Raw genomic sequence first — 144,179 nt, forward strand, 5'->3', positions numbered from 1 at the left:
ACATTTAAACCAACAGTGGCCGTTGACTTGTGATAGCTTTAGAAATCCACAAGCTAACTCTGGTTGGATATTTTTCCAAATTCTTTGCAAGAATTTGTAGAACTCATTTTGATTGTTTGGTATCCTGACACAAACATGCCTTTTCTACATAGTCTATTTATTTTCATCTGGGCCAGGGCTATTCCAGAAGCTTAAGTTTGACCTTTTTTTATATTCCAAAATCAGTTTGGATGTTCTTGGGTGTCTGTCTCCTATAGAAACACCCAGTTGTGTCCAAGTTTTAACAATCTTTCTGTTGACTTGAGGAAAAGTTGAACGTTGTGGTGGTAGTCCTACATTATTGAATTGCCTTTGCGTAATGTACCAGTACCACTGGCAGTAAAACTGACCCTAAGCATGATGCTACCACGGCTATGCTTGACAGTTTTGGATGTGTTCTTAGGTTTAATAATCCCCACCTTAGGAGTATCCAGCAGAGAACAATGAGACAAAGAGAACTTATACTGTATACAGAGGAAGGTGTGGAGAATAATATTGGATCACCGACATTAGAGGAACACAGACGAGCTCAATGCCGATACAAACAAACTCTAAATCAAGAGAAAAACACAAAAACTAATCTAAGGAAAGGAAACTAGAAAACAAATAACACAGGAATAAACTAAGAATATATAAATTTAAAGAACAACAGGGAATAGATTAATACAAAAACAAAGAAGAACCAAAACCTAATACCTAAGGATCTTAACAAGTGATGAGTGTGTTCAAACTCCTGAGTGCTGCTATATTCACTTGGCTTCTTTAATATAAATGACTCTTTTCTTTATCCCTCACTGGCTCTCTGCATTACAGAATGTTAAAAACAAGACCTTTGGGACAATATGTCACATTTTCATTCACATAAAGCATAATTTCTCACAAATAAATGTGATAAATCTGTAGTCTATAAGAATCTAACATGTTTAACTCTAAAATATAAGTGAAAGGACTGCCTTATGTACTGTACACTTTACAACTAGTTTTCCAGTATTGGTCCTAAATTCAAATTTGATGATAATATTATATGTAGAAAGTAGTGCATAAAAGGTAGTGTTCTCTAGAGTGTGGGGGAAATGAATGAAGGCATTTAATTTCCCTGTCGCCAGTAGTCATTTGCATAAGCCATCCAATCAAATAGGTGCCCACATGTTTCAGTCCTCTTTGGGATAAACTTATGTCATAATACGAGTTGTGGTAGGACCAAAATGCAGAGAAGTACTCCAGGAAACACGGAGAATGAAGGTAAGCGAGTTTTAATTCTTGCCCATACAGAGTCCAGACAGCAGGGTTACATGACCAGAACACCAGACCAGTCACGACAGCAAGACATGGAAGACACATCAATGAACCAGCGGGAACAAAGGCAACTAAGGAACTTATATACAGACAGAACGGCATGGGGAACCAATGAGCAATGAGACCAGGCAATCAGGGAGAACAAGGAACAAGTGTGACACAGACTGCAGGGAGACAGAGCAAAACACAAACACAGGCTCAGACACTGGTTGGGCATGAACATTTATCCAGGAACAGAATAGAAAATAAGCTGTGTTTTTTTTAAGGGATAATCTTAGGCTCTTTTCTATACATTAATACCATACACAGTGTCCAGCTAAAGGTTTCTTGTGACGTTGCAATTTCAAACATGGCTCTCCGTCAAAAATGAAGCTGGGTGGGGAGAGCACTCACTAGAGCACGGCAGTGTAGAAACCTGAATGAAAATGTCAAGAAAGCTCACAGAGTAAGCGGATCATGGTGAAGTTCTGTGGGTACTAGACTACAAATCTCACATCTCAGATTTACCAGAGTCGACTACAACAGAGCATGGGTGGCAAGTTTTAACACTTATACACGTGTCACTTTCTGCTCCTCTGTCCACTCCTATTTTCACGCCCTTGTCCCTCTAGCGCACATGTGTGCTTTCTGAAACATTTCATCATTACTGCATTCTTTTTACCCTTTGTGTTTCTACCTTCCATCCCATAAAATGAGATCACTGCACTGATTTCATTCCAGCTGTTGTAGTTCGAAGGCAACTGGGAGGCATTCCAGTGCACACACACATCTCACAAGCCTGTACAGAGCCTGTTATCCAGCTGTGTAATTCCTAACAGCTGCATAACACTGAGTTATGACACTTGGGAAAGAGCACCAGGCCCAGTCAATTAAATGTTAACTTATGTTGACAAGGAGAGCTCTTGTGCCGCAGCAAAAGTGATTTAATATCATTGTTTGAACTGTGCTGACTGCATAACTAGTCCAACTATAATCACTTAATCAGGAGCACTAATGAATGTAGCTTCATTTGTTGAGTGGCTTTACATTTCAAATGGAAGCCGTTTATCAGCTCGCATGCAGAAGATCTGTTGCCACCTGGGGCCATCTAGTGGTAAGACATGAACAGTACAGGGAGGGTTAAAAGTCATGGACCTCATTTTATTTTTATCTCTACCATATCTTGTTAATTATTGTCAGCCAGTAATTTATTGAGATTATCTATATAGATTCTGTGCTGATACAGTACTGGGAAGAGGGAAGAACGGCTGTCTGCTATGAAGCCGTCATCCAGAACCAGTTACGGCTGCAAAAATGCACGAGCACACAAAGAAGATCAGTACCAATAGACGGTCTAAAACACAACTTAATCTGTTTATAAATATAGCTCTTTTCCCCTCATTCCAAATAGTTTCTGAACTGTTCTGCTATGCTGGAGCCTCAAAGCTCTTGTTTTGCTTCTCTCCCCTCTGAGCTCGAGGCTTTTGAGAACGGCCAGCCTTTAAAACGAGCACCGCTACGTTTAATGTCTGTCTGCTCGCTGCTAAATACCCCAGTTAAAAGCAAAGGGAGATTAACTAGTTGTGTTTCATGTTATTTTGCTGAATTACAACAACACAGTACAGCTCGAAAACACCGTTACGACCAGAGATTTCACATACACTACACGAGAGCGCATGCGCGCTTACCTCCAACACAGAGCGGTTGCCAAGGAGATCGATGCGTTTGATTTAATGGACTGGGATATTTTACACAGATGGTGCACAGACATAAAAACTGCTGCTTGCATTAGGACAGGACGAACAATAAATCACTTACCATCTATAGACTTTTGAATAAAAACCGCAAAAACAACCGAACTGCCAAACTTTTAATTTAAATGAAATCAAAACTCGACCAAAATGCAGAGAACAACAACTTCTTTGTTCAAAAGAAAAGATGGAAACTGAAGATGAAATTTTATGCATCAGAAAATGGTTTATCATTGTTTCATACATGGCAGTGTACAGGCCGCACCGGATGCTAAGCCGTGGGTGTCCCACGTTGTTATACAATTTACACAGAAAGATATTACACGTGAGGAATTTTTAACTTTTAACTTAATCCGTATGGTAATATAAACAAATGCATATTACAAACGCTTTTTTTCAAACAGTGGCTAACACGGCTACCTTTATATATACGTACGTTATCAGTAACGCACAAATTTCGTTGCTAATGCTTTTTTACTGAACAGCACACGAACAACATTCCATTATCTCCTAACTGATGTACAGTGCCTTGCGAAAGTATTCGGACCCCTGGAACTTTTCAACCTTTTGCCACATTTCAGGCTTCAAACATAAAGATATAAAATTCAACAATTGGGACACAATCGTGAAGTGGAATGAAAGTTATTGGATGTGTCAAACTTTTTTAACAAATAAAACACTGAAAAGTGGGCGTGCAATATTATTCGGCCCCTTTATTTTCAGTCCAGCAAACTCACTCCAGAGGTTCAGTGAGGATCTCTGAATGATCCAATGTTGTCCCAAATGACTGATGATGATAAATAGAATCCACCTGTGTGTAATCAAGTCTCCGTATAAATGCACCTGCTCTGTGATAGTCTCAGGGTTCTGTTCAAAGCGCAGAGAGCATCATGAAGACCAAGGAACACACCAGGCAGGTCCGAGATACTGTTGTGGAGAAGTTTAAAGTTGGATTTGGATACAAAAAGATTTCCCAAGCTTTAAACATCACAAGGAGCACTGTGCAAGCAATCATATTGAAATGGAAGGAGGATCAGACCACTGCAAATCTACCAAGACCCGGACGTCCCCTAAACTTTCATCTCGAACAAGGAGAAGACTGATCAGAGATGCAGCCAAGAGCCTCATGATCACTCTGGATGAACTGCAGAGATCTACAGCTGAGGTGGGAGACTCTATCCATAGGACAACAATCAGTCGTACACTGCACAAATCTGGCCTTTATGGAAGAGTGGCAAGAAGAAAGCCATTTCTCAAAGATATCAATAAAAAGTCTTGTTTAAAGTTTGCCACAAGCCACCTGGGAGACACACCAAACATGTGGAAGAAGGTGCTCTGGTCAGATGAAACCAAAATCCAACTGTTTGGCCACAATGCAAAACGATATGTTTGGCGTAAAAGCAACACAGCTCATCACCCTGAACACACCATCCCCACTGTCAAACATGGTGATGGCAGCATCATGGTTTGGGCCTGCTTTTCATCAGGAGGGACAGGGAAGATGGTCAAAATTGATGGGAAGATGGATGGGGCCAAATACAGGACCATTCTGGAAGAAAACCTGTTGGAGTCTGCAAGAGACCTGAGACTGGGAAGGAGATTTTATCTTCCAACAAGACAATGATCCAAAACATGAAGCCAAATCTACAATGGAATGGTTCACAAATAAACGTATCCAAGATTTATACCAAGATCACTGGTGGACTCTACTAATATTGTGACTTCTGAAGACAGGTGGTTGCACTGGATTAGTTGGGGGGTTATTAGAGTAAAGGGGGCACACCAGACTTTCCAGAAATAATTGTGCAAAAAAAAAAAAAATAAATAAATGTATCATTTTCCTTCCCTGTTTCAATTATGTGCTACCTTGCGTTGGTCTGTCACATAAATTTCCATTAGGACACATAGATTTGTTATTGTAATGTGAAAAAATACGGAAAGGTTCGAGGACGGGTAAAACTGTATGACAGGCATTTTTTTTCTCAAACACTAGGGGAGAGTCAGGCATGACCATGGCAAAGGGTGGGTAGAATACAAAGTCCAGTCAACACCTAAGAAACAATGCAACCCGGGAAAACAAAACAAATGGTTTTGTTCCAAAAAGTCAAACTTACCACAAACATTACATATCATGAGACTGAGAGCAAATGTTTTTCCCCCTGGTCATCATCTGTCAATTCTTAATGATACCAAACACTGGGAATATTGAGATTATTTCATGGCAGGTTTATGGGGAAGAAGGGTGTTATGTTTGTAGTTCTGAATGTCTTGTTAATGATTTTTCTGCCCATTTATTTTCAGTATCATTTTGTTTTTTGTGTACTTGCCCTACTTTTGTTTTTATTACTTTTAATGAATTTTTCATCCTGCCTACCTGGCTGTCAAAATTTCACTCCTTTCTGCTTACTGAAAATCCAGCTATGACTGTTGTGGTGTCTTCAAAGGAAACTCCACCTCAACTAGAGTATCAGAAATGATCTATACAAGCCATTTACTTCAATTTTATTAATGAGTTATAGGAATTTCTAATGTGGGTTTTAGGCAGTGCTCTAAAAATATGTGTTTATCCATCCATCCATTGTCTATTCCAGCTTATCCTGGAATAGACAATTCCAGGATAAGCTAATTGAAATATTTCAGTTAGTGTGCAATGAATCTAAAATATATGAATGTTAAATTTTCATCATGACATTATGGAAAATAATTAACTTTATCACAATATGTGTTAGGTATTATTTAGTCAACTCAGAGGTAAGAACGATACAGTCAGAGTTACTTGTGACAAGGGTAGCCCACTTTGCAGTGAAACTACAAAGTTTTTGACACTCTATCTCTTTATTTATATGCACAGTTCAACAGACAGTTCAGACAGGGTGTGTGTGTGAGACGGAAAGGAGGCTGGTTCACACAGAGATAACAATGATCTCACACACACAGGGAGGAAGGCATAGTGCAGGTGCCTTGCAACCCAAGGTTTTTACATGAGTGATAACAAGTTTTTGCACCCATCCAACAGTCCCTCCTTTTATCACAAGTAAAAACATTTAAAATAAAAACGAGTAAGAAAAATACTTTGTATGAGCGAAAACCCACGGACGGTAAACAGATTATATTTTGTGGGAAATACTCATACGGCCCCGCCGCCCTCTGCGACCATTAAAAGTTAAATGTTGATTAATACTTGAAATCATAAAAATAAAAGAATGATACTTGAAATCATAAAAATAAAATAATAATACTTGAAATCATAAAAATAAAAGAATAATACTTGAAATCATAAAAATAAAAGAATGATACTTGAAATCATAAAAATAAAAGAATAATACTTGAAATCATAAAAATAAAAGAATAATACTTGAAATCATAAAAATAAAAGAATAATACTTGAAATCATAAAAATAAAAGAATAAAAAATAAAAGAATAATACTTGAAATCATAAAAATAAAAGAATTTAAAAATCTGCCCTGTTTATGTCATCATTGTACTTTTTCTCATTTCACTTAAGCAACAACTTCTTCCGATTTTCTGCTGTAAGGTTATTTTATGAAATACAATGTATGAGTACACTCAGGCTTTTGATGTGATTTATTTACAACATGTCATCATAATCGGCCCCTTCATTTTCGTGCATTTCTACCTGGTTCAGTGTTGCATATGCCACCATGAACAATACCAGAAATTCTGTAGGAATGGATGTGCGTCATGTTCTTCCGTCAGTGTTCTGAGATGGGTCCCGTCTGATGTCCATCTCTTCTGGTTCGGTATCACCTCCTGTGGATCCTGCTTTAGACAGAGAAAGAGTCCTGCTACCAGAATTAAGCTCAGGCTTATCAGTCCTGTCCACATGTTACAGAGAGCCATTTTATAATTGGGCGCAGATCAGCTGTTTTCTTCACCGGTTTGAGACGCTGGGCCATCTTTGAACCCGGACTTCCTCTGCTACCCCGTCGGTTGGTTTGGCTCCTGTAACGGCAAAACTGGCTTACAGTGGCTTTTATGGATCCAGGAAGGCCTCTCTGCTATTTTCAGAACTGTGGGCGTTGTCAGGAGTATTTGAAACGGCCCTTTCCACCAAGGAGTGCTCCAATCCTTCCGGTGGAGTGTCTTAATCAGGACCAGGTCTCCAGGCCTCATTCTGTGGGATAGGAGCAGAGATTATCGGCAGACCACTGGACATTTGTTCTTCTTTTGTCTGCAACATTTTATTCATCCACTCAGCTAATGAAGGTTCCTGTTGTGCTTTCTCTATTTCATTCATGTCAGAGGGCAGAGAAAACGGTCTGCCATGTACTATTTCTTTGAGAATACAAATTCACATCAGCAACTTGGTGCCACGTGATCTCAGACTCAGAACACAGTGGGTGGAGCCATACAATGATGTACAGTAGGTGGCAAATGGAGTAAGACCAGTTTGATTTGGAGTTATTCTCATCCATAATTTAACCAGGGATAGGCATTTGGGCCATGGCCTCCCTGTTTCTTCCATTGTTTTCCTTAATCTTTAACTGAAACCCTAATGCATTAGAACTTAGTTCTATTAATTTATTTACAAAATGAGTTCCGTTATCTGACCTTATAATCTGTGGGATACCATATGTGGGGAAGAAATGTGTCACTAGGTTCATCTATTACAACTAGGCAATATTTCTTCCCCCGTGTTTGCAACAACTTATGCATGATCTGCAAAAATGATTTGCATAGTCAGAAATATTTATAGTGTAGCATTAATGCTTTACCAGATGTGACATATTCCCCCCTTGACACGTGGGTCTTCCCAATGTGTCACTGTAGCCGCTGTGTTGTATAACTTTTTTGGGAGGATTGGTTTATCTTCTATCTGATAGATGTCATCTTTTTTCTGTGCTCCTCTCTTTAGCCAGGCCTTTATTTCTGTCTTGGTTGCTGACTGTTGGGCGTCTTTCAGCACGTCTGTGTCTATAAATAGCAGATCTGACATTTTCTCTTTAATAGGTTGAAATGAGTTAGTTCTGTCCCTGATGATGTTTTAAAACCTCTATTTTGCCAAATCTTAGCATGGTGATGTATTGATCCGAAAACGTATTGGCTGTCTGTGTATATAGTAAGTATTTGTCCCTCATGTAATTCACATGCTCTTACTACAGCATATAATTCTGTTTGTGCTGAGCATGTATTGGGTAGAGATTTAGCTTCTATTATCCTATCGATGGTTGTTATTGCATAACCAACTCTATTCTTTCCATATTCATCTTTAGATGCTGAGCCATCTACAAACACAACACATGAATCTGGTATAAGGGTTTGAGAAATGTCTTGTCTGGGTTTGGTGTCTTCTTCAACTTTTGCTTTATAAGAATGTGGTTTTCCATCTTCTGCAGTAGGTATTAGAGTACTTGGATTTAAAGGGCACATCTTTTTAGAGTTATGTTTGGCTGTGATAATAATAGCGATGTCAGTGTGATATGCCTTGCATGTAGCGTCAGGTGCTTCTCTTAATATTCCTGACTTCAACATATCTTGTATTACTGGCTTAGTATTTTCTCCAGCTTCTGGCTTTAAGGGGTATTGGCGGACTAATGGCCTTTTTTCAGATAATAGTTTAACCTTGTATGGTGGGAACCCCTTTATAAGCCCTACATCAGTTGATGATTGGGACCACAGTTCAGGTGGGACAGCAGATAGGGCAGGATGCATGTTGCTCTCTTTGCTCTCAGCTAAGCCCTGTATTTGTCCCTCTGCCTCATCTAAATGTATCCTTAGATGGACTTTGACTATCCACGCCAGAATGAGCTTCCAGATTCCTGTATTAGGATCTACCTTTGACAGTGTCAGTGCTGTTCCTGCAGAGGTTTAAAGCCTCTGTTTTTCCAAATTCTTATTATTCTTTTTTACCATATTTTATAAAGTAAGTCCTTATTACATTTAAAAATGAGATCAATATTTTTGGTAGTTGCTATTATTATAAATAATGGTTGGTTTAGTTCTTATTAAAAATAAAAAATAAAAACTCACTCACTGATGAACACAAAAAATGAAGGGCATATTATATCTTATAATCTTAGTTTATCTTACCCAGTTTTATAGGTACAACATACAGTTTCAGTCAGCTTTGTATTTAGTTCAAGTAACTAACGTTTGTTTCAATTAACTCAAGTTTTATCTATTTCAGTCCAGTCCAGTAATTCTGTTAAGGTTTATTTCATCTTATGTTAAGTTTGAGTCTAATTCAATCATTTTGAACCTGACTGGAAAAAGTCTAAACATCTGTTAAAATCTTTTTGTTTTACCATAGAGAACTGACCTAATATTATTATGGTAATGTTGAGGACTCTAATTTTTACATAACATGAAACAGACATTTATTTCACAAAAACAGAAAGTCAAATACAGACATTTGGCCACATGAAAGTTTAAATAACCTGTTTGTAAAAGAATTGTGAAAAATTGAAGACGGATCTATGAACTTTCTTATGGTTATCAGTATTTTCAATACAGGTAGAACCTTTGCCATCTTTATATGATTTTTCGAAAAAGATTCTGGAAACCTTATTAAGATATAAGTTTGGCAAAGATCATCAGAACATCAGACCTTTCTTAGCGCTTTTAAGGTCCCTCAAAGATGCATTACAATGAAATCAGTCATTCCCATTCACACACATTCACACACTACTTACTTATTTTTCTGTCAGAGTAATTTTTATTTGCAAAAATTTGAACATAATTTGACTTCTATTATTCTTAAAATGCACATTGTTTCCTCATAACCCCTTTTGTTTCCACTAGGTCTGTTTTGAACACTTCAATTCTTTTTTTTTTATTCACCAAGAATCAATAAGGTGGTCTTAGTGGGGTCCATCTTAAAGGTGTTATCTGTTGGGTGTCATGTTATCATTGTCAGGTCAGTGAGGTTCATAAGTCAGTCAGAACCTTGGTCATTTGTTCTGTGCACATAATGTTTCATAGATCCAGCCTATGATTAGTCAGCAAAACTTCCACCTATAGGAGAAAAATTGATTGTTAATGAATGAGCTGCATTTCCTAGGAACATTGTCTTCCTTCTGGATGAGCATCACCTGTTGAAAAACTTTCATCATTATTTGTTTCACATATTCAATCAGATCTTTATATTATACCAGTAGGTGAAGTTGTTAGTATCTCATGTAGACTGACATATACTGTTGCATTTGGAGAGGATCTCAGATTAAATAAACTTAGTTAGAGCTTCAATCCAGGTTCATTTTGTGTCTGCAGACTTTAGCCAATTTTTCTTTTCTTTCTTTTTTTTTTTATACATAAAGAGCAAGATTCAAAACATTTTCAAAAGGCAGATTGTGGCAGAATGTAGACAAAACTGCTTATTGATTGACAAAATAACATTCAAGCACACAATCACCATATTAAAAGGCTCTACTTCTAGAGAATCACTAAACTTCTGGGGTCCGGTTTTGGCCCGCGGACCTTGAGTTTGACACATGCAGGGTAGAGTTACAATTTTTTTTTCAGACCTTTCAGCAGAGACAGGCTTAGTTTTATCTTTGTTTTCAGGCAGCTGCATCTCTTTGTCAAGGTCGTTTCACAGAGCTGAAATTTAACTTCTCTCAAAGAGGAAAAATCAAGAATGCACACAATCTGAGCCAAATATGGAATTATTTCCCTGTAAAATGAATCTTTTGCATTTTATCATGATATTGTTAGTAGTATAACACCATAGAATGATTTTTAAAGCACCTGTTTCTCACTAATGCTTGCCTACAAAATCTTTTACTCTCAGATTACTTCTTTAACAACATTCTGTTCTCCCTTCTCTAGTCATTGTTCACTGGGTTGTCCAGTTGGACAGTTTCCATGTTGTCCACATTGTCACCTCCTCTTTTAACTTCTTTTACCACGTCCTCTAAAACCATCTCTTAGTCTTTATAATCTAACCTGGGATGGGTGGCGGTCCGCCCCCCCCCTTATTTGTTTTCAGTTAAGCTGAAAGTTTTTTCCTGTGCTTTTCTTAAGGCCTCAGTATTATGGCTATGTCAGTTAAAAGCTGCTCTTATTGTTGTTTTTTTAATTCATCTTTTTGTTTTAATCTGTTTATCAACTGTGAGCACTCAGGGACTGAAAAGTCCCCTTTGAAATTATAATCTGGCAAGGTTTTTTATTGTCTCTTGAATCTTTTGAATGCATAATCTCCAGTTTAAGATCCCCGTGTAGTTTTAGGATTTCAGTGATAATTAAGTTACCTGAAAATCCGTATTTTTATGCCATCGTGTACATATTTCTGTTAAATCAGAGCTTTTTCTCTGTTCTTTCCCCATTGTTCTTTGTTATTTTTCTCTTTTTAGTTTTCATTATTGCTAATTTTAGATCCCCTTGTAATTTTAAGACATCCTTTGTATCTAATTTGCCCAAAAACCCATGTTTTTTATTTTTTATTCCATCTATGACAGATCATACCTGCTCCTTTTACATAGTTCTCCATAAACTTTACCTCCCCTTCTAAGTCAATTAGTTTACTTTGTTTCTTCTCCATTATGTTTTATGTTAGTTTAATTATAGTATAAATGTCCCAGATAAAAGGTCACTGGCATGAGACTTAAGGAGAGGACAATAACACGCCCTTCTACTGCGACTAATTCGCAGCGGTGTTAATTTTCTGGAATGAAATCCGACCTGAATCTCCAAAGTCACCAGTACGTAGTTTTAATCTGGGCAAAAGAAAACACAGGACTAGCAGAATCCTGCTATGATTCTATTAAAATGCTTAGTCCTCCATACACACACAACACAGTCACACAGTTAGTTTCAGGTACCTTGTAATTTTTCTAAGTTAACTTGGTGTTATTTTATGAGCTCAGTTTACTCCGTTCTTTTTACTTTTATAGCGCTTATGCTATTCCCTCGCAGGGGAATAACCCTTAGTCGTTTTATTTGGCCCCCTTCTTGGCGGGGCCCTACCTTAATTTGTCACTATTCCTTTCACGGTGGAATAAAACCATCCCAATGCAGCGTCCTTACCGGCGACGCACTACCAACGACTTTTAAGTACTTTTCTTCTTTTATTTATATAGCGCTTACTCTATTCCCTCTCAGGAGAATAATCCTCAGTCGTTTTCTTTAATCCCCTTCACGGCGGGATTGTACCAAATTTGTCACTATTCCTTTCACGGTGGAATAAAACCATCCGAATGCAGCGTCCTTACCGGCGACGCACTACCAACGACTGTTAAGTACTTTTCCTATGAACTGTATTTTAAAACTGTCTCACCTCGGAGTTGACTTCTTGGTGACTCTTTGGACCCTGTGAGAGTCACCCCGCGCAGAGGAAGGCAATAACCCACTGGCCAGGTGTGAATTCACACACACCGGGACTTTCAGCCACTCCGGCTAAAGGAGGCTGTGCAGCGGTGCTTCGCTCGACGTCAGGCTTCCCCCACGGATCCCAGAGTCACTGTTAAAGCAAAGAGAAATAAGGTTATTGAATTAATCCGGCTTCGAAGGACCAATAAATGTTAGGTATTATTTAGTCAACTCAGAGGTAAGAACGATACAGTCAGAGTTACTTGTGACAAGGGTAGCCCACTTTGCAGTGAAACTACAAAGTTTTTGACACCCTATCTCTTTATTTATATGCACAGTTCAACAGACAGTTCAGACAGGGTGTGTGTGTGAGACGGAAAGGAGGCTGGTTCACACAGAGATAACAATGATCTCACACACACAGGGAGGAAGGCATAGTGCAGGTGCCTTGCAACCCAAGGTTTTTACATGAGTGATAACAAGTTTTTGCACCCATCCAACAATATGCTAATATTTTGAGAAGGACCTGTAGTAAATGTAGCTTTTGAAATTTAGATCAGTATTTTTACATCAAAATGTTGTGCTTTGTTTCTGCATTTGAAAAGCATTTAAAATTACATTCAGGGCCCATAGTAATAGCTTGCACGTATTTCACCAGATTAAGTCACAAAATTACAATTCAATGGTGCTTTGCAAGTCAGTGGTGTTTTGTGTAATTTCAATATTGTAAGATCTCTTGACACAAGATCTCATTTCACCCATACTAAAAAATGCAATCAGCATTTTTTTTCTTGTAACGTTTTAGCCCACCATTAGTGGATTCACTTAATGTGTCACTTTTCAGAAATTAATTATCTTATTCTTCTTTAAAAATATGTACAAAAACTACACCTGGTGACACCACACTTCAAAAAGTCCAACAAGAGGATGACCAAACTACTGCTTAGGACCAATTTTCAAAAGAAGATTTATTGTTTGATTCATTGTAAGAACTCGTGTCATATTGTATAACAAAAAATTACTACGCAAAAGATTTCCATTAGTATAACCTCACTATAAGAAGTTATCATTCTGCTCAAACATTTTGCTGGTTGGCCAGTGTGTTTGTCACATCCAGGAGCCCACATGTAATGGGTTTTTATAAATAGTTGGGGAGATAGTCAGTGGTAGTCTAGCCAGCAAGAAGTCCACTGAGAAAAAGGAGTTTAAAAATCATTAGATGGTTAAGGGATCACGCAGTAATTGAGTTATTTTTTAGGCATTAATGGAGACTTAATCGGGTTACAGACTATGAGAGCAACTGAAAATATTGATTTACTGTGCTTTGTATCAGATTTTTAACATTCCTTCCATCTTGCAGGTGCAAAATGTTTTCATTTGGGAAACAAGTCGGGTATAGTTGCATTCGTTCAGTTGAACACACTTGGATTTATGCCCATGGCTTAAGGCAGAATGATTGAAGCTTTTTCCAGCTGGGGAGGTTCTGCTGGTGTACAGCCAATCTTTATATTATGTGTAGGACTTCAGTGTTACTGCAGTTCAACATAAATATGTTTTTGCATAAGAAAATATGACAGTTCAGCATTATTCTTATTTCCCCCATTCCTGCCTAACTTCCCTCTCCTTTCTCGAAAAAAAAAAAAAATCCCTCAGCATGATGTTGCTTTTTCTTTGAGAAGTTGCTTTTTTCTGACCAAAGATTCATAAAGTCCAGCTTTGTTCAGGAGTACAGTTTTAGAATAAGCTATTAATTCTGTAACGTGGAACATTGCAGCTCCTTTAGCTTCCTAATTATCGTAGTTAATGATCAGCTTTATTGATGGTAAACTTACGGGACGAAGCAAAAAATAAAGAAAGTGTCAGGCAGTAATCATAAGTATTTATTTAATTGTGTGTCAGTAGGCTCCTGTTTGGCTTCTAGAGCGGGTACTAACAGGTTTTTGAATGCTTTCACCTTTGCTTCATAGACATTCAAAATCTGTTTCTCTTAATCTCTAACGGTATTTTTATTTGTCTTTTTTTTTTTATCTGGCAAACTGGTAAATACAATAGGAGATTAAATAGTTATTTTTTTGTGAATTGCTTGAATATGTGTCATGAAACAATGTTTAAGATCATTTTGACCAGAGAAAGTTTAAGCAATCCATTGTTTTTGTCTTGATAGCTGCACCGATGTAGTATGCCCTTCATACTTTTGCTGCACTACTTTGTGACATGGAGTTTCTGTTTTCCTGTGAGAGAAAAACCCAGGTCTATCTGGGACTATTTAAATAAGCTCAGAGAAATTTCAGAAGGCTTGTGGTAAAATGACTGAACTGACAGATATGTGACAAATGTTATTGATCAGCCTACTTGTACACTGTAGTGTTTGTAAACCAAACAAACAGCTCTTGAACAAAACCAAAATGAAAGGTGAATGACACATCCTTGTGTCCTGAACATAAACAAGAAAGGACAGCACCTGGGGTAGCTTCAGCGATCATCCATTGAGTCAGATGAAAACTGGACGGTGCAAAAACCAGAGAATACCACTATTCTTTTTTTATACACTCAAAAAAGAGAACGTATGGCTCAGGTAGAGAAACACATAAGTGGAAGTGAGTAATAAATAAATAAATTCTTATCCTCGTGGACAAGCATGGGAAGTAAAGTTCCTCTGTACTTTTCTATTCCTGGCAGTAAAGGAAACTGATAGAAGCCTATAAAACTGAGAGAAATATAGAAGAGCCATCAAACCTGGGGCTTGGTGGCAAGGTAAGAAGACTTCTGACTGACATGTTCAAGCACCTGTTAGGCTTGTAAGAATATACTAATATACTGTAGAACAATTAAATGCTAATGCTTATGTGTAATTAAGAAAAAAAAACACTCCTCCACTCAAGTATTATATTTGAAATGTTATTGTTCTAAATAAATGGATAAATTGAAATAAATGTATATTTATAGAAAATATAAAAAGTAATTAGAGCATAAATATTTGTCCTTCCTTTCTTTATTTTACTAGCAGTTTTTTGCTTTGCTCTTTTCTTAAGTTGCTAAATAACTTAATAAATAAATTAATTGCTTGTTTAATGAAGATTTATTTTTTTTCTGTCACTCATGTTGTCCTTACATACTTTTTCTTCTTTTTTCATTCAGATGAAGCTGTTTGTTTTCAGCATCATGTGTGCATTTCTACAAGTCAGTTGCCAAAATCCTCGGAGCCACTGGACTCTGCTGCCAAACGGTATGTTTGATATTGACAAAAATATTTTTATTTTTTATTTTCAACACAATTTAACAGAGACGCACTGACCATAATTTCGAGATTAATTTTTCCTTTCTGTTTTTTGTAAAACTTTAAAACACAATGATTTAGACTGATCCCTATGTCTCTTTAAAAACTATAAATACATACTGTAGATAAATATATAACTATAAATATATAATAATTATAAGAAAATATAATTATTTATACAATCACCAGAAAAGGCATCACACCACATGTGTGAAAGCAGTTTATAGTTTAAAACAGAGACAATGTTATTATAAAGTTGACCTTTTAAACTGTATTAGCATATTATATCTGTTAACAGTGAGGGTAGCCCCGCAGTATATAGATTCTTACCTTAACTTTGAGATTTCGAAAAAGCTGCCAACATTTCCAGCATGTTATATTATCAACAGGTTGAAAGCTCAGATTTAAAAGAGCAATTTTGCTGAACCTCATTCAGCTTTCCTGTTATCTACTTTAAGTGTCGCTCTCTCTCACCTTGGCTAAACCACAGCTATTTCAACAACATGCAGAAAATTCTATTTTCTTTTCATAGGCATTTTACATTTCTGCACTTTTTCTGATTTCATTTACAAACACGTTATTGAAAATAGCTACATTTGAGTCTTCCTAACTTAAGAACAGCTTTGACACTGAAGATCTCGCAGCACTTGTGTTGCAAACATTTACTGACTGGAAAAGGATCAGATTTTTTAGTTTCTGACAGTATGGTCATTGGTTTAGGCTAATCAAGCCACATAAAATTTTTCGGTTGCTCTCTAACATTGTCCAGTTTCATTGTGTGTTTGTGTGAATTTGTCTCCTTGTAGTTCTGGTCATGGAAGTGGATGGCACTCTGGGCCAACAGCCAATTAGCTGCCTGGAGATGCCAGAGGACATTGAGAGAAGAGGCTACCACAGCCAGGATATCATTTGGAAGAAGAACGGAATAAAGGACACGCAAAGGGGTAACTTGTACCTGGTGCGGTTACTGGAAAGCTTAGGAGGGGGCAACTACACCTGCCACAGCGGGGATGGATCCCTCCTAAATTACACCGAGGTCCTGATCCGGCAGGATGAAACCAAGAGAAGGAGGATTCTTGTTAAAAACAAGCAAGGTATGGTCTTGCTCAATGATACTAATGTGAAACCTTGTTCAACATTTAAACAGTTATGTGCATAAAATATCTCCTGTCTTCTCACGTTAGATGATTATTTGAAGTGTTCCACTCAGAACTACAATGGGGAGTTTCACTGTTCTTGGACATGGCACAGAAGTCGTGTTGGCAAAGCTGCATTTATCAAAGCTCGACGGTAAGCTCACAAACTGCAGGTACGGTTTGTCTTTGGCACAGTAATAATGACAGATTTGATGCTTTCTTACAATAGACTACTAGTCACCTTCATACAATACAGTTGCAAATGCTCTTAAATTATGTTTAGCTATTCTTGTGTTCCCTTCATCATCTGAACAAACTCACCTATTATTTCAGAGTTTTGGATGATCATAACAGCCACTGCTCTATGGACCCCAGTCGCCACCAGTGGATGTGCTCCTCAGCTCAGAGTAACTTCAGCTGCTCTGTGGATGACAGTGGGTCCGGGATTTCCTGCCTGGACCAGCAGCACTGCCCATATGCTGAGGAAAGACAACAGATCCACGTCACTGTCTTTGTGAGGACGGACGGGTTTTTGCTGGAGAGCTACTCTAAACGATTTTACTTGTCAGAAATAGGTGAGACATCTGTCCCGTTTTCCATGCACATTAATGTAATCTCTTCTCTCAGTACATTCAGTTATTTTTTCTGAATTTATATCATTTTTGTTTGTGCATCCACCTTGGTCAGTGAAACCAGACAAAGTACGGATTGGTAAGGTCAACAAAACGGTAGTAGAGTGGAGTTACCCAAGCTCCTGGAACAGGCCCTCCTCCTACTTTCCGCTCACCTTCCAGATTTCACAGCTCAGGGGTCGATGCAGAAAGTGTGAAAACCCATGCACACACTTAAAAGCTTCAAAAGTAAGAGGAATTCCTACATCGGACAATCTCAAGCAAAGTGAAAATGTCTAACGTTAACAATTTGGATCAAATGAGAAGCAAAGGACAAACACTGCCTAACCTCTGTTATTATGCATTCCGTTGCTAGACAGTGTGCTCCACCGACCTTTGCCAGTTTGAAGTGAAGCACAGAGTTAAGGCTGTGTGTGTCAGAGCTAAGGATGCTCTTTGTGACTCACAGTGGAGCGAATGGACGCAGGTCAGGTTAGTGCCTCTCAATGGTAAAAAATATGATTGTTATATTAATTCCCCACGTGCAATTGAGACACACTGATGCTACTGTTTCCCCAAATGCCACTGGTCACCCCATTCTTTTCCTACCAGTAAAACTACCATGCACACATCTTCATACTTGCTGTATTTCTTTGCAAGACTGTTGCAGATGTGTTACTTCTTCTTTCTGTACCTAGATGCCTGCTGACATAACCCCTTTGGGGTTTTCAAACTGTTGTTTTTAGTTTCCACAGAAACTTTGGTGTGTTGAAGTGAAAATTCCAAATAGGTGAATGTTTAATTATGTCTTTTTATTACAGAATGAAGAGAGGCAGGAAAAACAGAAAGAGGATGCATCATCAAAAATATATATAGGGAATGAGAAAGGAGGATTACAATGGACATCTCATACTGTTTATTCTGATTTTAACTTATTAAATAATGCAGCATTTGTAAGATATGTTATTATTATATAATTTAATAAAATAAGGTGGCACAATGGCTTTGTTTTCTGCCAAATGCATGACTTCACTGCTTTTTAATGTCTTGAATTTCTTTCAGTGTCACAGTTAACATCATCAGGCTTCCAGGCATAACTAACAGAGCTCATTTAAGAAAAATATTTTATGAATATTGCTGGATTCATTTCTTTGTGCAAAACCTTTGTTTTAGTATGTTTTATTTTACAGGTAGTTAGGCATTCTTCGTTTCAACAACTGAACAGACGCTGCCCGTGTTTGACCAATCAGTGATAAGTGTATATGACATAAGCTACTTTGGCTTTTCATTGAAACTCTCCTCCCTTCTATATGAAAAACTTCTGAACAAGCAGTGCACTTTGAACTATATTGTTTGAACATTTACTAGGATCGTCATATGCCTCAAAGTAGGTATTTCCAGCCTTGGTAAAGATTCGCAATATATAGCACCAAATCATATTTATAAGAAACACTATTAGTTCTGCTGGTTCCATTTTAAAAAGAGCTTTTAGGCAAAAGGAACATAGAGGGCAATAACATAATAGAGCATACGTCATACTGGCACTATCAAACGTAAAGTAATATGAAAACCGATCTTAGACAGAGTTCCTCAAATATCCCGTGATGGGAAGCTTACATACTACAACACAATAGCAGCTTTCATGATCTAACTGCAGGGCATTGACCTTTAAACAAATAAAAGCGGTCATACATTTAAATGTTACCTAACATGTCTCATTGCTGACATTTTCAGTAACACTCTTGTATGACTGCAAATCTGTGATTATCAGCCTTCCAAGAAGCCTAATTTTAAATGTTTGATCAAAGTTCACCAGGAACACGACTGCTTGGTGTTACGAGGCCAGAGTTTTTTCTATTATTTCAGCATTAAATAATAGACTGTGTGAACTGTGACTAAAATATTATAGGTATGAGAACTCTTCACCAGGTGTAGTGTAGATATGAAACATAAATCATTTTGCCATAGTAAAAACAGAGTTTCTTTTAAGGTATAGATGTCAAGTCAGTACAATAGTTCTAGAAATCTCTGAGCTTCTTTAACTCCTTTATATCACCTTGAGTTTTTTTCAGTCATAAGTGTGCACAGTGGTACATACATTTCCCACTCTTATTGGCACCCCTGGTAAAGATTTGTTAAAAGCTTTAAGAGAAATTAATCTTTCCTAGCAGCAGCATAATCTCATACTGAAAAATCTACTGCTATTCTCTTACATTTAGCTGCAAAGATTAATTTTTTATGCCCCTAACCATCCTCTTTATTGTAAATCATTTTAAACATTTAAATTATTGCTCTGGTTGCTGATATTGGTGTGTTTAGACATTTAAACAAGTAGCTATTCTCTTGTTGCAGACATCCACAGCTCAGGTAGCAGGATCTGTTAAAAGAACGAGCATTTGTCATGCACTCCACAAATCCAGCCTTCATGGTAAATAAGCAAGAAGCAAACCATTGTTGAAAAGAAAGCTTGAAGAAGATTAGTTTGACACCCTTAACACCACGTGATCACAGTGAGACACCGTTGTAGCAGCATTATGCTGTGGTGGGGATCGGTTTCTGTGCTAGGGCATGGTAACTGGTCAGAGTTGAGGGAAATGTAGATTGATCTAAATCCCAACAAAATACTTTGAAGTTTGTGGTCTTACTGTGAAAAAATGTGAACATGTTGAAAGGGTATAAATACTTTTACAAGGCACAGAAGGAACAACAAGCTGACAAAGAAATGCTTCAGAGTTACAGAAAGAGGTGGGAAGAGGAAGCACCAAGCAACCCCTACCATTGGTATATATATATATATATATATATATATATATATATATATATATATATATATATATATATATATATATAAACACTCACTGGCCACTTTATTAGGTACACCTGTCCAACTTCTCGTTAATGCTAATTTCTAATCAGCCAATCACATGGCAGCGACTCAATGCATTTAGACATGTAGACATGGTCAAGACGATCTGCTGCAGTTCAAACCAAGCATCAGAATGGGGAAGAAAGGTGATTTAAGTGACTTTGAACATGGCATGGTTGTTGGTGCCAGATGGGCTGGTCTGAGTATTTCAGAAACTGCTGATCTACTGGGATTTCCACACACTAGCATCTCTAGGGTATACAGAGAATGGTCAGAAAAAGAGAAAATATCCAGTGAGTGGCAGTTCTGTGGGCGAAAATGCCTTGTTGATGCCAGACGTCAAAGGAGAATTGCCAGACTGGTTCGAGCTGATAGAAAGGCAACAGTAACTCAAATAACCACTCATTACAACCAAGGCATGCAGAAGAGCATCTCTGACCAACACGTCAAATCTTGAGGCAGATGGGCTACAGCAGCAGAAGACCACACTCGGTGCCACTCCTGTCAGCTAAGAACAGGAAACTGAGGCTACAATTCGAACAGGCTCACCAAAATTGGACAATAGAAGATTGGAAAAACATTGCCTGATCTGAAGAGTCTCAATTTCTGCTGCGACATTCAGATGGTAGGGTCAGAATTTGGCATCAACAACATGAAAGCATGGATCCATCCTGCCTTGTATCAATGGTTCAGACTAGTGGTGGTGGTGTAATGGTGTGGGGGATATTTTCTTGGCACACTTTGGGCCCCTTAGTACCAATTGAGCATCGTGTCAACGCCACAGCCTACCTGAGTATTGTTGCTGACCATGTTCATTCCTTTACTTCCAGCAGGATATCACGCCATGTCATAAAGCACGAATCATCTCAGACTGGTTTCTTGAACATGACAATGAGTTCACTGTACTCTTTCTTTCTGCTCTTGGTGGAGGAGGACGCTTTTTCTCTGTCTCCCGCACCCCTCCCATATGTGCCCTGCTTCAGCTCTGTGTCTTGTCTTCTTTTTGGATCATCTTCTTGCATATCTTCCAAATTCTGAGTTATGGATTTGGTCATCTAGTCTCTCAATACAATTGATAAACTTTTCTCGACGAGAAGACAGGGTGAAGGAGAGCCCAACTTGTCCGGACGGGACATTTTTCTCTGGATACACAACGAACTCCTGGCAGAAGTGGAGGATTGTGTGTTTGTCGATAATGTCAGTCAAGGATGTGGAAGATATGTATATAATTGGATGTTTGATATCAGGATTTCTGCTTTTTGGAGTCAGCGGTTACCTGGTGTATCAAGAAATGCGGAGAATGTCAGCAGCTGTTCTGGCCATTGTAAGGCTGCCTGGCATGTGTGATGGGATCTTCGGGGCGATCAGCACTCAGACTGAGATGTTACGTGAGCTGAATCGCAGACTGGATGTGATCCTTAGGATCGCAGGCAGGTTGCGGTTCCTGGACTCAGGGGTGAAATGGGAGAAAGTTGTTCGCTCGGATCTGGCAGAAAGACCAGGAATTTGGCTGTTTGGATTCGCCATTGAGAAGCACCAGCGAGACTCTCAAGGCTGACGGAAAATTAAGAGTCAGCCCAACCCAAATAATTATTGTTTTTCTGAATCTGGCTCCCCTGCACGGCCTTGATGGATGGCTATCTTCAACTTCTCCTGGAAGTTATGTAAACATGACGCTCTGCTCCCTCTGTCCCCTCCCTTCCCTGAGGACACCAGTGGACCTGTTCAGAACTTTGTGGCCGGTTGATGAACATTCCAACGTACCATCAAGGACAATGACCTCTGTGACAGTGCTTCATGGACTTACTTGCACACATTCACTAGCACACACACACATGCTCAAGATAAACATATGCACCCCTTCACACCACCTTCACCGTTCCCGGCATGATGTTGTTTTGTCAACTTGTTGCTTCTTTGTGCTGAGGTTTTTTGCAATCTCAAACTGTATCCTGCTAAGGATAAAGTGTGAAATATGATTTTTCCCTCTACTTACCTAATGTGGCCTCTTTTCTCATCTAGCAAGGGCAGCGCCTGTGAGTGGGCAGCAAACCTCGGTGACCCGTCCCCCCCTTGTCTTGTATCATGATGTCTGTTTGGATGGGTTGTACTGGAATTCTAATTTCCCTTCGGGGATCAATAAAGTATCTTTGAATTGAATTTGAATTGAATTGTACTCCAATGGCCTCCACGGTCACCAGATCTCAATCCAATAGAGCACCTTTGGGATGTGGTGGAACGGGAGATTCGCATGATGGATGTGCAGCCGACAAATCTGCAGCATCTGTGTGATACTATCATGTCAATATGGACCAAACTCTCTGAGGAATGTTTCCAGTACTTTGTTGAATATATGCCATGAAGGATTAAGGCAATTCTGTAGGCAAAAGGGGGTCCAACCCAGTACTAGCAAGGTGTACCTAATAAAGCTGGTGAGTGTATAATGCAGTGTTAAGGGTTTAGTGTGACATGGGAGCACATCTGAGACTTCAGTGGCCTTCAAGCTGGAATTCAGAATTATTGTTGGTCCGAGACCTGCAGACAGAATGGCATAGTTAAAGAAGGAGTGATTTCACTGCTTGGTAAAAATAGTTGGTGTAATCCTGAAATTGTTATCCTAATGGAGCATCTTCACACACTTTAAGTGGCACTACTGGGCCTTCATCCATATTGTCTTTGAACTGAGTTTCCCACTCTGGCAGCATTTCACTCTTTCAAACACAAAAGAAAATCCAAATTTATTCATGACAGCCTTCAAAGATTGTAGCAATACAGATTATTTTCCACATTTTCAACTGTCTAACAGCTTATCTACACATTTTGTTATTTATTTGAAACAGTAGATATAAAAAAATCATCACAACATCTGTCTTCTTTTCTCTTACAAAATAGATAATTTCTTAAAAATAAATCTCTTATCTTACAAAGCTCATATATTTGGAGAAGTGGTGCTAAATTGTGCTTTTTCTGTCACCTTCTTTAGAACATGGGGACTTTTTGATATGGACAAAAAAAAGGACATTACATCAATATATGTAATTGTTGTTCTGAAATAAAGACAGATGCAAACAATGAGAAATTCCAATCTAACTCCTAATTAGGCTGATATGTCCCATACCAACTTTCCACCTCACATGGAAGGAAAGCCCAAACAAACATCCTCACACCTGTAGCTTTCATCTCTCTTCAATGACTCGGTGGATCAGGAGATTGTGGTGAACTCACTACTCACTTCCCTGTCGTGAAAAGCAGAAGGGCCTTCATGATTGAAGCACTTTCGAGGCCAGTGGACAAATACATGGGCTAATTCTGACTCCCCTGACCTTTTAATGCTTAATGGCTTACTCTTACGTTTTTTGGGAAATAGCTCTGCCTTTATTCTTCCAATATTTCTGTAACAGTCCAGTAAACTAGAAGAATAAAAATATAAAAATCTTATTAAAAACAGATTTCACATTTTTATTCCTGTTATTGTTCTAACTTTACAGTAAATATGATAATCTTAACATTAATAAGAAGATCTTTTTTTTATTCAGTCAAATTCAGCAGATATATACGTTTTTTTTCTTGAAAAAGTCATTGAATGAGGAGCCCGGTCTGCAGTGTTCAGACGGGGATGGTTAACCTGGGCAGTGTGCAGCAGCAATTGGGGTTGTTGCTTTGCTTTGGTGGAGGGGCTGGACAGCCAGCTCGGTGTGGCATTTACAGCGGAGGTGTGCTGTGCGGGAGGGTTATCCTGTCAACAGATTATCGCGTGCATATCTAATTAATGCTCTCCTTACTCATCCATTCAATCAAGATAGACTGTCACTTCTTGACAAGTTTTCAGTTGTGCCATACTCTTTCAGACGATGGATTGAATAGAGCTGCTTGAGATGTTCAGAGTTTGGGATATTGCTTTAAAACCTAACCCTATTTTAAACTTCCCTACATTATCCTTCCACTGCACACTGTGTTTCTTGGTCTACATGATTCTGTTGTATCTTAACAAGCAAACAAACAACAGATACAGATAAAATAAAAAAAATTTGGCTCAGCACTGTTTAATATGAGAACAATCTGGAAAGAAAAAGCTGCAAACCATTATCACCAATTTTCAGGTCGAAGAAAATAAACATTCCAAGCTCACTTAAATGTTTGAGATTTTTTAGGACATTTGAGATGAGTAGAAGAAAACTTTATGCAGTCTGCAGTTGCTGCTTTCAAAGGAAATATCTATAGCTTAAATGACACACAGATGTTTAAAAAGTCCTGACTTCACAGGCAATTGGTTGCAATGGATTGTATTTAGGGGTGGGAGATGCAAACCAACATTACAAAATCTGAAACACTTTTACAAAGCTTGAGACAAATTCACATTTCAGAAAACAATTTAACAAGATGTGAAACACTTTTACAAGTCTTGAAACAAATTTACATTTCCGAAAACAAATTAATATTTCAGGAAAAATATTTACATTTCAGAAAACAATTGAACATTTAATAAAACAAATTTACATTTCAGAAAACAAATTTACATTTAAGAAAACACTTCAACACCAAAACACTTACACATCCCGTAACACATTTACAAATGACAAAATCTAATGGAAAGGGAATGTGCCAAATCCGAGGCTGACCCGGAAGTGATAACGGGAGTGCTTGCGGTGATCTGAGATGGACATTAATCGAGTGGCATTTGCCCCATCTTCACAAATACCCCTTCAGTTGTTTAGATACTGGACTGCAATAGGTGTGGCAGATAATACTTGAAATATGTTTTAAAGATGACTAAGAGTTCCCAAATGATGGTACAATAAAACATGATATCATAAATATATTCGGCAACTTCGTAAAAGATAGATGGGAAATGACTAACATTCACGGGCTTTAATTTTGAAATTCCACGTCAGATCTTATTGAAATTTGATGAGTGGAATCTGGAAATGTTCTCTTGTCATCCTGGAGTGAGAGTAATCACTGGAAACAAACAGCTTTGTTGCTATAAACACAGAAACTTAAACATAACATTTCTTATTTTTAAGGCTTTTAATTTTGAAATTTCATATCAGAACTTGGTGAAATTTGATGAGTGACATCTAAAGGTGCACTTCTGTCAACCTGAAGGTACTAGAAATAATTTTATTTTAACAAGTGTTGAAGCTTAGGATATATAAATGGACACACAAATTACCACAGAAAACAGCAACAATAATTTAATTCAGTTCAGTTTTATTTATACAGCGCCAATTCACAACACATGTCTTCTCAAGACACTTTATAAAGTCAATTCACTCAAATCATACCGATTTCCGCAGTAAAACAGAAGCAGCCGCAGTGGCAGCATCTTATAGGCTTTTACAGCTGGTCTGACACCCTTTCGCACCCTCAGTGGCGGAAGTGCCAATTCTAGTAGCCATTGCCATAAATTGAGTTTGCTGACCGACCACACAAAAAAATAAAACCGCCTTAATCTACTCTCATATGTGTGCCACAAAATGAGCAAAACGCCACTCAATTGCTGTCCGTCTAGGGACGTCATGAGCGCTCCCGTTATTACTTCCTGGGTCAGCCTCGGAGTTGTTACATTCCCTTTCCATTTGATTTTGTCATTTGTGTTTCGAGTGATGGAGTTTTAACGAAAATTAAATCTGGAAGACTCACCACCTCCTCTGCTTCGTCCAATGACTCCACCATGCATCCCTGCTCCAGCCAATCAGCATCGAGTTCGCATTTCCTCTTCAGCCAATCACCGTCCAAGGCTCTGCTTTAAAGATCTTCACTCACGGACGTCCTCGCTCTTCAAGCTGAGCTGCGACCCTCCTCCTACCCATCTCCACCATCTGGCTTCCTCCTCCCAATTTCCCTACCTCCTCAGGCCTCCACTCCACCACCAGTCGGATCCCAGGGTGAAAACATCTATAATTCTATTCATAAGTTGTTCATTCAAGCTCACGTCATTCTCAGCATTCGTGTCTTCTTCCGGGGTCCGAGCGCCAAAGAACATTTGTAAATAAACTTCTCTAATCACCACCTATGTGTATTTTCATTGTGAGTCTTACAAGATTGAATTGCTAAAGTGTTTTCTAAAATGTATATTTGTTTTCTCAAATGTTAATTTGTTTCAGGACTTGTAAAAGGGTTTCACAATTTGTTAAATTGTTTTCTGAAATGTGAATTTGTCTCAAGCTTTGTAAAGGTGTTTCAGATTTTATAAAGTTGGCTTGCACCTCCTGGCCACCATAAAAAGCAGCTGAACTCAAATGCACGCCACACTTTACAGAATTTTTTTTTTTTTTTTTTTGTAAAATGTGTTTAAAACCATCCTTTTCCTTCCACCTTGCAGTTATGGACATTTTGTGTTCATCTACTATATAAAATCCTTATAACCTATATACAGACATAATATATAAATATATTTATATATTGTGTGCGTTGTTCTGTTTTACAAAATCATTGGTGGCAAAATTATTGTTTCCCCTAACAGCTGCTATGAAATACCCTCAAGCATTTTCAATGTATCCTATATTAAATAGATAAGAGTGTTTAGAAACTTTTTATCTAAATCCAAGACTTTCTGTTTCTCTGGGCTATAACGATAACAAAACAAAGTTAACTGTTAGAGAACCTACAGGGACATGAAGTTTCCATTATGACAATTTATTTTTAAGCTTTTTTCACATCTTTACCAGGAGTGATAATACGTGTCAGAGTTTGCAAAGGAAAGTCTTCAGGTCACATTGCCCTTGATCTTTTAGATGAGTTTCTACTCCAACTATAAAGTAGCTATGAAGTTCTTGTCATAAAATAACTTAAAACACCCTTGAGAATTAGTACCTAAAAATATTTGGCCTTGGTATGCACAAATATCTGTAGTGGAATAAGTTTTTCCAAAAAAAGTAATTTAATTTCCCTTTAGGATTGATCAATTATTTTTGATTTAAATTTGTTTTATATGAGCTCAACTGAATTGAATTGAATTACATTAAATTGAGTTGAGTTGAGTTGAGTTGAACTGAATTGAATTTAATTACTGGGATAGAGCCAAATTTTAGGAACACAAAAAGAAATTTAAGTAAGCTGATGAAATGTTATCAAAACTTTGCTTTACCAACATTTATACAAATCTCTCCAACTCTGCCAGGGCAACTCTCCACAGCTCCCAGGCAATTTAACATTATAGTTTTATGATAATGGTAGACGTGACATGAAAGGGCTTGCTTTTAAATCATTGTAAATTACATATAAATGAATCAAGAATTAAAATTTGTAGATTGATAAAGTTGATCAGATTGTCTCAGAACATTTGCATGATGTTCAGGTCAGGCTCAATACATCTTTCCTAACATAATGTGTTATTTACATGTCTCTGTGGAAAGGAATGCATCTTCATTTGAAATATCAACGAGGAGAAGAAGAGTTTAGGGTTAACGCTGAGTTTCACACATTGCTGGTGCGATCCCTTTGACAGAAACTTGTGTTTTAGTCATAGTGAATACTAACTCACCGAACTGTCCTTCCGTTCCTGTGATCAAGAGAAACTACAGGCATTTATATTGAAGTTTAGAAAGTCAATTCAAAATGAAGATGGGGATTCATCCACAACACAAATAACAAAATCAAGTCAGTTTGAAATTCTCTGGTAAATTCCTCTGACACACAAACACTTTCAGTGCTGACCTTAACCTGATAGCTGATCATTCCAGAATGTCTAAATCGATCCATATGGTCTGGTTTACGAACTTGACAAAAAGAACAACAAAAAAGCATAAAGACAAAAAAACTAATAGCTAGTCCTACTTGCTTTGTCTGAAATAACGTCAGGGACACGCTTCTTGCATCTATCTGCCAGCCTCTGACATCAGTGTTTAGATGTTCAAAAGGTTTCTTGCAGGTACAGCCCATTTAAAGACACCACACAGCATATCACACATCGAGATGAGGACTAGATTGATTTAATGTTATGTTTTGGGTCTTTTTCATGTTGTAGGGTCCAGTTCTGCTTTTTACAGATAGCCTTACATGTTCCTCAAGCACCCCCTGAAACACAAAGGAATTTTTGGTGGATTCTGGTGAGCTGACCAGATTCTGCTATAGTAAAGTATACCCAAACCATGACACTTCCAGCCTTAGGCTTCATAGTTGGTATGGGCTTATTTTCTTGGAATGCTGTATTGGGTTTACACCAAACAGGTCCTCTGTTCTGATGTCTAAAGAACATTATCCCAGAGGTCCATATCTCTGTCTACATCTCTGTGTAGACGTTAGTCTGCCCTATGTGTTTCTCTGAGAGGGCTAAGTTTTCCTTCTTGCACACCTACCATAAAACTAAACTTTTCCCGTCTCTTTCTGATTGTACAGGTATGAACTGTCACATCAGCAGTAGCAAGAGCCGAATGATGGTCTTGTGATGACATTTTAGAGTTTTTGGAGACTTTTTTGGTGTCTTTTGATCTGCTTTCAGTGTGCACTTGCTTGGACAGCCCGACGTGGGGAGCTCAACATCTGTTTCGAATGTCCTCCAGTTTTATAGGCTAATTTCCATACAGTGGAATGTCAGATTTTAAATTATGTTATTCCTTGCCAGACTCAAATGCTGATACAGTCATCTTTCTGAAGGCTTCAGACACCTATTTTAATCTTACCATGGTGTTCACCCTCACTTCAGTCAGACGTACACCAAACTAAATCTCTAATGTTTAAACAGGGCAAACCTAATTCAGAAGACTGTTCTCTTGCACCTGATGTCATATGTGTGGTTTTATCTGATTTAAACTGAAATATATGTGTAGATGTCCTAATTTATTCATCAATTTTTATAACTCTTTACAAAAAAAAAACTCAAAGACATTTTCCTCAGTTTTTGTTGTTTATTTATATTACTTGAATTTCTCTGTATTGTAACATGTACAGTATATTAAATAGCAATATCTCAGAATTTGTGAGAAAAAAGTTTTTGTCTTAGGGATGCCTTTTTTTACAAGATATATTATTCATTTTATTATTAGGAATTTTAAAGAACCACAGATATTTCCTTTTAGTCTCTTATTTCCTTAGATTAGGTTGATGTTGATTAATTGTTTTGTTTTGTCAGCCAGTTGGTTCTCATGTGTAAAGTTCTGTCTTTAGCTTTGTAGTGTTTTATTTTCTGGGTTATGCATTATGGAGCATAAACATTGAGACTTCGTTGTTTGTGAGCAAACAGCTGAGCTTGTTCCCATCAGGACCATCAATATTCTCATTTCGTTGTAAACTCAAATAAATCCACAGTTTCACTGACCTTGTTGGCCGTCCATTTTAACCTGGGCCAGAAGTCGCAATCTGTCGCAGATGGTAGCTGTCCATATGCCTAACCCGCCCGTGCTTTAATCGTTGATCCCTTTTAATGTTTATAAGGTGGGTTACTGTAATGGCTTTTAATTTCCACGTGGTGGCAACATTGCACCGGTTACGGGTGATTTATAGCGCTTGACCTGAAGATAAGGTTTCAGAATGAAACGAATACTTTGTCTCGGTGAGTTCAGTTGTTAAATCATCCGTCATTACTCGTGGTAATATTTCCTATATTTACCCTACAATTTGGGGTTTGGATCACTTTCATATGAGCACAGATTTCTCTCTGCAGTCCAGATGTATTTTTTTTCCAAACATAATTTGTGTTTGCCGTTGTCAAATTTAAATTTCAATTTTCCTAGTTTTTGTGCATACTAAGGAGACATATTGTTTGACATAAGGTCCGTTCTAATAGTGCGTAGGCTATTTTTCGTCGTCTAATTATTGTTTTAGAGGGAACTGATGGTTCAGTTTGGTCAGATCATAACATCAACCAGGCCTCTTGATTTACAGCGGTGTGGTAGTAAAGAAGGGGGACTTCAGCTTACAACCGTCTTCTCATGAGTTACTATAACATGTATTCAAGTTTTAACGTTTTTTAAAAGCCTTCAACATGCAAACACATGACCGTGTTCCCTTTACGCACAAGAGTATCAGCACATGGTTGAAATGGTGCGCAAATACCTGCGTGGGGCTAATGATCGGATCTATAATCTGCAAACCGCGTGTGTGGCCGCCCTGCAGTTAGTAAATTACTGCATTGACATGGCTGAAACAACGAGCTTCTGACATCTCCGCTTTTGCACACTGAAACGGTGATATTTGGACCAACGTTGTCAGTGTCTGTGCGTGTGTGTGTGTGTGTTGATGCTCGGGGATCTAAATATAAAGGCACCCCAGAGGCCTGCAGTGTTCATGTCGACCCAGGCGGACAGATCGTGGCGAAGGTCGGGTCCGCAATCAAACAAATATGCTGAAGGATGGCTCTGGACTTGTGTAGCTCGTGTGTGTGTGTGTGTGTGTGAGAGAGAGAGAGAGAGAGCGAGACATTTTATCCCCTGTTGCATTTATTTATCACTATTTATTGTATCGTGTAATGGTACGGAGCTCACATTTCTTCTTCCACAGCAGGAGACATAAATAAACAACTCCAGACCAGACAATGATGGGATGATTGCTGGGTTTTGGTGTCTAACCTTGACCGTTTATGGCATTTATTTGTCAGGTTCCGCAGAGGATAGCGGCGTAGTCTGGAGAAAGGGCCAATATCTCTGCACCATTTGAGTTGCAAAAACATTATTCTAAACAAGACAAAAAATATATTTGATTAGATATTAGGCTACCTTTATCTCAGTCTGTCATCCCAAAGCGTGAATATTGTCAGTGGCTTTTGTTATTAAGATTTTAATCTGAAATAATAGAAACTGTTGAAAACATCCACCTTATTTCCATCAAGGCATGACTTCCAAGAAAATGTATGTGATAATTAAGAAATGACTTCAAATGCACAAATAAAACAAACGTTTGAAATTTAACTAATAAATGTGGTTTTATTTTGGTAGATTTTAGTCTGTATTTTTGAGTAGGAAATATATCAGTTTAACGGCTGAAAGAAACTTGACCTCCAACCAATTTCTAAAATTATTCCTTAGCTAAATTAGTTTAAGTCAACTTATTAATGTCCTACTATGTTTAAAAGAAACAAAAAACATGAATTGGTTCGTGAAATCTGAAATACTTTAAGTTTATATTTGACAAGATGTGATGCGAATAGTTTCCTGATATTCACAGCTAAGTGGTGAAGTTCAATAGCAACAACTGCCTCAGAGCTAAGAAGCTCCGCTTGCTACCAAGTTTGACTTTAGTTTTAGTGGTGTCAATGAACTAATTAATTGTTAAAACTTTAAAGAAATAGTAAGAAACAAAAATCTATTCTAAGAAGTTAGCATAGCTTCCTTTTCTATCAACTACCTATAAAATGTTTTGTCTGTAAACAATCGCTTTCTCAGGGTTGAAACAATTCATCTTGCTAGCAAGTTTGACTTTAGCATTAGCATTTAGCTAAACTAGCTAAAACAGAAATGCTTTTTGTAGAGTATTGGACTTTTTAAATATAAAATGGCCTACATTTAGACCTTTTTTTCCTGACAACCACATTTTAGATATGCCATTCTTTAGCAATGACTGCCTTATGGTTAAGAAGTTCATCTTAACTTTAGCGCTGTTCCTAAACTAGCTTAAATCCTTGCTCCAACACAGACACTATATCAATTATATGTCCTATAGCAGTTCTTAATATTTACTATGTTGATATGCATTCATAATAAAACCAGTATGAATATATATTAGCCTTACTAGAGAGCGCATATGAATAAGAATAATGGTTGCCTTCATCTTTAGCTAAATTCTAATCAAAATGTTTAAATAAGATGTGCTACAAAAAAGGTAGCTAATGTTAGTTTTTAAGCAATATTGAAGATTACATTTACAAATAAAACGCTTGATTCAAATTTAAATAATTTTACTGGCTAATATTTAACATCCGTTAAAATTCCTTTTTACAGTGTAACATCGAGAACTGATGATAAAAAGAACATCCTGACCCTGCACTCTGCTTTCTGCTGTGCATGCTCTCATTCATGTGAACCACTGTGCAGTTTCACGCCTCTGTGAGCATGCAAATTTAGCTGCTTGTTTTTTAGCACTCATTTTTAATGCCTGCGTATTTGTTTTTCATCCTTGGACACGGCCTTGCACAGTTTAGCATGTAATCCTTATATTTATGCTGAATTGATCACATACACTCCCGCAAGATTTATATGCAATGCATCTAGTGAGAGCTAATTTCAAACCAACTGGCTGAAAAGCAGAGAAGAAACAGAAATGTGCGCAGTGGTTGGCAGGCTTCGAAACTTTCTTAAGCTTCTAATCTGCCAGAGTTGATACTCTCGCTGAGCACTTGGACTGCTCGACAAAGCTTATTGCAGCTCTTATGGGAAAATACAACACTCAATTTAAAATGTTTCTTGTTTTTCAAAGAACAGGCATGCATTATGTTAGTTGCTGATCCTGCATTGATCTGACACATATCTACAAACTTAAAGATCTTAAAATCTGGGCACACGTATCCAGTTAAGTCCTGCTCTTGCACGCTTTATAAAATGAGAAAAAAAAACAACGTTTATTTTTATCATGCACAGTTAAACATCTGATCATTTCTTTTTTTTAGGTCTTAGTATGCATGTAGATGTAAGATCAAGTGAGACCACGGTGGGGAAAAGATGCACCAGCAAGCTCCTCGGATATTCTCCTCGCTTCAGCCTCAGCGTGCAAACTGCAGGGATTAAACTGATGTTCTCCCCATGAGTTGGTGTTTGATTGTCGTGAATAGCATTAATTACAAAGTATACATGCACTCAAACAGTGCGCAGCCACAGAGATTCACGCACTCGCCAAGAGTGCACTGCTTCGAGCTTTAAGCGGCTGGGGCGGGACGGTGCGCGGAGCGAGGCGGGGACAGTGTGCGCTCTGGTCGGGTTGGTGGACAGCTGATTGTCCGTGTCATTAACTGAGTTCGGGAGGGGGGCGTTCCCAGAGACCCCGCCTCCTTCACCTACTATAGTTTCTTCTGTTTGGCATCCCAGAGATGGTCCGCAGAGATTCCTCAGGGGAAGGGAAAAGAGCGCAAATCACCCGAGCAGGAGCGGGATCAACCGAGGAGCGGATAACCAGAACTGCCTTCTTAATTGGGCGTAATCTTCCGTTTCATCCATCTGAGCAGGAAGGAGGACTTTTGCTTTTAAAGAAACGGAGCAAAGAGAAAAACCTGTTTCATCTTTCATCTGTGGCCTGTTTGTTGCAAAAACTGACATTTTTGCTTGTATTTTTATTTATTTATTTATTTTTTTTATCAGCTGTACCTTGATCCGAGGAAGGGGAGACTGTCACCGACTCGGCGCACATTCTCATCCTGCGCGCCCCCCTTTCATCGCTCTCACGTCGCTCCTTTTCGCAGCTGCTGCCTCCCATTCTTCCTCGACATGAAGAGCAGCTAACCCTGGATGCTGACAGCTCCCCCTTTTCTTCCCACATGTCGCATCTTTTGTTTACTTTGAGAGGAACGCGCGCGTCTAAACACCGAGTGGAATAGACCCACGCCACTTTGCTCCTGTGACAGCGCTATCAAAGAGAGACGCCGAGAGCAGAGAAGGGGAGGCAGAGAAGAGAGGAAAAAGGAGGATAGAGACAGAGGAGAGAGAGAGATAGAGAGAGAAAGAAAGAGAGAGAGAGACAGAGTGAAGGTGCGTTTTGATGTTTGGCATCCACGAGAGCATCCAGAGGAGTGGGAGTAGTATGAAAGAGGAGCCCATGGTGGCCGGAATGAACGCGGTTCGGACATGGATGCAGGGCGCCGGAGTATTGGACGCCAACACAGCCGCCCAGAGGTGAGCCCGAGGCGGATAGGCGCTACGGTGCGCTGGCAACGCGCGTTCTGATATGCGGCGTTTAAAGACGGAGCCGCGGATTCACTTGGGGGCAGAACGCGTCCCTAGAGGACGCAGTGGCGGGATAACCTCAGGTCCCACTGGCATCTGAAGTTTATTTTTATTTATTTATTGTTATCTCGAAGCCAACTTGTTTAAAAGTCTGACGCGGTTCAGAGCTGTTTGACAGATTTCCGACATGAGACGTTTAAATACGGCTTTGGCACCAAAGTTTTTAGTCAGTGAAAAGTCAGCTGTGAGTTTTGCGCCTGGACTTGTCAGTTCGCAGTGATTTTAGGACTGTGATAAAGTAATTTTCCCGCGGGTTTTCAAAGCTTGCGTGCAAAATTGATGATTTTAAATTATATTGTGAAATAAAATTATATTTTCTCTTAATCAAATTCCCGACGTTTCAGACGAAAATTTACAACAGGCCTATCATCATGTTGACTTGTCCAAATTATGATAATAATTGAAAACAGCGTATGTAACATTTATTGCTTGCAATAAAATCTCAACGTATTTGTTGAATTTTCATTAATTTAATCACACTGCGCACATGCACCCTATTCATTTGAGTTTGGATGCAGACTTTGGGTTAGACTAGTTAAATCAAGCACTGAGTCTGTTCATTTTTTTATACTTTTATTACTTGCACTTCTTTTCGCTTCCGTCTTTGTGGCTGGCTGCTGGTTTATTTTATTTTGTTTGTTCTGCTTGTGTCCGCAGCGGAGTGGGTCTCGCTCGGGCGCACTTCGAGAAGCAGCCGCCCTCCAACCTCCGCAAGTCCAACTTCTTCCACTTCGTCCTGGCTTTGTACGACAGACAGGGTCAGCCAGTGGAGATAGAGAGGACCACCTTTGTCGACTTTGTGGAGAAGGAAAAGGTGATACTTGGTTTAATTTTATTTTACAAAAATAATGGATAAATATAATTTAGAATGTTTCAAGCGCTAATATTTAATAATCCAAATAAGAAATCATGTGCGCCTCTGAGCGACTCGTTCCTGAGACGATATATGAAGCTGTTAAGTCAACGTGATAAATTGCCAGACGTGAGTTAACAAAGTAGACAGACGCACACAGCAGGGATCAATTCTTCCTGAAGGCTAGCCTGATGTGATTTTTAGTTGTGGCTTCCGAGAGCACCACATACCTCGTATTATTGTTGTTGATGTTTTGATAAGATTTCAAAAAAATTCTTATTCATTTTGGATTTTTTTCTGTCCACTGTGGGAACTTTGTTATCAGTTTCCGCTCCTGATGGATTTATTCTAACAGCTTGAAGGCTGCAGATATTACCAGTCTACGTCCTCCAAACTAAACGTCAGCATTAACCTTTAACTGGCAGGTCTGATGTATCCGATCGCAATAATTTGGCGATTGTCTTGTTAAAATGTGAATTATAAATTTACATGTATTATGATGTTATATGTTTTTTGTCGGGTCCAAATCTACTACTCATTTACATCGAGTTCACTGTTGCGCTGCGATTTATGGAAATTAAGAAATAATGGAAAATGAAAAAGGAAAAATGTAAGAACTTTTTTGAAAGTTGTATTTCTCTTTGTTCATTTTATTTTATTCAGAACACAAAGCAACGAAAAAATAACTTTTTTTTTGTTTTGTTTTAAATAATATAACAAAATAAAAATGTATGCATTAGCAACTTTAAGCAAAAAAACACAAAAAACAACAAACAAATCCTTTTTATTATTTTTTTAAATCTTGTCACTGTTTGCTCTTTGGAAACGAACGGATTTGAATTAGATCAGTTTGATCCTCGCCATATTTTTCTAAAAATACTGTCAGGCGGTGCTCCCGCTTTAAAGGGCCCCAGGAGGAGAAGGAGGACAGGGTTTGTTCGCTCTGACCACCTCTCTCTGTCTTCGCGTCTGTTTTTCTAGGAAACGACGGGGGAAAAGACCAACAATGGCATTCATTATAGGCTGCAGCTCCTCTACAGTAACGGTGAGTTTTTTTGTCTCTCCATATTTTTTTTCTGGGGCAGTCACAAAACTTAAAAGCAAAATTCAAAAACTTTGGGAATTGTTATTTATATTTATTTAGTTAGTTTAGTTTTTCAAGTCTTTAAGGTGTTATATATATATATATATATATATATATATATATATATATATATATATATATATATATATATATTTATATATAGATAGATAGATATATTTTTTATGAACTACTATATTGTCTTTTATTATTTATCTTTAAACATGAAAGTCAGATAAAAAACATGTGGTTGTGTTGCTGTAGTAAGAAGCAAGCAGAAAAAAAGTATTTTTTGAATAAAAGATTGAATAAAAGATTAAACTCAAATAATTCTGATTATGTCTTTCCTGCTGTGTTCATTTACTCCCCGTCTACTAAGAAAAGGAACTTTTTTTGGTTCAACCAAACTGTTTGCGACTCAAACTGAAAGTTATTAATGACAGTTTGGAGTCCTGGTTTTTGCAAACAGCCTAAGAGCAAAGGAAACAGAATGACTATGTCTTAATGGGTAAACTTTTCACCATTTAAATCTTTTTCTTCCTCTCTCTCTCCCTTTGCAGGAATCCGGACAGAGCAGGACTTGTATGTTCGGCTCATTGACTCCATGACTAAACAGGTAGGAAGGAAATCCTTCATCAAACTTTCAGAAAGACAAAAAAATATCAAGTTTGTTTGTCCTGCTGATCTGTTACCCTCCTCAGCCCCCCTACACACACATACACAGAAACTAATACAAACACACACACACTTGCCCTGCCTTGCTTGCAAGCCTGTGTCTGAGACCCTTAACTTCAGCACAGCCCAGCCAGCTTGATAAATGACCTGTCTTACCAGTGGAACACATTTACAGAGGCCCAGAAAAGTAGAGGACATGTGTCCTCATACACCTCCTCTCCACAGCAGCCTGCAGGCAAGGATGCTGTGGATGTGTGCATTTTTCAGGAGGTTGTTTTTGTATATAAATGTGTGTATGAATGAGAGAGAAACGTGTGTGCATGCTGTGTATGAATATCTGTGTGAGGCGCAGAAGTGGTTGTGTGTCAGTGTTGGAGAGAGACAGTGATGCATGCCAGCTCACTCTTTGAGGACCTTGACCCTCATTTCCTCAATGTGAAACAGAACAAACTATCCTGGAGTGTGTTATTGTGGCCAATGCAATCACACAAAAGAAATACAGAGTGGTGCACATGTTAGCTGGCGCACTCTGAGGGAATTCTTCATGGGGCTGAATTAGACGGTGAGGAGTAAAGTAAAGCCCCCTCAACACTGTTTTCATATCAGGTCTTTTGTTTTGCCAATTCCGCCTCTAGTGCCATTAGGCTCGAAGAGAGTTTGTCTTAAAATGAAGAGAGTAGGAGGAGATGATGTGTGTGCATGTTTATCAGCCCTTGATTGTGTGTGTGTGTGTGTGTGTGTGTGCGTGTGTGTGTGCGTGTGTGTGTGTGTGTGTGTGTGTGTGTGTGTGTGTGTGTGTGTGTGAGTGTGTGTGTGTGTGTGTGTGTGTGTTGGAAGGGGCGGGGGGTGCGCGCCGGGTGATCAAGCCCTAGAGAGCATGTTGAGTGGGGTTGGAGGGGTAACCAGACTAGATTTTTGGACGCTGTGCTGCATGGACCAGATGGTGCACTATACTCCAGTCTGGCAGTCCAACTGCTCACTGTACACTGTGCACAAACATACGTGCAAGCACTAACACATATGCAGCACATACACAAACACACACACAACACACATACAAACAATTTCCCCTCTTACCGTCTCTGTCGGAACACAGCGTTCCTGTTCGGAGGACTGGATTCCCACGATACATGCATTTGCCAGATAGACAAACATTTCTACCAAAAGGAAAGACACACACACCCTCTACTTTTTTATTTGGCTTGAAGAACTGGTTGACTTTCTATCAGCACAGCATGCAAAAAAAAAAAAAAAGAATTCATAATCATCTCTTTTTAAATCGCATCCTGTCCTTGCAGCTTAGGGAAAGAGTAGAGTGGGTCTGGTCTCCTTACAGTGTCAGGGGCACATTTACTCTACAAAAAGGAGGATAATGGATCATTCCCCCCCGTTGCATACGTGACTTTATTGAAATGATAGACTACATCTGGTTCAGGAAACAAAATGGATGGGTGTGAAACTTTCAAAGACACAAAGATGATAAGGAAACGATAGGATTGGAAAAAATGGTGAAGGGAAGCAGGGAAATGACATGGCAGTTGCAACAACAATAGTAAGTAAAAATGAAAGAAAAACTGTTTCAACACAGAATATAAATAAAGCCATAAATATAAATACACAGAGAGGGACAAGTATATTGGAAACCCTGGTAAAGACTTGACATATAATCATTTATATTATATTTATACATTCACTTTTGCTGCTGAAACATAATCTCATAGTGAAAAAAGGACAAAAATTCAATCTTTAATTGGTGTACATTTCCTCAGTGGTGAAGATAATCTTATGTTAAGAAATTCTTGTTTTAAACTAATCAGAATCAGAATCAGAAAAGCTTTATTGCCAAGTACGTTTTTGGACATACAAGGAATTTGTTTTGGCGTAGTCGGTGCAATACAGTACAAACACTGGTAGCACAATTACTGGTCCACCTTCAATTAAAACTTTGTTAAACACCCTTTTGCCAATAAGACCGTATCTAGTCTTCTCCTATCATATTTCACAAGGTTGGAACATACAGAGAGAAGGATATTTGACCTATTTTTCTCAAGCTTTCTAGATTGTCCAGACTCTGGGGTCCTTTCTTACTCTTGTCTTTAGCTCACTTCAAATGTTTTCTATAGGATTTAGGTCTGGTGCTGAGATAGCCACAAAAGAAGGTTGATTTTGTGTCTGGCAAGCCATTTCTATGTTAATTTGGCCAAATGTTTTGGATCTCTATCCTGCTGAAACAATCAATGATGACCCATTTTCATTTTCTTGGCAAATGCCAACAGATTTTTACTTAAAATGTGCTTGTATTTCAAAGATTTCATAATCCCATGCAAGACTTTGGAAGAGAAACAGGCATACAGCATCACAGCGCTGGTTGCTATTAAAACATCTTAGCCTCCTCTTACCAAAGCACACAGTTCCAGTTAAATTTCCAGTGTCGGTTAGCCATCTCTATGTGTTTACATTTGTGATGGTAGAACAGAAGAAGCTTTCTTTCATGCATCACTCAGCCAAAGCAACCAGTCGCATTGTAGACGTTGTTTCATCATTGGTATGGAGACTTGATGACCTCCAAGATGCCCCATTTTGTGCTCCAACAGTAAAGTTTTATTTATTTTTTTTACCTCCTATACCTTCCTTCATACTGTGTATGGTGGAAAAATAATTATGGGTCCTCGTCCAGCTTACAGCCTAGTTCCCAGTGGTTCTAAGAAATGTCAGGTCAGATGTGGCAAACTGAAAGTTATAGATTACTTATTAGACATTCCTACAACTAAAATTTATAAAAGTAGAACATAAATAATATCATAAAAATGTTTTCATTGATTGAAGGGATTGTCAATTATATCTTAGCATCTATTTTTTCCCACTGATTAAATGTTCTTAAATTAAATGTTTAATTTGTCGAATTTTTAAGTGTGGGATTATCGTACTGCAGTAAAAGATTACTTTATTTTAGGGCTTCTACATGTCCTAATAAAGACGTCATGCATATGCAAATAGACATACAAACAAAATAACCATACATGACACACTGCATGTCTCTCCTGCCCCCCACAGCCATAGAAATAGCAACTGTAATCATTTGAATGTATTTCTTTTTGTGACTGTCCCCCTTTTCTCTTTAAGGCAATTGTTTATGAAGGTCAGGATAAAAATCCAGAGATGTGTCGGGTCTTGTTGACCCACGAGATCATGTGCAGGTAAGCCGAACTTAAGCCCAGTTCTTTTTTTCAATGGCTTCACAGCTCGGAAAAAAAGATGACACAAAACTGCTAAAGTACGATAGAAATCTTATCATTTTCCTCAAAGTGGGTTGGAGAGATGGGCCCTGGCCTATTTCTGTTTTGCGCGTGCATGCATGTGTGCATCCCTCTCATGTTCAGCTAATTAGGACAAGGAAAAGCTCATTACTCAAACCCATCCTCCTCGGGCCCCCCTGTAATACGCCGCAGTTTGCCTTGTCCTGACACTGAGCTATGTGCAGACTCAGATTTCACGTGAAACACAGATATGCACTCATGCTCAAAAAGGAGTAAACGCCATCAATAAAAGCATCATGCAAGTCTGTGATGGAGTCCCACAAGAGTGGCCAGCCTGGAACAGGCTGCAAGGAGAGTTGTGTGTAGAAAGGATTGCTGGTGGCGAAGTGAGTAGCCGTTTCCTAGTTATCACATGAGGCAATTTGGACCACTTGTTTTCATATGCTGCAGGAAATGGTGGAGATCAGAAATCTGATCTGGCTCTCCAAGCCTGTGGTCCTGAGGGACTGGAGAAAGCAGGGAAGGGGGAGGGTCAGTCTCTCAGTTGTCTTCTTCCATCTCCTCCCACACACTCATACTGTGAAAGCACACATATAGTTAGATGCAGGTAGACACAGACTTGTAGACAGTCAGACACAGAGGAAAAAAGGTAGGCATGGTATTACTTTTTCTTTCAAGGAGGGGGGTGGGGGGTTTGCAGGTACAATGTTACACTGTGCTGCAGTCAAATGATTCTGAGAGGACTCGTCACATCAGTATGCAGCCCCCTTTTACCCATCATGCACCACTCCCCAGGTCCAGTGGGACCACTCTGTGACCCACTTCTGAGAGAGAGAGAAAGAGCGCAAAATGAGAGAGAGTGGGGTGGGATAGAGGGAGGGGGACGAGCGCCTAGGAAAAACACAGAACATAAGATGTCTGGTTGTGTGATGTCTGACAGAAATGGAGCTAACCTGGGCCACGGAGGCTTATTCAAGTTTTGTATCCAGCCCCATTCAAACTACCTTAAACTTCCCCCATAATCACTCTGCTGATCCACAGAACAAGCCCTGGTCTTACCATTAGACTCGGTTTTTGAACTCCCGAAAAAGTCTCACGCCCTTTTACTCCCCATTTTCTCTTTCCTGTATCCAGATCTGTCTTCCTCTCTCCTCTTTGAGTTGTGTCTTATCTTGCTCACTCTGTTGTTCACATCTCACTGACTGACCCCCAGTCTGCTCCTCTACTGTTCTGTCACCCTCCCCTACAGTCGGTGCTGTGATAAGAAGAGTTGCGGCAACAGGAACGAGACCCCATCAGACCCTGTCATCATCGACAGGTAAGCAAACTTCACCTTTTGACCCATGACACGATGCTGCGCCATCACTACAACACAAACATGGTACCTTGCAATGGTTTAAGAGCCGTGGGAAAAATCCACTGGCCACAACGTGCTGCAAAAAGCCACTAAAATCAGGGTTAAAGCAGATTTTGACGTATGCTTTTGGCTGAGAAAACGTAAACCTCGCATGCCTCGTAAAATGGAGGCCACAGGTTGTTGTTTTGTTTTCACTGACCATATAATGTTCTGTGTAAGCAAAAATGTGTGAAGCAGCAGTAAATTATATCCAAGGGCTGTGAGTGGATGAAGTGCAGGAGCAATCACACAGCAGTTGAGCTCTGCTTCAAGTGTGGTCAAACAGTGTTTGTGTGGTTGTGCTGATGACTTAACTGATGATCAGTTTGGGTTACAGCTCCAGTGCGAGGGTGAATGGGTGTGTGTATGTGTGTGTGTGTGTGTGTGTGTGTGTTTGTTGGCTGAAAACTGTTAGCTGCTTCTGACAAACACACAACGCGGGCTGAAGTGTGTGCCTTTCTCCTGTTGTCATAAACTAGCTCTGAGCGATGCTGCGGCTTGTGTGATTTAAAGCCAGTCAGGGAAAAGAAAAGCCCTGTAGATTTACTGTCCAGTCTGCTGTGTGTGTATGTGTATGTGTGTGTGTGTGTGTGTGTGTGTGCGTGCGTGCGTGTGTGTGTGTGTGCGTGTGTTCCTGTCTTGGCATCACAGTGAGAACCATTTTCCCAATTTCACCATCAAATTGAGGACCATTTGTACCAAAGTGAGGACATTTTGCTGGTCCTCACGACATATTTTGCTAACGGTTAGGTTTAGGACTAAGGTGTGAATTGACTTTAGGTTAAGGTTAGGGTTAGGCCTGCACTGATAATGGTTAGGTTTAGGGTTATTGTCAGGGTTAGGCCATAGAAAGGGTTGAAAATGACTGAAAATCAATGGAAGTCAATGGGAGTCAACACATGGTCCTCATTACATATAGTAAAACAAGAGTGTGTGTGTGTGTTGGCGCGCAAAGTGTACATGTAAGCTTTAGGTGTGAAGTATTTGTTCAGACTTATGCATGCAGATTTAAAGTGATAGTTTAGGCCTTTTGAAATTGGGTTCTGTGAGAAGGCTAGAAGCAGTCAATATGTTACCTGCAGTAAATAACCCTCTTGGCATCCACAGATTAGCTGGTCCTGGAGGCTAAAGCTAACAGCTTGTCAAAGAGAGGGACCAAACATAAGAACAAAACATGTAAAAGTTAGAGTTTCTGCCTGATATAAAAGTGAGGCAGTGTAAGAATCCATAAAACGTGTCCTCTGAAACTGTTGGAATAATTTTGCTTTTGCACCTTTAAATTTTATATCAAATAGTTAATGGACACACATCAGGAGCACTTCAGTTTTACAAATCAGTCATTAATGTGACTCATCATAGAGTCTCCTTTTTTGGGGAGCTTCTAATACGAGATTGAATTATTCGTAAAAACTCCAGCAGCAAATTTGTATTTGTTTCCAGCTGATCTGCTTTCAAACATTCCCAATTACTTGATTTGTCATGGCGTTCTTATTGTTTCACTGAGGCATATTTCCATTAGTTATGTGCTTTAATTTTAGTTGTTTAAATGTGTTTTATAAATGAAGCTGACCTTGACCTTAATGTATGTCAATTGGTGACTTTGACACACATTGGGCACAATATGTTGAAGTGGACCGAGACAGAACAGATAACTGGACTTCTACCACGGACAGTTTTATTAGAAGCATCGATGCTTCTGGGTGGAGCAGGTTTGCAAAAAGATTGCAGGGCACTGCACCTTGGAGCATCGGCCACAACCAGATGCCACAGGTGTTGGTTGTTGAATTAAAAATTATATGTGCTTTATTTATACTCTCGTCATCATTTTATAATGCCCTCTAACTGTATACATTTTAAAAGTTCAATTCTCAGAGGAAGAACAGCGCCTCCTACCTTCATTTCCTGGGCGGTTCTTTAAATAACCACTAATGCAAATAAAATGGCAGTTTATAGCTTCATATAATAGTGTTTGCATTAAATGTTGTGAAATTGTTGAAATTGGATTAGTTTTAAGAGGGTATAAAATCTTCCCTCAACCTGGATGTTATCTTCAGTTTCCAGGACCAAAAAAGCTGGATTAATACTATTTGAAAACCCAAAAAGAATTAACTACTGCAAAAGCTAAAGACAGTAGCTACCCTCTCTGTTGTATTTAAACATCAACCTTAAAAACATAACAGTGGTTTATCTGAACACTTATTAATGAACCTTTAAACCTTAAAATGTTTCTATTGGTTATTTTAGTGCCACTTTACTTTTATCAAATTTTTACTCTGACCAAAATTCCGATCCTGGTTCCATTCTCAGTGCTTGTTTCACCCAGGAAGATCATTTGGGGAGCACTGCCTCCACTTTCATTTCTCATATAAATAACCAACAGGATCTCTGTTAATAAGCATTCAATGCAAACTTGAGGAACATTTTAAGATTTATAAAATAGCATCCACATAAACTGCGACGACACTTTTGAAACTGGAGTTGTTTTTAAGACAAAAAAAATCCACTTTAGGCTAGCCATTAGCATCATACTAAATGACAATGCCAATAAAGTTATGCTGTGCAAATTGTTAATATCTTAGCTACAGGAGACAACTCTCCGGATCTTCATTTGTTGTAAATCCAGAATAGTTGATCCTAGTGGCTAGTGGCTCAGGGCGTGACCAAGACAAGGCCAGCCTTCTACTGTCTTAAAGCAAGTTCAAACTCTTATTTTTCATCAAACAGTAAAAGGGAATGCAAATCAAGAGCACCATAGAAAGTCTTGTTAATTAGCCTGTTGACGCTGCCGAAAACACTTTCTGTTCTGAGTGCATGTTTCACACGGAAGAATTTTTGGCCTCCTAACTCCATTTATAGTTCAAGTAATAATTGGCCGCTGTGTTAATAACTGTCCAATACAAATGTCACAACAGTTTTATAGTTCACAAAAAACATCCTTGTAAACTGCATTGATGTTCTGGAGCTTGGAGTAGTTTTAAGACAGTAAAAGTCTGTTTTGGTCTTGACCTCCCTCAGACTAGCCATTAGTTTTAGCCTCATGAACCAACTTATTTGGATATATATACGAAATGAAGATAGTAATATAATTATGTACTACGGGTCAGATATGACCTGCTTATAGCCTTTATTGGGACCTAACTTGAGAGACCCTGAAATATCCCTTCAGGAATGATCTGAACAAAACCAAAAGAGAGTTTATACATGGAATAATAAGAAACATTGCATTGTCCCTGTTTTGTGATCTGCAACAAGTCTACTTTCTATCTGATTTGAATTTGTCATATTTGAGTGTATTTTTGTGAGTGTTAATGAGGCAGTGACCTGTGCTATCTGATGAACGCAGCTGTCCTGTTCTCACTGCTGCTCCGTCAAAAGCTACTCTTTACCTGTGTATGCATGTGTGTTTGTGCACAAGTTTTGTGCGTTGTTTGTGTGCGCGCGCGTGTGTGTGTGTGAACGCCACCCTCGTTTCGCTCCGTTGAAGCGGAAGGCCTCACCTCAGCGCTCCCTGAGACAGCTGCACCCCACCACGTGGCCTCAGACACACACGCCTTGCCCATCACTCTCTGTCATATTTGTGATTTTTTCTTTTTTCATTTTTGTTTTTTTGCTTTTTCCTGTGTGTATACTTGTTGATTTTTCTTCACTCTCCGCACGTTGTCATTCTTCGGCTCGACCGAACTCAACTTTTCCTTTGCAAGTTGAGCGCCAAGTGAAGGAGCTGGCAAGCGGAGAACAGCTTACCCACACCGAGCATGTGTTGTGGCGGTATTCCCCTGATGCCCAATGGCTCAGGTGTTAGGGCAACGTTAACGAACAACAAATTAGAACAGGGGAGGCAGCCAAACAACAGCAGTATCTCAGTTTTCCTCTCCAGCGAGCACTCTTTCTGGACAGGAAAAATAGGTCAGGTGATTGTAGAGCTGTTGGGGAGGGTGCCAGCTTTTAAAGGAGGGACAGGAGAGGAATAAGGGGGAAGGAGAAGGAATTATACGTTTGCTCATTTAGCACCAAAATATTATTGGCAATTGTAATAATCAAGGATTCATAAACAAACAAACAACTGCGAGGCTGAAACTACTGACTCAATTACCATGAGCTCCCCTCCTTCAAATTCATAAAGAAATGCCATCAGCAGCCCTTCTCCACCCTTGAAGTTATTTAGTTCGTTAAACAAGGGCTCGTTAGCCCTCTGCTGTTTCGCAGAGATGATTAGATTTTACAGCCCTAATTAGCTGGGCTAGCTCTAACTCTTCTGGAAGAGTAATGGGTGTGATTGCCTAATTAGCTCCCTCTCGTTAAGTCAGGAGAAACAGGCCACTGCAGCAAAACCGCGGGAACGAGGAAAAATAAAGTCAGCTAATGAGAAACTTATTTGATTGTTAGGAGAACAAATGTGGTGCAGTGTGGAATCTACGTCGCTCTGGGTACTGTACATGCTCACCGGGAGAATCACTCCTCCTGATGAAAAGACAGTTTTGTTTTGGGCTTTAAGCTTTTATAGGAAAGTTTATCTGTTATTATGCACTTGCAAGAAGCATTTGTGCATTTGTAGTGTTTTACTGGAAAGATGAGGAACATATAAACTGCAGGCACAGACACATTTGTTGGAACCCCCAATAAAGATGTATAACATGCCTTAAAATAATCTTTTAATGCATCTTGCAATAAGATATTGTGAAAAATATAATCTTCAGTTTGAGTCTTCCAAGTGAGGAAATAAGAGTTTGAAAGAATAATCAGGGTTTTACATATATAGGAAACTCCAAAAAATCCCTTTAGAAAAATGTGATGGAAGCAAGCTTTCAGGAACTTCTAATCAGTAATCTGTTACCGTGGGGTATAAATATGATGTGACACAGTCCTGAACAAGGACCCATATATTTTTTTTATCACGCATAGTGAGGAGGATGTAGGAAAGGCTAAATAAAACCTTTCAGAGAACTGCAGCAAAGAGTGGCATCTTGGGGTCTCCATAACAACCATTAGACACCATTTACATGCCAACCAGTTGCTTTAGATGTTTGTCAGAAAAAAGGGCATTTATTTCATGCCATCAAAAATATCAACATGTGGAGTTTCCTAAATATCACTTGGACTTCAGTTAAATTTGCTTTTGTCATTTAAAACTAATATTAAGACTCCAGGTGGGTTTGGTGTAAAACGCAAGCATGGTGGAGGTGTGATTCTGCGGGCCTGTTTCTCCTCTAAAGGCACTGGCAGTGCATGGCATCATGAACTCTTTAAATTACCAGGATATATATATATATATATATATATAATAATTTAAAAAATAAAAACATGCCTCTGAAAACGAGTCATCATTCGGTGTTTCAGCAAAGTAATGGTCCAAAACACATGGGCAAATTAACACAGAAATGGTTCATCAGATACAATCAACCTTCTTTTGTGGCCATCTTAGCTTAGATCCAAATCCTATAGAAAGCATTTGTAGTGAGTTGAAGAGAGGAAAGCATGAGAGTTCCCAGGAATTTGGAAAATATAGAAAAAAATGCGAGATGCCTCTCTCTGTGTGCTCCAATATTGTGAAATCATACAGAATACTCGACATACTCGGCTATCACATTGGGAAGAGTTTTGTGCAGAACTATTAACAGCAGGGGTATCAGTAAGTACACCACTGGTGATTATATTAAAAACCAGTATTCTTTCCTCATGATGCAAATATCAAAGTAAAAGTTGGACTTTAATGCATTTTTCAGTGTATGATTTTGCTACTGCAATAAGTTATTTGAAGGCTTTATACAAATCTTTACCAGTGGTGCCAATACATTAGTCTGCCTCGCCAGAACCTAAAAGGCATTGGGTGTTGGTTGACCTTTCTGAAGTTTCCCCTAACCATTGCTCTACAGTCAGCAATGTACAAAAAGAGGACAACTCACGCCATGCCTTATAAATCCAACCACAGAGGTGGCGAGCTCTTGGAAATTCAGATAGACTCCCACGTGACATGCCGTGTGCGTTCTTGACACCGGTCAAGGGAAGTAGCTGAAAGGTGAGATGCTGCTCTGCGTCTCTTCCCCAGGGATGCATGTGTGGTCCACTGCAGCCTCTAACGGTGGCAGGATATTACAAGTCGAGTCCTTAACCCCTCAAACCTCCGTTTCCTCGTTTCCTCTTCTTTCCATCACCTGGTTAGCGTGGGGTTAATCATATGCAGGCACTGGCTATGATCAGTCCATCATGTGCCTGGATGAGCCTCAAATCACAAACACATTCCCCTCCGCCTCATGCATAACTATCCCGTCTCTCTGCGAAGCTTGCATGAAATGTGTGCTCCCATTTATTAATTCAGTTTATTTTACATCAACAAGTAGATGAGTTGCATTGATGTAAGTTTGTGGTGATCAATGCAAAATCATAAAGCATGATATTTTTGTCATCAAGAGTTTTAGTCATTCGCGATCATTACCATGACTCGTTTTAAACCAAGGAATTTTACATTGTGTTAAACGTATTTTAGAAGATTATTTTCATATAATCTAAAGAGTTTATTAACTGATTCCAAGTCAATGCAGCATCCATCCTGTGTGCAACATGACCCCCTTCTCTAGTAAGAACTGCTTAGTTTTCTGTGGAATAAAAAGCAAAATATATGTTGAAAGTGGACCAAAAAATCTTAATACTAGAAAATACCTGTCTGCCAAGCAGTATCCTTTTCAAGAATGGGAAACTAATAGTGAGTCAGAGATTTTTAATCCAAGGATAAATTGCACTGCTCTGTGCCCAGATTTGTGTAAATATTGAATACACACTGAAAGAAAATACTGCATAAACCTAATAGTGGGAGCGACATGCCTCCCTTTGTTGGCTAATAAAAAGCTTTTCGAATCTGTCAAACTTACTATCCCTCCACCACCATGTGTCCTCTCCTGGCTCTCATCACCTGTGTCCTGTGGCCCTTTGCTGCTCATCCTGCTCCCACTGGCCTGCTGCAGGGTGTCCCCCAGGTATAGAGAGCTTCTTTGCAGGGGGGTATGTGTATGGAAAGACTCTGCGACCAATGATAAGGCTACACTGATTAACCCAGCAAGGCCAACGGGCTGACCCTTTCCGGTGAAAAGGGGTCAAACCAGACAGTGCTCTGTCAAGTTTATTGCTGTTTTTGAGCTTGTATATGTTTAGGTTTGCTCACACTCCCCCAGCCCATCTGTTAATGTTGGCCATTTCCTCGCATGCGTGTCTGTGCTTGGATATCCGATGTGTGTGCTGACAGAGGCCATGTCCTGATGAGTGTGTGCGTGTGTGAGCTTCTTGAGTGAAGAATGTCGGGCAGGAAGTGCTACTCCCTGGGAGGATGATGTCATGGCCGACTGTTTCCTGTTCTCCGAGCCTGTGAAGCAGACTCGCTCTCAGCTTCACGGTGGGAAGTTCACACTTGCAGATCGGGTTTTGGTTCACTTTTCGGGCTACTTCAGATCAACACCTGATGTGTCTCAAAATTATGCAGAGTTTTGAACATTTTCCAGTACAGCATAGTCCCAATTTGTCCCAGAATCTCTCCTTTGGGAACCCCTTTTACTATTTTGGTTGTTATGTTTGGATGCACTTCCTGGGGTGAGAGGTCATATGTTGCCTTAGCTGGCTAAGGTGCAGTAGTGAATAATGTATGTCATTGACTTTATGTCAGCCTTTCCAGCCCCCCCAAGCAGAGCCCACCCATGTTTAATTCATCCATCTCGTCTGTGTGTGTATGTGTGCACACGCAGGAGTCTGTAAGCAAGTGTGTGTGCAAACGTCTGCAAACGTATGTGTGTGTGTGTGTGTGTGTGTGTTTGTGCGTGCGTCATTTAGTGGCTCAGTCTGCACCTGTCCAGCCATTAGCCCCCTTCTCATTTGCATTTGATGCTAATGCGGTTTACTGGCAGTGCCATCCGTCCCTTTAGTTTAGTTTCATTTTCAGGACTGTAATAGTGGGAAGGTGAGCACACACCGCGAGAGAAGCTGTCCCGCATTCTTCGAACAGCATCTGCCAACTTTTGAATATCAGGGTCTTCGTTATTTTCTTTTCTGTTCCTGTTTTGTTTCATGCTCTCCTCCACTTTTTTTGAAATGCTGTCTCTGACCACCTATCTGAATCTTGACATTTTCCACCAGGACAAAAGGACGCTTGAAACTGTGACATGACAAGCCAGGGGTGACACAACATTATGTGCATTTTTTTTTTTTTTTTTACTTGTTTGATTTCCTTTTATCTCTATTTCGTTGTGAAGCTACACAGACTTCTCTCTCCGAGGAAGATGTTTTGTGTTGCTGTTGATGTTCTGATTCTTTTTTGTGCAAGAGGGTGTGGGAAGTAGGGGGGCGCAGATGCATTAGATGATATGGGAGGCTTTGAAAAGGACTGGCCCTGAGCTGGTTGTGATGTTCTTGCAGGGCTCAGGGGCAAGGAGGCAGAGTTGCTGGCTCATCGATATGCAGGCAGAACTCCCCTCCCTCAGGTGCTAAAGTTGCCTCACAAATTTGCCTGACATACACACCCACACACACACCCAGGAGCAGGAAAAATTATTGCAAATGTCGTGCAAAAATATTGTCCATACACACACAAACACACACACATATGCACATTGACCCGCAGCATTCTGCATCTGTTTGGATATGTTCTTGTTTTTTCTTCCCCCTTGCGATGGTTTCCTTACCCGGCTGCCAGCCACCCACCCCCCCAACCAGTGCTGGAGGAAAGCGGTTTCCCCAGGGGATGGATGGCGGTGCTGATTGACAGCAGGGAGTTTGGAGGTCGAGAAGCCTAGAAAACAGCGCTGCCTCTTTTTCTCTCATCTGGGCCTTCAGCCTTCTCACCCCAAGCAACTGGTTCTGTTTCATTTGCAAAACACCCCACAAAAAATAACATATAATTTCCAGAGCATGTACCTAGGTTGTGTTTTATTGTTTGTCATTATGGTGCAGTAAAATAACAGAAACAATCCATGTTCTGTGGCAAGCAACACTCTGGAAATATTTTTCTTTTTTTATTAATGCTTAAATTCGTGTTTACCCAATAAAGTAAGCGGAGCTAGTTCACTCTTTATAGGTAGTTTAGTTAATGCTCTGCAGCTGAAAGCAAGTAACTGGCAGTTTATTAGGGTACATAAAACATAATTTACAAATGTAGCAAGTGAAAAGTTCTCAAGTGAACCTTTATCCATTTTAACTGTAAATCCCCTGTATTTTCTCCACAACGTATTACTTTGTCAAACGATGTCTAGCAAAGTAGCATGTAGTAGGATAATGAATTATTTTCCCATTCCTCTTTGAAACACAACTCAATTTGAGTCTGATTAGTTGGAGAGCATCTTCAAACATTTATTTTCATATCTTATCAAAGTTTTTTAATTAGAGAAATGTAATCTAATTGAGAAACCTCATCACTTGTAGCTTTTGCTGTATGTTATGGTGGTTGTTCTGCTGAAAGGCGAACCCTTAGGATTGCTCTTTATTCAGTTTTCCAATCTTCCCATTAACTCTGATCAGCATTCCTGCCCTGGCAGAAGGAAAGCATCCCCAGGACAGGGTGCAGCCACCGCTGTGTTTGTTTTACTATGGGGATGGTGTGTTCAGGATGATGTGCAGTAAAGATTTTCTGCCAAGCATAGCATTCCACATGTTACTGTGTCTCCTACATGACTTGTGGAACACTTTCAACAGGATGCTTCAGGCTTTTTCATCGCTCTTTTGCCACTCTTCCATAAAGACCAGATTTGTAGAATGCAAAACCAAAAGATCTGTCAAAAAATTCCCCCATCAGAGCTGTGACTTTCCACAACTCCACCAGTCATCATCGACCTCTTTGATTCTTTTCTAATTAATGCACTCCTTGCCATGCCTGTCAGTTTGGGTGGATGGTCATATCTCAGTAGGTTAGCGATAGTCCCTTTCTGTTATGGGATGATGGATTAAAGAGGGCTTTAAGTGGTTCAAAGTTTGGGATTTTGTGTGATAACCTAACACAAATTTAGCTCTTACCTGCCTTTTCATTCAACAGCTGTCTTTAGTTTTTGGTGAAATTACGTGGACTCTATTAACTAACTTACTGGTTTCTACAAACAATTGGTTGAACTGGATTTTATATAGCGATATCAGATCAAAGGGGTGAATACAAATGCAGACTGCACTTTTAAGATTTAGACTTGTGGGAAAGATGTTGATGAATTTTGGGATGACTATATGTGAATAACAAATACTTTATTGTCACAAAACATTGTCAATGTCTTGCTGCTTTGGGTCAATTGTAAATGTAGAACCCAGATAGTAAGTAGTCTATTCAACTACTGAACAAAACAATGGATTTTATTGTTTCCATCTCAACAACCTGGTTTTATTGAAATGTCCCATATGACTATAGCTGTTCTTTCTGCAATCAACCAACATAGTTGTAGTTTCTTCATGACGAACATCTGAGAACACTTAACACTTTTTCTGGCTGCATGAAACAACAAATATCTCCATATATTTGCCATAGAGTCTGAATGCATTGTACTATAAATACCAAACATTTATAGCAGTCCAAACTGTTCTTTGCTAAATTAATATTGTGTATATTGTGATAACAATACATTTCTGATATTTTTTGCAGCTCTAACATGTATCATTTGCCTTCCGCTTCATAATTTTTCTCTACTTTTTGTTGGTCTGTCACATAAAATCCCAATAAAATACATCGACGTATGTGGTAGTAAAGTTAGAACCAGTGAAAAAGTTTTAAGGGTACAAGCACTTTTTGCAACACAGTGTTAGAGCCCAACATTCCCTACTCGATCCAGCTGCTCTCCTTTGTTCATCCCTCTGCCTTTTTGCTGGTGTTTGTTCCCTCCCAGTATGATAGGGTTAGACTGGCCAGAGCTGACCTAAATGAGTAGTGTTTCAATTCTCAGAGAGCTATTTAAGACTTTTTTTGGTGTTGGTGATTACAGGTTTGGGAGATAGAGAAAGAATGGGAATTTGAACAGAATGGAGACATATTTACCATGTGAAAAGGTCTTGTGTGTGACAGCATGTAGAACGGTGAGCGAGAAGAGCGTAACGTTTTCCAGGATTTAGTCCATGACTCGCCCCAGAAGATGCACTCAATTTGCTTTTTAAATGAGGTGTGAAGAACGCGAGCTTGCTGTGTGATGGTATACATTCAGACATGCATGGCTATGTGTGTGTGTGTGTGTGTGTGTGTGTTAGTGTGTGTATGTGTTATTGTGTGTGCACCACAGGATGCAAGGCTTTGTTGTCTAAGTGCTCTGATGTGTGTGGACAGTCTAGCACACGGCCCACTAAGTGCTCTCTCACAGCCAATGTGTTACATGACTGCTTGTGTTGCTGCTCTTAATTGAATAGACACACCAGCCCCTCTCGGTGAAGGATATTCAGGCCTTCCCTTCTTAGCAGGCTGAGCCTGTGTGACACTGAGCAGCGTCCTGATTTCAGCCCTCAGCGATGATTCATTGTTTACTGATTATTTCTGCTAAGTGAGAACACTGACCGTATGCTTTATGCCAGCTCCCTCCTCCCCTTCCCAGCCTGGTGCGTCTCACTTCCTCGCCAGCCAGTTTCCACAACTGCCCCCTTTTCTGTTCTTCTACTTCATCTCTGCGGCCCAGGATGTGAGTCCAGGTGTCCAGGATGAGTGCTTTTGACCCGCTGAGCTTGAGCAAGATGCATGCCCTGTTGATTGTTTTCCATCAATCTGTCCAGGAAGAATGGATCGCTAGCCAGGCGCTGTGAGCGGCGTTCTCAGTTTCACATGTCACAATGAAAGGAAAGCCTGGAGGAGACAGGGAGGGAGAGATGTGGACTGTGATAGTGGTGGTGGGATTGTGCAACAAAGTTATGGTATTTACACTGCTTTGCAGAAGTGTTTACACCAGATTTTTGGGGATTTTATGTGACAGAACACAAAATAGCGCATGACAATGAAACAGAGAGAAAGATTATACATGACTTTGCTAGTTTTATTATTAAAAAGAAAAATCAGAAAAGTGTTGCATGCATCTTCATTCAGCATGCTATACTTAAACTAAAATGTAGTGGAACAAGTTGCCTTTAGAAACACCCAATTTTTCAGTAAAGTCCACCAGTGTGTGGTATAAATCTGGTATAAATATTACCCTGACATACAGTAGTGGCAGCATCATGCTGCGTGGTAGCTTTTCTTCAGCTGTGACAAAGATGCTGTTCCAAGATGATGCAGGGCTAAATACAGGGCTGTCCAGGTAGAAAACTGGTTAGATGTTACAAAAGTCTTGAGTCTAGGGTGGAGGTGATCTAGCAGCAGCACAACGACCCTTAATCAACAGCCATAGCTATTAATGAAATTATTTCGATCAAAGAAGATTCATGTATTAGACTGACCTAAGCAAAATCCTGACCTAAATTAACTTAAGAATCTATGACAAAACTTTGAGGTTGATGTTCTCTGATGTTCTCATACAGTCTGGCTGAAATTTCATTCTGTAAATGTGCAAAGCTGGTAGACACATACCCCAAAAGACTTGCAGCTGTTGCAACAAAAGGTATATCTACAAAGTCTTGACTCGGGGGCCGCTGACTACAATACAATCACCATGTTATGCGCTACTTTGATCTGGTCATTCACATAAAATCCCAATTGAAGTTTGAGGGGTATGAATATTTCGTCAAGACATTGTAAAAAATCCTTTGTGTGTAATTAGCTTTTTTTTACAGAATGTTTTTCAGTTTTCTTTTGAAAACATGAAAAAACAGTCATAAGTTGTTCTGCAACCATCAATGTCTCAGAGTCCAGCCATTTCATATTGGCTCTCATCTATGGGTTTTGTGGCATTGAGCTTGACTAATTTGAGCTGTGCTGTTAGGAGACAAAAAGAAATCTTCATGGGTGTATCTGTGCGTTAATTAAATGTAAAGCAGAGATGTCGGCGTGCAGACAATTATGGTCAACACTATTGCCTGATCAAAGCAGTGATATATCCTTCCATTCCTAATATATTCTTTTTTTTAACTTTTCATTCAGCATCGACAAATGAGACCCAAGCACATGTCACTGTTCCACTTCAAAAAGCCAGTGCTGAATTTAAAGGCCTTTGTTTGTGTTTATGTAACTCATGAGGGGAGACAAAGTAAGGCGGAGGCAATCGACTGAGACACTTTGTTGTTGTACACAGCTTCACCCCCTTTATGTGTGTGCTGCGAACATTGTTGGTTTGTTTACCGAGTGGCTTGACCTCACTGGGAGGAATGTTCAGTCATTTCTTTGTCTTTTGTCTCTGTTTCTTCCTTATCCATGTGTCTCTTTCCTCCTCTTCTTCTTCTTCTTCTTGTCTCATTTTCTGTCTGCCCCTCTGTCTGTGTCTCGTTTTCTCTTTGGTCCTCCCACTCAAAACTCCAGATTTAACTCTGGAGGTTCTTCTGGTTAATCACTCTTGGAATCTTCCCGAGTGTTTGAACGCTACCTCCTCTGCAGCGCACTCTTCCTCGACAGAGAGAGTCGTGCTAATGATCCTGGTTATTGGCTTCTTCCAGTGCCGGAGCTACAATTTACATGAGGTGACATTCAGTTCAAACGAGCAGACCTTTGCAACCTTATTTTCTGTCTCTGGAAAACAATTAAACATGCGGCTTGTTCTCCCTGTAACTTATTTTCTTTCCCCTCACTGCTTTCTTTCCCCTCCCTCTTCCTCTGGTTATTGTCTTTACACAAACAGGGAAGATTTACTGCCAAAAAACTGAAGGGTGTGTGAAGTTTCAAAAGCAAACGAGCCTCTACGTTTTTTCTTTTAGTTAGAGTAGCTTGGGGGTGCGTTTTGTGCAAATCTAACATGGACGTTTTCCTAAACTGTGTCAAATTTGTACAAAAAAAACCAAAACAGTTTATACATCTCTGCATTGACCTTGGTAAATTTAGCGTGCGCTCTCTTCCGCACACCCCCACGAATAGACATATAGCCCACCAAGGCACGTTCAAACGCAAAGACAAACTTTACAAGCATGCCGTTAATGAAGCGCATCTCTCTTCTGTCATGATAGCCATGTTAGCATGACAAGATGTTTACACACACAATCAGGACACCGCCTGTGATGTGGGCCTGGGATGAAAGGGAAGACAGGAGGAAAGGGAGGCATGACGGCAGGCGTCAGGTGTGGACCGCTTTTCTCTGCTTGACAGTCCTGATGATACCCCACTGAGAGATGGAGAGACATACCTTTAGAAATACATTCTGAGGAGGAAATACTTTTCTTTTTTCCCTCTATATGGAGGACTTCTCTCAGTTCAGCTACAGGGCCTTCCAAGAATATTCATGCCGAGATGTATCAATAAAAATAATGCATAATTGAAAAGAATTCATAAAAATCTGAGCGCTGTGCTTTTGTATTCTGTCTGTTATGATTTGGGGTTGTTTGGTTTTTAGTTTCGGGTTTTTTCTTAATATGTTTTTCACAGTTAAGGTTTTGAATCGTTCTTCTGTTTATTATTATTATTATTATTATTATTATTATTAGATTTTGAATCATGCTTCTGGTCGTTTTGTCGTCTAGTTTTGTCGTCTTGTTCATGTTTTGTCAAGTTTGGTTTTTGGATCTGGTTATGCTATTGTTTCTTGTTTTTCTAGTTTCTGTTAGTTTGTGTCAAGACTCGTTTTGTTCTCCTGTTAATTAACTTTACAGTTCACCTGCTCCAAGCTAATCTGGCTCCTTTCTTCACCTGGTTCACGTTCCATATATACACCTCCGTTCTGTTTATTCCTTGCGGAAACATTTTTCAAATAATGCTCAAGTCTTGCTTTCAGATCAGGCTCGTGTCTTGTTGTTCGGATCATGTCATGCCTGTCTTGCCTGCCCGTTTATTGTTTTGTTCCTGCCTCTTTCTGTGAGTGAGTTTTTGTTAATTAAATCTTTTTTCCTACCGTCATGCTGCCTGCTCGTCTGCATTCCGGGGTCCCCTATTTTGCAAATCTTGACACCGCCCCATTTAATCTGATAGCCCTAAATTAAGTCTGGTGCATCCACTTGCCTTTAGAAATTAGAAATATAGTCCACCTATGTGTAAATTAATCTCAGTATTTATGGAAGTAGAAAACCGTTGTTGAAATAAAACAAAAACAACAGAGGAAGCCGTGTTTGAAGATTGCTACAGACCATGAAAGGGACATAGCAAACATAAGGAGAAAGATGCTCTGGTAAGTTGAGACCCAAATATGTACTGGCATGCATGTAGAATGTGTGGCAGAACACCAACACCTACCTACCTAACAGTAACACCATCCCCATGGTTAAGCAGGGTGGTGCCAGCATTAGGACAGGAAAGCTGTTGGTCCAAGTTGAAGAGAAGATGGACTGATCTAAAAACATGGCATCTCTGGAAGGAGACCTGTTAAAGGCTGCAAAAGATCTTATACTGAAGCTGAGGTTTGCCTTTCAGCAGGACAACCACATGAACAAACAGCCAGAGCAACATGTTTGGATGATGCGGATCCAAACATGGTAATGTTAGAATGTTCAGCTATGTACAGCAACTATAGACCTAAATCCTATTTAGAGATGTTGAAAGACCTAAAAACCGATGTCTGCAGATGCTCTCTCTTTAATCTGACTGAATTTGAGTTGTGTTTGAAATAATGAATAAGAAAAAAATATTATACCCTTACTCTATGCTACTTTGCTAGACACAGGCAGACAGTCATCATAGAGCAGACCAGCAGCTCAAACCATACAACCAGAGCTACAGTGGAATAGTTTAGATCAAAGTCCCGATCTTAAACAAAATGAGTTTTTTTAAATTGATGTTAACATACACTATCCATGCAATCAAATTGAGCTTGAGCTGTTTTGAAAATAGGAATTGTCTGTGTTGAGATTTGCAAAGCTAAAAGAAACATGCTCCAAAACACTTGCAGCTGTAAATGCCCTGAAATGTGTTAACTCAGGTTCAGTTTCAGATAGTTATTAGCACAATATTTTTCAGCTTTACAATCATGCTTTACTTTGTGTTGGTCGATCAGCTGAAATCCCCCCAAAAAATGCATTGAAGTTTGTAGATGTAACACGACAAAACATTAAAAAGTTTGAGGGCCATGTCTACTTTTGCAAAGGGGCTGTGCATCCTTGAATCCGGAGGAAAACAATTACACCTAAACCGCTTCCCCTTGTCCTGCAGTGTAGATTACAAATGAGCAAACCTGGCATTTATCACATTACTACAAACATTTATTAAAGCCGGTTCCCCTCTAAAGCTGCAGAGATAACAGTGGGTAATTGCAGAGACTGGCTCTATTAGTTAAGTATGCCTAATGTCACTGCCTCAGAGCATTAATGGACGCCGTCGTATTATGTTCCTGCGCTCATTATCACCCCACCTCCCCTTCAAACGGATACACACAAAATCTCCCACACACCCTCTCTCCCCCTTCCTCCTCCTCCATTGACCCTGCAGCAGGAGTCTGTGCCACTCTAATGAGAAATGCAAAACACTACTCGGAGAGCTCCAAGATACACACACTCACACACGCGCACATGCACACACACTTATATAGCCGCATGCATACTCAACGGGAGACATTACAAGGGGACAGAGGGGTACAACACCATAATCACACACGCCCAGGGAAACAATTGTGCCGTTATCAGAGTGATCACATTATAAAAGTTTAATAAACACCAAACGGCCTAATGGTGAATTAGCCCCGCATCTGCCCCGCGTTGTGCCAGGCTATAATTAGTGATTTAACAGAGACAAACAAATGTTTTTCAGCCTGAGCATTTTTTTTTACAGGCAACAGATTTTTAGTCAGAGGTAATTATCTTGTTTGTCCAGAAATTAAAGGAGAGCAATTTTTCGTTTGCTGACCTCGAGATGCTAAAAAGTCACACGCAGGACAGTCAAAACGCTGAAACTCTGTTGGGAGGGAGGAGAGTTTGGCTCAAGCGCTACGATTGGCTTACTAAGTGGCTACTTGAGGTGTGTATGGAGAGGAGCGGATGGGTGCTTGAGATTGTTGAGGAGGAGGGCAGAGAATATGAAGGAGGGTGCAAGTGTGTGTGTGGGGGGGGCAAGAGAGGCAGGGAGAGATGCTGGTGAAGGATGTGGGAGAAGACATAAGAGTGAAAAAGCACTTCCTCTCTCTGAAGAAAAGTGACATTTAAAGTTTTTATAACTTCAGATCTGATGAAAAACCACACATTTCTTTCTATGTAGGATTTTATGTGATATATCGAGAAACCGTAGCGTATTAGAAGGAAAACAATGTATTCTTCATGGATTGCCCAGCTTCTCCCCCTGAACTCCAACCAATTTTATTGTTCCTGCTAAAGAAAAGCATTCCCACAGCATAATGCTGCCAACACCATATCTCACGGTATTGTTGGTGTGTTCTGTTATGGCTTTCTTTCAAGAATAGCCTTCTTCTTACCAATATTCCATAAGGGCCAGATTTTTCGAGAGCACAACCAATGCTGTATCGACAGATTCTCCCACCTGAGCTGTGGATCTCTGCAGCTTTCCAAAGTTAAAATGGGCCTCTTGACTGCTTCTCTTTTGAACGTTCTGCTTACCAGTTGCTTAGCACACTCTTTGCACTTCAAGGGAATGCACATTGCTCTGTGAGATGTTAAAAAATTGGGATACTGTTTTAGAACCTAAACTCGCTTTAAACTTCTCCAAAACCTTCTCCCTGACCTGTCTGCTGCGTTCCTGGATCTTGATGATGCTGTTTGTTCACTAATGTTTTCTAACAAACCTCTGAAGCTTTCCCTGCACACAGCTGGGTACTATATGGTTGACTTCTTAAGGCAATTGGTTGCACTGGACTTTATTAAGGGGTATTGGGGTAAATGGGGCTAAGTAGAAATGCCAAGCAAAAGAAGGACCAAGCACACTGTACAGATTTTATTTGCAAAACAAAGTTGGAACACCATGTTTTCTTGTCCTTTCGCTTAGCTGTTCCGTTGTGCTGTCTGGCTACTAAATTCCAAATATAATGAATTTGTGGTTGTGACATCAAGAAATGTGAAAATGTTCAGCGAATTACTTTTCCAAGGCACTATAAAAGCAGTTTGTCTGTTTATTGCATGTGTGTATTTAAATGCATGCATGTGTGGACGAGTAATTTGGAATCGGTGACAGTTTATAATTTACAATCATGAGGGCCTGTCGCTTTGTGTAGGGCCTTCATCCTCATTTATCAATATTAAATCAGGACTCTTCCCTGTGTTGGGTGGCAGGAGGGCAAGAAAAAGCCTGTGTGAGAGAGAGTATGGCTTTGGTCCAGAGTGTGTAAGCGTGTGTGAATTTTTGTGTGTGAGTGGGTGGGGGAGTGTCAGCCGAGGGATAGGAAGAGGGCATCTGCTGAGGTTGTAAAAAACATTGCCTCCAGCATACACAAATGTGCAAACGCATACCCACCTAGCATGTGTGTGTTTGTGCGTTTCTGCTTCAGCTCAAATGCTTTCTGTGCATACATGCCTGTGTGTGTGTGTGGGCATGTGCGTGTTTGTGTGTGTCGGTAAATGTGTGTGTGTGTGTGTGTGTGTGTGTGTGTGTGTGTGTGTGTGTGTGTGTTTGAACGTGCACGCTTGAAGGCTGACTGACAGCTTGGTATTGATCTGTGGGAGGCCCCAGTGTCATTAGACCCAGTATGGACCAGCAGGCACACATGGAGGTCAGGGCACAGAGATTGTGTGTGTATGTGTGTGTCATAGATTGTGTGTGTATGTGTGTAGGACGGGGAAACCAAGTGTTCAGTAGTGACAGGCTCAAGCCTCTGAAGGAAAATCAATGGTGTCATAAGAGGAAGGTTTCCTCCAGGCTCCTTCTACCTCTTTTGTCCCTCCTCCTCTTTCTCCTCTTCTCATCTTCCTTACGCTGTTCTCCTTTTTTTCTCCATTTTCCTCATCTGGGAGGTCACCCACAGAACCCTTATTTATACATTTAACACCCCCTTTTTTCTTTCGTTTTTTTCTTCTTACACACCTATTTGCTCACACGTTCAGCTCTCCTGGTTCAGGGTGGGGGGGGGGGGTGCGGCATCGGGCAATGTGAGACATTTGGATCAATTTGAGGGGTTATCCTGGAAAAAACTGAGCCATTAGTGACAGAGCTGATCCTGGATCAGCCCTCATTAACTAAAAGGGCAGGGGGACTGTTTGTGCAGATGAAAGAAATGACCTCAAACCAGGGCCAATTAACTGAGAAGCCAGAGACTAGCTCTGCACCGGTGGTGTACATTGTTTTCTACAACAGAAGTTGGATTTGAAATGAATCTGATAAGACTTTGTTTTGTCTCTAGTTTAAGTTGTCCTTCAGGTATTTATTGTCAGGGATGAGCACTCTTTCTATTACACGCAAACACTCACACACAGACACACACATGGCAAGCATCCACCTGTTCTCTCTCCTCTTTCGCCTGAGGGGACGAGTATGGTAGATAACAGTTTGAGTGGGCCTACTGCAAAACACTAATCAGACCTAACACTGCCTAATTAGCACAGAGTCCACTGATTGGCTTACAGCAATAATTAACACAGGTGAGAATAATTAGCTCCCTATAGACCTGTTTGTGGCTCTGTGTGTGTGTGTGTGTGTGTGTGTGTGTGTGTGTGTGTGTGTGTGTGTGTGTGAAGGATGTTATTATGCAGTCCTGGTCCCCAGTGAGACAGAGGAGGCAGAGAGAAGAATCAAACTCATTACTGAAACCAGGCCAACCTGTGTTAGGTGCTCTGCTTTCCCACACCCAAAGAATTAGCCACAGAGAGATCCACCTCCAGTTTCTTCATCCCCCTTTCAGTGCCTTTGCTCTTATTCTTTTTTTCTTCTTCCTCACTCTCACCTTTCACTGTCCTGTTGACTGAATCCACAGTTTGTAGTTTGAGAACTAAAAACCGCGAGTGAACCTGGGAAGATAAGATCAGACACACAGCATCTGTCCATTCTCACTCGTGTCCTCTGGTGTTCTTCTTCACTTTCATTTCTCACTGCTTCCCCATCCTTCTCTTAAAAAAGTATGGGCAGAATAAATACTATATGTTGTCTTCTTCACATAAAAATCTCAGTCACACCTCTATTTGCACCATAAAAGGGTCAAGTGCATAGAAAACTTTGCCTATGAGCTTTTCCACATTTTGTTACCATAAAACCATGAATCTCAATGTATATAATTAGGATTTTATGTGATAGACCAACACAAAGTTGTGGAGTGGAGGGGAAAAAAGCATACATGGATCTCAGAGTTATTTACAACAACAAAAAACTACAAACTGTGGAGTGCATCAGTATGATGCCTCTAAATAAATCCAGTGCAACCAATTGCCAAGGAACCAAGGGACACAGCAGACAGGTCAGAGAGAAGGTTAAATTAGGATTAGATTATGAAACAATGTCCCAAACTTTGAACATCTCACAGAGTCTTGTTTGTTTATCAAAGAATAAAATAAGGCACAGCTGTAAACCAACCAAGAATTGGACTTCCACCTAAATTGTTAGGATGGGCAAGGAGAGCATTAATCTGAAATGCAGCCAGAAGGCCCAAGTTAACTCTGGAGAAGCTGCAGAGTTCTACAGCTCAGGTGCAAGAGCCTGTTCACAGGACAACTGTTAGTTATGCTTTGCACAAATATGGCCTTTATTGAAGAGTAACAAAAAGAAGTCATTGGGAAGATGGAAAGAAGTACATGCTGATCAATCCTGGCAGAAAACCTGTTAGAGGGTGAAAAAGACTTCAACTTCCAACAGGAAAACGACCTTTAACATACAGCCAGACCTACAATGGAATAGAATCAGAATCAGAATCAGAAAAGCTTTATTGCCAAGTACGTTTTTGGGCATACAAGGAATTTGTTTTGGTGTAGTCGGTGCAATACAATACAAATTAAACAGTATAAACATATCTACAATATAATATAAATATATGTACACAGTTTTAAGTGAGTGAGAGTAAGTATAGAGCAGTATAAGATGCAAGAGCAATACAACAGTGCAGGTGATCATTGTGCAAGTATGGCAGTGCAAGTAAAGCAGGAGTCCAAGCTGAGCGTTAATGTAACGCATAGAGTTACAGGTTACAAGTGTCCTGAGGTTTTGGTCCGGATGGACCGCAGCGTCCTGCCAAAGAGTCTGTGACCGGGGTGGGAGGGATCAGCCAGAATCTTCCCTGCCCGCTTCAGGGTCCTGGAGGTGTACAGTTCCTGGAGCGACAGTAGACTGCAGCCAATCACCTTCTCAGCAGACCAAATGACACGCTGCAGCCTGCCCTTATCCTTGGCTGTAGCAGCGGCGTACCAGATGGTGATGGAGGAGGTGAGGATGGACTCAATGATGGCTGTGTAGAAGTGCACCATCATAGTCTTTGGCAGGTTGAATTTCTTCAGCTGCCGCAGGAAGAACATCCTCTGCTGGGCTTTCTTGATGAGGGAGCTGATGTTTGGCTCCCACTTGAGATCCTGGGAGATGATGGTTCCCAGGAAGCGGAAAGATTCCACAGTGTCAATTGTGGAGTCACAGAGGGTGATGGGGGCAGGTGGGGCTGGGTTCTGCCTGAAGTCCACAACCATCTCCACTGTCTTTAGAGCGTTGAGCTCAAGGTTGTTCTGGCTGCACCAGTCCAATAGATGGTCCACCTCCCATCTGTACGCGGACTCGTCACCATCAGAGATGAGTCCGATCAGGGTGGTGTCGTCCGCAAACTTCAGAAGCTTGACAGACTGGTGACTGGAGGTGCAGCTGTTGGTGTACAGGGAGAAGAGCAGAGGAGAGAGAACACAGCCTTGGGGGGAACCGGTGCTGATGGTCAGGGAGTCAGAGACGTGCTTCCCCAGCCTCACGCGCTGCTTCCTGTCAGACAGGAAGTCAGTGATCCACCTGCAGGTGGAGTCGGGCACACTCAGCTGGGAGAGCTTCTCCTGTAGCAGAACTGGGACGATGGTGTTGAAGGCAGAGCTGAAATCCACAAACAGGATCCTGGCGTAGGTTCCTGTGGAGTCCAGGTGCCGGAGGATGAAGTGAAGGGCTAGGTTGACTGCATCATCTACAGACCTGTTGGCTCTGTAGGCAAACTGCAGGGGGTCCAGGAGGGGGTCGGTGATGTCTTTTAGGTGTGAGAGCACAAGGCGCTCAAAGGACTTCATCACCACAGAGGTCAGGGCGACGGGTCTGAAGTCATTAAGCCCTGTGGTCCTTGGCTTCTTGGGAACAGGGACGATGGTGGAGGACTTGAAGCAGGCTGGCACATGACATGTCTCCAGTGAGGTGTTAAAAATGTCTGTGAAGACTGGAGACAGCTGATCAGCGCAGTGCTTCAGGCTGGCTGGTGAGACAGAATCCGGACCAGCAGCTTTCCGGGGGTTCTGTCTCCTGAAGAGTTTGTTTACGTCCCTCTCCTGGATGGAAAGAGCCGTCCTCGGCGTGGGTATGGGGCTGGTGGGGGGGAACTTCAGGGTGGGGGTTGGAGGTGCCAAGGCCCCTCTTGAGGTTGGGGAGGTGGGGGTGGTGGATTGTGGCTGCAACTGTTGGGGGGCGTCGTGGGGGATGGTTGCAGGACTGTCCCTTTGTCTTTCAAAGCGGCAGTAGAACTCGTTCAGGTCGTTGGCGAGGCGTCGGTCGTTGATGGAGTGGGGGGCTTTCGGCTTGTAGTTGGTGATTTGCTTGGGCCCTTTCCAGACAGACGCAGAGTCGTTGGCTGAGAACTGGTTTTGGAGCTTCTCAGAGTACAGTAGTTTGGCCTCTTTCACTGCCTTGCCAAACTTGTACTTTGCCTCTCTGTATATGTCTTTGTCCCCACTCCTGAAGGCCTCTTCCTTATCCAGTCTTAACCTTCTGAGTTTAGCTGTGAACCAGGGTTTGTCATTGTTGTAACTCACCCTGGTGCATGATGGTACACAGCTGTCCTCACAGAAGCTGATGTAGGAAGTCACAGCCTCTGTGTACTCGTCCAGACTGTTGGTAGTAGTCCTGAACACATCCCAGTCTGTACAGCCTAAACACGCCTGGAGATTCTCCACAGCCTCACTGCTCCACTTCCTTGTCGTCCTCACAACAGGTTTGCAGAGCTTTAGTTTCTGCCTGTATGCAGGAATCAGGTGGACCATGATGTGGTCGGATTGGCCCAGTGCAGCACGTGGGACGGCGTGATAAGCGTCTCTGATGGTGGTGTAACAGTGATCCAGAATGTTGTCCTCTCTGGTCGGACATTTTATAAACTAGCTAAGATCAATGAATACTTGTGTTAGAATGCGCCAGTCGAGATCAACAGTCAATCAGACAACTGCTGCAAAACTTTAACATTAATGTTCACAGTTGTTCTCTATTCAATCTGACTGAGCTACAGCTAGTTTGCAAAGAAAACAGGCAGAAATTTCAGTGTCTAGCTGTGCAAAGCTGGTAGAAACATACCCTAAAAAACAGCTGTAATTGCTGCAAAGGGGGGTTGTGCTAAGCACCAACACAGTAGGGGCCATATGAAGATGAACACCACACCCCTTCAATGGCAAAGCACAGTATGGCACATTCATCGTAAACTAAAGCCACCTGCCCAGCAGTCAGTGCTGCACCTTATCTATTGAAGACAGTGAAAGAGTAAAGTAACGAGACAGACTGAGAAAGAGTGACAAAAAAAATACAAAATTGTTTTCGCAGAAAGACTGGCCGTCGTTCTTAAGCCTGCGAGCAGCATGGTTTCCTCCATTTCGTTGTCTTTGGTTATTTTTACCAAAGTGCCGCTTCTTTGATCAATCCAACATCACAGAGACGAAGACGAGCATGCAGTCATTGAGAAGGGGGTTAATGCTGGAACACAATTGACGGCTTGTCACTTTTTAGCTCGGAGCAACCAACATTGCAGAGTAGTTAGGAGACAGAGACAGAGGTAACACACATTAATACACATGCACACACACACACACATACATATCTCTAGAGCTTTTTGTGTGCTAAATAAATAACAAGCGATGATGTAAATTGGTGTTTTCCTGAAGTATGCAGCTGCTCCTGGGATGTATTTTTCATGTTACGGCATTTTTGAGTGGTTTAGGAGTGCAGGATGTACGGATAATGAATTTAACCCTGAAACTGAGTGCAAACACGCAACAATATACATGACTTGCCCTAATGTGTGCACACACACACACACATTCAGAAGGGGATTTGACTGTTTACCTGACCACAGGTGCACCACAGCAATAATTCCCGCCCCCATGTCCCTCTCTATGGCAATTGTTCTCCACCCACCAGAATCCAGGGAGGCACCGGGGGCAACATCAGCCCATAAGCATATACTGGCAGAAACACAGTGGGAGAGAGAAAGCTCATTGTTGGCGGACTGATCTCCAGTCTCTCGCTGACAGGCCTCCCCATGTCTGCCGGATTTGTGTTTTTGTTCTGTTCACGCGTGGTAAACACTTGCCTCTCATAACCGCTAGCTAGTACCACTGTCACACTGAGGCTATCGACACAATACTGCACTGAGCGACGCAGTGCACAAGCATACACACCAGGAGATGTATGTAAAAATGTAATGATATAAACAGCAGCTTAAGTGCATATACAAGTCCTTTTTTTAAAGGAAGAAATTAGCATATTCCTATCACTGTTTCAACCACCCAGCCCAAATACTCTCACTATCCCTTCCTTACTTAAAAAAAGAAATTTAAAAAGGTTGATTGAGGCAAAACAAGCAAGGCTGTTTTCTTCCTTTTCTTTCATATTTCCTGTTTCAATAATTAATATGCATGAGTTTTATGGCCGCTTAAGATGCGATCAATTATTCATTAACAGCATGTTAATTGCATCCACAGTCGTGAATATTTAACCAAACACTAAATCAATGGGGTCGAAACGAGCTGCAATATGGACATTTTATAAGCATTGCCAAAAAAAAGAAAGAAAATGAGGAATGACTTTAATGAAAACAGCAGCGAAAGGATTGAAATGGAAGGAGAGCAACAAAACAAAAGCTTGGAGAAGCTGTAAGTGACTCTCAGCCTTTTCTTTTGCTTCGTTGTTCTTTTGTATTTCAAATCTAAATGGAGAGGATGTAATCTTTCCATCTCTGCCCACTGTAGCCAGCCTTTTTCACTCCTAAAGACTCCAGACTCCTTTGTCCTGGATCTTTGTGTGCTTGTGTTAATGTGTATGAGTGTGTGCGCAGCTCTTGTTTGCGTGTGCACCATGTCTGGACAGTGACATTTCTCTGCCTGGATAACCATCACGCCCTCTGTCCCTCCAGCCATGACGCAGGGTAATGTCACCTGTCAGTCTCAAGCTCCTACTTACAACGGCTGCCCACCCCCTTCCTCACCTTTTCGACTCCCCCACCCTGTTCCAAATGGAACATCACCACCTCCACTGGACCCTCACCTGAGAGCCAAAACCCCGCTCACTGTTCCTCCCTCTATCCTACAGCTTTTCAGCGTTCTCATAACATGCCGTATCCTCTTTTGCTCTTTTACTTCCTTATATCCAAATGGCAACCACACCCTTTTCCTCCTTACATATGCCCCCCAGGACTCTGGAATAATAGCATGAGGAAGACAGCACAAATATAGTAAATGGCAGAGTCAAGGGTGGGAAGCTGACTTTTTTGTTTTGCCTGGACCCCGGTTTGCTTTGTGCCTGTTTTCAATTACTCCCGCTGCACAGGCAGGGTCGAGGTTTATGCATTATATGGGAATGTAATTGACTATAACTGCCCTCTTAACATTAACCAGGTGTACTGGCTGAGTGTGTGAGATTAGGGCCCCAGGCCCTGGGCCGTCGTGATTTGTGTGGACCGTCTACGTGGTTTGTCTCCTTGTTGATGTATTTATATCCTCCACCTCTGAGGCGCTGCCCATTAGCACCAGATTTAAATGCGCTATTTTCCTTTTCCTGTGTGTGCCTGCGCTTTCCCGAATGCCATGGAAGTTTCATCACACATCTGCCAGTACAAGAATGAGAGGGAAAGTTAGAAAAGAGGCAGGATGCAGATATGGCCAACTTCAAGGGGGGGCTGACTTTACAAGGACAAAGTCAAAATGGGCCCATTCACAAGGCTGACACACTGGGATTTGTATGTATAGCAGTGAGCAGACCTGCAGGGCACTAGCCTAGAGGCGATCACAGACACCCTGAACAGCACACCATCAGGGGGAGGCGGTGGAGGCCAATGCAGAGTTTATGTGTGTAAAAGGAGCATCAACAGGCTGTCAATCAAGCCCCTGAGCTGCCGCTTGTCACTCCCCAATGGAGCTCATCTGGGGCAGAGAATGGGGAGTCTCTTGGACCCCGGGTGAAGTAAGGAGGGGGACATGCTGGAAGGGAGGTGCAGGCAGCATGGAGGAGGCAATTGTCTGACTGTCTCAGCGACTTGAGCTTGATTTGATATTTGATACCGAGCATGTGGCATTTGAATGCAAATCTATTTTGATTGTCTCGGCGTCTGATAGGGTTAAGAGAAGTCTATGGGGGATATGCATGTATGGGTGTGTTTCGGAGGCCTAGGACGGGACACAAAATAAGAAAGAGAATTATTCAGATGTATTATATTACTTACCAATTCACTTGCATCAGGGGTGTGTTCCTCTCAGAGTAATATAAAGATATTTAATCAGTCTAATATGGAAGGTAATGGGTCAGGTGTGAAAATTTGGTATTTAGTCCCCCTGTCTAACAAAAACCCCTCATGAGTGGGGATGCGCACTATATTTTGGAATGCATTTGACAAAGTTAAAAGAAAGAAAATCTGAATTTAAGTGCAAGATTTGCTTTGAAAAGCTATTTAAGCAGCAATCATTGTTTATATCATTTCACAATGTTATTGTTATTGTATTATTGTATTAGTAAAAATATGTACAGTACCTTTCCACAGTAATAAAGTTGTCTTTTTGGGTTGATCATTTAAGTAATTATTATTTATTCCAGCCTTTGAAAGGTGTATCATATTCATCAAAGAATGTTTGCAGAAAGTTTCATTGCAATATCTAAAATACTGTAGAAATTCTTGCAGTTACTGAGTCTTAGGTCATATTTCACATTTTAATATAAATTGATCTTGGTATCATTCGTCTTGATACACATTTCTTTTAAAATGTTCTCTAACATATCTACTGTTCGGATTGTTTTGAAACGATGTGGTGTGAAGTCATTATGAGCACCGGGTTTCCTTACCTGTAGTAAAAAAATGTCAACCACATAACAGCGTCCCTTAGTTTAGCAATTTGAAACAACCCAAACTGAAATCTGTGAGACACAATACCATGTTGATTGAAATTGTCTCTTGTGAAAGTGTAGGGGATTAAAATCAAAGTTTGTTGCCGTTTTCTTTGCTAAGTATCATATGTGTTACAATGCAAAGCTACATTTAACAAGGCTGTCTGTTCTAACAATCTGCCTTATCAGCTGCCACTTGTTTGTCCACTCACATATTTTCCTAATACTTATGATTCCTGGAAAGATAAAGGAACGTATCATCAATGACAGTCTGACCCAAAATCCAAAAGCTTGCTTCCCTCTTGGCGGACCTAGAGCAGAATGGCGTAAAACAGCTGGTGAGTTGGAATGAATCAGCCAGCGGCCTCAATAAACATAACTCCTCTTTTGACACAGATGCTGTTCAGCAAAGAGAACAGCAACATTTTTGATGACCTTGATATCTTGCAAAAGTATAGATCCTTCTGATACAAACATATTTTTTTGTCTTTTTTATTTAAATCAGCTAAAATGTGGGCACCCGCTGGCTAACTTTAAGTCTTTGACCATTCTGAGCATTCATTCACTTTCTACAAATTTACTGTAAAATAATCTGTCTGCTACAGGTAAGGGGAACCTTTACTGTTAAACTCACAGAACCTCAGTCCAAAATATTCAATCCATCTCTTTAAGTGCAGAAATCTGGCAGTCTACACGTGAAATGTTATGTTTGTGAACTAATTATTTCACTTGCATAAACATAAAAACTGTTTAAAAGGTATAAAGACCAAAAAATGGATGGATAAAGTTGGTTTTGCTGCAGCATAGAAACCCGAGGCTCACTCCCACCCCCCCCACCCCCCTCCCCCCACACACACAACCAATTAGAGCAGTGACTTCTGAAATGCCATAATACCCATTAATTAGCAGGCTGCTATTTTCTCAGTGATTTGGCTAATTAGTCTGCAAGGCTCTACACAATTTGGACCATTATGACTGGGTTTAAGCAATGCAAACACTCACAGATGCACACAATGGAGCTGTTGAGCAAATACATACCTGCAATGCGCAAACCAATCATTTCACCCAGCTGAGTGACCCTGATTTAGGTGACTCCGTTGTGAGCTTTCATAGCAGGAGAGCGGGATATGAGTGAAAAGCTCAAGCAATAGGGCAACATTGAGGATTTAGACACACACTGCCCCCTCTGACTGACTGGTTTTATAGCTGCACATATCAAATTGTCATCGCAGTTTCAATGTGTGCAAAACTGGAATTGCAAAAGACTCGCTGGAGGCAATATTGGGCTGATTATAGCATATCAGGTGTCATCCATTCAGACTGGTTCCCAATAATATATTTTACAAGTTGGATTGATTTTGACTGCCTTTCATAGTCTCATCTCATACAGATTTTAGTGGCCAGGATGCTAAGGCTCACGGACAGTGGTGAGGAGATCATGGTGACAGGAAAAAATCCCAAGCGGTATCGCCATCACAATATCGAACAATAATATTACAATTTAACGTATTCCTAACATCGTGCAACTCTATTTCTGGGAAATGAAAAGTTATTGTTTAATATGTTACTGAGAGTTAATAACTCTCTTGGCATCTTCATTAGCATAAATCCAGATTTGTTGGAGCCGAAGGCTAAAGCTAGCAGCTAGTCTGAGAGGGGACAAGACCAAACGGACTTCTTCTGTCTTAAAGCAACTTCAGTCTCCAAAAAATTATAGCGTTTTATGCAAAAGTCATTTAACAAATTTTAAGCAACCATCAAATTTGCATTTGGTGGATATTTACACAGAAGCCGGTTATAATGTACACAGCACATGGCGGTAGGAGGAGGTATGCCTCCAATGAGCTTTCTGTGTGAAGCTCATACTGAGAACAGAACATGTAAAGAATTACAGTCTGATATAAAGCTAAAGCAGTATAAAAAGCAAAAATCTTAGAGGTTTAATTCAGTATAATTAATTGTCTTTTTATTCTTCCTTTCTTTACTGTTGGGCAACTCCTCTCACTAGAAAAGTGTTCCTATATCAGTATGTTTCATGCTGGATGATGATTGGTGGCGCACCTTCAACTTCCATTTTTAAATAATAGTGGACTTCTCTCTCAATAACCAACCAATGCAAACGGCATACTGGCTCAAAGTTGTAAACTGACTTTTAGATAAAACGCTGTGATGTCTTTAAGAGTGAAATTGCTTTAAGACAGATGACGTCTGTTTGGTCTTGGCCCCTCAGATTGGCTTCAGCCTCTGGGACCAACTAATCCAGAAAAACTCTAAAAAAAGGCTGCATGGAGTTTTCTGCTGCATGTTGGATATTAACTGATCATAACCTTTCAATAGAGCTTCACTTGTAAAATCCTGAGCCTGAATCTTTTAACAAGGTAAACAACAAAAGGCCTCACAGCCCTGTGTTCTAGTAAAAAACAGTGTTTCAGCTCTTCGTAATGACCTGGCATGTGGAAGAGCAGCTCTCTTCCCACTTTGACAGGCCATCAGTGTCTCCAGTTGGACAGACGGGCCACTGACACAGCACCACGAGTCCGGGAAACCTCTTCAATCACTTCCTCACTTTTCCCTGTCTGTCAAACGACAGAAAGGTGTGATTGATCTGTTGTTTCTCCAGAGTAGTAAGACAGAGAAGTTGTATTGGAGTCAGAACAAGAACGTCTGGTTTGTGTGACAACCACTTTCAAAGGTTTATTAATCATCGTCATCAATAACGGCGCCGTGCTGTTGGTTGTCTTGCTGCTAGTGCGCGTCCGCCAGGAGTGCACTCTCGCTGCTCGCAGCACGATGAACTTCATAAGTGTCCCATCACCACTTTAATCAAATTACTTATGAACCAAAATTGACAGTTTTCATTAATTATAAAGGATTATTCTAATTGCGATTCAAATTTATTCATTTAGAACAGAAGGCATTCAGTAATGTTTCAGGAAATTTGCATATTAAATGGAGAGAGTAGGCCATTAGCTATGCTAATGTATGCATGATTCCTTATTTTGTGATTGGTGGGCCATATGTAGTAGGCTGGGGGTGTGCAGGTGAGGAATCTAGAAGGAGCTGTAATATGTTTAATAAACACAGAGGGACACAGGACCAAAACATGCACATGAACAAGTATGCACACACACACACACACACGCACGCACACACACACAAACACAAACACACACACACACACACATAACACCAACACGTACACTGTGGGAAAGCGTTCGCCTCCATTCAGAATCAGTCTTCTTCTGACACATGCGCGCTTTCTGTCTCACATTTTTCTTGTCTCTTTGCTTCCATATTCGTCCCTCAAGACCCTTTTGGTGGGGAGCAACTTTTCAGCCAAGAACAAACATAGCACACTAATTAAGTTTCTGATTTCTGATCCTGCTGGATATAGAAACATAACCTTGAGCCGCCTTATAGTCTCAGTCGCAGTTATGATTTAATGTGGTGCTTAAATGGAACAAAAAGAAAGAACTTCTGCAAGCGGCACATTCATCCCCACAATGTATGGGACTGGTCTCCATTTGACACCCTGCTCTTTATCAAGCTATATATAGTTGATGCATTATGCATTAAGCTTAACATGTGCTTAAATCAACACTATTCAATAAAAGTGCACCAGTCTTCAGATAAAGCAGAAAGGAGAACAGTTAGGGTAAATGACTACGCAGGGAGGTACACAGCCCAGACACACACACACACATACTAGCGGTCACACACACCCTTTGGCTGTGCAGCGGTGTCTACCTGGCCGGTGACAGGGCCATTATTCACCAGTCAGTCCCACGAGGGCAGAGTTTGGAGCTGGACAGGAGTAGCACAGCGTCCCGACATGGCAGGACAGCGCCGGGGTGAGAGGGACCAGGACCCTTCATTACTCCTGTGGTCTGGGGGCCTGGGGCCTGGAGCCTCTCTCCTTCCCTCTCTTTGTCTTTGTCTCCATCAGATTAATGGGCTAGGCCCGACAGAGGAAGTGTTTCAATCAGCACCGCCTGCCAAGACTGTCCATCACCCAGACAAGCTCTTATTCATCATGACTTTGATGCAGGGGCACACATACACACATGCACAGATGTTTATTTAACTACACATATTCCCCTTTTGTTGCTGTGGTGCACAGTCCTGGCACAGGTAGCCACATTTTCATACAAGTTGATGAACCAGGCTCTCCTCTTCCTAAGCTGGAGAGATCTCGCTGCCTGTCTTCCCATGCTGCCTCAAAGAAGTCTCGGTTGAATTTTGAATGATCCTTTTTGGATCAAATGGATGAAACACAATTGGTTAAGTGTCTCTGGGACTTCTGTCCCCAAGCTGAGACTGGAGCTCCAGCAGTAAAAAAAGCGAGGGGACGATCTCTCCCAAGCGAGGCCTCTCCCTGAGCGCCGAAGATGCACCGTAGTTCCCCCCCATGACCCACCATCTCCCTCCTCCAGGGTCCATTTGTTCTGAGAAATATTTAACGATGGGGGCAAATTCAGCTGACAAGATGTGCACACACATCACGGAGATAAAGAGGAGGATGGGACGTTGCACGGAGTGAGCTGGAAATGAATTTTTCAGTGCATTGAGATGTTCTATTTGAATAAATCATGACACTTAAGATAGACATGAGGGCAATATAGAGGTGCCCACCACTACTTTGAGGAGAGCACTCCAAAGGAATGAAGTGTGTAAGCATGTTTCTCTTTGTCCTTACATTTCGCTGTTTGTGATCAACCATTTTTTTATTCCTGTTAGATATTTTCTGTCTTTAAAAGTCATTTCTCTGTGTCCATCCGTTAGAATTAGATTTTAAAAAAAAATGTTTCTTTTCCAGTCTGCAGGTGACAGAAAAATGTGGTGGTGCCCTTGGTGAAGATGAGTAAAAAAGACTTAAAGTAATTTTTATTATATAAGCATAATCTCCAACCATCATTAGCGTAAACTCTGCAGATGGTTTTGCCTTGAAACAAAAAATGAGTATGTGGAAAAGCACCTCTTCTCCACTGTTAAGTACGATGAAGGACCTGTGTTTTTGTGGGCTTGTTCCTCTTTTAAAGGCCCTGAAAAGATTGTTATTGCAGATGGCATCTAAATCTTCATAAGGTACCAGGAGATTTTAAGTACAAATCTGGTAGCATCTGCCAGAAATTGACAAATGAGTTGTTGTTGGGTCTTTCAACAAGATATTGATCCAAGACATATGGTTAAATCAACACAACAAAAGGTTCACCAGAAACAAAATCAACTGTCTTCCATAGCCATTTGATTCCTCTGACATAAATCGTTTGAAAAATGTGTGGGCTGAGCTGAAAGAGAGTGCAAAAGAGGGCACCCAGGACTCTGGATGATCTAAATAAATTATTGTAAGAGAATGATGTGATAGAAGAAGACCAGATGTTGTTCTTGGCAAGGGATTTTTATCCTCCTTTTATAAATGCATTCAGGTTTTTATTTATTTTTCCGGTGTGAGATTTTTTTTTTTTTTTTTTCACATCTTTACTAGGGGTAACAATGAATTTGTCTGCTTTTGTATCGAAAGTGGGCCACTGCAGACTGTTATTGCCTGGTGTCCAAGGCTGAGGACCAGACCCAGAGACAGACCTGGTTCTGGATTATTAATGACCCCCCCAATGGAGCCAGGCCCCCACCTCCTACCAGTGCCCCACTGCACCCCTGGGGTCAGCCTGCATGGCTCCTGGTGCAAGGCCCCACTCATAAATCTCCCTAAATTAGTGTGTGTGCGGGTCACGAGTGTGTGCTCCTGTGCTTAAACATATACTGCAGGCTGGAAGACAGGTCACCACAAAAACAAGCCAGTCGGGCTCTTGGTTGAAGTGTCAGTGATGCATGGCGGAAAGACCGAAAGAAAGAGTAGCGCAGAACAACAAGAAAATGAGAAATGAAACGCAGAGGAGAGGAAAAGAAAATACATAAAGCAAGAGTTTGAGGAAGAGATTTCATCCCACTAGAATGTCACACCTCACTGTACTGTCACTTTACACATGCTGACAGATATTTTCCTAAATGCATCTCAATGCTTAATTGCCATAGTGCAGGACCCTTTTTCCTTCTACCTGCCTGGATTGGTTCAACATGTCCCGCCATGCTAACAGGCACGGGGAAGTGCTGTTGTGTCACTTAGTTAACCCCCGAGACAAATGGCTCCCCTCCGGAGCACAGTGAATTACACACCTCATGAAGCATATTAGGAGCCAGACACAGCGCGTATCTCATGGAGCTGATCTGTACAGCTCAAATAGATGGCAGAAGAAAAGACGGCTGAGTTACAGCATCAACTGTGGCATTTTGTTTTATTCTTACAGAGCATCAGAACTAAATTAACAGAGCAGAGGGAAGAGGGGCAAAAAATGACTCAAAGTAGGAATGAGTATAAAGCCGCTGTTCTAAAGTAATCCACGTTGAATTTGACAGGGAAAACAACTCCTTACCTCATTTGTGGCTAATGTAGGAAAATTATTAGAAAATATAACAGAACTGTCCCTTGGAGGCTTCCGTGCTGTTAGCTAATCGCTTAGACAATCTTTATCACTACAGTAATATTATTTAGATGCTACGGGGATTACTTAAAAGTTGTGTTATAATTGCTTTCCTTGTTTTGTTTTGCATGGGCAGGGGGGTGATTTTGTGTTTAATTGCTCCAAAGTGACAAATAATGCCTGTTATGATATGATGAAAGTGTAAGATCATTAAATTACCACGGCGACTGGCTGTGTGTGCTTTTTGTTTTTTAATTTTTTGCACTGTAGCAAATTTACGCCACAAGGCTTGAGAAGGCCAAGCAGTTATTTACACAAATTCACTTCCACAGCCGTTTCTGGATTTAGGGGTAATTACATGAGAGCGAAATGGTTTTATTTCATTTAATCCGGCCGGTGAAGCAATTTGCACCAGTAATATCTGGCTGCACGGGCTTCACAGCTCGAAAGCAGCGAGACTTTCAAATGCAAAGATGGTATGAGGGGGAATAATTGAAGCAAGGATCAGGAAAGACACCAGTGTAAAGTACAAAGCCAAAATAAAAACGTTAAGCCTCCATACCTGAAAGCACATTCTGGAGGAAATAAGAACAAAAAGAGCTCAAATACCATAAAAAGGGTTTCTTTATTCGTTATCTATCAACCATGTTCTGTATTTATGTAGTTGTGTAATTGTATGAAAGTTGTTTCAAACTATTTTTGCCTGTCTGAAAAAGTAATGACTAAAAAAGTACTGACTGAACTTTTTCAATTTTGTTATAGTTCAACTTCAGTGCATTGCATTGGGATTTTGTGTGACAAGTAGCACAAAAAAGTGAAGCAGAATAAAAAGGATACATGTTTTTTTTTAAATATTATACTTTTTAGAACCACCTTTCATTTCAGTTCCAGCAGCAGATCCTTTCATTATATCTCTACCAGCTTTGCATATTGTTGCTTTTTTGCAAAATAGATCTAGTTCAGTTGGATTGGATGGAGAGTATCTGTGAACATCAGTTATCAAGTTATGCCACTGATTCTCAGTTGGAGTAAGCTCTGGACTTTGACTGAGCCTTTCTAAGTCATGAATTTTCTCTGATCAGATCTATTCCATTGTATGTCTCTCTTTATGTTCAGGATTCTTTTTTTCCTGTTGGAAGGAGAACCTCTGATCTTTTTAGCCCTGTAACAGATTTTCTTTATGTACTGCCATATTTTGAGCTCCACCCATCTTGCCATCAACTCTGACCAGCTTCTCTGTCTCAGCTGAAGAAATGTTTTCCCACAGAATGGTGTGTTTAGAGTTATGTGCAGCGTTACTAAGGCCAAAACCTTCAGTTTGGGTCTTATCCGAGCAGAACATCTTCCTCCACTCGTTTACTTTGTCCCTTATAGAGGTGGGGAGGATGGAGGCTTTTGCAAAGGAAAGCATATCAAGCCTATTGGGTCAGTGGAATGACAAAATGGCACAACAAAGATCATTGGTTATGCACAGTGTTTAGCACTGCGTCACATTTCAGTAATTTAGCGGCTCATGAGAGATTTTGTGACAACAAAAACTGGGTCTCTTTGTTATCACAGCTTCTTCCTCTGGCTTTGAAATCAAGTCATTTTGTGTAAACAGGTGATTCCTGCTAAGCACCACATGGGGTTCTTTTACACTTTTCCGTGGGACTGATAATTACTATTCCTTGTTTTGTTAATAAGCAAAAAGCAGAGAAATTACTGGCCCCTAAATAGAGCAACGGATATAATTCCAGACTTTTGTCAGCTATCTGCACATATTTACTGATCAGCTGTCAATCAGATTATCCTTAAATCCGTACGGTAATCTCTTTGCTATTACATATCAACACACATTGCTCCTTTATCCATCCTAACTTCAACACGCAAACACACTCACTGATAATCCATGTCCAATGGCTCTCAAAAGTGTTGACTCCAATTTAAAACTGAAGGTTTTTGAGACTTAAAAAATAAAGCCGCGATTTTGATGATTTTAAATCTGACAGACAATATGTGGACTCACCTGAAAAAGGGCTCTTTGCTGACTTTTTCCTTTAAAAGTGGGCAAATGTTTCCACGTAAAAATGTGGGATGGTGATAGAGGCCTGCCAAAGACTGAATATTGAAATTTAATCCAAAGGTGGTTCAGGGAAGTATTCATTTAGGGATGTGAACAGTTATGCAACTATTTTGTTGCAGCTTTTTACATTTTTTGTATTTTCTCTTTAATAAATGTGTTTTTTAGTTAAACTGAATTTTTAACATCCGAAAAGCTGAGGATCTACACAAGATGTTCAGAAGACAAGACATCAGACAGACTCCATGTGTTCCTTCACGCTTATCCTCTCAAGAGTCTCATTCTAACTCGTCTTCCAAACTCTAATATTTAACCCTATGATTTTGCCTCCTCTGACTGAGGTGACCCTAACTTTCTTCCATCCACTTATCCATCATCTATCCATCATGGATGCCTGGGCAAAGGAGCAGGAGGGCTGTTGAGGGAAAAAAGCAGAATCGATGAATTAAACAGGAGGTGCAGCAAGGAAGGTGGGGTATGTCGAACAAGTGGATGTGGTCCACAGCTGTCTGTTAGGCTGCTCTCTGACCTTGAGGAGATAAGAAAGTTGGGAGACCCTCAGTCCGTGGGGTCTAACAGCATGCTGAAGGAAAAAAAAAAAAACATCTCTCGACTTCATGAATTATTGAGATATTGGCCCGCAGCTTCTAAAATATACAGGAGGGTGGTCTGTCTCTCCTTTCGGATTTCACGTACTGTCTGCTTCGTCCTTCTGTCTATCTTTTCAATCGGTTTCTTCTTTCATTCTCTGCGCCATTTTTTCCCTCTCCCATAATCTCTCTTGTCTCATTCAGATTTGGCCTCTGGTGCAAATACGACTATAAATCACAACACTAAAAAAGTCAAAGGAAAAAAAAAAACACAAAGCATTAAAGAAAAGAGTTTGTTATTGAGATCATAGCATGATTTTTCTTCTTTACTCTGGGGGTAGAATCCACCACCAACCAGCTGTCATGCATTTAAAACTTGTCGGGGAATAACCGCGAGTTCTTGTGTTACATCAGATGCTTGTAATGCACACAGCAGTAAGCCGGCCCTCGAAATGAGACATAACTCTGCTGCGTCCATTTATCTTCTTTGGTTTTTGTTAGGGCTTTTTTTCTGTGTCTAGATGAAGCAATTGTCCGAGGCGCTGTGTTTCTCCTGACATGCCAGTGTGCGCGATTATATCCGAGGCGCTTGGCTCCAAACGCGCTGCCCAGTGCAGAATCGTAGCCATAACAAATGAACAGAGGGGAGAAAATAAGACATATGAAAGAAAAGCTGAGCAAAGGAGTGATTCTCTCTCTGGATGCTGGAGATTTGTATTGTAAGCAGTTTCGGCTGTCAGCACTTCTTTGAGCTACCTCAAAGGGGGGAGGAGGAAGGTGGAGTAGGGGTGGGAAATGTTGTAGTTTTATAACCACCCCCCCACCCCCCTTTTTTTTTATGAGGGTTCCTGTTTATTTGTACACAGCGGTGTTTATTTTTGCGGTTCCTTTGATTTGCTTTTTTTGTCACAGAGGCAGACAGACAGTGCAGAAGGGTGAAGGAGGAGATGTACAATACTGCAGTTTCACTTACTGAAGAAGTTGTCAGGTCTCATGCCTCGGGGTGGGGTGAGGGAATAAATTGTCAGCCATCCCCCTTTTTCTGCTTTCCAGACCAAACCACCCCCCGCCCCCATCTACAACCCCAACTCTCGCCTGTACTCCTCCCCTCCCTCATTAAGTATTAATGTGGGTAGCCATACTTGCCATCTCAGCCTATTAATAATGCATGGCAGGTGCTGTTGATGTGGTCTCTCACACTGAGATTGAGAGAGGCAGGAATGGCAACACCGTGCTGCAGAGTAGCTACAGCTCAACCTCCGTCACACGGCTGTGCAGCTGGAGAACTGAGACAGGGTTGGGTGCTGGGGGGTTACATCTGCCCTGGTGAGTTTATGGCAAGCTTTGACAGACGCTCGAAGATTGATACACAAGATTGCGTCTAAGTCACCGTCTCGGCGAAGGTTTTACTGAGAAAAACTACGCTTGTCACAAGCAGCTGACGGAAGACTGTCAGATGCAGCGAGAGCCCCATTCACTACTAGTTGTATCTGTTTTTTTCTGTGTTTTGCCATTTATCAGTAGGCTGCCCTTTTAAGGACTTGCAGGTGATCTTTACACAGCTCATCTGATTTTCCCCTCTGTGTGTCTCTCATGCATGTGCAGGTTCTTCCTCAAGTTCTTCCTGAAGTGCAACCAGAACTGCCTGAAGAATGCAGGGAACCCTCGAGACATGAGGCGTTTTCAGGTGACAAATAGCTTTCTGAACTTCAATGGCCTTCACAGTGACTGTATAGTTGACAAGTAGTACATATCCATGCTATTAAGGAACACAGTAAAACACCATCCTGCCAGAGAATGAAACAAAGAACACATACAAGGTGTCAAGACTGAACATTATTCTGAAGTGGAAGAAAATAATACATAGATTTAAAATTTTTACAATTAAAATTAGAAAAATCTGGCATGCTTTATTTGAAAGTCAGGACATGAACTGCACAAGTCACCCAATTAGTAAACAGTCTTCCTAGGTGTGATTTAAATTCAATCTAAATATAGCTGCTCTAGAGAATGTATAAGAGAACATTAGTGAATGAACAGCACCATAAAGACCAAGATAAACACCAAACAGGACTCTTAGCCATGGACTCCACATTTTGCATTAATGGAAGAGTGGCAAGAAGAAAGTCTTAAAGTGAAGGCCAAAAGAAGTCCTGTTTAAAGCCAGGTGGGGACACCACAAACATGTGGACCAAAACCCTAAAAAAACACCCAAAGCAACCAAAGCATCTTCATGTGTTATAATGGCCCAGTAGACTTTAAGACTGATGTTCCTGAAGTCTCTGGGTGAATTCGGCCTTTAAACATTTAGGTATTTCTTGGAAAGACAATAGATAAAACCTGAAGGGAATTGTGCCTGATATCTTTATAAAAGGGTTCTTAATGTTTTGGATGAAACAGCTTTGGGTGATGTATATTTAAGGGTTGACAAGACAGTCATTGTGCTCATGTAGCACATTTAAAAAGCAAGTTTAAAGAAGTCATAGCATCGTCTGATAGCCCTAAGTGCTTAAAACAGTTATTCTATGTGATTAATTGCTAATTAAGTTTGCCTGCTTAATAACCTACCTAAGGTATTTGGCTAAAAGTTTGCATTTGATCCTATACAAAATTTTCAAAACTCCGTAAAGCTTTGATAAACTACTTCATTTTCTGTTTTCAGTTGTTATCAGCAGTTCCTTTGTTTCCCTTCACTTCCCATCTCTCAGGTGGTAGTCTCTACTACGGTGAGCGTTGAGGGCCATGTCCTGGCCGTGTCCGACAACATGTTTGTGCACAACAACTCTAAACACGGTCGGCGAGCTCGACGGTTGGACCCTTCGGAAGGAACACCATCCTACCTGGAACACGGTATTTTAAAAAACATCAAAAGTATAACTCTGTATTGTAACCCCCCACCCCCACCCCACCCCCCCACCCCAATCTGGATCCACTTTCAACCCCTTTTTCCCTTCTTGTCTCTTCTCCCCCTTTTAAACATGCTTTTTTTTTCTTATCTTCTCTCTGTTTTCTCCTTGATTTTACTTTCCTCTCTTGTCTGGGTTCTAACTCAAGCTAAGGAGCGAGTGCTAGCTCGCTAGAGTCTCTTGTCTCTCCCATGTGGCCTGCTCCCCTCAGGTTTGCGCCTCTGGGTCTTCTACTCTGCTTCGCATAAGCACTATGTGTCTTATGAGGTCTGTTCTGCTTAAAGCCAACACTGGCTTTATTTCCTTAGAGACCTGCTTTTATCCTCTAGCCCTCCATCACTCTCCATCCCTCAGGTTTTCAAGCACACCCATAACACGCAGGGGTGGGGGGAGGATGCCAGCGCACACACCCCCGCACTCACAGACAAACCCAAACCTTTAATACTTCATAATGACATGTGCACATGATTTAGGAGGCTGCACTGATTCCCAAGTCCCTAATCCAGTTATTTTCTCATTTCGATTTCCCAGACATTGAATAAGAGAAACATATTTTTTTTTTCTTTGAGGAAAGTCAACCTCAGGGATGATAATGACGACAAAAGTAAGAAGGGATTTAAATGACCGCCTAGAGTAGATTGAGTTAAGATTGAATGCTACGGTTAAGTCTTTCTTTGTCTCTCCAGAGACAAAGTGGACCACTTGACCCCTCCCGTGCCCGGTCTCACAGATGATTAGAAAAGTTCACAAAGATGAGACATATTGGAGATGTCAGCTCTTACACCAAAAGTGGAATATGCAACGTACATAACAGATGTTGCCTGTGTTAGAGATATTTGTTTTGGAATTTCCTCATCCCTGATTTTCCCATTCTTCCCAGTGAGAGAAGTTTAAAGAGAGACAAAAGGAGTGAAAACAAAGAGTGAGAAAGATGGTTCGTATTTTTAATCAAAGGTAGAGGTAGAAGTGTATCAAAAAGAAAAGATGAAACGAAACAAAAAAAGTGTGATCCTAGTGCTGCATATGTGTGACTTTGGGGCCCATTTCAAGCGGTAATAGATGAGCAGCCCATAGAGTCGAACAGATGGCACAGAGGAACACCCCAAAGTATAATCCTATCACATGGATTCACGTTCCACCATCTGGTTAATCCACGCACACACTCACATGTAAAAACACACACAGGCACACTGAACGCACATAATATCAGCGGCTGTGAAAGACAGGCATCTTAGGGCCATGATTACGGCTACAGATTGCTGCTCGGCGAACGCTGATCTCTGCGGGCCTATCAGGGGGCTAAATATCACTCCAGCTTGTTGGGGAGGATCAACAGAACTGGGAGTCAGGCAAAGAGCAAAGGCTGGGCTGTGGGGGGGAAAAAAAGTCAGCCTAGTCTAAAGTGGATTATGCCGCTTTGCAGAATTACAACATGTCTGACAGGCTGCATATCTGTTAAGGAGAGGAGATTTAGATTGTATAAACATGTATTCTTTTTTCCCTAGTGCTGTTCTTTTCTTCAATCACATCCAGCAATCTCTCAGTCCATAGCATCGACAAATAAGTTCTGGAAGCAAACTGGAGCAGTTATTGAAACTCTTGTGACAATGTTTTGCAAATGTATACCGCCTTTTCATATTTTGTCACATTACAACCACAAGCTTCTTTGTGTTTTATTGGAATAATGTTTGATGGACCAACGCAAAGTAAAACAAAACTGCGCATAAATGTTTTCAAAATTAGAAATGAGTGACATGCATTTTTATACAGTCCTTCTGAGTCAATAACTTTCACTGTTATTACATTTTTTGCAGAGCTACAGACTGAAATATGTGTCCATTCTTTGCAAAATGTCAGTTTGGATGGAGCATGACTGTGATCATCAATTTTTTGATTTTGTCACTTCATAATTGGATTGAGGTCTGGACTTTGACTGGGCCATTCCAACTCTTATATAAACCATTCCAGTGCAGTTTTGGTTCTATGTTTTGGGCTGTTTTTTTCTGCTGGAAGGTAAACCTTTGGCTTAGACTTGTGCGGCCTCTAGCAGGTTTTATTCAAGTATTGCTCTGTGTTTAGCTCCAGTTATCTTCTCATCAACTTTGACCAGCTTTCCTGTCCCTGCTAAAGCAAAGCATCCCCACAGTACAATGGTGCCATCACATAAGGACACGTGGTCTCATCTAACCAGAGTACCTTCTATACCATGCTTGCTAGCCTCTATATGGCTTTCTTTCAAAAAAAGCTTTCTTTATGCCATTCTTCCATAAATCACTTGTGGACTGCACGATTAACAGTTATCCTGTGAACAAATTCTCTCATCTGACCTGTTGATCTTTGCAGCTCCTTCAGAGTAACCATGGGCTTCTTGGCTGCCTCACTGATTATTGCTCTCATTGCTCAGGCTTTCAATTTAGCTGGACATCTTTGTTTTGGTAGGATTGCAGGTCTGTCTGCTTTGTTCCTTGGTCTCCATGATGCTGTTCATTCAAATGGATTTATACAGATATTAAATAATTATTTTTACTAAAAAGGTGACCTCTGAAGAAAACTGGTTGCATGGGATTTCATTTAGGGCTATCAGCATAAAGGTTGGTGAGTGCAAATGAACGCCATGACATTTGTAAAAATCTTTGAAAACTATGTAACCTTCCACTGTACAATAAGGCATTAATTTATGTTGGTCAATTGCATCAAATACCAATCAAATACATTATAGTTTGTGGTTGTACTGTATTGTGACAAAATATGAAGACCTTCAAGGAGTCTGAATTCTTATTTACATGTTCTGCTAAGAGAAACTCTCACAGCGTACAACTTTGCTACATTTATGCCAACAACTGTGCTCTGAAGGGCTATACGGCCAGGAGATGAAAGCTGACACATAGTTATGTTGTACAGACAGCTGAAAGGGAGCTAAGTGTTTGGTTAATGAAGACAGAAGTATTCAGAGGGCACAGCTACTGTTGGCTCTGCTCTGCTCCCCGGTCACGTGCCCTTTGATCAGACACTGAGCACACCTGACATTTACATGCCTGCACGCTTTGCCACGTGTCATAAAACAAGCACTCCGCCACTGCCCTCACACACAGGGCAGGGGTGATGTTTAATAACGGGGTGCATATAATCACGCTGATTGGGATTCCACATCCACTCCCAACTCCTGGGAGAGGGGCTAAAGGTGATCTATGTGTGTCTGAAAGTGTGTGTAAGACAGAGCGCTGGAAGAAGGAAGGGACAACGCATGGCACCAGTAGCAGAAACCTTGGTCGTTTATTTCGATGGTTAGTGTCTAATCTGTTTTTTGGGGCTTGTTTTTCAGCAACCCCCAGCATCAAAGCCATCAGTCCTAGTGAAGGCTGGACCACAGGGGGCGCAACAGTCATCATCATCGGAGACAACTTCTTCGATGGCCTCCAAGTCATTTTTGGAACAATGCTTGTCTGGAGTGAGGTGAGTTACCTCCTGTGCCCTGCACACTGTTTAGCACCTCTGATAAAAAATGTTATTTTTGCACTTGCATACTTTCACACTGAAACATGTAAAAAGAAAATCCTTCTTTAAATTGAGAACATTTACTCAGCAGATTGACACAGCGTCCCCATTAAGACATGTTTTTGCAGTTATTTAGCAATTATTGAAATCCCCCAAACCTTTATTATGACAATTAATCTAACTGAATCATTTTTATTATTTATCCTTAACTTTTTAAGTTGAGAAATGTTTATATATAAATATATATTTATATTGCAGACTTCCTTCTAAAAGTAGCAACAAGAAAAAATAAACACAGATTCACACACACACACACACACACACACACACATATATATATATATATATATATATATATATATATATATATATATATACATATATATATATATATAGTTTTAAATCACACAAAGTGAGCCAATTAATCAGGATGGATTTATTTATTTATTTATAGTACTTCTGTAACCTTTAATTCATCATGATCACCCAAGAGCTTTGGATGATATTTCTTTTTACTAGAAAAAACAAAAACTTATTATTAGTTGATTCATTAGTATGTTATTAATTTATTTTCATTCCTGAAGTAGACCATTCATTGTTCCTCTCTTTAATTAGACATTTACAAATTAAAGGAGAAAAGCAAAAAGGTGGAGTTGGACATTTGGAAAAACGAAAAAACTCAATCCATTGCGATTATTAAATTCTGCTTTGAAACAGTGCATATTAATTTAAAATCATTTTGAATATTGTAGAAACAAACAATTAACACTTGTGCATAGATAAGGTTGATCTTTTTAAATAAATTCATTCTGATAATGCACTATTATTCTATTATTCAGAACAGATAAAAATAACCCTTTGTTTATTGTTGTCATTGACTTCATCATAAAAAAAATAAACAGATCTTTTTCTTGAATCTTGAAATAAGTAATTTTTGTATATATTTTAGACAAGCAAAAATCAATCAAGAAATGTTAACTAAATTATTAATAAATGATTAAAGCAAAAAATAATTTCAGCCTGCAGGTACTTTTCACATCCATTTTACATGCTGAACAGCAGCCTGCAATCTGTGCAGCTCACTGTTCACCTCCTTCCTTACCTGTCACTTATTAAGCTGTGTTTGAAACTGCTTTCTTGAAATATGTGTGCAAGCGGTACAGGACGAATCCCTTTGTAAAGAGCATCTGCCACATGACTAAAATGTAAATGCAGTGTATGTGCAAAAACTGAAGGTCAGCGAGGCAGCGCAGCAAAACAGCTTTCTCTTTAGTAAAGGAATAATTCTATAAAAAGCTCCTATATTGTCTCGCTGAGGGGTGAGTGTGTGTGTGTGTGTGTGGGGGGGGGTAGACAATGGTGGAATGAAAGCCTAGCTAAGTGAGGAATGAAAGGGACAGTTAAGAGCAACGCACACATGCATCCACATACTTAAAGTGCTGGCAGCAGCACTGATAGCTTTTGAGCGCTTCTAGCTTTTGAGTGCTAGCACGCTGCAGAAAACTAGCTCTCAATGAGGTCTCATCTGTGTTTTGTCATGATACCGTTTTCTTCAAAGACCCTTCATAATGCACACGTGCATACAATGCAAGCCATACTAAGTGAGTCTTTTTGTGCTTTTATGTGGCTAACAGCAACTACATGGCTTCAGCTGACACACAGTGACGGGGCCAGTGGAGACAAGCAGATTTTACACTTACTTTTGCTTTTCAATAGGTGCAAGCAGAGGAAAGTGTGTTTTTTTTTTATAAACAGATAACGGTTTTGAATCTTTATTACATAGCCCATGTCGGTGCTGATAACCATCCTAAGCCTCACAGTGACATTGCCTTGGGCTGTGAGGCCACTTGAGGGCTTTGGCGCTAACACATCATGTTCAGGCTTATTATACAGAAAAAAACAGTCAAAGCTGCAAAACAAGAGGGGCTAAGACAATCCAAGAATACTCCCAGGAGCGCCTGGTAAGATATGAAGTTTCAATTCATTAATCCGCCTCCCTTCTGCCTCTCTATAGTTGATCACTCCCCACGCCATCCGTGTGCAGACTCCACCCAGGCACATCCCAGGGGTGGTGGAAGTCACACTGTCCTACAAATCCAAACAGTTCTGCAAAGGCACACCTGGACGCTTCATCTACACAGGTACCATTGAAACACTAACATTAATGACACCAACCTGCGGTGTAATAATGCAGTCTACCACACCATCTTGCATTACAATTTAACTTATGTTGGAAAAGCAAACCATAATCAGATAAACAGTGTTCCTGCATTGGCTTATTCATATACACTTCTTTTGCTGTATCTGCTGAAAATGTTGAGGTTGTACATTTTATGTGCTTTCACCGCCTGAGAAAAACGCACATGGTAGACAATTCAAAGTTCAATAACACGACTCGATAATTCAGTGAAAAGGCCTGCTGATCTGACGAAAAAAAGGAATTTTCCCTCTTTTATGAAGCAAGTAAAGGTCAGGAGGGAGGTTTAACCTTATGATTAGTGGGATTATCTTGAATTAACCCCAGTCGAAGACAGGATTCAGTAAAAAAGGAAGAGTTTCACGCAGTGAGGGAGTGAATTTTGTCGACAAGGGTGCAAATAGCTCGGGTGTTACATTAAAAATATAGCAGTGTGGTAAAGAATTGTAGAAAGAGTGAATGTGAAGCGATGATTAACCAGTGCGAGGCCGCAGGTCCTCTAGGGAGCCTGTGGATCACATAAATCTGTCTGTAATCTCAACCACTGATAGACTTAGGCACTTAGCCCCAACTGGAATTGCCAACATCTGACAAAATCATAACTGAGTGAGAGCGTGCAAGTCACCATGCATTTTTCTACATCTTGTGTCCTAATTACAGTGCAAAACACTATCCACAGCCATCAGTCACAACTATGGCTGTATGTGGATTTATGGTAAAGACTGCAATTGGATGCTCTCCTATCTTTGCACATATGTACTCAAGGCACACACATGTGCTGAAAAGTAACAGCATTACTAAGGCAGGGGGCAGATGGGTGTGCAGCCTTTGCCATGCCAGAGCTGTCCAGCACCCCTCAGTCTGTCAAACACATAGTGCTGTATGTGTATTCAGTCAGTGGATACAGGAGTGTCTATGTGCGCTTTCAGCCTTTTGATGCACCAGTCATACGGGACTCATATTCATAAATGCCAGAGATGATCCAATCCGAATTTTGTGGCCAATTTCTGATCTCTTTTTGCTTTAAAGCTTTGGCCCTTTTTTTTTTTTCACCAGTTTTAGCCGATTCTCAATTGTCTTTAAGGATTATAATACAAAAACATACTAGGACAGCATTCAAATGTTTTTTTTCTTTCTAGCCTTTCTCCCATAACTGAAGAGTGCAGACAACATCATGTGTGTGAAAGGGCTGCCACTGTATAAAAAAAAGGTCTTTACTGTTATTGTAGAAGAAAGACAAAAGATTTATGGGGTTGACATTTAAACCCTTTACAATCTTATATTAAGGATTAGTGCAGTTAGCATGGGCAGCATTACTAAAACAGCAGTGTCCATGCTTATTTCCTGAAAATGTAGTTTGTTTCCTTAACTCTGACATTTCCAAAAGATTTTAAAATATTTACAAATCCAGTATGTTCTCTGAAAGACAGAGGTTGAAAGCTCGGAAGGATGTTCTTTGCTGTACTTCGTTCAGCCTCCCTCTTATGTGCTGAAAGTCTGCCTCTCTCACTCTCTTGCAGCCTGAATGAACCGCAGACTCGTCTCCATATGCCATAGAAAATACAGCCTTCTCTTAAAGAGCTTCTTACATCTCTGCACTTCCTCTGATTTAATTTTCAACAGAACACATTTACTGAAAATAAGGTTAAAAATACTTCCCTCTGTAAAAGCATCCACATCAAAGAGTGTTATTAGAGGTGCAACCTGCCACATATGCTGCATTCACTGAATGAAAACACATCAGATTTTCCAGTATTGACCAGATTGGCAGAGTTTGATCAACACCCAGTTTCTTGGTGCAGCTCTAAATGAATAAATGCTTCTCAGCATTCTGCTCTTTCACCATTCATTTCTTCAAAAGGTAGCGTTTAGTGAATTCATCTTTCTCCTCCGCCTTTTTTTTCACTCTCCTTGCCCTCTTAGCCTCTGAGAAGATGCACAGAGCAATCTCAACAGGTGAGAGGCTGCAAGGTTATCTGCTGTGAGCTGAGCACAGACGCCACAAAGCTGCTTGCCAAGAACCAACATCTTCACAAGAACACAGTCAACAGTGGCAAGGCATAGATCCCAGCCCTACTTTTCTCACACTTACTTTCAGCCACTGCTGTGTCTCCTCAGTGGTTATTTGTGCCTTTTGCACAGTTACTTTCTCCACGTTTTGTATTGTTTCACTTTCCGTGAGGAAGAGGGAACCAGCTCTCGTTTAGTATCGTGAACGAGAGCCAGAGATGGACGCTGGGGTAAAAGAACCAAAAAAACTGATGTGGGGGAAGAGAAAAGGAGAAGTGGACGAGAAAAAAGGAGGATTACCGTGGGCTATGTCACCCTCCAGGGTCTGTTTGGCACCAGTTTGAGTCCAGTTGCCAGTGGGTACTAATCATAGAGGATTGGCAGCACTGTGTGGCAGCTGGCAGCTACAGCACACACATAAACACGCATCAACACAGCCCAGCAGTATCAGACTTGCATGAACTCGTATATTACATGTGCACACACACATGCACGCTCTGAATTACATTGGGGACAGCTGGCATTGCTAATCAACTTCTGCTGAGGAGAGGAAAGTAAGCAGCTCACAGACCTAATTAAGTCAACACATACCCAATACTGCTGCTACTGCTGCTTTGTAAACATACTATCGTAACCCTTTCTTTGTGTTTTTTTCCATTTCTGCACAACTTTTGCTGCATGATTATTGATACTGTAGGATGCAGCCGCCACCAGCTGGACACAAATTGGGCTGTCGTTCTGGATAGACGGAACAAGTAGGGAACTTTGGGTGCAGAGGAGATTCGCTGAGAAGCTATTACAGTAATGTGTCTCCTGTTGTCTCTGAGGAATCCTCTGCCATTAGACTTCCAAAAGCTTCAATTAGAATCATCAGAGGCAATTAAGCTATCCACTGATAAGAATAAAAGAAAGTTTTTTTTTTTCAATCCCCGCTTTTCCTCTGTCGTTTTATCCCTTTATCCCTCTTCTGTTCCACTCTCTGCCCTCTGCCTTACACCACCTCTGGGGTTGAGAGCTCTCCCTAATCCCCCTCTCTTATTATCAGGTCATTGCTCTCCCCCCTCCACCTCTTCCTCCTCCGGGTACAGATGCATCTCCATGTTGGCTTGTGTATCACCTCTTTACAGGATCGTTGCAACATTCATCAGGGAAGCTCTCCCTTTTCTTTTCTCCATGCAATATAAAGTGATAATGCTCCACCAGCAGGACCCACGTGTGCATGAGTTCTTGTGTGTGGGGCTGGAATACCGTCCTCAGATTGGGAGAGTTGATGAATCACCAGTGTCGTTGAAAAGGCAATCCCCCTCCCTCCTCAGTATGCAACCCTGTCTGTGTGCTGCTTCCACCACAGCTTCTACTGATATTAAAAGGCTCTGCTGGCTCACATTAAGGGTTGGTGGTGACGCACATCATGCACACGCACGCACAAACATTAGGGGTGGTTTTTCAGCAATGAGTGCAGATTAGGTGTGGTGGAAACATCAGTCAGCTGCAGCCAGGAGGAGCAGGGACAGCAAGAGGAAAAAGACAAAAGTCAAGAAGAGAATTTAAACCAGGTGCTGCTGACATCCTTTTCCGTCTCTGCGGAGCTTCTGCCTTTGAGCTCTAAATTAGTTTTAGGAGTGAAAGAAGCTCAGTCAGTCAGTTGTCTGTCATTTTAAACACTGCACATTCTGTTGGGAAGCACAGATGACGTCAAAGGGTGTGATGCAATGAACATGCATGAACATGCTTTCAGAAAGTTAAAAATATGTTAGATCTCAGTGCCTTGCAAAACCATTGCTAGTCCACACCACTGTATTTATTTGGATGTCATGGGACAGACCAACACAAGTAGTGCCTTCTTGTGAACTATTTATGAATACAAACTTGAAGTGATTCAGTACTTTGTAGATCCTGAATTTTGGTTAGGACTTCAACTGGACCGTACTAACTCGTTAAAAAGTTCATTCAGATTTTGGTTCATCAGATTCATCCACATGTTTGATGTGTCCGCCTACATGGTTTTTGGCAAAGAATACTTCTTATGGCTTTCTCTTTCAGCGACAGCATTTTGCCTTCAACTCTATCATAAAGGCTAGATTTGCTGAGGACACTACTAAATGTTGTGCTGTCGACAGATTTCCCAGGTTGCACTGGGTTTTAGTTTGGGGGTATCAGAGTAAAGGAGGCTGAATACAAATGTCTACCAGACTTGCCAGGGTTTTTTATACATTGTATAATTTTTCTTGCCCTTTGCAACTGAACTCTACTTGTTGTTGGTGTGTCACATACATGTCCAATACAATGTATTAAAAAATGTAACATGGCAAATGTCCAAGGGTTATAAATTCTTCTGCAAAGCACTGTGAAAAAAACTGTTCACTTTGCAATCAAACCTGGGGCAGGTCGATTTAATTTGATACAACTTTTTCATTTGCAAATGTGCAGGATTTTTTTATGCATTGTTAAAGCTAACATCGCACAGATAAAAATATTCACATATAAACTCGAGGTGCCCCCACAGTTCCATATGAGCGCATTGACGATGCATGGATGCAGCACGGTGTCATCTGGCAATAAAAGCTGGGTTCGACCAAGAGCTGGTCAATTACTTGTCCTGCTCCTATTTGTGAATGCTGCCTTTTATTGAGCTTGGGTGGATGCCTGCTGTTGATTAAACCGGCCCAGTCTTACAGCTGCTGGAAACAAGGCCAGCTGAGGAAGCTGCATACATTCCCAGACCTAACTGCAAGGAAATTCACACCTCTATTCGAGATTGAGATTAATTTTCTGCACCATGTGGCTTGTCTTCCCTCTTTAGCATGCTGCCTTCTTATTACAGGAACATCTGCTCCATGATGATGATGATGTAAATGAATTTGGATGTAGATTATTTTATACCCTGCTGAAAATGAGCAGCTTTCACCAGAGGGAATGGTTTCTTACGTTTTTTTTTGCTTATGTCTTAATTCAAGCGCACAGTTTCTATCTGGATTTTCTTTTAAATTTGCATTCTCCCCGTGAGGCTCCTAGCTGTCAGGTATTGTTAACTGTCGACATGCACTTTTTCCAACAGATAATTAGGACTTACGTTCTAGCAGCGTCCTCACCTTCATTGATTTGTAGAATCTCTACCCCCCCCCCACACACACACACACACACACAAACACACCACACCACCCCTCACTTTGTCGGGCTCAGCCTCTCCCTTCCTTTAAGGGGCGAAAAGCTCCACTTATCTGTTTTCTCTGTATGAATTTCCAGCCATGCATTAGTCTCCCTGACATGTTCAAGCGATGCTTTATTTAGCTTGTCGGATTCTGCAAATAAACGCAATCTCAGGGTTTATGGAAAAATGGATAAAAATTAGATTGTAAGGTATTGATCTGGATTCTGAGCAGTAGTGGGGGTGTTTTGTGTGTGTGTGTGTGTGTGTACAAGGATGTGTGTGTGTATGAGAAAGGGAGAAGGTGGGTGTTAGTGGGCAGCTCTCATCCATGTGAGGAAGAGGAGGAGGAAAGGCAGGAAGGGAGGGGATGGGGGCAGAAATGAAGCCGTAATTCAGGGCTATTGAACCCCCTGCCACTGGCGGCATCGATCGCCAAGCAGCACTTATGAGATCACACCTGAGCATGGGAGACTGCAGAGGGGAGGGAAGGACAGGGAGTGAAAGGGGGAGTGGAGGAGAGAGAGAAACAGAAGGTTGTGATATGATCAGCTCCTTACCCCGCTGTCTAAGGGCCTGTTAAGGTGTTAACATCAAGCCTCAGAGCCAATTACCTAACCCTGCAACTACGCTACCCACTCACATTCCCGCTCCCACAAGCTGAGAAAGAAACAGGGCAACTGGACGCTGACTTTTCTGTTTCCAGGACAACTCCACTGTTCTGATTTCTCAATTATCCTTCCACCTTCTCCTTACACACCATACATTCACCCTCAACACCCCCCTCACCCCACCTCTGAACATTCCCCCCTCCAGCTTTCTTTCCTCCCCCTCCAACCCCCCTCACCTCTTCTTACGCACTCCCCCGGCGGCTCTGTGGGTTATTATAGTGAAATATGAAGCGATGTGGATTCTAGGCTTCATGAAATTTCCATGAGCATTGATCTGATCTGATGTGGGTGATTGCTAGGTGAATCCCTCCAGTCCAGGGCTGTTGCTCATCTATTCATTTATTTATGGCAGTTATGTTTTACTGGCTTTGATTTGCTCTTCTGGAGAGCGACAGCTAAGGATTATAAATATACCTGTATAGGAGAGTGGAGCTTTGAGTCCCAGAGTGCAGAGGCCCACGACTCAGTTTTTTTTTCCTCTGGCGCTAATTTCTGTTGTGAAATGTAACATATTGAACAGGGATAGATACAGGTGCATCTCTGTCAGAATATCTTTTAAAAGTTAATTAATCACAGTCATTCAAAACTAAAAGTAAGCTTGTATTTATCCAAGTGGATCGATTGTGAGCCAATTCTCATTATCAAAGACCTGGCCAAGAGGCAGCATAAATGGGAGATACATAAAAACTACATTACACCTTGCCGCACTACAAAAGAGCAACAACAAAAGAAAGAATTTTACACAACAGAACACCAACAAAGACTAACTTCCACTGCTAATCTAGTCACAGATTACAATTAAGTGGGTAAAAGCAAGTCCAGTGTTCTGGGCAAATATTTGTAAGAAACTTTTAAAAGCAGCAAGTGAAATAAATTAGCTGAACTTTAGGGTTTGTTGCAAATCGTTCTAGTCAATTGCAGCAGGCTTTGAGCAACAGGAGATTATTTGGCAGAACATGTTTATAAAGGATTGTTACAGTAATGAAAACTAATTTAGGATTAGATCTTCATGAGCAACACATTTATGTAGGTTTCCAAGGAGAGCGTGATGTCAAGACAGAACCCTAGGATAAAATAAAATAAAAAAATTAAAGGACACTCCAGTATTTGATTTTGAAGACTATCTGTTTTGAATTGTTTGTGTTTAAAACTAAATGAAGACTAGTCAAACCCTGTTGGACATTATTGAAACTAGCCTTCAAAAAAGATAACCCAATACAAAAGGGAAAAACCAGAAGTATAGAAAACAGCATCATCAGCATATAGTTGTATATGAGAATCAAGTGTTCCCATGCGATGTTAATTTACATATTGAATAATGTTTGGATCATTTCAGAACACCTTTAGAAAAGGGCAGGGGGTCAGACAGAAGATTCTGAACCTTCAGTGAATGTAATCGACCTGAATAGCAATTTTTGAACCAAGCCAAGCAGCTCTTAAAAAGAAATCCTGAGCTTCTTACCTTGTCCAGCAAAATACAGTGGTCCACCGAATCAATTTGTTGTCCTGGCTTATTTTTGTTAATTTGGATGATTGGGGTGTATAGCAAGTAAAAACCAAAAAATCTGTTTTCTCAGAACATTACATTTTTACACAAGAATGATAGTGTCATAGTTTTTGTTAATGATCTGACCCATAGGCAGAATAACACTCAGGAGATAATTAGGACGTTTAAAGGTTTTATTTTCACGGGAGTGATATGGGTTAGAGATCCTGGACCGGAAAAATCACCAACTGCACAAAAGATGGGAGAGAGGGTAAGACCAGAGGAAATAACAGTTATTGTAAAGCCAGTGTGTAACTATGCTACTGGGTGCAGGAAGATGGACCGCCAGAGGGATGAGAGATGCGGGGTCTGAGAGTGCAATGCAGGAGCAGTTCTGTGGGGGTAGATCCTTCCGGGGTTAGCCGCACGAAGGTAGATCCTTAGGAGCTCTGATCCAGGACTGTGTGAAGAGAGTGGATTGATGGTGTGGAGCACAGGTTGGAGGTACTTGCGTGAGAGTTGGTTGGAGGGTGGACAGGGTTAGCTTATGACTTCATCTGGATAGTCGAAGAACCAGGAAGCTGCCAGCTTGAACTTGATCCAGAGGAAATAACTGGAGACTTTAATCCTTATCCAGAAGTCAGAGAACGCTCCTTAAGAAGAGTCTAGAAACCAGCTTGAAGTCAACCAGGTCTGGAAACCATCAGAGTAGGAGGAACACACTTGAATTAATCAGACTTCTACGAGAAACAAGAAAGCAAACATAGAGCTAGAGCTTGGCGAGTGTTTGTTACCACTGGTGGCTAATACTCAGGCATTGAAGTGCTGGCAGCTTCCAGTCTAAATACACCTCCAGGTAATTAGTCAATACGAAGCACCTGTCCCCTCTGCACCTGTGAACTCCAACACCATCTAGCGACCAAGCAGGCAAACACAAATAAATAGCAGACAAACACAAATACACCGTAAACTCACAGACCCCGACAACTAGATGTTTTTTTTATTCAGAAATGTCAGACAACTGAAAGGTATGTTCATGTATTTTACAATATGTGCATTATTTGGTCCCTACTCCAGTTGCTTGAATTTCTGCATCACACTGGCTTGGCATGAAGGGCCTGAGGCAGGCTGTGGCACTGCCATGGTACTAAGGAAACCCGTGTTCCTTTAAAAGCAACATGGTTGCGTGGTCTGGTGAATTTTATTTTCTTGGGTCATTATACCAGGTATTGGTACTTTTGGCGGTGTGAACTAGTGACAAAACTCAACATTTCATTAATATTGTTAAAAAGGGCCAGAGGTAGGTACAGTAGCCAAAAGTTGTACTCACAGCATGTATGTTTTATATAAGAATATCAAACATACACACTATATAAGAATAGCATATGTTTTTTACTCAACTTGAAATAAAAAGTAGTCATTAAAAGAATTACTGAAGTCAGTCATGTCAGCAGTGTTTGTCATGATTGTGCAGGCCATAACATGACATATATGTATTAGAAATCATTTTTAATACAATGTACAAATGTTCTTAGAAATTGAATTTTGGGTTTTCATGACCTGTAGGCTATAATCATTAAAAATAACTGAAATAATTGCTTGAACTATATCACTTTGTGTGCAATAAAGCAATATAATATTAGGGTTTCATATTATGAATTAAGTTCCTAAAACAAATTTTTTAAGATATTTTAATTTATGTTGATGCACCTGTTAAGAGCATAAAAAGAAAAATATAATCCTCAAAGAGATTCAGCTAAGTAGTTAGGGAAGTGTGTCGTCCCCCCACATGCACCTCCTCTGGTTTATGGCCCTTGAAAACAAACAGAGACAATATCACTTCCTCTCTCAATTACCAAAATTGTGCCTTTATTTGTAATAGGGGTATCCTGTATGTCCTAGGGTTTTTATGCTATTGTTCACTTGAGTCTAATTTGGCACATTGAGCAGAACTGATAAAAAAATTAATCATAAAAACAAAAGCCTTTGAGACGAAACAGAGTAAGTTGCCGGAACAATCTTTCCCTTCTCCTTAGACTCCGGCGGGCCCTAATCCCGAGCAAATCCTCCTTTAGGCTTTGGAAAGATCAGACAATGGGGAAGTAATGTCAAATATTTGTCCCCAGCAATAATTCACACTGTATTTGTTGCACACAATCTTGTCATTGTGTTTTGTTTTATCCGTGGAAAACATCCAGCCTCTAATGTGCATCCTTCTTAGGAAGTTGAACCTGCCCCTGGCGCTGGGAATTTTTACTCTTTCCTTCTGACGTCTTTGCTTCTAGCTATTCACCTTTCCTTTCATTCACTCTTATTGATTACTCGGAGCAGTCCACAAGGGAGAGCTGTCCAAAAATGTTTGTGTTGCCAAAAGAGAGCATCACCTAGTGTTGCTCCTGTCTTTGGTTCAAGAGTGTGTGTGTTTGTATGTCTGTGTGTGTGCGCGCGTGTGTGTGTGCACGCAGCAGTGAAGCAATGGCGAAATCACTAGAGGTCCAACAGGACAGCTTGTACTCATAGCCTCTGGGGGCCTTTGTTTTTTCTTGGGGGCCCCCTAGTCAGCCTGGCTGCTCAGATGTGGGGCAAGCAAGGCATCAGCCCTCAGGAAACATCCAAGCTGCGACCCACAGGGAAAACAGACGGACGGGACAAACACACGAAGGCGATTCCCAGCAAATAATAGTTGCTTTTCTTTGTCTCTCACCACAAATGCGAGCCCAAATGCACTCATGCGACTAGAAACTCTGTGGTGATGCAGCAACCTTAAAGAGCTGCTCCCCTGAAAAGTAGTCGAGACCTCATGTTGACTTCCCAGGCGGCGCAGATAAGAGGGAAGAGGGTTCAAAAACAGAGACAGAGAGAAAGGCAGAGACAGTACATTAGGAATGAATTATGTGGAGAGAGCACTTATCCAACAGTCCTCCTCTGAAGTGTTTGTACTGTAAGCCTCAGATCTTCATTGTATTTATTCTAATGTTTAAATATTCATGGTAAATCTTCTCATATTCAATTACCGTTGCACGACCACAGCATGCAGAGAGACTGCTTTCTCCCTGCTGCCAGGATGAGCTCACTCTAAGTGTGTATGTATGTGTGTGTGTTTGCGTGTGTCTGTGCATGTAAGTGTGTGTGTGTTTTTCTTGTTCCCCGGAGCGATCAAGCCTTTGTTATATTGGAACCAAGCTCTGTAATTGCTTATATTGGTCGCTGATCAACGAAAGACCACAAGACACACACACACAGTCACGCACACAAATGTATTCACCCCCGCATAATTCCTGACGGTCTTTTTATTAACCACAAAAGCAGGAGACAGAAAGTAATTCATTATATCACAGGCTAACAAAGACACACGCCAGACCTAACAGTGAATAGCTACGATTGCGCCATGTTTGGTTTCATGTTCAGGCTTGATTAAGTCAAGTGTCCAGGACATGTCCTGTCATGTTTCTCAGTTAAACGGTGTGTTTTTCTTATTAAGAGTCATAGAGTTAAAGCTTTATTTCTGTGTTTCATTTTAGCGCTAAACGAGCCAACAATAGACTACGGCTTCCAGAGATTACAGAAGGTCATCCCCAGACACCCTGGAGACCAAGAGAGATTACCCAAGGTATAGTGCCTCTCCGCTCCTCTCATGTTTCTGTCCCTCTACGATTTGCCCAGTAAAATGATTCCACAGGAACTTGGCATGGTATAACTGGATGATACAAGATGAATAGAAAACTTATTCAGTTTCATAGAAATGGCAAAGGATGGCGTGTATAGAGTGCTTTTCAGCAACAAGGCACTCAAGGCGCTGTACATATGGAAAAACATTACAATGATACAGAAAATCAAACAACAGAGGTCATTTAAAAAATATAAAGAAAGAAAATAAAGAAAATAGAATGGTGGATAAGAAAATGAAAGGAAAATTGGACTGAAAAGGTAACTAATAATGTTTAGATAACACAGTCAAAGGCCACTCTAAACAAATAGGTTTTTTAATCTTGATTTAAAGCAACTTAGAGTTTCGGCGCTTTTACAGTTTTCTGGGAGTTTATCCAGATTAGTGGAGCATAAGAACTAAAAGCTGCTTCTCCATGTTTGGTTCTCGTTCTGAACCAAATCTTGTAATCTAATCTCAGTAAAAATCCAGCTGTTCTCTGAAGCCCCCAGAGGTTTGCTAGAGAATATTAATATTGTGAAGACCAAGGAACACAGGAGACAGGTCAGGGATAAGGATGTGGGGTAAAAATAGGGGGTGCAAAATGGAACATTTGGTAACATTGTTGCTTTGAAGCAGGAAGCTCTTGGGTTCAGATTCTGGACTGGGGTCTTTCTGCATGGATCTTGCAGGTTCTTTTAAGATCCTAGCTTACTCCCACAGTCAAAACATGACAGTTAGGTGACTTGGTTACTATAAATTGCAAATCAATGGATGGATGGATGGATGGATGGATGGATGGATGGATGATGAAAAAGGTTGGTACAACAAGGTGGTATTTTGTTGGTAGAAAAGTTGTGCACTACACAAATCTGCTTTTACGGGGGGATGGCAAGAAGAACGCCATTGAAGATAGAAAGCATATGTCACAAGCCTATGTACAAAACACAGCAAACATATGGAAGAAAGTGCACTGGGACCAAAACGTAGACGAAAATCAAACATTTTGACCTACATGCAGAACACTGTGTTTGGCGGAAAACTATATCACCCTGAACACATCCCGTGAAAACATCCCCACCTTGAAACATAGTGGTGGCAGCATCATGCTGTGAAGATGATTTTCTTCAACAGGGACAGAGAAGCTGGTCACAGAAGATGGGAAGGTGATTATGTAGCTAAATACAGAGGGATCCTGATAGAATACCTAAGGCTGCAAAATACTTAAGATTGGACGAGGGTTAGCCTTTCATCTGGACATTGACCCTAAACATACACACAGGATTGAGTTTGAAGCATGAGAATAACTGCCAGTCTCTAATTGTGCAAAGCTGGTAGAAACATACTCCAAAAGACTTACAGCTGAAATTGCAGAGTAAGGTTGTTTTTTTTTGCCATGTTTTAAGATTTTTATATGTGAAGTTTTTGAAAAATATATAATTTTCCTTCAACTTCACAACTACACACCACTTAGTGGTGGCATCTCGTATAAAATGGCAATAATATATTTGCAACATGACAAAATAAACTTTTTTGAATACTTTTGCAAGGCAGTATAAATGGACATTTTCTGTTGAAAGAGATAATTAACAGGAACAACAAATAAAAAGCCACTACATTAATTCTTTCACTGAGTATAAGGTCATTTAGACTGGCAAAGAGGTAGATGTATGGAGGAAAAGAGGAATGGAGGGAGGAAAGGAGGCTGAGGCAGAAGCAGGTTAGGTGATCCATCATAGCTGTCCAGTCCTACCTCCTGCTGGGTCAGTGGATCGAAGTCAACCCCGGGTGGACTTTATTACTTTCAGCACACATCCACAAAAGCAGCACACACTAAAAGAAATGCACACGCGCACGTGCGTACTGGGTGGAGGGAAGTGGCCACGAGGTTGAGATGAAGAGCTCAGGTAGATGCAGAGGGAAGATAAAGAACTTGCTGGTCCTTGCTGAGTGTCTGGTGGACTTGTACTGGTGAGTTCTGGTCTTTAGCCTATCAACCCCCTGTATCTCTCTAAATGTCTTTGTATCTATCCATCCATCTCTTTTTTCTCTCCTGCTCATTCACCCTCACTTGGTGGTGTCTCTTTCTTCTCTAAATGAACAGCGGTAGCTGGCAGGCCCGCTTGTTCATTTCAGAGCTATTGATTTGTGCCTTTATTGAGGTAATAACACTTTGTTGACCACACTTCTTGCAATTGTTGGCCTCACTCATGTGAGTCAGGCAGGAGAGGGGTACATGCTGGCAACTTCTGGATCTACATACAGCTACATTGCCTTAAAAAGATAAAAATTTGAATCACCTTTTTTCTTTCACTTAATGGGTATTCATTTTATCAGGTATCAGTGATTTTTCAGGGTACTGTACCTTGTCAAACCTCCTTTGTCAGTTAAAAATGGACAAAGAAGCCTAGATTGCTAGGTATCTTTATAACCCTTTGCAAACATACTAAAGAGAGAGCAGGCAGACAGAAAGTGGTAATGATCGAGTGTCCAGCAAAAGGCAGCCTCCCCACACTCAGCTATAGGTAATAGACAGTGAGAGTGACTAGCTGGACTACATGGAGTTCTGCAGAAGCTGTGGTGTGGCTGGGCATCTGGGTGTTGCTAATGAGTGACCGGGCTTCCAGACAGGGCCAGGCTCTGCTCTGGATCAGGTTCCCCTTCCTGTTGACGTCTCTGTGGGCCTGACTTTACGGGAATAGACCCTTGCGCCCAGGAAATGGTCTCCCCTTACAGCGGCAGAGCTAACCACATTTATCTGTTTATCAGAACGACTCTGGAGCTCGGCCTAATCATGTTTAGCTACTGGACAGATCCCTTGGCTAACGAGAGGCTGATGGGCACAGACGGGGTGCAGGACCACAAGAGAGTGATTAATAGAACAGGGAGACAAAAAAAAAGTAGTTTGTAGACACAGGTGGAGAAGGGAGAGGACGGATGCACAGACATGAAGTGACTGAGCTTTCACGTGTCCTCCCAGAACACTGTTAACACTCCATCTGCAGATCTGGTTGTCTCCTAATGCCTCACACTTCCCTCATTTCCCCTCTGCTTCATCCCTCTTTTTCCCCTCCATCCTTCTATGTGCCTATCTAGCAATCCCTGGGAGCCATGTGGTGTCGAGGAAAAGCAGGGAGAAAGGAAAAGCGAGGAGTGGCGCATACATACTAAAGAACCACTTACCTTCCTAGGGCCTCTACTTCTCTCAATCACCTGAAGCAGGCCTCCTCTCTGGTCTCCCCTTCCTCCCCCCTCAGCATCCCCAAGATAGTGCTAGTAATGGGAGGTTAACACAGAGGCGGCGCTCCCATTATTGAGTGAATTTAGCACCTCGGACAGCGCTCTACAATCTTTATTGCTTTGCTGACCCTCTCGTCATGTCTCGGGCGTGCTCGACAGCATCCACATGTGTGCGGCTGCGTGAATGTGTGTGTGTGTCTGTATGTGTGTGTGTGTGAGGCGGGGGGGGAGTTTGATATGAGGTCTGATTGAAAGGCGGTGTGTCACAGAACAGAGAGCACACATGCTCCGGGGCTTGTTCACAGCGAGGGATACACTCAGGAGAGTATAACGCACAGCATGTGTGAGGAAGAGAAAGAGGGAGAGAAAGCAGTGGAAAAAAAGGGGAGGGCAGCAATTTTCTGGTTGTCGCACCTCCAGCATATATCCTGGCCCCGGCACATTAACTTTTAAAAAGGGTTTTGTAGGGCTGTAGGTGTCTCCATCGCATGCACACACATATATAACGACTGCCTGGAGTCACACACTCATCCACTCAGGGAGGGGAAGGAATAGAGACAGAGAGAGGAGGGGGGAGACGCGGTAACACTGCGTTAGGATAAATGTTTGATGTGGGAAATTCCACTCGGCGGTTTTCACCTGAGCAATGATGTTCTACATTTATCACACAAAGTGGATGTGGGGCCATTCACTCGGATCATTACCAGGGTTAATACGGGCCAGGAGACGAGAGTGTTCCCACTGACTAGGGGTGGTTGTGTAGCCGTCAACCTGATGATATGTTGTGTTAAATGAAACTGATGCGTGATCATGCGCACCGAAGTCATGATACATCAGTGACAAAAAGGAGGGGAGTAGATGTAGAAGATGGTTGACTGATAGAGAGATATAGGCTCATGTTTTATTCACTGATAACAGTATCTTCCCTCTGCTCTCCCAAACTGCCCCTGCTGGTAACAAAGTGCTGGGATAGGCCCATTTCTCTTCCTCTCCCTGCCTCTGTCTGCCTCTTTCCCCCCTCTTTGCCACACTCTGTTCTGCATTCACAGCATAATGTAAGAAGTGAAACGTAATAAAAGTGACTGAACTCTTTGAGCCGTCACACTCCTGATCAATCCCCTCTCTCTCTCTCTTTCTCTCTCTCTCTCTCTCTTCCTCTATTCCTTTGATTGTAGGAGGTGATTTTAAAGCGAGCAGCCGACTTGGTGGAGGCCTTGTACGGGATGCCTCACAATAATCAGGTGAAACAATCACACTTACACAAATACACAAGGATGCACACTAGAGGTATGAGGTTCTGACGGTATAATAACCTTCAGCAAAATTATCAGGGTTTCAGGTTATTGCTGTATTAACACATACAATTTTAAACAAAATTGTAAGATTTAATTAGTTTTAGAATGAAGGAGGGTAGTCACCTTGCCATGACTGCTCATTTGCTTCGCAACCGCAAACATTTTGTAATAGACTAATTTGTTTGTCTTGGAAGCAAGGAAAGGTTTGGTAGCCATTTTTAGCCAGCTGAGTGACAATGTGTGGCTACAGGTGGGAGGGAGGCATTACCGTGCTCCATACAGCCAAAGAAACCTCCCTCACTTTTTTCTGGCATCTCATTAAAAGGACTGTAAACTGTCGGAATGGTGTGATTGATTTTTGTTTTACCAGTAGAAGGATTTACCAAGTTGCTTCTTCGGAAACATGTTCATCATGCAGTTCCTATAGTTTAAATTATTTCGAATCAGATGCCAGAGAAAGCAAAGAGGAGAGGATAAGGGTTAGCACACAGTAATGCCACACTCCTCTCCCCCACCTATTTCTTTGCACTGCCAGGCAGCAGGCTGAAAGAAGGCTCCCTGATATATTGCATGGTTACAAAACAGAAAAAAGCTGACCGACAGTTATGGTGTGGACTCAGAGAGACCAACTTACCACTCTTTACACATAGCCCGGCTAAGTACCAAGCTACTGTCAGCGTGTTATACATCAAGAAGGCATGATATTCTGCAAGGCAACTGCTTTAGTGGATGTTTCATATTTTTGCTTAGGTCACTGTATAAAAATCAAAGTAATAATAAACAGATGTTATGGATAACATTATTAGGCACAAGAAAGATTTGGTGAGTTCTCTTCTATGATTTGACTTGTGTTTTCTTGGTTCTCAAACTGCTCCAACCCCTGGAGTTCTAGTGTCTTATGGTTCTTAACCCAAGATAGATTAAAAAAAGATTGAATACCTTTTCATTCACAGAATGCTATGATTATATGAGGCCAAACATGCAGTAAAGGTATACTATCGTCATGAAAAGATAGGAAACCAAGTCTATCGTTTAGTGTATCAGGAGCAGACATTTAAACCTACTACAAATTTCCATCATATTGTTTTCATGGTTTAAGGTCTTTTCCAAGAGATGCCAGAAAAAAGGGCACAGTGGCCAGAATTGTCCCTGGCCACTTGAAGCAAAGTGTATTGCAGTGCTACCCCTCCCCACCTGCTGCGGCACACTGCCAGCCATCTGGCTGAAAGAAGGCTACTACACCTTTCTGCTGCTTTTAAGAAATACTAATTTGGCTTTTTGGAAATATTTCTGGTTATTGTGTTAATGCTGTAAAACTGTGAAACCATACTAGTTTAACTTGGTTTACATACTGTGAAATCCCATGCCTAATCGGGGCAGAACAAAACCTATCTGATCATTACGAGGTTCTCATTTTTTGTTATTTATTCAGGAGTGTACGGAAACACACAGCAGATTCCACACTGTCATTTATGAAATTATACAGATGAACAAGGATGAAGCTAAAATGAAAACATGTGAAAGACTAGGTATGATGTTGCTGCAATAAAGAAAAAGCAGGCAGGAGATTTTAACCAAATTACTTGATCAACTGGTCATCAACAATTGTAACCACCTCTATAAAAGAGATTTTTTTGATTTGTCTGGAAAACACAGTGTGTAACAACACAGCGACGAGGTGGAAAAACACCATTGATAACCTTGGAGAAACAATGGTTGCTGTTCATAAATCTCAGAAGCTTTTTTTAGGACATTTGCAAACAATTTGAAGATCATTATTTTACAGCAATATATTTTTATTTACAAGTGGAAAACATTTTAAACAGTTGAGATCAGACTGTACAATTATCAGAGAAACTGCCAAAAACTCAAGAGCTACATCTCAAACCACAAAGGCCTCACTTGTTAAAGTTAATGATAGTATTCTGTGCTTGGAGAAATCACAACACAACATATCAGCACAAATATCCTTTAGCAGCCTTCAAGCCCGGTGATGAAGGGTGATGATTTGGGCTTGTTTTGCAGCAACAGGATATCTTGTAGCAGTTAAGTAAATGGACTGAACTTATATAACACTTTTCCAGTCATACAGATCACTCAAAGCGCTTTACACTAGCACCACATTCACCCAATCGCTCTCACACATTCATACACCGATACACAGATTGGTAGGCAACTTGAGGTTAAGTGCCTTGCCCAGGGGCACATTGACATATGGCAGGAGGAAGCTGGAATCAAACCCACAACCTTCTGATTGCAAGACGACTACTCTTCCTACTGAGCCACAGTCACCTACCGGGAACTTATCTGTATATCAAAGTAAAGTCTAAAGTCAAATTTGAGGTTGATGAAACAACAAGAAATTGATAGAGATTGATTTATCTGCTTTTATTAAATTATATGTATTTATGTACAGTTGAGGTTGGATTAAAAACATTTTAGAACCATGAAATGTAAAACCTATAATTGATAGAGGGTGTACTTTTTTCTTACTGTGACTGTATTATATAATGACTAACTCCCTTTCTGTTAGTGACCAGAGCTGTTTTGTTTTCTTCCTGTTTGTCAGGAGATGATTCTGAAACGAGCAGCAGACATTGCAGAGGCCCTCTACACAACGGTGCCACGGGGTCACAACCAACTCGCCAGCCTGGGCAGCAGCTCCGTCCATGCTGGCATGATGGCCGTAAACTCCTTCACTGGGTCGGAGGTGGCGCAAACAGCCAATCAGGGTGAGTGTGTAGCAAGAAATGGCTAAAGTCCAACATGGAGGGAAAAGTGAAAGCAGTCTAATTTATTTTCTTCTTTTTGAGACAGATTGTAAAAATGAATAGTGCAATGGAAATTTTATTTTCCATGTGGGAAATATAGAGGGGGTTGATTTAGGAGCATGGAGCATCAAAGAAAACCTTTAAAATGCAGGACCGGAAGGAGAGAGGGGATAGCGGTGGCAGTAAGAACAAGGGGAAAAACTTGAAAGGAGGAACGAATGGCTGTGAAAGAGTGAAGAATGGAGAAAAAGAGAGTCATGGATGGAGTACGATAGAGAAAAATGAGTGGGTCCTTAGGGTGTGTATATCAGACTGGGGTCGGCCCTTGTCTGACAGAGAGAGATGTGGGTGCAGTCAGTGGTGATTCATCACATGTATCAGGGGAACAAGATGAGAGTGGATGGACCTGCCTCTGGAATGTGTCTCAATAATTCCAATGAGCTTCCTCTGCCCTTCATCTTCATCTGGAAACATCTGCAGATATGAGGAAAACAAGAGAGGTCAGCTGCTTAGCTCGTATGCTGTAGCTTATTTCATAGGAGGTGAGAATGGGGAGAATGGATTCTAATTATGGAAGAGTAGTGTGGTAAAGAAAAAAAGTCGACAGTAATAAAAAACGTTCACTTCCAGCTGTTTTTCCACCAGCGTCAGCATGTTATACCTGAGAAGTCTATTTATCGTCTTCCTTACAATATTGTCCACCCTGTACTCACCTCTCTAGTAAAGGAACTCTCCATCCTATCAGAAATAAAGGCTCCATTCTTTATAAATTACACTAAGGCAGTTGAAGCACTTTAGTGTTAATTGCCATGTCAATGCATCTAAAACTGGATAAGAGCCAGTGGGGTTAAAGGCCTCGTGTTTCAGATATCGGATCTCTAATATCATTCTTCTTACACTCTGTTCATTGCTTTCTCGCTGTGCCATATGTTGTGTAAGAGTTTTTTTTTAAAGAAATCACATTGGCTCATAATTCTGCATCCATCAGACTTGTAAAGAACGGAGTACTTGGCAGGCTTGCATGAAGTCTTTCTCTATTTTCTGTCCATCTGCTTTACCACCTAACACATATCTTTCTGTCTTTCCTTTTCTCTCCCTGTCCGTAGGTTTCAGTAGAAGTACAAGCAGTGTGTCTCCTCATGGTTATGTTCCCAGCTCCACTCCTCAGCAGAGCAGCTACAGCTCTGTCTCCACTAGCATGAATGGCTACGCTAACTCTGGCATGGCAACCCTGGGCACCTCACCCAACTTCCTCAATGGATCTGCAGGCAACTCGCCCTATGCTAGTGAGTAAATACACCACATCTTTCAATTTGGAAATGAGGGAAAAGACTGAATCAGGGGATTGTAATGGATAAAATAAAATTTATACCCTGACAGAACTTGTGTGGCACATTCTGCAAGAGGTCCCAGGTTGAAATCCCAGGCAAGCCCTAAAAACTTTTGAGGCAGAAAATTCAGTAATTATTTTAAAAGGTAGGGAAAAGGAAGAAGAATCCAGGATGATCATGATTAGACTGCCAGCAAATACTCACAGGTTCAAATCCTGGATGAACCCCCAAATTTAGTAAGTATACAGCAAAACACTTGGTTGATTTTGAGTGTTTAAGATACAAAGAAAGGAAACGTAACAAGAATCCAAAATATGTTTTTGCTGTCAGCTAGAGGTTCAAATCCCAACTTCCAAAATTGTTAATGCAGAAAGATTAATAATTAGATGGGAAAACACAGCTTGTATTTGATTATTTAATATGAAAAAAAGACAACGGGAGAATTAAGAGTGATCATGTTGCTAGGTGGAGGCCTCTGGTTCAAATTGTTGTGCCAGAATATTTAGTAATGCAGTAAAACAAAAAGCAAAACAAACTTGTTTGGTTTTGAGTGTTTAATATAAAAAGCAGAGAAGAGAGGCCATGTTCATGCATGGCCCTATGCCCCCTTTTAATTCTCATTCATTTCCGCTTTTTAAATATTAAATACTCAAAGTCAACCATAAGGGTTTTTTTTTATTCTAATTAATGGGGTTTCTATCACGTCCAGCATTTCCAATGTAACAGAATAAGTTTTTGAGTCGGAATGAGAAACAACAGTGAGATCACGAATTGACTCTGAGGTATTACCGTTCAGCTTGCTCATGTGTTTCTTTAAGAGCAGGCAAACCCAAATCCCTTCTTTATTGGCCAAGGGAGCATATCAGCTAGCACCTCCTTCGAAATACACACACATAACCTGCCACATCTGTGCACACACTTTCACCCCCTACATTAAAGACCCTTGATTAAATCAATAAACTAATTGCTAGAGAAGCAATTCCATTTCAGCTCTTTGATTTCTGAGTGTTAACAAGTATTTTAACAGGCTCATCGGCCCCACACAGACACTTTCAATCAATGGCCCCCTCGGCCTGCCTTTGTAGGTCCAATTTTCATTAATTGATTAGTTAGGCCCCTTCATAAATGGATTATGACTTTATTGCGAAGGATTTCTCAGGAAGAGCCATAAAAGCTAAGTGTTGGATAATAACAACAATAAAAGCAGACGCAGATATCAGAGGGCAGGTGAAATACAACTCAGTTGATTGTAAAATCACTGAGGGGGAAAACGCTCTTAGTGTATTAGCAGACAAAAGACAAACCTGGGAGAAATGGATGGATGGGATGATCACAGGTAAAGGCAGGATTTTTGTCATGTGGAGGTAATTTTAATGTAAATTTGGTTCTCTTGATTATAGTAGCCACTGTAAACCCAGCTAACAGCTGCTGTATAATTTTTGACAGTTTGACAAAAGGTTTTGAAGCTTTGTTCAAACTGCTGTGCCGCTGCATTAGAAATCTTTCTACTATTAAATTTGCATGCTAATGTGAAACCCTAACATATTTAAGTTCTTGATAGTTCTTGTTCCACCAATAAAATTATAATATCTAAAAATTATTAAAAATGTTTTGTATTCAGTGTTGAACTCTGATGAAATCGTATTTATTAATTTAAATCAGCAGCATTGAACGTATCACTGCTAATTTTGACAACTAGTATTATTTTATAGTTAATTAGATGATCAGTAAAAAACTGTTAATTTTCACTGGGCACCTTTTAGGTCAACTGGGTTGTTTCAATTCAATTCAAAAATTCTTTGGTTTGGTATGTAATCAGAAACCGAAGTTGTATTTGGTACTTTATTTGCTATTTTGCTACTTTATGACATATGGCTATTGCCACTGTAGGAATGAAAATATAATGACAGCTCATTAGTTTGTACAGTAGCTTTGTGATCAAAATTACTCATTTTCTTATATTCCAGTCATTAAGGTTTTTCTTATGTACAACAAAATGTTCACCATTGCTGGCAATTTCAGAACTTCAGAAAAGTATTGCCAGCTTAGGCAATTGGTTGCGAGTATCCAAACCCTTTCAGCAACTCTTTTCAAAAGAGCAATGAACGACTAATCTAGTGATGTTTTCTAACGTGAAAGCACCTGTCATTCTTGCTCTCCTCATTGAGCAGCAAATCCCTTCCCCCATCCCAGAACACTCACAAGTGGCCCAGTCTTCATACAACACTTCCTCTTAGTTGCAATCAGAGCAGTAGTTGTTTAACCCTTCATATCAAAATGTCAAATGAATCACATGTGTGAGTCTCCACTGGCTGATCAGACAGGAAAAAAATTATTTTTTAAAAACTAAGAAACTCACCAAAGTGTACTTTTTGGTCACCTTTATCAAAGTCTGTTTAATTGTGTTTACCACCATGCTTATAGTGCATTAAAAATATGAAGAACCAGAGACTGAATAGGTCTATGTTTCTGTCGAGCAGATGCTATCACCTTGTTTGTTGTAATTGCTGAAACCAAACTGGCTCTTGATTTTGGATGTAAATCTCACAGATTGCACGGGCTAAAGATGATTTCAAAGTGAATTGCTCCAAAAACAAATTACAGAGAATTCAAGGAGATGCCAACCCTTGAGCACAGGATGAGTCATGAAAACAGACTGAATAGAAGAAGGGAACAAAGCGTTAGGTTGTTTTCATCCAAGTTTACCACTAACATTACAGAAGATACTTTTTCTTAGTTATGCATTGCCTTATTACCCAAGTGATTGCAAAATGAAATAAAAGGCTTGTAAAACAGTCTGAGTCAGTTGATCTGAGTTCAAAACATTATCCCTCCTGCCATCATCCATTGACCAGTCCCTTTCTGTTCATCCCGTTTGCCTGTCCTCTGCCCTCGGCCTTCTCTCTAACCCCCCTTTGTGTCTTCAACTCTCCTTCCTGTCTGCTCTTCCCTAAAATGTCCCTCTATAATCCCACATAAACACCCCTTCCTGCCCGTTTCTCCTCTCTCAGTTGTTCCATCCAGTCCGACCATGGCGTCGTCAACCAGCCTGGCATCCAACTGCAGCAGCTCCTCCGGCATCTTCTCTTTCTCTCCGGCTAACATGGTCTCTGCTGCCGTCAAGCAGAAGAGCGCCTTTGCCCCCGTCGTTCGGCCCCAGAACTCGCCACCTCCCACATGCACCAGTGCTAATGCTAACAGCCTGCAAGGTAAACTGATAAACATGCAGCCAATTATTACTATTTGCCTATTAGTAAGAGTAGAGCTGCTGTTTTTTATGTCTGTATGATTTACTTTTATTGTGCATATATAATAACAATTTCACACTTTTAATTATACTTCTTCCTTCAATCCTCCCTCTTTAACCTTTGTTTTCCCTTTTTTGCAACACTAATCTACTATTCCTCCCCACTTTAGATCAGTCTTTTGTGGACTCTAGCAAGTACTCATCAGCTAGCTCTCTGCAGGGCCTGGCCTTCTCTTGAAGTATGTTATCCTTCTATTTCATTTCTTCCTCTGTATTTTTTGTAATCTACCCTCTTGAAGTTCTGGTCAAAGCTTACGTTTTCTCTTCTTGCCAAAGATCTCATAAGCTTGTGTTTTTAATTATGACAAATGGCATTTATGCAGACGAATGTATGTAAATTTCTGACCAGAACTCCATGAAGTGTTAATTTGCACCATCTTACCCAACCTTTCTTTCTTTTTTTCACTTTTTGGTCACTGTTGATATGTCAGTGTGACTGTATGCAACACCATATGTGTTGTATTTCCTGTTTTCGCTTCCTGCTTCCTGACTGTGCCCCTGCTGGGTGTCTCTAAAGGGAGGAAAGAGCGTGGTGAGGTTGTCCTGGCACTGCAGGTCATTCTGTTCTCCTATTTCCACTGAATGCAGCACACTGTGTGTTCGTCTAGGCAGGATGTTGTATAGTGTTGAGATCCTAAAAGAGAGCGAGGTAGAAATGATGGATGGGAATCTTTATCAGAGCCTCAAGCTAAACACTTCCTCTCTTCCTCTGGCAGCGTTGATGAGCGCTGACCACAGTGACCCGAGAGCCAATGGCCACTGTGCGCTGATCACACACACACACACACACACACACACACACACAGTTCTGTTAATCCCAACAAGCCAGAGACTCTTAGGGAATAACCAGGGAATTAGTGGATTGAAGAGCGAGCAGGGAATCGATATGGAGCCAATATGTTATATGAAAAATTCCTCCCTGTGATGACTTCTGTGTAAAAAATGAGAGAGGTGGAAAGAGGCGCAGGGTAGGCAACTTGGAGGAAGGCATAGGAAGGCAGAGCATTATATAGGGGGATGAAATATGTGGATCAAACTGACAGGCTCAAAATTTCCTTTTTCATTTTTAAGTACCGAGCCCAAATTTATCACTTCTGTCATCGCATGGCACCATCATGTTTAAGTTGCTCTCCTTAAAACAGACTTGTCTTACATGCTGTAACTGCTAACAATTAGCTGTGGCAGCTCTTGGAAGAATCAGCTCAGAAGGGCCTGTGAATAACTGAACGGTGTTGCCTACGTACGCCAAATTAGCGGCGAGGCGGAGAAAGAAATGTTTTCATTCTCTGGCCTTGGAATGAAGAGATAATGAGGCAAAGTCGCCTTTGTTCACCAGATGCCGGAGCTCATTTCTCTTATGTGACTGTTTCGATGACAGATGAAACCCAGCAATCATGGGACTGACCTCCCTCTCCCTTTCTTTCTCCCCTTACCCCACTTTTCTCCTTCTTTTTTTTCTCTCCCACACCAAGCAGCAATCCCTGGTATGATTGTTCCACCCATGTAGAGGATGTGGGAAGCTGGAGATGTTTGGGGGGAATGCTGAGAGGAAAAGACACAGTAGCAGAGCCTGGCGAGTCTCTGTTATTCTCCAGAGCTTAAGTGAAGGAAGCAAAGATAAGACGCGGGACTGTAAAACTCAGGCCTTTCCTATGGGATTTCATCAGAATGGTAAATGGAAGAAGATAAAGGGGACATATTGAGCCTTTGTGATGTTTTTTCTCTTTTTTGGTTGAATTAGTGTAGCATCTCTGACACCATGTTGGATGGAGTTTAAAGAGACTGATCGCTTGCCCACAGTGTGACACTGACCTCATGAAGAGAGCATTTATTTATCTTGATGTTTATGGCTGGAAGCTTTGGGTTTGATTACAGAAGGCCTCCAAGCTGTCTTGCAGCCTGTACTGTCCATGAAGTTCTCTCATTGACTTAAGCGGCTCTCTTGAAACCTCCTCGCACAGGTCTGCAACATAAAACATAAAGAAATCTTAGAAGAGAACAAAATCCACCCTCAATTTTTGCTGCTAATTATCTAATAAATCTAAAGAGTTGTCCTTTAAAAATACCCCAACCTGCCTTTGTATTTTTTTTTTTCATTTCTCATTTGGTTTATTTGTATGAATTTTGATAAAACTGTGAGGATTGAGCTGTTTGCAATATACTTTTCTCTGCTTTTGTCATGTGAAGAAAAAGATGAAGATTTAGTCTTTTGTTTTTTTTTTTTGGTTGGAGATGATGGGCAAGACTTGAAAAGCCAGAGGATGTGCACGTCCAGCCAGCACTGTTACTGAAAGAGCCTAGCAATTATTAAATTTAATTAAAAAAAAGCGTGATATATGTGATATATTTTTGTATATATTAAAGAAAAAAAGGATTTTTGTTCTTTTTTTTTTAATCTGGCATCTCGTTTCCTTTTGTGGTAGCTATAGTTTGGGATGTAAGCATTAAACGTCTTATGGCAGCTTCTCAATACAAACAATAGTTTCTTTTTGTTGTGTCAATATCTCATCTGAAAAACATGACAAAACATGGATTTGAATTTGTAAAAGGGGAGTCCTGTAAAATATTCTATAAATAATGTATTTATCCTGTGTATGTACATTGACCTTCACCATCGTTTAGTTGTGTTGTGTACGTTTAATACAAGTAATTAAATATTTTTCACAGTGTTTTGCTTTGTTACTGTTGTCTCTCACTATTTAAATGTGACTTTTAATTGATTTTTTTTTTAAACGTTGACTGTTTTTGCATTGATACGCTTTTTTTTTTCTCATTCAAAACATGCCATTGTCTATTTTTGTATTATTTGTAAGTTAATAAAAATTCTGTTCTTTTTTTTCCTTATACAAATGTTTATTGTACGGCAAAAAAGTAGCATCTTTGCAGAGTATTTGGTTGAGGTAGATTTTTTAAGAATATAAACACACATTAATATATACTGTAAATCTATATCTTTTTGTTTGAACATTTGAGGCTTTTAGATGGATACTGTTCTTGATCTGATAATATGCATGGGTTTTTCTCTTGAGTGACTGCTGTTTGTGTGTCAGGGCGTGTATGTGTGTGTGTGGCTGGGTGTGTGTGTGTGTGTGTGTGTGTTGTGTGTGTGTGTGTGTGTGTGTGTGTGTGTGGGTGGAAACCAAGAGACCTAAGGAAACGCTTGGTTTATTCTGTTGTTGTGTTCCTTTTTTCCTCCCTTTGTTCTTTCTTTTATGTTATTTATGCCTGCTTACATCTACTATCTATATACTCTTTCTTTTTTCTGCCACTGTAATCTTTACCAGCAGTCTAGATGCCTTAACAATGCAAACCCTTTTTCTTCATTCAATCACGTGTACAGTTTTCTACCCTTCACCACAATTGTGTGTTGCCACAGAGGAATTCACGAGAACTTTGGGGACAAAGCACAAACCCGCTCTGTTTGGTGCTGAAGCCAGACTAGAATACAAAGAGCCATAATTCAACGATCTCACACGCCCCGATATACTATAATGCCAAGGCAATGGCATGCTTTGAAAAAGGCAGTCAGAGCAGACTGACGCTGCCATGCTTGCTGCACATTAGTGTTGAAAGAAAATGTTTCGTTTTTTTTGTTCCTGATTGTGTAGCTTTCTCTCAATTGGGAAAGAGAAAATGTCACCAGCATGATGGTGACATTTTTTCCAGTTTCACAACACAAAGTAGTACTTTTTGAATTTTAGATGAGTCACAGCACAATTTTAATATCTGGCCTGCGTTAGCTGACGGACAGCTCGGCCTCATCACTAACTAAAGAGAACGGCAGCACGTGAGGCTGCACAAGAAGCACCTCTTTTGCCCACCGTCGGCTATTTCCGTAGTTTTCTCTTTGTCTCCACCGTGTGTCTTCAAGCTTTTGCTTTTCTGGGGGCGAAAAGGAGCTGTTGTCTCTTTGCTTTTCTTTTCTAGGGGCCTGGTGTTGTCAAAGTGGCTAGAAAGGATCATTTTAGCAGCAGCACCTGCTGACAGACAAATGTTTTTCAGGCACTTACGTTCCTGTGCCCGCCCAGGCCGGGACGCAGGGGTGTGGGGGAAGTGGGAGAAGTGGGGGGTGGGGGTGGTCCAGTCTGTTTCAGATAATCTGCAGAGGTCTGTTGTCATACAATGGCATCTTTGTAAGCAACGTTCCATCCTGAACATGAATATCAGTAATGGGTGGCAAAGTTTTGTATTTAGGTAACAAACAACACGAACAAAAAAAAAAAAAAAAAAAAGATGCAAACCAAATAGCGGGTGTCTATTTTTTCCTCTGTTTTGTCTTTGACTGCAAATACACTGAACAGCTCTATAATATAAGGGAATTAAAAACCTCTACTGTATAGATTGTTATTGTTTTTGATGAAAAATGAGCTGTAAGATAACTTTTGGACTCTCACAATGTTAATTAAAGTTACCTCTTGTCTGTGACTCTGTCTGGTGTCTTTATTTTAAATGTATTTCATATGATCAGAAAACACACATAATCCTGTTTTAAACTTACTGACCAGAACTTGCTTTAAGATCAAACTCAGGTTACATTCAGTTTGGCCTGTATAAAACAAAATGCCACTGTCAGTTCTTCAAATTGTTCTGCTATTTGGTCTGCATTCTCTCTTATGGACATCAGAGAAGGTGTTTACAGAACAGAGTACTGCTGAGCAGGACCGAAGTTAGTAAAATGTGGGCCCATGGGCTAAAGTCAGTTTTTGTCCCCTACCAACATAAGTTTCTTCCAAGAATGTAAATTGCAACAGAATGATAGTCTGGTGAACAACAACCTCCGGCTTTTTAGGCCTTGTTTACATACAAATTGATCACTTCTGGACCTTTGAGTTTGTGCTTCCTGTAAGGTTCCTCATACACATTTTAGGAAATGGTCCAAAATGGAAACTATGGCAGGCCTGAATGTGGAAATGTTATGCAGTTACTGAAACTGTTCAAAAACACATGGAAGAGGAGCAGGTGCTTGAAGCTTGCTGTTTAGTCAGAGTTGGGGTTATCACATAATTGTATTCAATAGTTGCATATTGGTTATCTGGACAAAAAAAAACTTAAATTAAATCACCAGAGCTGAGATAAACTGATATGTTTGCTTTGGAACTTTTAAAATACTGTGTCTGTAAAAAAAGAGCCCTGGACCCTGGACAGCCTCGTCTTTCTAAAGTCTGGCTCAGTTTATAATGTCCTTAAAGTACTACTGTTTGTGTTTTTATCAGTGGTTTTATTCATGTTTGTTCTTCAGTGGTTTTTACCTGTATTCTGTTCACCTATAGAAAAACCCCTGAGCCATGTATGAGAACACTGAACAGGTTTTCAGAACATTTTGAAACAAAAAAAGATGCATAGAGGTTCTTTGTGGACTGTAAGGGTCAACAGAATGATTATCAAGCAGACAAATAAATCCAGTAAAACCAATTGCACACTCTACACCATCATTCCAGATAGGACTTTAGAGCAATTTATATTTTGTCTGTTAATTTACATGTTGTAAGTGTCCTTTTTTTGGCAGCTTAGGAAAGCACTATGGTGGGACTGGTTACCTTGCAGTGTCAGTGGCAGATTCCCTACACAAAAGGTGGAAAATAGGATATTCCTCTTGTTACACAGTTTATTAAAAGAACGGTACAACAGGCCGTATCTGCTTTATGCAGCAAACTGGGCAGGCCACAACATCATCAAGACAAAAATGACAAGGACAGAAAGGAAGAAACAAAAAAGGCTGGGTGGGACCAAAGAAACAACATTACCAAACAAAACAAATAATGATAATGTTGAAAATAAAACAATTTTATAAAATAGATAATAATAAGAAAAAGTAAAAGAAGAAGAAGACAGTGACTCAAAGTGAAGAAATTAATGGCTATTTCATTCACAGCCATCTCAGAAGCTAAAGGTGATTTCTAAGCCACTGCGTGCTCTTTGTGTGAGCATGTAATTGTGTAAAGAAAAAAATAACATTTTAAAACATAACACCTGATTTATCTATGCAACATCACAAAGTTAAGTCCTCTGCTGTTCTTATGCACTCTGTAGAGTTTATTAATATGCATTATTAGTGACAATTAGCTGAGATGATACAAGGAAAATATGGTGAGCAATAAACAGGCACAGAAACCAATTGAATGAAAACCTTTGAATAGGAATATAAAAAGATTCACACCATTTTAATTTCTGAAGATGATCATTATCCTTGTCACAATCTGGTTCAGCCTCAGCATCTACATTAATTTTCTGAATTGTTTGGGGATTGCCAGGGTCATATTTTGGCTCAGACATACCAGGCTAAAGCTCCTGCTGCTGGAATGCCCAATCTGTTTGATCTTGGTAGTATTCTTCATTAAGGTAGATTACACACTTCAGTATCCATGTTAAAGTTTGTCCAAAGTTGCCCGTCCAACTTAGGTTTCACTAAACCCAACAAATCACCTTAAAATGTGCTTGTTCTTTTAGTGTCAGTCCTTATGACCCTCTGTAAAAACAAATATCACCCGAATATTCACGATTTAAAAAGTTTGTTTTCGGTGGGCTTTTTGTACCCTGCCGTGTTTCTTTTATATACCTTTACAGTTGTTGACAAGAAAATGTCCCTCTACCAGTTTTATTTAAAGAAATATTAAAGGTGTATTGTTAGTCAGCTAAAAAATGTACCCTGACTAGTAGATTTAATGAAGATCTAAAGTGAATCATTTTTGGACTAACATTGTCTTCTATAAAGAGCTGGCAGGCAACCACAGAGGAACAGAGTTTGACCAGGGAAAATGGGTAATTCCACAGGTCAGAAACAGGGCTGCGCCCCTCCCGCCCCCACCAGCCTCCTCTCTCTAATGAATCTAATTCATTAATGCATTACTGATGGCATGGTGAACATGGTTAGCCTGACAAGTTTCCTCCTAAACATATTAGTTAATGATGATTCCAAGGTTATTAATTGCAGAGGCACCAGCCCACCATAATTGAGTCATCATTTGCATACCCGGTCATCAGCAGAAAATTAATTTCTTTTTTATTTTTTGCATATCTAATTTAGGAGCCTGCGATTGGATTAGGTCTTGAAAATTGCGGATCCCGGGATTTTGCTGACCTCAAAGTATTTCAGGGTCTCCACAGTAACTGGAGATTTCCGTAATGCCAGAATAAGGAAGAGGGTGGGGTGGTTGGGAGAGCAAGAGGACCTGGACGCATTGATGAAATAAAGACTCGAAAACACAGTGAGTTTTTTTTTTTTTTGTGTGTGTTTCCCTCCTTAATTACCCAAAGGTTCATAGCTACAAAGGGCTCTCTTCCCACTATATCTAATAACAGAGTTAATAGTTTGCTGACAAACTGTAAAGTGGTAGGTAGAGTGCATGATTTTCTAGCTGTAAGGGGAAGATTATTGAATTATGGAGTTTACACACTAAGTCCTCAAGAAAATGAGTCCTAGGGCCAAATGTTTCTGATTAGCTAACCGAGCATCGATGCCGAGTTGTGCCGAGCAGCTCCAGGGATTCGGCTTCCCCCCAAATGCTGAGCAGCACACACACATTCAAACTCATGCTCATAAATCATAAATACACACTGACAAAAGGTGAAGCCATTTTTTGCTCTTTATTTCCTGCTGGTTTTCAGGCTTGGATAGACTGGTCAGTGTGGGAGGAGGACAATGGGAGTGGGAGGCCGAGGGCAGCGCGGAGCCAGCAGACCTCGGCCCTCTGGGGACCTAACATTAAAAGGCACCATTCCTGCAGAGACCCGACACATCAAGAGGGGTGCTGTTCAAGGCCGACAGAGTGCTACTAGTATCTTAATGAAATATATTAATGCATATATTCCTCATGCTCCTACTCCGCCTCCTTCTCTTTCTCATTCTCCTCCCTGCATGGACACATGAGGGGAGGAAGAGCGGAGAAGCACATTTGAAAGAAAAACAGGAGTCCCCATGGGGATCCCGCATATAGAAAAGAAAGGAAAGAAATGGTAAGGAGAGAGGAGTGGGTGTAACCAGGTGGGGTGGGGGGTGACGGGTATTCAGAACAGAGGCAGACCTACAGTGAGCAAAACACAAGGACTGGTGGAATGAATATTAATAGTATTTTTAGTTGGAAAATAGTCACATTGGACATTATAGATAGATGTAGGCAGGGAATGAGAAGCAGGTTGCAGTCCTGGCCTTAGTTTACCATGTGTGCTTAGGAAAGCATGCACAAGTCCTTTCTGCATATACTCGAAGAGACCTTGCTGCAAGATGGAGAATATGTGAGTATAGGCATACGGAAGATGAGTGTGCACTCACATTTGGGACTGCTCCCTCCCCTCATATGATCGTTTCCCACAATAATTATCCCCGGCGACTGTGGGTGTTGGTCTGTGATCTGTGTGGTACCTGTCAGAGGGAGCCCAGCGGAGCCCGTGCTTTATACTCCCTGTAATTGCTGCTGCTAATTTACTGTGCGTTGGTCTAATGAGAAGGGAGGTGATGGGCTGGGGTATGTAATGGATGTTAGAGAGATAGAGATAGGGACATGCATTTCAACACAGCCTGCAGAGAGAGGGAAGTGGGGAGGAGGCCAACAAACTGTATGTGTTAAGCAAGCATGTAGAACACTTATCTTTATTGTTTTCCTAAAATGAAAAAAGATAAGCTCTTTGAACCCTTCTTCCTTCTTATTTCTCCCCTACCATCCTCCCGTCAGCTCATGACACAGTGGCAACTGCAACAAGAACATTAGTTTTGTAGATTTATGGGAAAACTAATTTCCAAAAAGGGCATATACAGTGCCTTGCAAATCCATTCTTTCCGCTTAAAGCTTTTCACATTTGGGTAAAAGCACAAAGCGCAATGTGTTTTATTTAGGTTTTATGTTATAAATCAACACAAAGTTGTGCATAATTGTAAAGTGGAAGAAAAATGATACATGGTTTGTTTCTTCCTTTTCTTTTACAAATAGAAATCTGCAAGTGTGTCATGCATTTGTATTCAGCCCCCCTGAGTTGATTCTTTGTGCAGCTACATTTCATAGCAGCAAGTCATTGGGAGTATGGCCAAAGAGTTTTGCACTACTAGAGACTTATATTGTTGTCCATTCTTCCTTGTAAAATACCTCAAGCTCAGTCACATTGGATTAAGAGCATCAATTGTAAAGTCTTGCCATAGATTCTCTGTTCAATTTAGGGCTGAACTTTGACAGGACCGTTCTAACACATGACCATGCTTAAATCTAAACTAATCCAATGTAGCTCTGTTTTTTTTTTTTGTATTGCTCTGTATTAAGCTCCATCCATTGCCCCATCAACTGTGAGTAGCTTCCCTGTTCCTGCATGCCCAAAGCATGATGCTGCTACCACTATGTTTCTATGCACTATGTGCAGATGACGTGTTTAGGGTGATGTGCAGTGTTTCTCCAAAGGTGTCATTTTCCATGTAGGACACGAAGTTCAGTTCTGGTCTCATATGACAAGATAATCATGTGTTTTCAACACGGCTTGTGTTAAGCTGAACATGGGACTTCTTTCAACAGTGGCTTTTCTCTTGTTATTCTGCCATAGAGCACATATTTGTGGAGTGCACAACTAATAGTTGTCCTATTAACAGATTCTCCCACCTGAGCTGTGAATCTCTGCTACCATGGGTTTCTTGGTTTGTTCTCTGATTTCTTCTCTTCTTGTCTGTACTGTCAATTTAGTTGGATGGCCATGTCTTGTTTGGTCATGTTTTTCTTGGTTTTTCTTGGTCTTCGTGGTGGTGTTTTATTCACTAATACTCGCTAACAAACTGAGGCCCTCACAAAGAAGCTGGACCTGGATTAAACAACACAAAGGTGGACTATATAAGGTGACATGTAAAGGGTTTTTTCAGTGGAATCAAAGTAAAGGGAGTTAAATATTTCAGCACAACACACTTTTCTCGTTTTATATGCTAAAACATCTTTAAAACCTAGATTATAATTACAATAAATTATTCCCCTTTTCTCTCCACAGTTTTGCACTACTTTGTTGACTAATGATAAAAAAATCCCAATAATGTAAAAAGCCCAATGGATATGAATACTTTTTGCAAGACAGTGTACATTATTTATTTCATTTATTCTCATGTTAATTAGAGATAGAAGCAGGTATCACAGAGAAATTGGCCCTTTTTTATTTATCTGCAGCCACAACTGACATTAAACTCGGAGGCAGAGACAATGCCATATTAATGTCAGTCACACTTTGAAGCACCAGTGCTATCTTATGATGGCAACACGTCCACCCTTCATTTCTCCCTAATGAGGTCACGACAGAGGCCACTGGTTTCAGCAGGCGCACACACCTCTGTTTGTCATCTATGCGCACACACACCCAATCTTCTGATGAGTGCTGGATTGACGGGGTCGTCGTTGATTGATGCGCCGCGGTTCCTCCACATGTTCTACAGCTCAGTCATTTAATTATGTTTTCCAAGCATCATTAAGTATCATTATATTCTATCATATTCTAATGAGAGAGGTTGCCAGTCACAGGACAAGCTAATTGGTGATTAATGTTGTGTATCAGTGAGAGACAAACGCAAGATTGGCCATTTAATGACACAGCTCTGTATTTAAGTGCTGAATATGGGAAAAACACAAACAGACGGAGGGGAAATTACAGAGACCGAGTGAAATCAAAACAGATATTACCTCTTAAAGGCCTAATCTCCCTCACACACACACAAACACACACATAAACATGTCTTGCATTATTTCCTGAATTGTTCACCCTTCTAGCTACATTACACACAGTTACACAGATAATTCTTGAACCCGTCTCTGGAAACATAACTCACCTGCTTCTCCAGATTAACCACTAACTCAGTATCGATGCACCGCCTCACAGGTACACACACACACACACAAACACACATACACACAGGCACAAACATCCTTATCTGGTATTGACATGCCGTGCGGCTGTAGGTGTTTCCATTTAAGGTCAGTCAATTGCCTTAAGTATGTAATGTTAGGAGGGGGCTCCGTAAACATGTCAAATTAGCAATAATGAATGAGCAGACACCGGCGACGGAGGGAGGGGTGGGCTGTCAGGGCACGGCGCTCAGGACAATACATTACCCTGAGTTATCCTAGCCTGCCCTGTTTGTAACACACACATTCACTGAGCAGACACGGAGCGTAAACTAGTGGGAGCCATTCAGTAGTCACACACTCTGCTTTAATGGGCTGTGTGCTTGATTGGTGTCCAAGAGATGGAAAACTAAGAAAAAAAAAAACTCCTAACAAAGAGAGAACCTGGTGTTAGAGTAAGGAAAGTTCAGATTTTCAAGGTCAACATTGGGATGTTCACTAGTCCTTTTTCAAGTCCAAATGAAGTCTCAAATTTCTCAGGACTGGAATTAACATTCTTGCATCAGATGCACATCATCTAGTCCACAAACAACATAGAATTAGTGTAGGTTATGAATTAAAATCATTATCCTTATTTCAAATCATAGTATTGCATATGTGTCTTGCTTGTCATTGATGGAGGAAGATACACGGCCTCAGGAAAATAACAGTTAAACATTACCTTTCTCTTCATTTGTGTCTGTAGCATAAATAATTTGATCTCCAGATTAGCCAGGCTGCCACAGATTTTTAGGACATGTTGAAGAATTTCACAGCTTAAGCATCACAGCTCTTGCATCACAAGTGTGCAACTGTTACATGATTTACACAACTGTGACTTCAAATTCCAGCGATGACCTAATAATAACATTATCTCTCATGCAACAAATAGTTAGAAAAAGTCACATAAAGTCACAGGATTGGATATCTCACCCCAGCATGCTGGATACTTGAAACTAAAAGTAAAACTGAGTTTCTGAATAATTTGCCTAAAAACAATCTGACTACTTAGTGGCACTAAAACCTAATTCTCAGACAGTGAGTTAATCCTTAGTTAGTCATACAGCCATGATCCTTGTAAACATGCTCTGTTTAATCCAGAAGTGTATCAAAAGCTACAAACACCCAAGTAAGCAAACATGAACCATCAGGACCCCCTTCAGTTTGCTTATCGTGGGGGAGTTGGAGTTGAAGGTGCCATCATACACCTGCTTCAACAAATCCACTGTCATCTGGACAAAGCCAGGAGCACTGTGAGGATTATGTTCTTTGATTTCTCCAGTGCATTTAATACAATTCAACCTGATTTGCTTTGTCAGAAACTCCAGAAGACTCAGGTGGAGGCCTCAACAATCTCTTGGATCAAAGACTACCTGACAAACAGACCACAGTTTGTGAGACTGAAGGGTTCAATTCAATTTTCAATTCAATTTTATTTATATAGCACCATTTCACAACACGTCGTCTCAAGGCACTTCACAAAGTCAATTCAATCAAATAATACAGATTTCAAGTCAGGTACATACATTCCAATTAATCCTAACTGTCGAACAGTGCAGTCAGATTCAGTTATTTATTCAAATTGGTTAAAAAGTTTTTCTATCTAAGGAAACCCAGCAGATTGCAACGAGTCAGAGACTTGTAGCATTCACTACTCCTGGATGAGCATGTAGCGACAGTGGGCAGTCACTGGCGTTGACTTTGAAGCAATCCCTCATACTGAGCATGCATGTAGCGACAGTGGAGAGGAAAAACTCCCTTTTAATAGGAAGAAACCTCTAGCAAAACCAAGCTCAGTGTGAGCGGCCATCTACCACGACCGACTGGGGATTTGAGAGAACAGAGCAGAGACAGAAAAAGAACACAGAAGCACTGATCCAGGAGTACTTTCTATGGGAAGGAAAGGTAAAATGTTAGTGGATGTAGCTCCTTTAGTGACTTCATCTAGGAAAACATAAATGAATAAACTCTGAGCCAGTTTTCATGTTTACAGTATGAGAGAGAGCACATACAGTTAGTCACAGTAAAAGCTCAGTCAGTAGCTATGTCTAGGAGAAAAATAGAGTTAAACATTAAAAGACAGGGCCAAGTGTATCATCGGTAGAAGGTGAGCATTAAGTTGTTGGCAGCAGAAGCTTGGACGATGCCCCCCTCATAGGTAGACACAGAGTCAGGCCAGGTGTAGCTGGTGTTCCCAGGTGTTCTGGGAAGAGAAAAGAGAGAGAACATAAAGTTAAAAGCTGAAACAACAGCAAATAATGCAAAATTGGAGAGTAGTATGAAAATGTAATGGAGAGAGTAAAAGTGGTCGTTATGTCCTCCAGCAGCATATATATCCTCTATAGCAGCATAACTACAGAGATAGCTCGGGATAACCTAAGCCACTCTAACTATAAGCTTTATCAAAAAGGAATGTTTTAAGGCTTGCCTTGACAAAAGGCAAGCCTTAAAACTTTCTACCCATTCTACTTCTCGAGACTTTAGGAAGCACCAGTAAACCTGCAGTCTGAGAATGAAGTGCTCTATTAGGAACATATGGGACAATCAGATCTCTGATGTATAATGGAGCTTGATCATTAAGGGCTTTATATGTGAGCAACAGAATTTTGACTTCTATTCTGGATTAAAAGGGAGCCAATGAAGGGAAGCTAAAATAGGAGACATAGGATCTCTCCTTTTAATTTTCATCAGAATTCTTGCTGCAGCATTTTGAATCATCTGAAGGGTTTTAACTGCACTTTAACTGTCACTCCTGGATAGGATATTTCTAATTTTGGCAGTGTTCCAGAGGTAAAAGAAGGAAATCCGAAAAACACGTTTAATATGGGATTTAAATGACATGTCCTGGTCAAAAATAACACCAAAGTTTTGTACTTTATTATCGGAGGTCAATTTAATGCCATCAAGGTTAAGTGATTGACTACGCAGTTTCTTTTTCAAAGACTCCGGTCCAAAGACGACAACTTCGGTCTTGTCTGAATTTAGAAGCAGAAAATTTAAAGTCATCCAAGTTTATATGTCTTCAAGACAAGCATTTAGTCTATTTAACTGGTTGGGCTCATCAGGATTTATGGATAGGTAAAGCTGAGTATCATTAGCGTAACAGTGAAAGTTTATCCTATGCTGCCTGATAATTTTACCTATTGGAAGCATATATATATAGTAAAGATAATTGCCCCAAGTACTGAACCTTGTGGTACTCCACAATTAACCCTGGAGTTTGAAGATGATTTATCATTTATATGAACAAACTGGAATCTGTCAGACCAATAAGATTTCAACCAGCCTAGTCCTGTTTCCCTGATCCCTACAGCGTATTCCAGCCTTTCTAAGAGAATATTGTGATCGACTGTATCAAATGCAGCACTGAGATCTAACAGGACAAGTACAGACATAAGTCTATTATCTGAGGTCCATCATCATTAGTGACTTTCAGCAGAGCTGTTTCAGTGCTGTGATGAGCTCTGAAACCCGACTGAAACTATTCAAACAGACCATTGCTGTGTAAATGCTCACACATTTGATTACAAACTATTTTCTCAAGAATTTTAGACAAGAACGGAAGATTGGATATAGGTCTATAATTTATTCATCTTGATCAAGCTGCGGTTTCTTAAGTAAAGGTTTAATTACAGCTACCGTAAAAGCCTGTGCTACATATCCATTTACTAAGGATAGATTAATCGCATCTATAATGGGGCTGGTAATAAGAGGGAACACTTCCTTAAATAATTTGGTTGGGATTGGGTCTAACATACAAGTTGAACGGTTAGATGAAGCTAATATTTTTACTCAGGAAGCTGCAGGATCAAAACAGTCCAAACACAGATCAGGTTTCTTCCAATGTTGTCTCGCTTACTGAGGATGAAGTAATCATCTTGCGGAGTATGCCAATGTGGTTTTTAATAGAATCAATTTTATTTAAAAAGAATCCCATAAAGTCATGACTGATGATAGCTAAGGGAATGGATGGCTCAACAGAGCTATGACACTGTGTAAGTTTAGCAACTGTACAAAAGAGAAACCTGGGAATATTCTTGTTCTCTCCTATTAATGATGAGAAATAAGCTGTTCTGGCTTGGCGAAGTGTCTTCACTAACAGTAGGCTATTTTTCCTGATTGAGTAGGAATCCTCTAGGTGTGAAGAGTGCCGATTTCTCTCCAATTTTCTAAAATTGTGCTTTAAAGTATACAGCTCTGAATTAAACCAGGGAGCCAGCCTCCTATAAAGAATTACCTTCTTTTTCAAGGGGGCTGCATTGTCTATTGCACCATGCAATGAGGAACACCATGAACAAGAGAATCAGTTTTTGAAGGGGAAGAAACAAAGTTATTGTCCTCCTCTGTGTTTTTCTGTGATAATGAGGAAATCAAAAGTGGAACAGATTCTTTAAAGGTTGTTACAGCATTGTCTGATAATGATCTACTTTAATGAAATTTTCTTTCAGGTGTGGAGTACTCGGTTAAATTAAACCCAAACGTTTAAAAAAAATGGTCAGACAGAACAGGGTTAAGAGGAAATATTATTTATTTACACTCAATGCCATATGCCACCACAAGGTCCAGAGAATGAAGACAAAGGTGGGTAGGTTTGCTAATGTTTTGAGCAGTCAATTGAGTCTAAGATAGCATTAAAGGCTGTATTTAGGCTATCACTTTCAGTGTCTACATGAATGTTAAAATCCCCCACTATAATAACCTTATGTGTATTTAACACTAAATCAGATAAAACGTCTGAAAACTGATCTAAAAATTGAGAGTAAGGGCCTGGTGGACAGTACAAAACAACAAACAGAAGGTGTTTTAGTGCTTTGCAATTTGGATGAGGAAAACTAAGGATTAAATATTCAAAAGAGTTGTAGCTATTGATTGGTCTGGGACTAATCAATAAATCGGACTGAAAGATGGTTGCTACTCCTCCTCCTCGACCAGTATTTCGAGGTATGTGAAAATTTTAATAATTAGTAGGAGTTGACTCATTTATAGTAATCCCCTTGCTGAAGCCAGGTTTCTATGAGACAAAATAAATCAATCTGATTGTCACAAATCAAGTCATTAACTAGCAAAGTCTTTGGAGAGAGATCTTATGTTCAGTAAGTCACATTTATTTGTTTTATTTTTCTTTTCAGTCTGAGTTGTGTTTATATTTTATGAGATTTTCATGATTTCCTCCTTTTGGATAATTTTTTAATCTATTCAATTTTGGTCCTGCATGAGACACTGTCTTAATAGAGTAATGGGTGGGTAACAGTAAAGAGGCTGCAGAGAAGAGTGTTAAACCACAACCCTGCTTCCTAGTCTGAACCCTGGGTTGTCAGAGTTTTGGAGAACTAATAAATTCGGACAGATTCCTAGAAAGAAGAGCCGCTCCATCCAAAGTGGGATGGATGCCGTCTCTCCGGATCAGACCAGGTTTCCCCCAAAATGTTTGCCAATTATCAATGTAGCCCACATCTTTTTCTGGACACCACCTAGACAGCCAGCGGTGTAATGACAGCATGCAGCTAAACATGTTGTCACTGGTCAGATCAGAGAGGGGACCAGAGAAAATTACAGAGACATTGTTTTGGCAAACTTACACACCGAAGCAACACTAACTGTGGTGGCCTCCACCGCTGGTGTCTCTAGTGCCACGTTTCTGACTATGGAGCTGCCAATTACCAGAGTTGGCTTCTCAGCGGGTGTGTCACTGAGTGGGGAAAATCTGTTAGAAACGCAGATGGGTTGGTGGTGACATGTGGGCCGGGATCTAGGACTATGCTTTCTACGTACCATCATGTTGTGTAACCTGGTAGTCAGCAGCACAGAAGCACCACGGGGGACTGTGCTTTCAGCATTCCTTTTCACTCTGTACACCTCAGACTTCCAGTAAAAGACAGACTCCTGTTATCTGCAGAAATACTCGGATGATTCTGCAGTCGTTGGGTGGATCAGAAATGGACAAGAAGCTGAGTACAGGCACCTGGTAGACCACTTTGTGGCATGCTGTGGAAACAATTATCTCATCTTGGGCATAAATAAAACAAAGTAGATGATTGTAGATTTTAAGAGAAACAAGAATAGGTCAAAAACTATTTCCATCATGGAAGAAGAAGTGGAGGTGGTGGAGGAGTATAAATACCTCGGTGTTCACCTGGACAACAGACTAGAGTGGAGATGCAACTGTGAAGCCATCTACAAGAAGGGACAAAGCAGATTGTACCTCTTGAGGAAGCTAAGGTCTTTCAGTGTTTACAGCAAGATGCTTCTATATGTCTGTTATGGAGAGTGTGATCTCTTCTTTCATCATCTCCTGGGGTAGCAGCATCAGAGCCAGGGACTTAAAAAAGCTCAACAAGTTAAAGAAGAAGATAAAGAAGGCTGGCTCTGTTCTGAGGACTCCTCTGGAACCTCTGGAGATCAATGTGCAAAGAAAGATTCTTCATAAAATGAAGAACATTATGGAGAACCCTGAGCATCCTCTTCATGAGACTGTTGTACAACAACAGAGTGTCTTCAGTCTGAGGCTTCTTCAGATCTGCTGTAAGACGGAGCGCTACAGGAGATCCTTCCTGCCCACAGACAAGCTCTTTGAAGAAACCTGTATAATATGAGCTACAACAATATTTAATTTCCCTTTGGATGAATAAAGTATTTTTGAATTTGAATTGAATATGATGCTACCATGACAACCAGTTTTTTGTATACACTATGGTAACACAAAGGGGCAACTAATTTATTTTTATGACCTACCCTTACAGACTCACTTTTACCCCTAAATACATGACAAAAACTTATCATGAGACCCAAGTCCCAGACCTCGAGTCAAGGTCAAGTATTAAATCTTTGGAGTCTGAGTCCAAGTCAAGTATTAAATCTTTAATTTTGCAATTAAAGGGCGACTCCAGTCCAAGTCGCTGACTCAAGCCATATCTGTTGATCAACAGGGAAAGAAGAAGAAACAGAGGAGAGAAATTACAAAAATAGATATAGAGATAAATAGAGGACCAAGCCAGAGGGAGAAAAAACAAACTGTGGTATTTATTTTTTCTTCTCAGTGTTGAAACAGGAAAAGGACCTCTGGTTTAATAAACCATGAATCCTTTCACAGAGGGTTTGTATGTTATTCTTTGGAGAAACAGATATGTGGGGAGAGACACTGAAGCGGGGAGCAACGGGAATAAAAAAAAAACAAAAAAGAAAAAAAGAAGAAGAAATCCTTTGCAACCATATGGATATCTCTCTCACCCTTTCTCCCCCTCATCCCACTTTCAGGCTGTATGTTAGTTTTGGGTTAGAAGGGTGGGATAAGGGTGGGCTGAATGATGCAGGGAGGGGGTTATACATCCTCCTCAGTCCAGCCTGAGAGAGAAGCAGGAGATATCATTTCCATCTGTAAACAATTAAATTCTTCTATTCTTCCTCGAGGCATCTGGCAGTTTGTGAAAATGGTCCCTGAACATATTTGCTCTGCGGAGAAAATCATCTCTTAACCACAAGGCTAGATCTTCAGTATGTGGTCAATAGTGCGCTTTAGCAGGGGGAAAAATGTCCACTTGAATTTCTATGCAGCACACTGTGGATATAGTGATAAATAAACATGTACACAAACATAAACCTAGTGTCTATATATGTTGTCTCCTTTGCCTCCCACTCTTCTCCCCCCACCGTTCCTCCATCGCCGCCTCTCCTCCTTCCTGTAACAAAGGTTACATTGATCATGTTTCCAAAAAGAGTCTCTGTATTTCCACACAGGCCCTGCCTCTGATATGTTTTCCTTGGCAGGTCAGGACTCCCTCACTTTTGTCATTCGCTCGGCATATTTCAACAAATTAGAAACATTAGAAAGCCGGGGATCGCTGCAATGTTTTGATTTGGTTTCAAAACTCTTACAGTACCCACAATTATATTTCAAAACACAGCCGAACTGTTTGACAGCCGAGCGGAATAAAACCCTTAAAACAACTTTTTCATTAGAAACACATGCTCTCACAATTAGAGCTGCACGTTATGTTAATGTGTGTTTGTGCTGGTCCGCTGGTTGTTGTGCGAAAGGTTATGCATGTGTATACCTGTGCACACTCGTGCACGCGTGCACGTCCTTGTAAGGGACAAAGGGACACAGTGCTCCACATAACAGCATTACAGATGGCTGTTGTGAGTGGTTGTGACACTGAAACGAGTGAGTTCCCACTCCATACAGATGTACTCTGAGTGACCTTACAAACACAGTGGAACTAAAACAGGCCCCCTACCTCTCGCTCTCACTCTGGCACACACTGTCAATTCTCACTCAGCCCTTGCAGGGCACTAAAAGTTGTTTCCTGCGCCAGGAATACATCAAGGGCCAGGAATATATAAGCGACGAGCAGGGGAGATGCATAGCTACGGTACAGGAAAGCATAACTTGGACTAAGTAAATATTGGACTGAAGGATTAGTAGCTTTTGCCACCTATAAAAGCAAACCCGGCATGCCAGGCTGACTTAACGACCACAGGCCCTGACTTGAACGTAGATTGTTTTACCAAGAAACTGCAGTGGACAAAGAGGACATTTCAACAAGACGGCTTTATGGAGGAAAAGGGGAAAAATTTGAAATTGGTTCAACAATTACCCTTTTCCGTTCACTGATTTAAGGGCTGTTAAAAAATGACTGGAGTCTGGAGGGGGCTGATCTTTATGTGACATTTCATAAAAACACAAGCCCACCCTTATTGCTTGCATTTTTTTATTTATTTATTTTGTTTTATAGCTATTCACAGCCTCAATTAAGTACCACTTCCACTAGTACAACTAGTACCACTTCCATTTATACTTGGAAGTTGGAGTTCCAATTTCAAACAAATACAATTTCGACTTGCAAATTCAAAGGTTCTTCATACAGACAATAGTTAAACCTTTGTCGTTTAGTTCTTGGCTTTAAATGTTAGGCAAATTACACATCCACCATGCGGTTTGTATATATTACGCATATATTTTATAGTCTAGGCTTCCATGTAACAAAGAGGACATTCGCATCTCCTACCCCTCACTTAAAAACCAACTCAGAAATAATGTTGTTTTAAAATATCTTTCTTGTAGCCAAACTACCTTGAAAACTGTACCACATAATGTAGGTGTGTCAGAGGCCTGACCTGAAGGACATTGTATTTTTTCCATTAGTTTCCCTGATTAACTTGTGTATGCAACAGCTTTGCATCACTTCAGCATCTGTAGTCATCTCACAATTTGGCCCACATTTTTTATCCATTTTGTGAATTTAGATTAAAAATTAGTTTCAGTTATCTAAAGTGTTTTCTTCATAAGAATTGAGACAGCCGTTTCTCCAAATATATTGAAGTATTAATTTCGAAATAATATTGATCTATTTATTTACATTTTATTAAAAATTGTAATGTCAAAAATAATTTATATCTTAATAAATCAAGAGAAAAATTGGTTTTATAGCAAGTATGTCCTTAAAATTGGTGACCAGTTTTTTGCCAGGTTTCTTTGACATTTTGAAGATTCATCTTTAGTAACGAGCTCCAAATCTTTGAGGTTGGAAGTCCTCTCTAACATCACCCTAATCTTTAGCTCAATCCACACATTCTTTATTAAATTCAAGTCATTACTCTTGTTGGGCCCTTTTAAAACACTAACATTACTTCCAGTCAGAACATTGATTTAATTTAAGCCTATACTTGCCGAAGGTATAAATAATTACGGACATAACTGTATGGCCTGACCACTGGAAACCAGTTGTAACTTTCATAACTACTTTCAACTTTTATGTTTTTATTTTGGTTTTTTTCACCCACTGTCAATATGAGGGAATGTGACAGCATGCATTGTAATGAGTGACCCCAGCATATTTTCATCCATACCATTGCTGCACATATAGGAATATACAGCAGCTGCAGTTGGCTATCGCATGGTACATGTCATTGTTTGTTTCTCATTAAATCATTCACACACACATAGAACTGTACAATCTCTATATAAAAAAAGGCTGTTCAGCATGTGCTGCTTACTGGAGATAGCCTGGTCACTGACCAAAACAATTTGCAAAACCTCCTGGTTTGCTGACTTGTGACAGAAACACCATTAAATTTGAGGTACATTCGGAGATGCTGGTTCCATCTTCCAAGGTGATGATATTCTACCCACTGTAGCCTATTAAAAGCATGATTTGGACTTTATTTACAAAACTATATTAGCAGAAATAAGCCATCTACACTTTTACAACTTTTTACTGTTTTCTCAGTCAAATAATGTTACTTTACCAAATACAACTGGCAGACCCTGTATCAGTTCACCCAAATCTGTAACCCATCTACAAGAAGGGACAGAGTAGACTGTACTTCAGACCGCTACAGGAGATCCTTCCTGCCCACAGCCATCAGCATCTACGGCTCTTTGAAGAAACCTGAATAACATGAGCTACAACAACATTTAATTTGCCTTTGGGGTGAATAGAGTATTTTTGAATTTGAATTGAATTTTGAAAACACCCAATCAGCTGATTGCAAATACATTTCAAACAACTAAAAGACCTGGAGATGCACAGGAACGTGCATGGCTGAGGCTGCTAAGTGAATCTATCTATCTCTTCTGCTGCGATTCATCAGTTTGTTCTATATGAGGGGTCAAAGTAACAAAAATTTACTTGAAATAAATTAAAGGTGTGAAATATTGAACATGGTAAAATTGAGTGCCATAAAAACCTCGTGATTAATTTCGACTCTGTGAAAATTAGAATCAGTGAATTTGGAGGTAATTAAAATGATAACATGGTAAATATTAATGTTATAAATATTAAGGTTATCAAATTTAACATTGCCTGTTTTCATTCACTGCCTTGAGTTTAGCGCCCACGTTTTTGCCACTTCAGTTTTATCATTCATCGCGTTCACAGTGTAATTTATGTTACTTCGGAGGTCCGGGTTAATGGCGTTCTAAGCAGACGCGTTACTCGAATCTCTTACATGAGTCCTGATGTTAAGAGAGAAATAAAGAATCTCCACTATAAATATAGTTGTTAGACTTCAAATATAAACATGAGTCAACGAAAGGACGCGCAAATATCAAAAAAAGTACTCTTTAAACCCACGCCGAATCGTCAATTAGAAAACTCTGGGCACAACTATGCTATGTCAATCAAGGTGGCTAATGCTAATGTTAACAGCAAACAAGACAGAGGAACCACCACGCCAACAAATACTGCTGAAAAAGGACAAATGGGAAAGAAAGTTAAAGGTAATAGCGACGAGACAGTTGATGAGAAAGCAGTCGGATCCATACTTGGTGCTTTAGAAGCTCTAGGAAAACGGGTTGATAACCGGTTGGATGATATTAGCAGCCAGCTACAGCAGAACAGCGCCATGCTAGCTACAATTGCTAAAACAGTACAGATCAACTCAGAAGATATTGAAGAGTGCAAGAACAAAGTCAAAAACTTAGAAGCACAAGTAGAACTTCTTCAAAAGGAAAAGGAGGGAAATGAAGGAGCATTTGAGGAGCCAAAAAAGATACAAACGAAGATGGTGTTTAGGCATAAAAGGTAAAAATGAAAAAGTCATCAAGGCAAGGCAAACTAAGTCATCAAGGATCTGTAAAGAAGAAGGGATTCAGTTTGCGGAGGATCTAACCCAGGAGGACTGGGAATCCAGGCAGGCGCTATGGCCAAGAAAGCAAGGAAGGCAAGGAAGGAGGGTAAGGCTGCTGGATTCAGAGGTCCCTTCGCCTACATCGAAGGAAAGCGTATTTCAGGCTCAAGTGTTAGCAGTATATAATAGGGTTGTTTGAAAATTAATAGTGGAGAAATTTGATTCATGGGACTGTTCAGGGGACTCTTCTCAAGTGTTTCTACTCTGCCTCCTAGGACTTAAGGTTTATTCTTTGTTTTTTTGTTTTTCTAGTAAGGTGATCTTCTGTTATTGTTCACAATTCAGTCAGGATTCAATTTAAAGACTGATATTCTCTTTTCTTCTTTCAATGTGAGAGGGCTTAAAGACTCTGTTAAGCATATAGCAGTGTTTTTATTTTGCAGAGGTCAAAAGGCCAACTGTACTTTTCTTCAAGAGACACACTCGGAATCAACAGATGTGAAATTTTGGACTCAACAATAGGGTGATAAGATTATTTTTAGTCATGGAACAAATTGCTGTGCAGGAGTAGCAATTTGCTTTAATAGATGTCCAGGCAAGCTTATTTTTCAAGAATCGTATAAAGATGGACACTGGGCAGCATGTGTGTTAGCTATTGACAATAATCTGATTATTACAATTAATGTTTATGGATATAATATTGATAAAACAAACAGACAGTTATTATATCAGGTCACAACAATTATTAAGAAACTTCAGCTGAATTATTCCACTGAACATGTTGCCGTTGGAGGAGACTTTAATTTGACACCGGATGAATGGATGGACAGATGTCCATCAAAGTATTTTCAGGTGACTTTGAATCCAATAATGGATGAATTTTTAAATACAAATAAACTAATTGATGTCTGGAGAAACCTTAATTATAACATCAGACAATACACTTGGCTTAAACCAAATGGAATGTCAAGATCAAGAATAGATTACTGGTTGGTTACACACTCCATACTGGAACACATTACTGAAGCCAATATCTCTTGCAGCCCTTTAAGTGATCATTGTGCGATAAACCTATGAGTTGCCAAAAAAGATTCTAAAAACAAATTCAAGGGTTACTGGAAATTCAATTCTAACTTACTGAAAAATGATCAATATTGTGAAAACATTAAGAAAATAATTGAAGATATTAAAAATGACACTAATTTAGTTGCAACAATACAAAAATGGGAATGTTTTTAATTTACCGTAAGAAAGTTCTCTATTTCACATAGTAAACAATTACAAAACGAACAACAAATGAAAGAAACAAACTTAATCACAGAATTAATTACATATTATTATAAATCAGATTGGAGTGAGGAAGACAGAACCAATATTAACATTTTACAGTCTGAACTAGATCAACATTATCAAAATAAAGCATGGGTAGCATATATACGCTCAAGAGCCAGATGGATGGAAGAAGAAGAAAAAAATACTTCATATTTTTTCAGGTTGGAAAAACAAAGGCAGGAAAAAAATTTAATTAACAGTCTCATAATTAATAGTGAGGAGTGTACAAACATAAAACATACAGGTCCTTCTCAAAAAATTAGCATATTGTGATAAAGTTCATTATTTTCCATAATGTCATGATGAAAATTTAACATTCATATATTTTAGATTCATTGCACACTAACTGAAATATTTCAGGTCTTTTATTGTCTTAATACGGATGACATACAGCTCATGAAAACCCAAAATTCCTATCTCACAAAATTAGCATATTATTAAAAGGGTCTCAAAACGAGCTATGAACCTAATCATCTGAATCAACGAGTTAACTCTAAACACCTGCAAAAGATTCCTGAGGCCTTTAAAACTCCCAGCCTGGTTCATCACTCAAAACCCCAATCATGGGTAAGACTGCCGACCTGACTGCTGTCCAGAAGGCCACTATTGACACCCTCAAGCAAGAGGGTAAGACACAGAAAGAAATTTCTGAACGAATAGGCTGTTCCCAGAGTGCTGTATCAAGGCACCTCAGTGGGAAGTCTGTGGGAAGGAAAAAGTGTGGCAGAAAACGCTGCACAACGAGAAGAGGTGACCGGACCCTGAGGAAGATTGTGGAGAAGGGCCGATTCCAGACCTTGGGGGACCTGCGGAAGCAGTGGACTGAGTCTGGAGTAGAAACATCCAGAGCCACCGTGCACAGGCGTGTGCAGGAAATGGGCTACAGGTGCCGCATTCCCCAGACCTGGGCTACAGAGAAGCAGCACTGGACTGTTGCTCAGTGGTCCAAAGTACTTTTTTCGGATGAAAGCAAATTCTGCATGTCATTCAGAAATCAAGTCTGGAGGAAGACTGGGGAGAAGGAAATGCCAAAATGCCAGAAGTCCAGTGTCAAGTACCCACAGTCAGTGATGGTCTGGGTTGCCGTGTCAGCTGCTAGTGTTGGTCCACTGTGTTTTATCAAGGGCAGGGTCAATGCAGCTAGCTATCAGGAGATTTTGGAGCACTTCATGCTTCCATCTGCTGAAAAGCTTTATGGAGATGAAGATTTCATTTTTCAGCACGACCTGGCACCTGCTCACAGTGCCAAAACCACTGATAAATGGTTTACTGACCATGGTATCACTGTGCTCAATTGGCCTGCCAACTCTCCTGACCTGAACCCCATAGAGAATCTGTGGGATATTGTGAAGAGAACGTTGAGAGACTCAAGACCCAACACTCTGGATGAGCAAAAGGCCGCTATCGAAGCATCCTGGGCCTCCATAAGACCTCAGCAGTGCCACAGGCTGATTGCCTCCATGCCACGCCGCATTGAAGCAGTCATTTCTGCCAAAGGATTCCCGACCAAGTATTGAGTGCATGACTGTACATGATTATTTGAAGGTTGATGTTTTTTGTATTAAAAACACTTTTCTTTTATTGGTCGGATGAAATATGCTAATTTTGTGAGATAGGAATTTTGGGTTTTCATGAGCTGTATGCCAAAATCATCCGTATTAAGACATTAAAAGACCTGAAATATTTCAGTTAGTGTGCAATGAATCTAAAATATATGAATGTTAAATTTTCATCATTACATTATAGAAACTAATGAACTTTATCACAATATGCTAATTTTTTGAGAAGGACCTGTATATCAGAAGAAATTAGGGAATTTTACAGCACTCTTTTTAAATCTTAATACTCCAAACAAGACTCAGTGTCATTTTTTAGAAAATTGAAAATGTTATTCCTACCATAGATACTACATTTAGAAATATTTGTGAAGAAAGATTTCCATATAGAAGAATTTGACTGTGTTATTAAAAATGTAGCTTCGGATAGAGCTCCTAGATCTGATGGTATAACTGCAAATTTTTACAAATTATTTTGGAAAGAGATAAAAATTTTGTTATTTGATGCAATTATGGAAAGCATCCCGCATAAAGAGCTCATGACAACAATGAAGCAGGGTATCATCACATTAATACCTAACCAAGAAAAGAAAAAAGGAACCTGAATAATCTAAGACCAATTCCTCTTCTCAATACAGATTATAAAATATTTACTAAAGTTCTTGCAGATAGATTAAAAGTAGGTATATCAGATATATTAGTTCTACTCAATCTGGTTTTCTAAAAGGTAGATCAATCCATTATAATATTCATCTGGTTCTGGATCTAATTGAATATGCCCATTTGATTGACGATGATGGTTTCATCTTGTTTTTGGATTTCCAGAAAGCCTTTGATTCGGTGGAACACGCTTTTATTCTTGAAACATTTAAACACTTTGGCTTTGGTGAAAAATGTATAGATATAATCAAAATGTTATAAACAGATATAAATAGTTGAGTTTCCTTAAGTGGTGGGACATGCCCAAGATTTACTGTAAAAAGAGGGATTAGGCAAGTATGTAGTGTGTCACCTCTCCTGTTCATCACAGTTACAGAAATCTTAGCTATCTTCATAAGAAGCTCCAATCTTCAGAGCTTGTAAATTAGAAATCAGAATGTTATCATACGTCAGCTAGCAGATGACACCACTTTGTTTTTAAAAAATAAAAATCAAATCCCACTGGCCATCCAAACAGTGAATGCATTTTCCATAGCTTCTGGCTTAAATCTAAATTTAGACAAATGTGAATTAATGAGCCTCCATGAATGCTCTCAATCATCGTTATACAATATAAGGGTCAAACTGGAGGTTAGATACTTGGGAATTTGGGTGACAAAAACTTAAAGTTGTAGTGTCAAACTAAACATTGAACATAACCTAAACAAATGTAAATTGATACTCTGGTTGCAGAGAGACCTAACTCTTTTTGGTAGAACCCTACTTACCAAAATGGAGACTTTATCAAGATTTATTTACCCAGCATACTCATTATCTATACCCCAAAAAATTATCAAGGAAATTAATAAATTAAACTTTAACTTCATCTGGAGAAACAAACATCTCTATATCAAAAAAGGAAATGTAGTTAAAAGTTATAAAGATGGTGGAATTAAAGCAATAGATTTTGAAATAATGAATGGTGTTTTAAAACTAAAGCAGCTACAATCTTTTCTTGGAAGTAGTCATGAGATCTGGTTTGCTGTGCCCTCTCTGGTGTTTAGTAAAATTGGGGGTATTGAGTTCTTGTTGAGATGTGACTTCGAGATTTATAAATTACCTGTAAAAGTATCTGCGTTTCACCAGCAGGTGCTGTTAAATTGGAAATTGGCATATAAACACAATTTTAGTCCTCATAATGTTCCTTCATGGAATAACATAGTTATTTTACTCAGAAAAAAGTCGGTATTCATGGAAAACTGGATGGAGAAGGGAATTTTGTCAATTAGTCATTTATTGGATGATAATGGCAATACATATGCATATTAAGATTTTACCAGTGAGTATAATCTAATATGTACAAAAAGTGACTATGAAAAAATAATAAAAATAATACCAAATGCATTTGTTTAGCTAATTAAGAACAATTATGATACAAAACTAGTGATTAAACCACAGAGGATTGAAATAAATGGTTTAGATTTATTAGACAAAAAATGTAATAATAAGTTTCTAAGACAATATTTAGCCAAACAAATCTACCCTGGACTGGTAATAAGGAAATTTATGGACAATTATGAAAAGAAAGATCAAAAAATTTTAATGTCAAAGTTTTTCAAATGCGTGCTCCCACCAAAATATAAAGAAATACATTTCAAAACTCTACATGATATTTACCCCTCAAATGAGTTTATAAGGCATAGATTTAAAATAGAAAGTGATAACTGCTATATATGTATGAAGTCGAAACAACAGAACACCTTTTCTTTTTCTGTCAACCTATCAAAAGATGATGGGAATCTCTGCACAACCTCCTGACTAATAAATTCATAAACATAGTCCCTTCTCATCACAAACGGCTTTATATGGATTTATATCTGAAAACAAAAGATTTGAGTATCTTATTAATAACATTATTATTATTATTTTAAAATTTTGTATACATAAATGCAGATTTGGAAAAGCCGTTATGGTCGATATTTAAACAGGAACTCCATCTTCTGAATCTTTCCTTGGACAAAATTCAAAAACCAAAAGCGAAAAGTTTGTCATATCACCTCTGTAATTTAACTCAGCCCTCTCCTGACGCAAATTAAATAATAATGCCTTTCTTTTTATTTAGGATTTTTGGAATTTGTATTTTGATTTGTATCTCTTTTTTTTGTTTTTGGTTTTGTTTTGTTTTTTCTTTATAATAATTTTGATGTTATCGAAGCATGTATATGAAGACCTCCTTAATTTGTATGTTTTTGTTTTTTATTTTTTGAATTGTGATACATAATCTAAACATCTTTCTACATGGCAACTTAAAAAAAATAATAAGCAAAATATAGAGAAGGTATTAGGAGGTGTGATGATTTCTATGTTGATCTTGAATATGTTGTATCTACGGCGCTGTGTTGTATCAGTTGAATTTGTCATTGTTATTGTTATAAATAAAAAAATAAAAAATTGTGTTACTTCCTGTAGATCGAAATACGTCAGCAGCGCCGGCATGACAGCGGAGTTTTGTAGTCCGTGACCCACAATTTCCCATGATTCATTGTGGGTCGAACAGGATTGGTGGAGCTCGGGCAGCAATGGCGGACGATGGTGGCACAAATTGTGAATAATAATGTAAATACGCATTCCGTGACCCCGAATTATCATTTAAGCTGCTTGTAAGCGAGAATGTAGGTTTGTTGAACTCAAATATCTACTCAGTTTATTAAGATTTCATCTAATTTAAAAAAGGTTCGTTGTTTCTTGGGGCCTGCACACTTGGGCAGTTGTCAGCCCACCGAGCAGTGTTCCCTCCCTCTTCCGGAGAAGGCACCTGATTCCCGGCTCATTGTGTTAAAGAGAGACTGAGGTAGATAGTCTGAAGACTCTTTGCTTGTGACTCCCCGCGGCTCCACCCCGCGGCCAACGATATCACTGCTGAACTATTGAATATGCAAGCGAATGGCTATGGACTGTAGTCCGCTGTCGCACCGGGGCTGCTGCCGTATTCCGATCTACCGGAAGTAACAAAAATTACACTGAACTGAATGCTAAAATTGAAGTGGTAAAAATGGAGGCGCTAAACTCAAGGCAGTGAATAAAAACAGGCAATGTTAAATGTGATAACCTCAATATTTATAACATTAATATTTACCATCATTTTAATGACCTCCCAATTCACGGATTCTAATTTTCACAGAGACAAAATCAATCACGTTGGTTTTTAATGCACTCAGTTTTACCATTTTCAGTATTTCACACCTTTAATTAATTTCAAGTAAATTTTTGCTACCTTGACCCCTCATAGTTCTAAGGAGATTTGCACAACCGCAAAGAAAACAGTATACATGTCCTCCTCAAAATATTAGCATATTGTGATAAAGTTCATTATTTTCTATAATGTCATGATGAAAATTTAATATTCATATATTTTAGATTCATTGCACACTAACTGAAATATTTCAGGACTTTTATTGTCTTAATACGGATGATTTTGGCATACAGCTCATGAAAACCCAAAATTCCTATCTCACAAAATTAGCATATTTCATCCGACCAATAAAAGAAAAGTGTTTTTAATACAAAAAATGTCAACCTTCAAATAATCATGTACAGTTATGCACTCAATACTTGGTCGGGAATCCTTTTGCAGAAATGACTGCTTCAATGCGGCGTGGCATGGAGGAAATCAGCCTGTGGCACTGCTGAGGTCTTATGGAGGCCCAGGATGCTTCGATAGCGGCCTTTAGCTCATCCAGAGTGTTGGGTCTTGAGTCTCTCAACGTTCTCTTCACAATATCCCACAGATTCTCTATGGGGTTCAGGTCAGGAGAGTTGGCAGGCCAATTGAGCACAGTGATACCATGGTCAGTAAACCATTTACCAGTGGTTTTGGCACTGCGAGCAGGTGCCAGGTTGTGCTGAAAACTGAAATCTTCATCTCCATAAAGCTTTTCAACAGATGGAAGCATGAAGTGCTCCAAAATCTCCTGATAGCTAGCTGCATTGACCCTGCCCTTGATAAAACACAGTGGACCAACACCAGCAGCTGACACGGCACCCCAGACCATCACTGACTGTGGGTACTTGACACTGGACTTCTGGCATTTTGGCATTTCCTTCTCCCCAGTCTTCCTCCAGACTCTGGCACCTTGATTTCTGAATGACATGCAGAATTTGCTTTCATCCGAAAAAAGTACTTTGGACCACTGAGCAACAGTCCAGTGCTGCTTCTCTGTAGCCCAGGTCAGGTGCTTCTGCCGCTGTTTCTGGTTCAAAAGTGGCTTGACCTGGGGAATGCGGCACCTGTAGCCCATTTCCTGCACACGCCTGTGCACGGTGGCTCTGGATGTTTCTACTCCAGACTCAGTCCACTGCTTCCGCAGGTCCCCCAAGGTCTGGAATCGGCCCTTCTCCACAATCTTCCTCAGGGTCCGGTCACCTCTTCTCGTTGTGCAGCGTTTTCTGCCACACTTTTTCCTTCCCACAGACTTCCCACTGAGGTGCCTTGATACAGCACTCTGGGAACAGTCTATTTGTTCAGAAATTTCTTTCTGTGTCTTACCCTCTTGCTTGAGGGTGTCAATAGTGGCCTTCTGGACAGCAGTCAGGTCGGCAGTCTTACCCATGATTGGGGTTTTGAGTGATGAACCAGGCTGGGAGTTTTAAAGGCCCCAGGAATCTTTTGCAGGTGTTTAGAGTTAACTCATTGATTCAGATGATTAGGTTCTTAGCTCGTTTAGAGACCCTTTTAATGATATGCGAATTTTGTGAGATAGGAATTTTGGGTTTTCATGAGCTGTATGCCAAAATCATCCGTATTAAGACAATAAAAGACCTGAAATATTTCAGTTAGTGTGCAATGAATCTAAAATATATGAATGTTAAATTTTCATCATGACATTATGGAAAATAATGAACTTTATCACAATATGCTAATATTTTGAGAAGGACCTGTATTCTTGTGCTTTTCCAGATCTCGTAGAGGTTTGGATGATCAGCCGATCATGTGGATCAGGCAGACTGATCCTTCATGCAACTTCAGCCCATACAACATCCTGTGGTAACATGTTGTTTGGCTAAGAAATAGAAACAAACTTAATAACGGTCTTTTGTATACAATTAACATCCACTAGTGTAGTGTTGTATCCCACTCATATCAACAGTTTTAGTTTTAGTTATTTTAAGTTGCTGCTCCAAGGTTTCCTGAACATTTTCGAAAGACTCACCGCGATGTGACATCTGTCTACAACGGGTATTGGAAATATTACTGATAAAACATCGCAGAAACTTGCCTAAACAATCTTAATATCCCTTTACCATGCTAAATAAACAATTTATTTCTGTAAAATTATGATAACGTTGTTAGTAAATGGTAAACTTGTATACTGCTTTATGAAGTCCCCAGAGACCCCAAAGTGCTTTACACTACAATCAGTCATTCACCAATTCATTCACACACTGACAGTGGTAAGCTAGCATTGTTGCCACAGGTGCCCTGAGGCACACTGAGAAAAGCGAGGCTGCTATACAATCGGCACCACTGGGACCGTCTAACCACCATCGGCTGGCAAGGCAGGTGAAGTGTCCATCTCAGTCACAACCACTGAGATGGCCAGTGTCAGTCATGGCGACTGAGATGTGACTGAGATGGACAGAGTGGGGGTTTGAACCAGCAACCTACTGGTTACAGGACAAACTCCTACCTGAGCCACAGTCGCCCCATTTTAAACAATCCTTTAAGACAGAAGTTGAGATTAATTGTGGGACAGAGTATTGCTATGAATATTCATTCTTACAAGAAGTCATGTGATTCATAATTGGCATTCAGCATTTAATGAGCACAATTACAGCAAATTATTTTAGTTCTTCACTATTTTCTTTTATAAACCAGCAGTGATAAACATAGGCTGTGAGAAGATGTATTATTGCCTCACAGCAAGAGGCTCTAAGGTTCAACTCTCAAGTGATTCTCTAAAAGGAGTTTGTATGTTAACTGAACAAGCAATACCGAGCTTCTGACTGACTGCTGGCATAGTGCAAAAACAGCACTTAAAACAGAAGACAGTGTCTAAAGTGACAAAATGAAAAACAAAAAAATATATATTTTGGAAAATAAAGGGAGTTTAAACTAAAAACAGGGGAGCCTCACAAAGTGTGGGTACCACAATCTGCTAGCCTCTGCCATCTCTGATTTTGAACTTTATTTGCCAGCAGGACTATTCTAGTTCAGACTCTTATTGCAGACCAAGATTCTTTTGTTCTGTCCTTGCGAATTATTCAAACCAACTTTTCTCACCTCTAGCTGAGGCTGGCAGATTCCAGATTCTTCTCCCGCTACAAGTTAAATGTCGTGCTGAACTGACGGTGGTTGAAAGCATGACAGGGAAATCAGGTTTTATATTTGTCTTTAAGGCAGTCACCCATGCACCATTTCTGTGAGGTTTACAAATGCTTAGTTAAAATGAAAAATATTCTGCAACGTAAAATTGGAAATTAACACCTGAAGAGTTATTGTCATCACTTAATTGTTTCCTGGTGTTTAACTACAGTAGCTAAATAAGAAAAAGCTAACTTTTACTCTGGAGTCAGATTTCTACGTTCTTTTCTCCAACTGTGAGTGGAGGGTATCAACTTGGCTACAGTTTCCAGTCCATGCTGAAAATGTAGTAATGTTCTAGGTTTAATGGGGTAATACTGAGTTTTTGAAGTAAGATAATCGGTCAGTCAGCTCTACGTCTGCCCAGAGAGGAGTAAACCTTTTACTCTAATTTGTGCAGCAAGAGGATACCTGATTGTCCCTGCGGTCCGACAGTCAGCTGATCATGTGGGTCAGTTAGATCGACACAGTGGACTGTGTCTCCAAATGCAAACATACCTTGTAACACAAATGTTGTTTGGCTCCAAACAAAGTAACAAAGTTACTAGTCTCCTGTTAAAGTGTAAATGTTTAATATCCACTAGTACTATGTTGCATCAAATAGATATTGTAGTACTTGTATTAATGTTTTTATGCCCCGTGATATTTAGCATGTAAGCTACGACAATGTGAGATGGAATGTGCTATTGTGATTTCACCTTATTAATGGAAGTCTGCAGGTTGTGGTTGTGTGTTCTGGGGGAATGTTTTTTGAGTTGTTGTTGATGCTCGCGGACGTGTGGATGTGTAAAGTTCCTCTGCGTTAGAGCATTTAAACCACCTGTCTGTACTTTTTCTTCATTAAAGGAAGAATAACGTTAAAACCCCTACTTTGAGTTATTTTTCAAGCTGTAGCTCAGATCCATCCATGGCACATGCTAACAATATGATTTTTACTTTGAGTTGCTTTAAATTGTTCAAATTTAGGGCATCAGCAGCTTGATTCAACTATGTCACCTCACCAAATACAATTGGCAGACTATGTATCAGTCCACCCAAACTACCCAATCAGCTGATTGTAAATACACATGGGTAAATTTCAAGCAACTACAAGACCTGGAGATGCACTGGAATATGATTGGCTGAGGCTATTAAGTGAATCAGTCTACTTCATCAGCTGCGACCCATAAGTTTATTCTAAGAAGATTTGCACAACGGCATAGAAGAAAGTATATTCTTATGTTTTTCCAGATCTTACAGTGGTTTGAACTTATAATCACTCGATTAGGTGGATCAGTCACACTGATACTTCCTGCAACCTTAGCCAATGTAACATTCTGTAGTAACAAACATGTAATTTGGCTGACTCTTTTGTTAAAGTACAGATGTTTAATATTCACTAGTACAGTGTTGTATCATATAGATATGATGATTTTCAGTTCCAGTTGCTTTAAATCACTAAAACCAGCTAAAAGGTGGGCCCCACCTGACCACATTTGACTAGCGCACTGATACGAGACCTGTCTACTTCTGGTAAATAAACTAATACTAAAAATACCATCACAATACGTAAACAAAATCCAAACTATCAACATAACATCCAATGTCCATCAGGGGGCGACTGTTGAGTTTCTGAAAACAAAATCATGATTCATGGTGGTGCTTTATCACTCCTTTTATACTGGCAGTGAGCGATCAAAAGATCAGATCGGAATTAAATATAAATTACATATATAAACATCATAACTTAAACCAATGAAGTGAAGCTATTTGCTGTGAATGGTCACCAGGGGGGCCACAAGAGTTCTTGACTTCCTTGATAGAACATAGTTCTCAAACACTTCTTATTTGTAGTTACATTTAGTCAGAAATAAACTTTGAAAGTTTATGTGAACCAAATTTCCAAAAAATTTACATTTTGTGCACACTCTAGCTCCAAAATAATTAGTAAACACATGACAAATTTCCAATTCTGTTTGAAAGCAGAACCAATCAAATTGTACAATACAATACAGTCATGCCGACAGATTAAAAATTAAATATATCCACTCCAATTCTATACTATTTACAGTGCAATCAAAGTTAGTTTTTAACGCCAACTGGTAAAATGTTTTCTAGACAAATAAGCCAAGATGATTGCATCAAGTCATTAAGTTTGGTTTACTTTGTAGACTCTAGAAACTGTCTAGACTCTGGGTTTCTGTCCCTAAATGTCAAAGGAGTGTTTACCAAAACTACCTAAAGGTGTTACAATGTGAAAACGTTTTTTTCAAAACGTTTAAAATGTTGTTGTTTTTTTAGCACAACACACTATTTAAGTTTAATTAGCAAAAAAAAAAAAAAAACTCTTTCTTTCACAGGAACATTTGATAACCTTTGTCCTTTATGGAAAAAACACGCCGTGTCAGATTTCCAATCTCCCAATGGTAATTTTGGTAACACTACCCTGTTATTGTCCTCTCTCTATTTCCTAAATAGAAATGTATCTTCAAGGGCCTGTCTTGGAGCATTCTTTGGCTCGCTGTGATGTCGAAGCTGATTTTGATTTTTCTCTTTGCTTGCTCATGCTTTAACTCCTCCTCTGAGCCAGCTCTGTTCGGTTGCCGGATTGTGAAACAACTGGAATGTTTTTTATTCTAGTGCAGTCTTACCCACAACATTTGCTTCCAATTTTGACAGATTTTGGAATAGAGATTCTTAGGGAGAGAAACTGTTGATTGCATGTTTGTTGAAAAATAAGGTCCTTACCAAAACCTTCCACC

The 144,179-nt window shown here is 40.2% G+C and overlaps 2 protein-coding genes and 1 long non-coding RNA gene across 5 annotated transcripts; 2 read left to right on the forward strand and 1 right to left on the reverse strand.

Annotated features, from left to right (window-relative positions):
* The first annotated feature begins 1,210 nt into the window (after positions 1–1,210).
* il12ba (interleukin 12Ba) lies at positions 1,211–18,322 on the forward strand. The gene is made up of 9 exons (XM_047353203.1): positions 1,211–1,281; positions 15,013–15,087; positions 15,472–15,559; positions 16,417–16,704; positions 16,795–16,900; positions 17,080–17,321; positions 17,434–17,606; positions 17,734–17,849; positions 18,179–18,322. Exons 3-9 carry the CDS (start codon positions 15,472–15,474, stop codon positions 18,231–18,233), a joined length of 1,068 nt encoding a protein of 355 aa, XP_047209159.1. The 5' UTR covers positions 1,211–1,281; positions 15,013–15,087; the 3' UTR covers positions 18,234–18,322.
* Positions 18,323–30,613: 12,291 nt separating this feature from the next.
* Positions 30,614–113,572, forward strand: ebf1a (EBF transcription factor 1a). Of its 3 annotated transcripts, XM_047353200.1 has the most exons (17): positions 32,520–33,980; positions 34,749–34,905; positions 35,926–35,989; positions 36,586–36,641; positions 39,824–39,897; positions 41,207–41,275; positions 79,250–79,331; positions 80,353–80,494; positions 83,873–84,003; positions 86,060–86,186; positions 97,079–97,167; positions 101,619–101,684; positions 104,308–104,470; positions 105,616–105,795; positions 108,852–109,049; positions 109,258–109,326; positions 110,623–113,572. In XM_047353200.1, the coding sequence occupies exons 1-16, from the start codon at positions 33,847–33,849 to the stop codon at positions 109,323–109,325; spliced, it is 1,800 nt and encodes a 599-aa protein (XP_047209156.1). In that variant the 5' UTR covers positions 32,520–33,846; the 3' UTR covers position 109,326; positions 110,623–113,572. The 3 variants fall into 3 exon arrangements, with proteins under 3 accessions (XP_047209158.1, XP_047209157.1, XP_047209156.1); XM_047353201.1 differs by lacking the exon at positions 109,258–109,326 and having other exon boundaries at positions 32,014–33,980; XM_047353202.1 differs by lacking the exons at positions 108,852–109,049; positions 109,258–109,326; positions 110,623–113,572 and adding an exon at positions 108,696–108,844 and having other exon boundaries at positions 30,614–33,980.
* On the reverse strand, positions 93,737–94,494 carry LOC124860175. Its single transcript, XR_007036287.1, has 3 exons — positions 94,352–94,494; positions 93,882–94,250; positions 93,737–93,805 (listed from the first exon to the last, which is right to left on the reverse strand). It is a non-coding gene; the product is annotated as an uncharacterized LOC124860175 (long non-coding RNA).
* Positions 113,573–144,179: the final 30,607 nt, after the last annotated feature.

The sequence above is a fragment of the Girardinichthys multiradiatus genome, chromosome 23 (genome assembly GCF_021462225.1).
Source record: "Girardinichthys multiradiatus isolate DD_20200921_A chromosome 23, DD_fGirMul_XY1, whole genome shotgun sequence".
In the NCBI taxonomy this organism is placed as follows: domain Eukaryota; kingdom Metazoa; phylum Chordata; class Actinopteri; order Cyprinodontiformes; family Goodeidae; genus Girardinichthys; species Girardinichthys multiradiatus.

Bases quoted from the DNA above. Each gene is read 5' to 3' on its own strand.
- il12ba (XM_047353203.1), top strand. From the start codon at position 15,472: ATGAAGCTGTTTGTTTTCAGCATCATGTGTGCATTTCTACAAGTCAGT. The intron at 17,607-17,733 runs GTAAGAGGAATT...TTCCGTTGCTAG, and splicing joins CACACTTAAAAGCTTCAAAA to ACAGTGTGCTCCACCGACCT. The intron at 17,850-18,178 runs GTTAGTGCCTCT...TTTTTATTACAG, and splicing joins AGCGAATGGACGCAGGTCAG to AATGAAGAGAGGCAGGAAAA.
- ebf1a (XM_047353200.1), top strand. From the start codon at position 33,847: ATGTTTGGCATCCACGAGAGCATCCAGAGGAGTGGGAGTAGTATGAAA. The intron at 36,642-39,823 runs GTAGGAAGGAAA...TTTCTCTTTAAG, and splicing joins TTGACTCCATGACTAAACAG to GCAATTGTTTATGAAGGTCA. The intron at 97,168-101,618 runs GTATAGTGCCTC...CTTTGATTGTAG, and splicing joins ACCAAGAGAGATTACCCAAG to GAGGTGATTTTAAAGCGAGC.